Here is a 144179-nt window from a genome sequence, read left to right on the forward strand (position 1 = left end):
CAAGAATGGAAATTCAGCCTAGAGTAACCCAACAGGTTCCAAATAGACCTCCATTCCAATATAGAAGACCTTTCCAACCTCAAATTTTATAAATACCAAATACTAATCAACAAATTCAACCTCCATTAATGATTGATGACCACGAATCTAAAGAAGTTGTTCCCGTTTTTACAAATGATATTAATTTTTTTGAAGATACATCATCACAAAATGCTATTGTCCCAATCAGTCATGACCGACCTCTAGCTCAACATCAAGAGTCATCCCAAGTTTCCAAATATAAATATTTTCCTGAGTTTCTCATTGATAAAATGAATAGAAGATATGACCTAAGACCTAGAGAAGACCCCGGTAGGCCTGTAAAAAAGGTTACCTTTGATGAAACTCAAGTAACAACTGCTAAAATACCATATGTCCAGCCACCAAATCAGTTACAAGAACAATCCACTACTGAAAAACTTGTTCCAACTATTTTTAATGTTGAAAAGTAATTAGAAAAGGTTAAAATTCCTATTCCCTTATATGAACTTTCCAGAAATCCAGGTTATAAATAACAAGTCTCCAAATGGATGCAATCTTCAAGTGTAGATGATGAAGCGGATGTCATTAGCCTACAAGATAAGACACCTTCAGTTGTTATTGGACCTAGTTCATATATGATTGATGAAAGTGTATCACCTTCTATGTTACATTGAAAGTTCATGATTTCCTTTTGTACAACTTTATGTTAGATTTTGGTGCTTCCCATAATCTGATGCCTAAAGTTATCATGGACCAACTTCAGTTGCAAATCACCAGGCCATATCATGATCTATACACTTTTGATTCAAAGAAAATTCATAGCCTGGGATTAATCAAATATTTAGCCGTTATACTTGCTTAAATCCATGTGAAAAGTATAGTGTTGGATATAGTTATTACAAATATTCCACCAAAATTTCGCATGTTGTTATCAAGATCTTGTTGTGCTAAGATTGGAAGAAGCTTGCAGATGGACATGTCCTATGCTACAATCCTGGTTTATGGAGGTGAATATTTAAGACTGCACAGAGAAGTAAGATTCATTAATATTATCTCTAAAGCTAATCAAGCAATAAATCATCCGATTTATGCTATTGATCACTATTTTGGATGCTTTACTTTGGCTGCAAGTGATATCTCTAATCCTCAATCCATAATTGAAGATATTTTCAATATACCTTAGTTTTCAGATAGTGACATTTGGAAAATGTATTTTGATCAAGCATTTTCTAAGGATGGAGATAACTTAGGAATTGTACTCATTTATCCTAAAAAGGAAAATTTAACCCAATCCTTCAAATTAGATATTAAAGTCACAAATAATGTGGCAGAGTATGAAGCTTTAGTTTTAGGATTGGAATTAACTAAACGCTTAAAAGTACAAACCTCGTAGTAAATGATGATTCATAATTAATTGTCAAACATATCAAGAATATTTGTCAAACAAAGCATCCTAGACTCAGAGCTTATAGGAATGAAATATGGGACTGGGTGGAAAACTATTTTTCAGGCCCTCAATATCGCATTAATTTCGAGAGAAGATAATATCCATGCAAATTCTTTGGCAGTTTCTACAAGTTCTTTCAAAACACCTGATCCTTTGCAATTACATTATTATATTGAAGTAAAGTACAAACCTCCCATCCTAGATAATTTAATACACTGGAAAGTTTTTGAAGATGATCAGAAGTTGAAGAATTTCTTACAGGTAATTGATGAATTTTATGGTTTACATGTTGAGGAAGAAAACAACAATGAAATGAAATTAAATGATGGCGACTTACATTTGAACTTAAACCATAAAATTATTGATCATCATATTATTTAGTTATCAAATAATTATATTCCAAATGGATTGGTTCCCCTTGAAAAGCTTTTTGATCAAAATGATGTATCAAAAACTTCACTACTAAGTTCACAACAGGAAGATGTACAGGACTACAATATTGGTACTACGGAAGAAAACAAAAATGTCAAAGTCTCAACCTCTTTGTGTCAAGACATAAAAGAAAGATACGTCAATTTGTTTAAGCAATACAGATATGTATTTGCATGGTCATATGAAGAATTGAAAACCTATGACATAACTAATATTGAGCACAAAACTCCTCTTAAAGTAGGAGCTAAGCCATTTCAACAAAAATTAAGAAGAATTAACTCAATATTACTTACTATTATTGAGAAAGAAGTAAGAAAACTATTGGATGCTAAAATAATTGTTCCCTTAAGATATTTTGAATGGATAGCTAACTTGGTACATGTTAGGAAGAAAAATGTAGAAATAAGACTGTGTCAATTTTAGGAACTTGAACAAATTATCCCTAAAAGATAATCATTTGTTACCAAAAATGGTTAAATTTCATCAAATATTATCAGGTTATGACAAGATTTCAATGTTAGCTCGTTTTTTCGGATACAACTAGATTCTGGTTAGTTAAGAAGACAAAGAAAAGCCTGCATCCACAACTCTGTGGGGGTACTTTCATGTATTCCAAGATGCCGTTTGGTTTAATCAATGCTGGAGAAACATTTCAAAGGCCAGTGGATCTGGAATTTGTTTGGTAAGGTAAATAAATTCATAGTTATTTGCCTTGATGATTTGATAGTGTTTTTTTATTCTAATGTTAAACACATTAAACACTTGAGAAAAGTTTTTGAAAGATGCAAAAAAAATGGGATTTCTCTTAATCCTAAATAGTCACTTTTTGCAATGAGGGAAGTAAGATTGTGGGGTCATATAATTTAAAAAAAAAGATTCATAATTGATCCTAAGAGAGTTTCAGCAATTCAGGTAATTAGTTTGCCTAGAAATAAAAAAGAAATTCAGTCATTCTCAGGGAAGATAATTTTTTTAAGGAGGTTCATACCTAATTATGCTGAAATTGTTAAAGATATTACTGATATGATAAAGAAAGATAATGAAGTTAAATGGACTGTCCAAGCTATATACTCTTTCTCATAGATCAAAAAGGCAATTCAGAAGCCCCAATGCTAGCCAGCCCAGATTATACAAAACTTTTTAGTATTTTCTCCTTTGCCTCATATACTACCATAAAAATCGTTTTATTGCTGAGAAATGATGATCAACATGACCAACCTATTGCTTTCTTTAGTAAGGTTATGAGAGATGCTGAACTAAAATATGAAATCATAGAAAAACAAGCTTATGCCTTGGTATAAGCTTTGAAATCATTTAGAATTTATGTTTTACATTCTCCTATAATCACTTATGTGCCTAATAATGTAGTAAAGACAATGTTGACTCAGCCTGATACTGATGGAAAGAGGGGGAGATGGATTGCTAACATAATTGAGTTTGATGTAGATATCAGACCTAGAAAGTTGGTGACAAGACAAGGTTTAGCTAAGATGTTGGTAGAATCAAATTGAAAAATACTTGATATTAATACTATAATGTAGATTTTAGGTGAGAAGAATCCACAAGAACCTTCTTAGGTTTCAGGTGAGAAGAATCCATAAGAACCTTCTCAAATTTAAGGTGATAAGAATCCACAAGAACCTTCTCAGATTTCAGGTGAGAAGAATCCATAAGAACCTTCTTAAATTTCAAGTGAGAAGAATCCACAAGAACCTTCTCAAATTTCAGGTGAGAAGAATCTACAAGAATCTTCCTCCAGTATAGTTTCTATTCCTCTTCCTTTACACTTTGATGATTTGTTTTACTATCAGATTGGTATACAGACATAGTTCATTTTCTACATGATTTTGAGTACCCTCTTGACTTGAAAAAAAATCAATGTAGATCTGTTGGGTCCCTATAATACTAGTGATTACCCCATTACTATTGTATTTATACCCCTTATTTATATTTTTGTGCCCCTATTACCCCCATATTGTTATTTCTGTGCCCCATAGAATCCCTCTATTGTTATTTTTGTGGCTTTATATTATTATTGTTAGGTCGGCTGGATTATATTGTGACTCCTTAGACTCCTATATATAGAAAGGAGGTTTTGTCATTTGTATCATCCAAGAATTGTTCATTTATGTAATGTAAAGGAGGTTGCCCCCTCGAAGAGGCTGAATTCTAAGGCGTTGATCTATCTTTTCTATCTTTTCTTGAGCTGGTTTCATAACAAGATCCCTCAGAATCAAGGCCATGAAGTATTGCATAGTAAATGCAATTTTGTATTGGAAAGATCCCTTAAATATCCTCTTACTATGTTTGACTGAGAGTGAAACAGATGGAGTAATTGAGCAGTTTCATGAAGGAGTTTGTGGAGGACATTATGCTTGGAAGGAAACTGCATATAAAATACTGAGAGCAGGTTTCTATTGGCCAAAATTGTTTTCACAGGTTGGAGAAAAGGTGAGAAGTTGTATCCCTTGTTAGATATTTGTAGGAAAACAGAGGTTAGTAGCACTTCCCCTTGTCCCAGTTTTAATGGAAGCCCCTTTCTTACAGTGGGGATTGGATTTCATTGGTGAAATAGTTCCAGCTTCCAACAATCAACACAGATGGATATTAAAAACCACTGATTATTTCACAAAGTGGGTAGAATCAATTCCTGTTAAGAATGAAACTGACACAGTGGTGATAAAATTCATTGAAGAAAACATTTTGTCTAGATTTGGTTGTCCTAGACAAATAGTTACAAATAATGCTCAAGCTTTCAGTAGCATAAAGATGATAGAATTCTGTCAAAAATTATCAGATTAATTTACAACATTCTACACCTTATTATCCATAGGGTAATGGGTTGGTAGAATAATCAAATAAAAGTCTGATTAAAGTCATCAAGAAAGTGTTAGCAATTCATAAAAGGAGTTGGGATAGTCATCTCAAATATGCAGTATGGGAAAATAGGGTCTCACTTGAAAGGTCTATTGGTAAATATCCTTTTCAACTTGTCTATGGAATAGAAGCTATCTTCCCTACATAGTTAGAATTTCGAGTCATAAAGTTTTTGTAGGAGTCATATGAAGAAGCAGATGATTTTTCAAGAAGGATCAACCAAATCATTGAGCTAAATCAGGACATAGATGAACTTCAACATAAACTTCAACAATATCAAGACAAGATGAAGAGTTTGTTTGACAGAAAATCAAGGGAAAGAGATTTCAGACAAGGATATTTAGTTCTTATATGGGATGCAAGAAGAGAAGAAGGAGGCAAACACGAGAAGTTTGATAACCTATGGTTATGACCTTTCAACATTACAAAATTCAAAGGAAATAATACATTCATCCTACGCAATCTGGAAGGAAATTATTTCTCATTGCCAGTCAATAGGAAATATCTCAAGCATTATATTCAATATTAAGTGTTTTTAATCATTATCATTGTATATTTCCGATTTTTCTTTAAATTCCAGAGTAATTGTGTTTTTCACAGCAAAGACTCCGTAACCAAGGAGAAGGCACATGGATCTACAGGTTCTCTACATCCCGTAGGGGGAAGCAGTTCCTAGATGGAGCTGATTTTGTAACCTATTTTTCCCCTTGTAATAATTTGTAATTTTCCTTTCATTTAAAAATAGAGACAAAAAAAAGAAAAAGAAAAAAAAGAAATAGAAATAGAAAAATAAAAATAAAAATAAAATCAAAAGAAAGAAATGAAAATAAAAGGGGAAGAAAAGAAAAAAAAAAGAAAATATTATGCCCCTACAATAAGCGAGCACGTTTAAATGCTGCACTTTTTATTGTATTTAGCAATAAATAATTATTTTATTTGTAATAAATTCGATTTGACTGCTGACCAAAGAATTAATTTTCTTGCAGGTTTTGACGAACACGATCGAGCACACCAAGGTCAACCATTGCCTTTGCATTGCGGGACCCCCCGCATTCCCGAAAGTTATTGGGGGGGGGGTTCCGCAAACCAGTTTCTCTATTTCTCTTTTGATGCGTGGCAAGTGTGTTACCCCTCCGCTCAAAACCATAAACTGTTGGCACCCCCCCTCCACCTCGCAAACCGCTCATCACCTTCCACCTCTTCTCCCTCCATTTTCGCTTTCTTCCAATTTCCCGATACAGTTAGTCATGACCATTCCTTCCGCTAAACCTAGCAGGTGATCGTTATGCCATTTAATTCTCCTGCCAACGTTCAAAATCATTAAAAATTTTGCGCCAATAATGGGTATCCCAACTAAAGGCCGTTACAGAAACCTTAATAAAAGTTGTTATCCTCTCCAAAATATATCCTTTTTCCATTTAAACCTGCAACCAGAACTTCTAGCACGACACTGCAAGAAAACTATGACGAATACAAAACTTCAATCATTGTTATTTCCGTGTAATTATCCAATTGTCCTTAGTAATTTATTTTTCCCAAATGACTAACCATAAAGGAAAATCTGAAGTTTCTGTAGAAAATCCTCCATTACCTCCTGTAATTAATTTAGATGAATTGTCCTTATTGACAACCATTTCAAAATTATTTACAAGCTTCACAATTGGGCGTTTCAAAAATATGAAGATGCAAGTGATGAGATTTCTCTCTAGGAATCCTTACTACCTCAATTTTGTTTCCCTCAGACATATCATTTTTTATAATTTGTTACCTAGTGTGGAGCCCAATATCTTCCAAGTCAAAGAGCTGTAATTGCTCAGAATAATGAAACTCTTTTCTACATAACCTCTGAGTCAATTTGTCAGGTTCTCTACATTAAACCTCAGGATTCCCTTCACCCTTTTTCAACTGATCCTCTAATGTAGATTTACCAGAAACTTTATTTTTTAGAAAGAGCGCATATCTTTGAGTCTTTTTTACTAAAAAATTTAGAATTACCCATAACAAACCCACCTTATCCCTCTACAATGTTCCTTGAGATTCCTAGGTAGGTTATTTCCTTAGTTTATTGTCTATTAGAATATCCTAAGGATCAGTGGGTAGATGAAGTTATTTTGGATTTTTTATCAATGTTTTATTCTGGTAAAAAGCCTTCAATTATGTTAAATTATAGTAAGTTTCTGTTCGATGCAATTCATGATCAATTTTTAAAGTTCAGTGCTGAAGGGCCATTTAGGCACCAGTTAGTTTTGATTTACTTATTCTTATACCATTAGTCAGAAAGGTTCAAGTTTCCTTTACATGAATTGGATTCTGAAGGCAAACCACAGTCATTGATTCATTGGACCTCACTATTGAGGAAAACTTCTAAAGAATTTTCTTTCAATGATTTTGTCAATCAATTTTTTTATATGTCAATCTATTATTTAAGTAGTGATGCAATTCTTAAAGTTTCAACATAGATCAAAAGGATTCTGCATTTGAGTGAGCAGTCTAAAGTTGGATACTGGTATTTATACCAGAATTTTATAGATATTATGATATATGGTTGTGAGCTTCCACCTTACAAATTACCAGTGTTCCTCCCCATGAGGATTTTTTCACTAGAGTATATCAGGCAAATGATGAACATGGATGATGTTCATTTTGTTTCCTGGAAACAAAAGGCTCAATTTAAACTAAAAGAACAGGTTGGCCCATTCATAGTCAACACTAGAGCTGTAGAAAAATAAGTCAATGATTTTTTGAGACAAATGAAGTTTAGATTCAGTTTTAGTTGGTCATATGATCCATTAGGAGTAATATAATCAATGAGAGTTGGCAAAAGTCTACACCATACGTGCACATTGCAAAACCTGAGATTGAACAATATGCCAAAAAAGAAGAATGAGAAGAGAACACATTGCAAGAAGTTGAGGAGTTAGTTTCCAGTCAAACAACATTGGAAACTCCAAGGGTGATAGAAAAATAATTGAAAAGAACGAGAGAAAGTCTATCTCCAACAGGATCAAAGTTATAGAAGGAAACATTGAAAGTGTTTAAGAGGAGAAAAGCCATAAATGTTGAAGAAGAGTCCGAAGAAGTTCATACTTCTGAAGAACCTACCACAATCATATTTTCAGGAGAATCTACATTTCCATTACATCAGATTAAAGAAAACACTATAGATTCTCATTATTTTCCTTCTTCTTCAAGGAAACAAAGTATATTTGCAAGATTCTTAGAGATGAAGAAGAAAAAGGAGGCACTAAAAAGTTCTACATATGTAGAGTTTTGTAAATAGTCTTCCACAAATTAGACTAGATTACTTTCTTCCTTTGATAATGAAAGAGGACAGTTCCGATTATCATTTTTGGAACCAAAGGTCCCTGTGCCTAAGAGTGTTGAATATTATAAAACCTCTGTGTTTTCATTTGATACTAAATAGATACATCCTATAGATCAAATTGATCTTCACAAGCAAGCAGGAAAAATGATATACACATCCTTGACAAGTTCTTCCATGGCAGCTTCTAAGATACAAGCATCTCTGAATAATATTCATTCTCAATTGAAGTTAGAAAAGATGTCTTCTCTAGCAAAGGATACCAAAATTAAGGGGCTGGAGGATTTGATTTTAAAGTTAGGATTGAATCTTAAAGATGTAAAGGAAGTTGAGGAAATAATTAAAAGCAGAAATGCAGACATACAAGCACCAAGGAAACAACTGAGATTACCAACAGTTGAACATCCACAAGTACAAGAAGTAGGTCAAATGGAGAAGGAAAAAGAAAACATGCTTCAAATGATTGTTGAAAAAAATATACAAATTCAGAAAATGGAGGCAGAGATGGCGAGATTGATCAAGGAAAGAGAACTCAAAATCAATACTAGAGTAGGAACATCTACAACAATAGTGTCCATAGCAGAAACATAGACTACTAGTCGAAATCCAACAAAGAAACTATCAAAATTTATGGGAGACTTGTCATTAAAAGATATGGAGATTGAAAAAATCAGATTTCAGTTGGACAAGACCCAAGATAATAAAATAAAAGCTAATAATGCATATTTGGCTGAAGTACATAAAAAATTCAGATTAACCAAGCAACTATAAAAATATGAAAATGAAACATTGATTGCACATATATTACCCGAAGTAAAAGAAAAGATATGGATTGATATAAACTCAACCGTGACTGAAATTTGGGCGTCTATTGAAATTATTTTTGAACATGAAGAGCTAGTGCAAAAGTCAAAGGCAACCATTATAAAGATCAAGTAATATTTAGATCATAATCCAGGGGAAGAAACCATAATAATTAATATGTTGAATTCTAAAACAAAAGAAGAACTGAAGGAATTTGAAATTGAAGATATGAATGATACAATCCTACAAGTAAGAAGAGTTTTGACAAAAAGGAACTAAATGTTACAGTTAGAAAACAAATGTAAAAAATTAGAAGCATAGGTTAAAAAATTTCATAGAAAGTTTAATGTTTTACGCCAGAAATGACTTCCAGGTCTACGAGATTCTAGTGCTAATTGATTCCACTAGAGAATTACTAGCACATTTTGCACGAGATAACAATAGAAATAACCAAGTTTTCCAAAGTCAAAGGGATAATCAATCGTAAAGTGTTCCTTGAAGGCCTAGAATATGACCTTTTTATCCAACATGAAGTTCAACATTTGTTCATTACTTTAACTCATCGAGTGAAACAAAATACAAAAATTCAGTTACTAATTGCAGAGAAAGAAGAAGCAGAAAGAAGAAAATTGAGTTTCAAGCAGTAGTGATCAAACAACACCCTCAAATTGTGTGTTAATTACTCAAATTAGTTTAGAAAAGATATTTTTATGTTCTATTTTTGTAATATCCAAATCAGTTTTGGATAATATTCCATTTTGTAATAAATTTTATTAGATCTAGATATTTTTGAATTACACTCTATAAGTATTTTGTAATTTGAAGAAGGAAGGGTTGAACCCTTGTGATGATCCAGTGACACTATTGTAATACTCTGAAATATTTCTGAAGATAATCAAAGGATTTTGGCTTCATTCTTAACAAATTTTGTGTCCATGTGAGTTTTTCTTGTTTATTCATTTATGTTTTCCATAATTTAATTCTGCATATGTTCAAGGTAACATAGGAGTTAGGGTAAGGCTAGATTAAGTATCAATCTCCGTGACAACCCACTGCAAAGTTATAATCATTAAAGAGATTAATTAACTAAATAGTTTGTTTAAGTTAGTTCCTCTATATCTTTTAATTGTTTCCTTATGTCATCTCTTGAACATATATTGTTTGGTTGTAGAATTTTTCTGCACGCATCAATTGTATTTGATTAATTAAATATTCAATATGGATATTTAATTATCACACATCTTCTTAATTTTTACTTTCAAACTCAACTTAAAGATGTATTCTATTATGAATGAAAATCAACCCTTTGAGCTTCTAAAAAATATTTAGATTTTACAAGTGTTAAAGGTTTAATAAATTGGTCATCCAATTCAATTAAACCCTTACTTATATGCTTTGGCACAATTCGCCAACCTAGAACTGTCTACAAAGATACAAAAAGTGGAGTATTCACCCAAAATGTCAGATAAGATTAAACATCCTCCACACAGTCTCATTTGAATATTTCTCTCAATAGCAATAACTGTGGAAATATACACTCTCATTTTATTTTATTTTTTGTAAGTTTGACAATGGTGAGGCTACATCACAGTCATGTCCAAGAATAAAACTTGAATAGGGCAGGGAATTAAACCAAGGACTCAACATCTAGGAGTGACTTAACAACGTGCCCAATCACCGTCTATCCAGGACCCCATGGACCTCTCTCATTTTATATTAAATTAAGATATATTAATTAATTTTTATAAAATTAAGTTTTATATTAATATTTAGTTAAATTATTATTATTATTTTTTTAATTTATAATAATTTAATTTAATTTAAATTTAATATACGCATAGTCTAATTTATAGACGAAATAACTTTTTCCACTGGAATCCATCAATACAATTTCAAGCAAGATTGTGATTTTTTTGTTATTTAAAATGTATTTTTGAGTGCATAAATGGATTTGACACCCTAGTTGGGGCGCTCAAATTCTATAGATTAAACAACTTAAACTCAAGTTTTTAAAAATCTCTGTGGAATTTTGGTTAAAACTAACCAGGAAAATGCTTTGAAAGAAACCATTTTGTCTCTAAGTTAGAATACTCTTTTAATATATAACAAAAAATAATATTGGTTTATGATATAAAAATATAATTTAAATAAATTTAATAATAAATAATAAGAACTTTTAATATAATATATTCAAATTTAAAAATTTAAAATATATATATCTTTATAAATTAAATCAATTTCAATTACGATAAACATACATAAACCAAGTAGAAATTATTTTTAACATAAAATAAAAGTTCAAAATAAATATAATATATTCCAATACATATTAGGTATTATATTTATTTTACATATTATTTTAAAAATGTTCATTACAATTATGTTTAACATATTTACCAAATTTCTTAAAATCACATATTTTACAATTTAACTTTTTAATTATATATAACCAACCTAGACCCATCTTAACTCAAGCGCCAAGAGGAATTAAATCTCTTTTCACACTAAAAGAGGTTTGCATCTCAAGGGATTTGATTCCTCTTGGCGTTTGGTAGATCCGAAGTTAAGATGGATGTAGGCTGGTTTTTTTATTAATTATAATTATAAATATAATTATTAATTTTATGTTTTATATTTTATTTTACTTTTAGTTTTAGTTTTATGTAATTTGACCAATTCTGTTTTTCAGAGATTTGTCTTCGGGATCCATCACATAAATAATTTAAATCGCTAACATTTTTCGAACCAGCTAATGTGTTTCTTCCTCAGGATGATTAGATGAAGAGAATTTGATCCAATGTGGGGAACCTGATTCTCTTCATCTAATTATCCTGAGGATGAACCACATTAGCTGGTTTGAAACACGTCGAAAATTTAAATAATTTATGTAATGGACCCACAAGACATATCTATGAATAACTGTACTTATAAAAGCCTCAATTCATGTCAGTTTTATTGATAATTATAATTATTAATTATTTCAATTTATAATATTAGTTTACTTTTATTTTTATCGATTCAAAATGTTTATGGGACACTACAACATATGGCCCATAGTGGTTTGCGCTTTTTTTTTTTTAATAAAATTAAAATAAAATATTTTGATTTGGAAATGAGTTATGGTTTTTTGACATGTGGTATTGATAAGCCATGGTATTGGCCTATTGTATTGTAACAAAGCATATTTACAAGTTAATAATATCCATGGTAAAATTCGTGTGAATATACATGGTTAAGAATCTTGTTATATTGTAAGTTCATTGTAAGTATTATGTTTTTATTTTCTTATTAATTAAATTTAAATATGGTTGCTAAATCATTATTTTACACTAATACATATCTCCCATACCTTTTTGCTTTTAGATTTAATTTTACAAATGTTATATTTTTTTTTCTTCGAGGAAATATCCATGCAAATCCACTTGAAGGGATCACATACCACTGACTTATTAGTAGAGCCTAAACCCAAGGGTTTCAAGGAGAATTGATCCCATGATCTTCGATTAATGAGGTTCTTTTAGCGATGGGAACTCGACCAATTGAGCTAACCCTCAAGGCTTGTTGATAGGCACAAGAATTCCTTCTGCAACGAGTGAGTATTGACCCGATTAGGGTCCCAATTTGACCCCTATTTGTTTGGTGTGGCTATATATTTTTTGGAACAAAGGCTTGGTTGCCTATATTAATCTAACTTCAAAATATATACATAAACATCAATTAAAAAGAAGACTAATCTAATCTAATTATTCTAAATACTAACAAGTAAATATAAACAAATATACAAACTACTATGTATGAGTGCATCTTCTTGAACAATATTAACAATAGGAGATGTGGAAATCACCCAAACACAACATTTAAAGAAAATACTACCGATGTCTCAATTAGTTATAACCCTGACTGGAATGTGGTCTAGTCAACGACTTAAATTGATTTTTGGGCTCTGCCTTAAAGAACTTATAAAAAACTGATTATATTTTTTATTCTTTTTAATGTCTCTTTGAATATAGTGAAATTAATCTAAATGACAAAAAATAAATCTATCTCGATAACAAGAGCAAGATTGATAAACTATCTTTTTGAATATTAGAAACAAATGCCTATTCACTTAAAATAAACTGAGATAAATATGAGTTTATTAAAACAATTCAATAATACAATATACTTTACTATTTCAAAACAATTGACAAAAGAACATTCCAACATTCAACAAGTATCTATACACATGCATACAATATATGATGTATACAGTGTGAAAATTTATTAAAATAATCCAAAGAGAAGCCTATGTAAAATTCAAAAGAGATTAATATAATAATAAAAAAAATACAAATAGTGTTAAGGAGGTTGGATGTGAATGGAGACAGGTAGGAGGCTGAGTTTCATAAAAAGTGACACTATAGATAACCCTGACTCCTGACCTGCTAAATATGACAACCACCCTCGACCTAAAATAAAAATAAATCAATTAATTAAGAAAAAAAAAATTAAAATTAAATTAAATCATATAACAATTTGTAGTGAGAAGGTCGGGAAAAAAAATATCTTAGAATTAAATCATCCTAATCTCCTACTAATATAAAAATACAATAAAATAAAATAATAAAATAAGTATATAAAACAGTTAAAAAGTACAAAATTTTAAATGGTTGTATTTTTTGATCTGGGAGTTGGAATTTAACAAATTTTATATCGTTAGAAACGTCTCAACGAGGCAAAGGTGGTGGAAATATCAGAAATGAAAAAATAAGAAAACTAGAAATCACTAAAAACAAGAATCCAAATGCAAACCAAGGCTATATTTCAAAATTTTATATGAGGGGCCCTTTATTTTTCTCAAAAATAAAAGGGGGCTTGTTGGGGTGACAATAAATGGTGACTCACTGGAATGAAGCAGTTATCTCTGATAAAAATATTGATATTTTCTCATTTAACTTATTGATGTTGGTTTTATGTTTTCACTTAATGGTTTTAAGAGTACAATTCTTAATATCTAAAAATGATTTGTTATTCATTTACTGATACTATTTCCATACCATAACAGGTCAAAAGAGCATAAACATCGAGTTCATTAGTTATACTAACAAACAGTTTCTAATCAGTTATGAAATAAAACAAATGCCTAAGTCTTTATTCAAACCAAATCTTTGCAAACATTTGTTCCTCGTCTCTCTTTAATAATTTCATTGCTTCGCTATTTACAAGCATGTATATATAGGTTTTAACCATGTACAAAAATACTTGCAAATGAATTATTAAAACATAAAAATATACAATGGAGAGAACATAAAACAAATATACATAGAGATTTTCATCTGGACCCCAAAACTGGGAATACCAGATTGATTTTTCATTATATCCCTTTCAATGTTACAATATATATATATATATATATATATATATATATATATATATATATATCTATATATATATATATATATATATATATATATATATATATATATATATATATATATATATATATATATATATATATATATACATGTTGAAGCATTCATAAACCCCAATCCACTAACCCTGGATTATAACATAACTGTAGTTCCCTTGATTGGATCTACAAAATACCATGGGCAGAAAACCATCATGCCCAAAACCATGTGAAAAAACCATACACAAAACCAATGGTAAGTCCACCCACCATCTTAGTGTCTACCCTCCATCCTTGGGTCTCCCCAACTATTATTGGATTTTCATAAAATAAAAAAAATTCTAGGGCACTGCCTCAGACACCATGATGCATGGAACGATTATAACAGACACCCAACATTCTCCCACTTGTTGTTTTCTTTCCACATAGAAGGCTACAAGAGAGTTTATTCATTGGTATAGGGATATAATGCCCATTGTTTCTCTACACCAAGAAAACTTCTCATTGCTCACAGACTTTGCCAATGCACCTGCAACATTCTTCAAAGTGTCCACCTTTACCAACACCTTTTTGTCTTCAACCATATCCTTCAAAAAATGATATTGAAAATCAATGTGATTTGTCTTCGAATGATAAGTAGGGTCATTTTTGAAGAAAATTTCACTTTGGCTGTTACAGTCTATCCTTATATCTCATTGTATCAACCCCATAATTAAACACAATCTCTGCAACCAAACCGCTTCCTTGCTTGCATGAGTGGCTGCCATGTATTCAACCTCTGTAGTTGAAAGTTCCACTACAAACTGTCTCTTGCTCATCCAACTTACTGCTCCTCCAAATAGGTTAAACACATACCCACCTATAGATCTTATATGATCTAGATCTCCAACCTAGTATGCATTAACAAATCTAGGAATGTACAAAAATTTGTTCAATCCTATTAGTCCTTGGTAGCACAAACCATAATCACTAATGCCATGCAAATACCTGAAAACCCGCTTCACTATTGTCCAATGTTCTTTCCTTGGTTTTGACATAAACCTACTCAATGATCCCACTGCATGTTCAATGTATAGTCTAGTACAAACCATTACATACATCAGGATACCAACTGCACTCACATATGGAACACATGGCATGTTCCATTCTTCTTCTTGTTTCTTGGGACACTATTCAACAGATAACTTTACACCTACATGAATAGGAACCTTGACCTATTTACTATCCTACATAATAAGTCTCTGCAATATTGTCTCAACATACTTTCTATAGTTTAGCCAGAGCTTCCTCTTTTCCCGATCTCATTAATTTCCATGCACAAAATATAGTTTGTAGCACCAATATCCTTCATGTCGAATTTGGAGGATAATCGGGTCTTCAAAACCTGGATAATTTCTTTGTTGTTTTCAATCAACAACATATCATCCATATACAAGACCAAATAAATAATACGGTCACCAATTAATTTAAAATACAGAAAATGATCTTTTTTGCATTTTGTGAAGTCAAGTCCCCGTATATATGTATCAAATTTCTGAAACCACATCCTTGGTGATTGTTTTAACCCATAAAAAGACTTTTTTAACCTACATAACAATTCTTTATTACCCTTCACCGTAAAGCCTTCTGGTTGTTTCATGTAGATCTCTTCTTCCATATCGCTGAGAAGAAATGTTGTCTTCACATCCATCTATTCTACCTCAAAATCAGAAGCAAAAACAATAGATAAAAGTAATCTAATAGAAGCTAACTTGGAAACAGAAGAAAAAATATCACCAAAATCAATTCCCCACACTTGGAAATAAAATTTTTCTACCAATCGAGCTTTTTATTTATCCACCTTTCCTTTTGCATTCATCTTCTTTTTAAACACCCATTTGTTGCCAATGGGTTTCCTTTCAGTCAACAACTCCACTAAATCCCAAACCTCATTTTTGTCTAAAGATGCCATTTATTCAACCATGGCCTCCTTCCAGAGTTTTCCATTCTCTGAATCCAATGCATTCCTGACAGTTATAGGATCATCATCAGTAATAGATAAAGAAAAATTTGAACATAAAGAAAATGGACTATAACTCTCTAGTTGCTTTTTTCTCTCGAGTCGATCTCCTCAAAACCGGAGTGTGTGACTCTTCCTCTTCTGATTCCTGTTTTGATGTAGAGTTTGATTCTTCCTCCTTCAACTCAAACTCTAACTTCTGAGGTTCCTTTGGTAGGACTTCATGTTTAATAATATCTTTCACCTCTCCAAATACAACATATCGACTGTACACAACCTTCCTTGTTTCTAGGTTCCAAAGCTTATAACCTTTTAAACCATCCTTATACCCAATAAAGATGCACCTTTCAGATTTACTATCAAACTTGGTTCTTTTCTCCTTTGGAACGTGTACATATGCATCACAACCAAATACCCTCAAGTGTGAAAGAAAAGGTTTCTTACTAGTCCATACCTCATGTGGAGTCTTATCCTCCAACATTGATGAAGGTGATTTGTTAACCAGGTAACATGCAGTATCCTCTACCTCTTCCCAGAATTCCCACCCTAATCCAATGCCACTGAGCATGTTTCTTTCCTTTTCCATCAACGACCTATTCATTCTTTCTGCAACTCCATTTTACTGAGGCATGTATGGAGTAGTCTTCTTCCATGCTATACCACACTTGTTACAAAATTCTTCAAATTCCTTCTTGCAAAAATCTCTACCATGATCTTTCCTCAACACCTTAATCTTCTTCTCTGTCCGATTTTCCACCAAAGCCTTAAATTCTTTAAACCTATCAAAGACCTCAAATTTTTTTCCTAAGGATATGTATCCATGTATTCCTTGATAAGTCAAATATAAATGAGATATAGTACACAAACTTACCAAAAGATGGAACCAAAATAGGTCCAAACACATCACTATGCACAAGCTCCGATATCCCTTTCGCCCTCTTAGCACTTGAGGGGAAACTCACCCGATTTTTCTTCGCATATACATAAAGTTCAAAGAAATTGAAATCCAGAGAGAAATTAAACATACCTTATACCATACCATTACCATGCAGTATTTGAAGGCCCTTCTTTCCAATATGTCCAAGTATTTGAAGCCATAACATAGTATTTTCTCTAGAGACCACTAGATTTTCAGCTCCAGTTTTAGGAACCACATAACTATTGCACCCATCAATAACAGTGCCACCCAGAAGCTTGTACAAAGTTCCAATCCAAACTCCTTGCATCAATACCAGTGCTCCTTGAACGATCTTGCAAGTATCTTTCTCAAACACTAGTTTTACACATGCATCATCCATATTTCTTATCGAAAAACAATATAAACTATCAAATGAGAACTATATTGAGTATCCAGTTTTTTGAGGCAACAAAAAATCATCCAATTTTGAAAAGTGTTTATTCAGAATACACCCTTTTCTTTATCATATTTTTGACACTTTAAATTTTCTTATGTATCAAGTATGAACATTATTTTTAAAATGTTCATGATTTTCAAAAATGTTGATGCAACATCAACCCCTTTTTTTAGAAGACTTATTTTTGACACTTTAAATTTCTAATGTATTAAGTGTAGATAATTAATTTTTAAATTTAACAAGTTTTGAAGTAGTCTTCTTCTTCTTCCCCGAGATATTTATTTTTAAGTGTTTTTCAAGTTTGCGTTTTTTTTTTTTTTTTTTTTTGTAGTGAGATATTTGTGTTTTTACATAGTATATTTTAAAGTTACGATGTTCTATATATTTACTTATCATTAATTAATATTTCAATGCACATCAAATAGTTGTCGCTAAAAAAAAATATTTTTTAACATTTGACATAAAAATACACATTTTGAATATAGATATAACAAAAAAATACATATTTTGAGAATTTTTTGCTAAAATGACATGTCAAATAAATGATTTTTATGGGAAAATTTTAACAAAAAAAATTAAAAAATAGCATTTTTTATGAATTTTATGTCAAAAAACAATAACAATAACTATGTTTTTCAAAAAATAATTATTCACATAAAAATTAAAGTGAAAATCACATAATACAAATATTAAACATATAACAACAATAATTGAATACTTATTCTTCTCATAAAATATCAAAGCCAAAATATTACAAGTATAACTAATGAATAGTTCCAATAAATGTGTTTGATTTGCAAGCATAACTTGAATTTAATCAATAATATCATATAATCCATGCTCATCATATTCTAGTGTTTCATTATTGTATTTTTCCATAATATTTTATGCTTTAGTTTGGTCATTTTCCTCTTCTGGTGGATCTTTGATGTCTGCAAATCTCCCAAAGTATCTCTTTCTACTCATTCCATCTAATTCTGGTTGAGGTTCCTTTGCTTTTTTTTTTTCGACATGTGATTCATTAAAATCCCCTTTCCTCAAACTAACTTCTTGCATTACATCTGGAAGACATTGAATAACATTAATCCTTTGTTGAATAAAATTGCATTGTAGTGAGTCTTTTTCAATGGAAATGCAATTTCTTCCTTTTTGTAAGCAACATGATAGTGCTGTACCTAATCATCAAGTATAAAATAATAATTAAGTAAATTAGTATAAAGACATAAAAATTTAAAAATAAAATATTGAAATACAATTTTATATAATAAAACTTACCTGAACCTGAGAATAAATCAAAAACCCAATCTCCTTCATTTGAACATAAATCTATAAGATATTTAATCAATGACTGTGGTTTTTGATAAATTTTAACTATGTCTCCTTTTGTTTTTTATCTTCATATGTTAGTTTTTTTTACAACAACATCATGAATGAGTACTTGTCTGTGACTCTTTCCGTCTACATGCTTCAAAAGCATAGGATTATAGCTATCATCTTTTGTCCAACATTCAACATGAATGGACTCACAATCACTTATAACTGGTTGATCTCCACAACCAATAAGATTTGAATTTTTCCTGTAACATGAAATAATAAAAGTTCAATTAGCTTGTACATAAATAATTTTTATAACATTAATCAAACATACAATTTCAATGACTTAGCATGTAAGCTGCATCCTTGAGTTTTATTTTCCCTTGAAGCTTGTCAGTAACATTGCAAATTGTTTGTCTGAATGAAATGTCACAAATATCCAAAATAGTGATTTTGTGACTTCTAGAAATATCATAACCACTTTAGTAAAAGCTTGATAAGTTTAAGGCTCACTATCATATTCAATGTTTTGAATATTGAAACCATGAGGAATATTTGCAATAACTAGGGAATAATCCCTTTTAGGTATTATTTTTGCAATGTCTTCACAATGAACTTATATTATTTGATATTAGATTGTCTTGAGCTCATTCCAAATTAAATGACTAAGACTAAGATCAAGTTCAACATTCCTAAGATGCTTCTTTTTCAGCCTTTCCAACTTAATTTTTTTCAGTAAAGCTTCTGAAACTATTTGATATTCCATTTGCATCTTTCTTCAACATCTTTAATGAAATAAACAAATATATGTATTAGTATACATATGAATAAAAAATGAATGTATAAATGAACATACAATTTTAAATGCAAGATAAAAATCTTTTAGTGTTGACGTATAACTTGAATATGGGTAGTTGTGTACAACATCATTCCAACTATATTCATTCAACAATTTAACCATATGTTCTTGTATTTTCATATAAATCTTGTGACTAAATAAATAAAGTAAAAAATGCTAATATAGTGATATTATAACAAATATGACCAACTACAATATTTTATATTTAAAAAAAAATTATAATCCAAAAATAAATAAAAATAATTCAACAAACTTACTTTTGAAATTATTCGAACATTTCGTCCAATGATAATTCACCTAACTTCACATGGGATAATATTGATTTGACAAGTTTGTCATCCTTCACTCCTTGCATTGTTCTCCAAGGTGTGATAGTCATATCATTTGGAAGGTGCTTGATTTCAGGACCTGATTTACTACTGGTACATATCAATGATTTAGACTTTTTAACCTTCTATTTTTTTATGGCAATGTTCTCCTACATGTCAGAAATCTCAATAATCAATTCCCATATCTCTTTAGTTCTAAATTCCAACTAGAAAATGATATCCATACCTCTGAATATATCTGAATTTACTTTTCCACCTTTGAATTGATTTTTTATTCAATTTGATAACCTATTTCAATACAACATTCCTTTCGAAAGGTTAGACTAACATTTGTCTTATCCTCTCCACAATTTTCTTCAAATTCATTACGAATAAATCTAACCCTTTAGATGAAATTCATAGACATCCTATACTCATTATCTTTATTATGATTTGATGCCAATAACTTTGCTTCTGTATTTGTTAAACCAACATATATGATACATCTCACTGTTTCAAAACATGAGTTATTGGGATATTTCTCCATCAATTTTCTTTTAGCCTCTGCATAATGGTTTCCTCCAATTACATAATATTTGTATTAAAACTTTTTTGACTTATCAAATGAATTTTTGTTGGGAACTTGAATTGGATCAACAAGAACCACATAATCAACCACATGTGCATATGGATAGTACCTGATCAACGTTTCCAAGTTATGAACATGCAGGTGGTCTGGCTTTCTAATTTGATATTTAGATTATCTTAATTTGGCTTATATAATTGGATGACATTAAGTTGAAATGTACAATTTCCCTCAATTAAGTTTGTCTTCATCAACTGTCTTCTAATGGAATTTTGTTTTTTTTAATAAGGTCATCGTCTAAATCAACACCCAATGTTATGATTTCCCTACTTCCTTTTGAGCTTTCACTATGACCTTCACTATTGCCCATGATTTTATCAGAATGACCAAATTTTGAGTTCTTCCTCCTATCGATTATCATATTTTACTCTACATAAGAAATCTCATCATCATCAAATGGAAGAGAGACATTCTTGGGAATTTTTGTTTTTGGTCCTTTATGGTTTTTCTCCTTTCCAACGTCAGTTCTAATCTCATTCTTAATAATGACAACATATTCTTTAGCTTTAGCGTCCTCATCTTCAAATGTAACATGTCTAGCTTTACTATATTGATCCACTACAAGAATTCTTTATTGATCCCATGTATGTACTCTTGTAGCTTCATGAAGTATTTTTCTTTGTTTTTTTTCTCCTATCTTCTTCTAATTATGTGTGAAAACAATTGACCACATTCATAATATCTCACACTATAAAATAAACTCTCCCCAACATAATTGAAAGACTTTCAACAAAATCCTATAAAAAAAATATAATATGTCAATAATAAGTAAGTTATAAAAAATATAATGATACTTTCAATAATGCAAAAACCATAAATATAAATAAGAAAACTTATGTTGTTTTATGCAATTTCATTTACAATTTGTTTACATATATTTGTAGAATTTTCATCTGTGTCATACATAGACAATACAAAATGATATCTAATCATCTCATGTGACCTAGGAAATTTTTTAAGTACACAAACAACTTTTGTATTCAACACCGAACATATGTCTCATACTCTTCCCAACACCTCATAATTTCCACCTTCGTAAGTCATACCAGCATATAGATATATGTGCACATCTTCGCTTTCACTATCTTTAACATACCATGTAAATTTTGTACAATTCATTTCTCGTGATGTCTTCCATTCTGAAATAATATTCATTTCATGTGAGGAGTCAATTGCTTGACTTTTACCATGTGCCGCAGGTCGGTTTCATTCAAAGTATACTTTGAGGGTCCACTTACAACTTTAGATGATTTAATTTTTTTCCTTTGGTTTAGAAAGATTCACAAAAACCTTCTTTGATGCCATTTTCCTGCAAATACAACAATTAAAATAATTTTGTTAAAAAATAATTAAAATTTAATTTTAAAATTTTAAACTTAAAAAAAAACTATAATAATTCAACGTTTAATATTTAAAATGAAAATTTACCCAAAAAAAATTCTAACAAAAAAATTAGCCCTTACCGAGGTCCACAACCCATATGCCCATGGGCGGGCCAAGTTCAATTCTGGGAATCAGAATTGGCTCGCCTACCCAAGGCACACAACTCACCCTCGCCCCAATCGTGCCCAGGGTCGCTGCCCAAGGGAGTTGGGCGCACAGGGTTGATTCTCAAAATCGACCTTGGTCACCTAGGGCCCCTGGACTATGGGAGGGTGAGGTGCCCCCACCAAGGCATGCGGCCTAGGGTCCTAGGACCATGGAAGAGTGAGGCACCCCTGCCCAGGCACGTAGTCTAGGGCCCATGGGTCGTGGGTCTGTGTGGGGGATCCTTTCCCATCCCTGCCCAAGCGCTTGGCCTAGGGGCCCTGGGTCGTGTGTCAAGATGCAGGAAAGCATGACACCCCCACCTAGGCACGTGGCCCAAGGGCGTGGGTAGGAGAGGCGCCCCTGAACAAGCATACGACCTAGGGCTCCTAGGTGCCTAGGGCCCTTGGGCCGCATGCCTCGACACAGGAGAGATTCCAAGAATCATCCTTGGGAGCCCAGTGACCCTAGGCTGCGTGCCTGGGAGGGTGCACCTTACACGCCTGCACCTAGGCTTGTGGTCCAAGTGCCCTGGGAACCCAGAGACCCTGGGCCATGGGCTTGGGAGGGAGTGCATCGCTTGTCCCTGCTCAGGTGCTCGACCCAGGGGAAAAGGCATACATCATCAAAGCACATCAAGAAATCTGATCCACCCCTTGTAAAAATGTTGTTATGGACATTTTATCATAAGATATTTCCTCAATTGAAAACCATTGTAAAGCAAAGGATTGATTTATACCTCAATAGGGACATCACCCAGGATGCTGAGTTGTTGTGCCTGTATTTCCACTACTACTTCATTCAAGTATTAATTTTCAATTTATTCAGTCTACTGGGGTTTAAATATAACTCTTATCCACCAAGTCTATTGGAAAAATACTCACACTGAAAGATACCTTCATGTACATTCTCATCATCACCCAACCTAAAATATATCATTTTGAAAACTCTAGTAACTCAATCCATTTGAATCCGAGCTCTCCAATCCATGAAAGAAATAACCCACCTTACTAATGACTTTGTAGTGAATGGTTGCTCTATCGCTCAAATGAGTAAGGATTTCCACTCTTCCCTTCATGGGATACTAATTCCAAAACCCCCCTATCATCCCTACATCTTTCTCTTTTTTATTTTCCTTACATCAAAGGAATCATTGATCATTTTTTTAAAATTCTGGCTAAAAGGAATACCAAAACTCTTTTTTAAATCCTATAAACCTTTAATATTTCACACTACCTAATATAAAGTTGATCCCTTGCTTGACCAAGTAAGATTTTAGTAAATCATATATTGGACAAAGTAATAAATCTTTCAAATCCTAAGTCAAAGAGCATATAGTTGACATCTTTTATATTTTCATGATCACATCTCAAAATTAGTTATCATTGAACACTCTCCCAAATCTAACCATTAACAAAGTTTCCAATCAAATGAGAACTGTACCGAGTTCTCACTTTTTGGAGGTAGCAAAAAATCATTTGAATTTGAAAAGTGTTGACTCAAAATACACCTTTTTTTTGAAGCATATTTTTGACATTTTAAAATTTCTTATATATCAAGTATGAAGATTTTTCTTTTTAATTTTAGCGATTTTCATGTCGATTTCGAATAGCATTGATGCAACGTCAAACTCTTTTTTTGCGGGGGCTTACTTTTGACACTTTAAATCTTCTAATGTTTTTTTTTTTTTTTTTTTTTTACTTTAATAATTTTTGAAGTAGTCGCCTTCTTCTTCTTCCCTGAGATATTTATTTTTTAAGTGTTTTTCAAGTTTGTGTTGTATTGTTTTTCTTTTCATTTTTTTTGTAATGAAATCTTCGCTTTTTTTCTTAGCTAAAGAAAAAGTCAATATTTTAAAGTTAGTATTTTCTATATATTTATGCATCATTAATTAATATTTCAATGTACATCAAATAATTGTCATTAAAAAAACTTAAAACATTTGACAAAAAATTACACATTTTGAATATAGATATAATAAAAAAATACACATTTTAAGATTTTTTTTCTTCTAAAAATGACATGTTAAATAAATGATTTTTATGAGAAAATTTTAACAAAAAAGTTTAAAAAATAACATTTTTTATGAATTTTATGTCAAAAAATAATAATATTGACAATTTCTTTTTCAAAAAATAATGATTCACATGAAAACTAAAGTGAAAATAAGATAATACAAATATTAAACATATAACAACAATAATTGGATACTTATTCTTATCATAAAATCTCAAAGTCAAAACATTACAAGAATAACCAATGAATAGTTCTAAAAAATGAGCTTGATTTGCAAGCATAAATTAAATTTAATCAATAATATCATATAATTCATGCTTATATTCTTCTATAGTTTCACTATTGTCTTCTTCCATAGTGTTTTGTGCTTTAGTTTGGTAATTTTCCTCTTCTGATGGATCTTTGATGTTGAAAATCTTCCAAAGTATCTCTCTCCAGTCATTCCATCTAATGACGATTGAGCTTCCTTTGCCTTCCTTGCCACTTGTGATTCATTAGAATCCCCTTTCCTCAAACCAATTTTTTGCATCACATCTGGAAGAAATTGAATAACATTATTTCTTTGTTGAATAATTGAATTATATTGAGTTTTTTTCAACGACTATGCAATTTCTTTCCTTTTCTAGGAAACATGCCACTGTTGTACCTAATCATTAAGTACAAAAGAAATAACTAAGTAAATTAGTATAAATACTTAAAAAATAAAATATTGAAACTCAATTTTATATAATAAAACTTTCGTGAACCTGAGAACAAATCTAAAACCCAATCTCCTTCATTTGAGCATAAATCTATAAGATATTTAATCAATTCTTGTGGTTTTTTATAAATGTTAACTATCTCTAATTTTGCATCTTTATCCTCATATGTTAGTTTTCTTACAATAACATCATAAATCAGTACTTGGATACGACTCTTTCCATTTTCTAGATTCAAAAGAATAGGATTATAGCTATCATCTTTTGTCCAAGATTCAACGTGAATAAACTCACAATCACTTATGATTTGCTGATCTCTACAACTAATAAGATTTATCTTTTTCTTGTAACATGAAATAATAAAAATTCAATTAACTTGTACATAAATATTTTTTTTTAACATTAATCAAACATACAATTTCAATATTACCATGTAAGCTGCATCCTTGAGTTTTCTTTTCTCTTGAAGCTTGATAATATTATTGCAAATTGTCTGTCCGAATGAAATGTCACAAATATCCAAAGTGGTGATGTTGTGACTATTTGAAATCCCATAGCCACGTTATTAAAAACTTGATAACTATAAGGCTCACTATCATATCCAATGTTTGGGAAATTAAGGTATGAGATTTGCAATGTCTTCACAATCACCTAGTATTATTTGATATTTGATAGTGTCGAGCCCACTCCAAATGTAATGATTAAGACGAGTATCAAGTTCAACATTCTTAAGATGTTTCTTTCTCTCCCTTTCCAACTTAATTTTTTCAATAAATGTTTTTGAAACTATTCGGTACTCCATCTGCATCTTTCTTCAACATCTTTAATGAAATAAACAAATATATGTATAAGTAATAAAATAAATATAGTTTATATATGAATAAAATGAATGTATAAATCAATATAGCTTTTTGAATGCAAGATAAAAAAAATTTAGTGTTGTTGTAGAACTTGAATATGAGTAGTTGCGTATAACATCATCTCAACTCTCTTCATTCAACATTTTAACCATATGTTTTTGTATTTTCATATAAACTTTATGACTGAATAAATAAATTAAAAAATGTTAATATAGTGATATGTATAAAAAGTACTACCAATAACAATATGTTATATTTGAAAGAAAATTATAATCCAAAAATAAGTAAAAATAATTCAACAAATTTTTGAAATTCCTCGCACATTTCGTCCAATGATAATTCACCTGAATTCACATGAGATAATATTGATTTGACAAGTTTGTTATCATTCACTCCTTGGATTTATCTCCAAGGTGTGATATTCATATCATCTGGGAGATTCTTGATTTTAGGATTTGTTTTACTGTTGGTACATATTAAGGCTTTATACTTTATAACATTTTGATTTTTTATGTCAATAAAACCTCGTATTTCCCCGGAAATACGAGGTTTTATAAAAAATTATAGTTGCCACATGTTGAAAATTTCATCAATAAAACCTCGTATTTCCCCGGTTCTAAATGGAAACTATAATTTCTTATCCATACCTTTGAATACATCTGAATTTACTTTTCCACCTTTTTCATTTTATTTTTTCCTCAATTTAATAACCTATTTCCATTCAACATTCCTTCCAAAATCTTAGAGTAACATTTGCCTTATCCTCACCACATTTTTCTTCAAATTCACTATAAATAAATCCAACCCTTTAGATGAGAGTCATAGACATCCTATACTCATTATATTTATTATGATCCCATGCTAATAAATTTGTTTTTGTATCTATTAAACCAACATAATTTATACATTTCATTGTTTCAAAAAGTGAGTTATTGGGATATTCCTCCATCAATTATCTTCTAGCCTTTATAGAATGGTCCCCCCAATTATATAATATTTGTATTCAAAACATCCTAACCTATCAAACGCTTCTTTGTTGGGAACTTGAATTAGATGAACAAGAACCACATATCCAACCACATGTGCATATGGATTTTACCTAATGTTTTCAAGATATGAACATGTAGGTGGTGTGGATTGCTAATTTGATATTTAGATTGTCCTTCATTTGGCTTATAAAATTGGTTTCCATTAAGCTAAAATGTATGACCACTATCAATTAAGTTTCTCTGTTTCAACTGATTTTGAATGACATTTTGTTTTGTTTTAATAATGCCCTCCTCTAAATTAGCTCCTAGTGTTATGATTTCCCTACTACTTTTAGAGTTTTCACTATGATTTTCACTGGTGCCCATGATTTTTTCAAAATGAACAATTTTTTATTTCTTCCTCCTATTAGTTAACAATTTTTCTTCTAAATAAACAATCTCCTCGTCATCAACCGGAATAGAGAGATTTGTGGTTTTTTTAATTTTTATTTTATTTTATGGATTTTCTCCTTTTCAACAGGAGTTCTAATCTCATTGTCACTAATGAAAACATATTCTTCAACTTCAACTTCCACATCTTCAAAATTAATATGTCTAACTTTACTAAATTGATGTGTTTTAACCATTCTTTATTGACCCCTGTATGTACTATTGAAGTTTCATGAACTATCGTTTTTTGCTTCTATCTCTTATCTTCTTTTATCTCTGTGTTGAAAGTGTTGATCACATTCATAATATTTGACTTTATATAATAAATTCCCTCCAACATAATTGAAATACTCTCAATAAAATCCTATCAAACAAAATATGATATTGATCCAAGTGGATATTGGTGGCCACTTGCCAATTCCACTTGGACCCCCACCATTGCTTCTTTCAGTTTTTTAGTTTCCTTAATTGTAGCACAGTTTACTATTTTTAGTAGCTTTTCGAGTACTAAACTTCCGGAGCCGTTTTGCGTCCCTTAACGACGTTTTTTTGGAAATCTACTGCCAGCGAATTTTTAACTAAAATCGTCTTTTCCATCATAGTCCTCAGAGAGATCTTTCCAACAGGTTATCATGCGCGTCAAATGGAGATAATATGACCAAGTTACGACCCCAGAAAGTTGGCTGTCCAAATCACCCCAACAGGGCCCATAAACTCTTGGTGTTACATCTCCTCAGGTTAGGGTTTTGGTTGTTTAGGGTTTTCTCTTATTGCTCAATAATAAAAAGGCCCTTGAGCCTCATTGTAAGACAGTTCAAAGGCATGTAGCTGCCACTTCTCTTCTCAGATATAAGCTACCATCGCCCTAGCTGGTTTATTTCCATTTCTGTTTGTAAGCATATTTGAGTATTTTACATTAGTGAAATGAAGTATTATTCCGTTGCATCTATGTGTTTATGGTTATCTCTGTAATTTGTTGCGTTCCTGTTTAAATCTGGATCAGTGATATCAGAGCAGTCTGTTTTTCTTTGCATGTCCCCAACAAGGTCGGGATAAAAGGAGTTAGGGCTTGAACTGGTCGAACCTTTGGAAGACCATCCTCGCAAATCCCGACAGCCTCCCATGGTGGATGAAAAGAAAGATGAGGGGGCAGGAGATCCTATCAAAATATTGCTCGAAGAAGCCCTCGAGTGACAAAGGAATGCGATGATGGAAAACTTTGCCCAAATCCTTCAACAGCTACCCAGGGGCGACACATCGGCTTCCAACAGCTACTCTGGAAATGCCACACCATTTAAGGTACAAGTTAATTTTGAAATACCCATATTCGAGGGTTAGATAGACACAAATTCCCTCAGTAAATGGTTAAATCTGTGAGAGGGTTATTTTTTTGTTCATGATTTTTCCAGTCGAGAAAAGATTATTTTTTCTCTTCTCCAAGCAGCCCCCCACGTCAAGGACTGGTGGGAAATCTACTGCGAGTAGAAGGATGAAAGTACAGGCTGACTATTTTTAGCCGCACCCACTTGGAATTCATTCCGGGATGCCATTAAGGAGCAGTACTACCTTGTCGAAAGCTATGAGGATCAATACATAAAGTGGACCACGCTGCGGTAGGGAAGGGACCAAGACGTGCCAGAGTTTACCAATATTTTCCATACCCTTCGCACAAAGTTGGGTATCAAGGATTCAGAGCAACATTTGGTACTCAAATATCGCGACTGCCTGCACAAGTACATCCAGGAAAAAATAGAATTCCTGAACATCTCCTCGCTCGGCATGGCATACCGATATGCCATCAAGGTCGAACAAAAGTTTAAATAGAAGAAGCGAGACTTTGGATCTGCGAATCCAAAGCAAGGGAAAGGTGCCCCAAAACCACAAAACAAAGGACAAATTCAAGACGGGGCGGCCCAAGACAAATCACCAAAGCTGCAAGAAAATAACAGTGCCGTGAAGCCAAAAAAGAACACGGGAAAGTGGTGTGAGTTCCATAAGAGCTCCTCTCACAACACAAGTGAGTGTCGGGCCAAGCAATCACTAGTGTCCGAGCTAAAGGCTTCAAAATCAGATGCATGTTCCGACTCTGAGTCAGAACCCGACAAGGGGAATGACAAAGGGAAGCAGATTATCGATGCAGAGCCCAATGCCACTATTGCCACCATGAAGATCCAAAAGGAGGAACTCCAAGATCCAAAGGAGGAGGAGCGTCTCTTCCACTCCCAGTGTGGGTAAAGGGCTCCCTGCTACAGTTCATTGTCGACAATGGGAGCCAAAAGAACCTCATTTCGATAGAAGTTGTGAAGCGGCTGGGCTTACTGACCACAACACATCCACAACTATACACCATCTGGTGGCTTCACCAAGGATAAGATCTTCGCGTGAGCCAACAGTGTCACCTTCCATACAACAACAAGCCCTTCACGGATGAGGTATTGTGTGACATTGCTCCCCTTGAAGTTTGTGATGTATTATTAGGACAACCATACTTGTGGAAGCGACATGATGTGTATGAATCAAGTGTTGTTATTGTTACTTCAGGAAATAAGCTGTGCAAGATACCGGAGGTATCACCACCTATTGCCATCTCTTTGGTTACTGTAAAACAATGCAGTAAGCTCATTCCCAAAACTGGGAAATTTGTTTTCCTGATGATATGCCCTCAAGGAAGGAAAATACGGTGGCCATGAACTCCAGACAAGGCCCCTCTGCATGACAAATACAAATGGACAAGGTCGTGGAGGAGGACGAGGACATCTTCACCTCCCCCGCAGGGGTTCCTCTGCACTGTTAGGTCATGCACTCCATCGATCTGACCCCAAGTGCACCGCTACCCAATGGACCAATCTATTGGTGCTCTGTTCTAGATAACGATGAAAGGTAGATTCAGGAGTTGTTGTAGAAAGGTCACATCCGTCCGAGTTCATCACGCTGTGGGAGCCTGATCGCGTTGGTACAGAAGAAAGATGGGACTTGGAGACTCTGTATTGGCTATCGGGTGCTGAAAAAGATCACTGTCCATAATAGGTACCCGATCCCATGGATTGATGACCTCCTGGACCAACTGAAGGGGGAAAAATATTTCAGCAAGATTGATTCAAAGTTAGGATATCACCAGGTACCAATCGAACCCTCTGATGTGTGGAAAACTGCCTTCAAAACCAAGGAGGGCCTTTTCGAATGGTTGGTTATGCCTTTCAGATTGACGAATGCTCCTGCAACCTTCATGAGGCTAATGGATGACATATTGTGGCCATTCACCAACTCATTTGTAGTGGTATACTTGGATGACATCCTGATCTTCAGCCAGAGTCGGGAAGAGCACCTCCACCACATCCGACAGATTCTCCAAACACTGCAGAAACACAATTTATGTGCCAATTTGGAGAAATGCACGTTTGGCATGACCCAGGTTCAGTATCTGGGATACATTATTGATGAACAGGGGGTGCATGTGGATCCAGCCAAGATCTAAGTCATTCGGGATTGGCCATGTCCAACCACTCTGACAGAGCTCCGAAACTTTCTAGGTCTTGCCCACTTTTACCGCACGTTCGTTTTGGGATTTTTTCATATCACTTGGCCCTTGAGTCAAGTCACCAAGGGAGGAGCGAAAGAAAAATTCTTTTGGTCTGAATCTCAACAGGAGGCATTCAAAGAGTTGAAAGATCGCCTCTGCTCGGCACTAGTGCTCACATTACCAAACTTGCAACAACCATTTGAGGTCGAGACAGATGCCTCTGATTATGCTATTGGGGCAGTCCTTACTCAACATGGGCATCCAGTGGCATGTCATAGTGAGACACTTTCAGACATAGTCCGGAAGTATCCCACTTATGACAAAGAGATGTATTCCATTGTGCAAGCCTGCCGACAATGGAAGCATTACATTTTGGGGAAGGAAATGATCAAATACACAGACCACCGACCCCTGCAATTCATACAGACCCAAGGGAATTGCAGAATGATCGCCATCAGAAGTGGTCCACATACCTGCAACAGTTCCATTTTAATATCAAGTATAAGAAGGGCAGCACCAATAATGTTGCAGATTGCCTCAGTCGACCACCGATCATGGCGTTAACCACCGTGCTCAACTCTTGTGGGCACGAGGCTTCTGATTGGCCACTTCTCTACAAAAGAGACCCAGAACTCGACCACACATACCAGACACTCTTGGAGGGTAAGCATGCTCCATATTTTCACCTCCAGGATGCCCTGTTATGCCACTAGGGTCACCTTTGCATTCCTTCAAGCGAGTGTGCCAAGATGATTTGGGAAGCACACTACAGTCGGGCTACTGGGCATTTCGGGGTCGAGAAAACAGTGGCAGTACTACAGAAGTATTTCTATTCGCCGAATCTTCAACAGGATGTTGGGAAATACATCAGATCATGCACTGCCTGCACCATTGCCAAACCAACCATCAAGAAGCAAGGCCTCTATACCTCGCTGCCTACCCCTAGTCGACCTTGGGAATCCATCTCCATGGATTACATGTTAGGCCTTCCTTCCACTAAGCATGGAAACGACTATGTTTTTGTGGTCGTTGACAGGTTCTCGAAGATGGCCATTATGGCGGCCTACAAGAAGAATATCACAATCGAAGCCACTGCTAAACTATTCTTTGAATGAGTGTGGGTACTGTTAGCACTCTAGGAAACTCTCCTAGGTTGCAGCTCGGAGATGCCTGGCAACATATAATCTTCAATATTGTTCTCAGAACTATTGGAATGGATGATGGTTTGGATCAAGTTACATGACCATTTCAGCTCTATTCCCACTCAAGGAACACATGAACACTCTCAAAAACACAAGGCTTTAAACCACTAATGCTCAATAATTTATAGATTTGATGGATAGATGGGGAATACTAACTGTATCAGCAGGTTTCATATATAAACATAAATGAATGACTAGCTACAAGCAACAAAAGAGAATACTGACTGTACTGGCATATGCATATATAACCACATAAGAATGGTTAGCTACAGGCAGCAAAGAAGCTTACGAATCTAAGTTATCAAAGCATAGATAAGATAATGGTTATCTAGCCTTAGACACAGAGGAAACATGAACAAATTGTTCAAGTGCAAGCATAGAACAGTAAAGAGAATGGATGTTGAAGATATGATGGCATAAGAAGCTTGTATTTCTATAATAAAGATGAAGAGCTTGAAGGAACAAAGTAGCAACAGTATCCAGAAGTTGAACCTCTATTACATCTAGATTTCAGCTATTTATAGCCTGATTATAATGCTCCTAAACTCTCTAGAAGGCTCGGAGTCTTAATCTGCCTGATATGCATGGTTTCACTGCTTCAATGCCTTCTAGGCAAGCATGGCTTGGCGGTTTTTCCTCCTTTTGACAGAGGAATAACAATTTTAATATATTTTGGCTACTTGTTGTGCTGTCTGGGAGTTCTCTTGTGCCAGAGATGCTCCATGATGTTTGTTTGATTTGGCTGTGTCGTGCTATCTATGCCACCTGCTCGATTCTATTTAGGGCTAGCTGCGCATGCTCCATGAATGTTTCTGTAAGGGCAAGCTATGCTGCAAAGGGAGAGCTACCAGGCCTCTGTTCTCCCTTTAGATACTTAGAATGACTGTTCTTTCTGTTAAACACAGAAAAACACAACAACCTTGTGAAAATCCCACCCATCTCTGTCCTTTTTGGACTTAAAAAATGATTAGATACGGCTTATCAATCTCTCGGGTTCGCCCTTGTCACCATCGCAAGTTGCGTTCGGCCCTGTTCCTGTGTATTTTGTTTATACAATGAAAACACTGAAAAATGCATGAAAAATGCTTTGGGTGGACTTCAAATTTCATATATTCCACTTCCTAGATCCTCTCGGGTCCGGGCTTCATCGCTATTGGCGCTGCTAGGCTTCCTTTGTATTTTCATTATATAACGAAAATACATGAAAAATTCTTTAAAAATCGCTTTGGTACGGACCTAAAAAGTTATCAAATATCGCATATAATTACGTTGGGTCTAACCCATCAGGTCACAAACATGCCCGTGCCTAGGCCCCGCCCCATGGTATAGTGTCGATGCGATACAGCGATGCGATGCGATCACAATCGCTGATTTCTCAATGCCCGGGCCTTTTATATATATATCATATGCCTCCCGCCAAAGCGACCCACAGATCCGATCATCGCCGATTGCTGATCGGCGGTGTTATGTGCCCGCCTATAAACTGTCCCCTCTGCTTGGCCGATTGCGATTAGCCGCCTAGATCTGGGCCGTTGATCAGCCAGATCTAACAGTGGCTGTTCCTTCTCTGTTTAAGCCTGCATTTGTGGGTTTTTCACTGATTTCTAAGCATTTTAGCCTCCCGATAGTGATTTTCAGCCCTTCCAAGGGCTTTCCTCCCTTGCTTGTTTCGATCTATGGATGATCTTTGAGCACTTTTGAAGACTTAGGGAGTGATTTGGAGCATATTTGGATCCAATTTTGGGCCTTTTGTCAGCGAAGCTAACATTGGCTCCTTCTGGGGATGAAATCCTCCCTGTGAGGTTTCAAGAACTACAGATCAATGCCTTTCCTGTAAAACAAAATTAAATCTTCCTTCTAGTGTTCCATTGGGCATGGAGTCTTTTTAACATAAAAATAAAAAATGAAAGCAAAAAATATTTACAATACCCAGGCTTTAAGGCCTTAAATGAAATAGAGTTTCAAGAACCGCCTATTTACTGGGCTACCAAAAGTATCTCCTCCTTCCAGATTGTGCAGGATGAATGTATTGTTATGCTGAACTTGAGCGATGACAAAAGGACCTATCCACAAGGAGTCAAACTTGCCATGATTACCTTTATTTTCCTTAAATGCATCCCATTTAAGCACCCAATCACCAACTTGGAACTTGTCCACTTTTTCTTTCCTGTCAAAAGTTTCTTTGATTGCCTTTTGATGAGCCTTTGATTTCTCAACCAGCTACTCTCTTATCTGATGTAGTTCAATCAGGTTATTCATTCTTCTTACCATATCATACTCTTCATCTTGTTCTTCTTGCAAGAACTTAACCATAGGGAGAAAGGGCTGGATGGGGAAAACAAGATCAACACCATAAACCAGTTAGAATGGAGAATTACCTATGGACTTTTTGATGGTAACTCTGTCAGCCCATAGTGCAAATTTCAATTTTGAATCCCAACTTTTTTTGTTGTTCTCTAACAGATTTTTGATTACCATTACCAGAATTTTGTTAGATGATTTTGCTAGGCCATTGCCTTGAGGATAATATGAGGTAGAATGCACCACTTGAATGCCCATGGATTCAGTCACATCCATCAATTCTTTTGCCTTGAAAGCTGCTGCATTATCAGTGACTAGTATGGTTGGGCAACCAAATCTAGTGAAAATATTCTCATTCAAGAATTTTATGACAACCTGATGATTGGCATTCTTAGTGGGTATAGCCTCAATCCACTTGGTGAAATAATTGGTGGCTACTAAAATCCATTTGTGTTGGCCACTGGAATGTGGGTTGATTTCACCTATAAAGTCTAAGCCCCACTGCTGGAAGGGACCATTGACATGTACTGGCTTCAGGGGCAGAGATTTTAGCTGCTGTCTTCCTGCAAACCTCTAACACTTGTCACAAGCTTTTACAAAAGAAAACACATCAGAGAATAGAGTAGGCCAATAATATCCAGCCCTCAAGATTTTGTGAGCTGTGGTTTTCCAATAATGATGCCCCCCACAGATGCTAGAATGGAACTGGTGTATGACCTCCACAGATTGTTCTTTATCTAGACACCTCAAGAGGATTCCTGATGGGTCTTACCAATAAAGCAGATTCTTATCAATGCAGAATTTTGCTGTTTTGAGTTTAATGGAACGAGCTTGATTTGAGCTAAGCCCTGGAGGGACTTCTAGCTTTTGCAAAAAATGAACTATGCTATAATACCATTCACATGTAGCTAGATTTTTAGCCAAAGACTGATTCTACTTTTTCTCTTCTGTTGTTCCCTCTGTTTGTTCATTATCTGAATTTAGACCTATGCAATTTATATCTAACAAGTTGCAATTTTCTTCAGCCATAAGCTTAGCCAAGCCCTGGCCTTTTACAAGCTTAGTGGGCTTCACCTCTATGACAAATACTATGAATTTTTCAATCCATTTTGCCCTCTTTCCATCAATATTTGGCTGAGTTAAGATATCTTTTACTGAGGCTTAAGGTACATATGCAATTACTTTGGAATGCAGAATATAAATTCTGAATGCTTTCAAAGATTTAATGAGAGAATAAGCTTGTTTTTCAATAAGGTCATACCTTAATTCAACATCCCTTAGAGTTCTGCTGAAAAAGGCCACGGGGTGATCTATGCCTTCATCATTTTTCTGCAACAGAACTACTGCAATTGTATCATAAGAGGCAAAAGAGAAGATGCAAAACCCCTTAGTGTAATTTGGGCTGATTAGAGTGGGAGCTTCCATGATAGCTTGCTTGATGGCTTCAAAAGAGCTTCTTGAAGCAGCTGTCCATTTTATTTTTGATCCTTTCTTCAGCATGGAAGTGATATTCTTTACTAGCTCTGCAAATTTTGGAATGAACCTCCTTACAAAGTTAATCTTACCCAGGAAGGATTGGATGTCCTTTTTCGACCTTGGGATGGACAATGTCTAAATGGCTTGAACCCTTGCTGGATCAATCTTCACACCTTCAGCAGAAACAATATGTCCCAGAAGTTTGCCTTCTTCTAGAGCAAACTGTGACTTCTTTGGGTTTACTGAGATTCCAAACTGTCTGCACTTTAGGAAGACCTTCTTTAAATGCTATAAATGGTCTTTATGGCTACTGGAGAAGACTAGTCATCAAGATAAATAAGGAAAAATTTGTCCTTTTCTCCCACGAAAGCTGTGTCCATGGCCCTCTGAAAAGTAGCCCCAGCATTCATTGGTTCGAAAGGCATCTTGGAGAACATGAAAGTGCCCCAAGGAGTAGTGAAGGCGGTCTTTTCCTGATCTTCAGGATGTACAACAATCTGATTGTAACCTGAAAACCCATCTAAGAAAGACATAACTCTAGCCCCTGAAACTTTTTGCAGCAAGTGTTCCATCTTGGGTAGGGGATAGTTATCTTTTTTAGAGCACTTGTTCGGATTTCTAAAGTCAACACAAAGCCTGATTTCTCCATTTTTCTTTCTCACTACCACAATGTTGGCTATCCACTTTGAATACCTCAGGGGAACTATGATTTTGGCATCCAACAACTTCTTGATTTCTTTCTCAATCAAAGGCAATAAGAGAGGGTTGATAGGTCTTAAATTTTGCTTAAAAGGTATGGTATTCTTTTCTAGTGGGATCTTATGCTGAATGATGTCTGCATCATAGGTTTTAAGATTGTTGTATTCCCAGGAAAAAATGTCAGCGAATTGCTTCATGAGGGTGTAATACTCGGAGTTCTAGGCAGAGGACAAATGCATGGAAAGATTGATGAATTTCGGATAGGCTGGGCTACCTATATTATGTTTATGGACAACAGACTCATTCTCTGTTTTGGCTGGCTTATAGGGTACGTTCTTATGATCGAAGAGCCTCTCTAGAGGCATCAATCCTTTTGGTATGTGATTTCTGGGCAGCTGGATGATGCTTCTTTGGCCGATTTCGATTTTCAGCATGGATTGGCCGCATTCTTGCATGGTTTCATTTTCCTGATCGATGCGCGTTTCAGAAAATGCCCCAATGACTTGCAAAAACTTGTTAATTTCCTCATTGTATTAAAAAAACCTCTAATATTTGACATTGTCAGGCAGAGATGGTCTGTATTTTATCTGAGCTTCATATGTCAATTTAGGAGGCCAAGGGGGAATAAAGATGCTAGCAGAGACAACAAGGGAGTTGGCAAGCTGGTTCTTCATTCTTGGAATATAAGAAATGCTAAAATCATTAAAAGAATCCTTGAGCCTCCATACCTCATCTCTGTATGCCTTCAGCCTTGGATGCCTAGCTTGGAAAGTTTTATTTACCTGCTGAATAATGAGGTCTGCGTCTCCAAACACTTTCAGGCCTTTGATACCCATTTCTTTAGCAACGCTCAAGCCCAGAATCAAAGCTTCGTACTTTGCGATGTTGTTTGTGACTTGAAAGGTAAATTTGAAAGATAAATGAATATATTCTCGTGTTGGGGACACAAGGACTACGCCTGCCCCTGCAGCTTCTTTAGAGCAAGCCCCATCAAAAAACATATCCCAAATCTGTGGGTTTTCTTCCTCAGCGATCTGGCAAACTGGTTTCCTGAGCTACGTGGAGGCCAACTGAGATTCTTCAATATGAAGGATACAAGCTCCAAAATCAGTGTTGATAGCATATATGGGATGATTGGTGGGATTCTTTTCATCGCTGATTATATAAGCCAACTACGCCTCTATGTATAATCTCTTGCTCTCACCTCTGAAAACTGGGACAGTAGCATAAGACAAATCATTTTGTAATGATCCACCTAGTCTCTTGATCCAACCTCTGGAAAGTAACATGCCAAACTTGGGGGGTACATCTGCTACCACAATATCCATCATCATACTTTTCATGGGCAACTGAGACAAAGTGATGGCTAGGTCTTTGATTAATCCCAGACATTTCACTTTTCTAGAGTCAAAAGAGAACAGGTCATGATAAGGCTTGGTAATGTCCAGACCCAACTCATCCATGATAGCCTTGGGCATTAGATTATGGCTGGATCCAGTATCCAGAAGGCAGTTGTGAAGGATTTTATCATGAATAGTTAGAGAGACATAGAATGATGGGGAGTTGTCTTCACAATTTTCAATCATTCGGCTGAGAGTAACAATTGGTTTTTCATCTTGGAGATTCACATGGTTAGTGAAGGCTTGGATGGCTTTAGGCTCAAAGGCCTTGAGGATGGATCTTTTGAAGGACTCATTCTTTAGTAGTTCAATCAGAGGCGTGGGTATCTTTAGCTTCTGAATTTTTGATTGAAAATTAAAAGGAGAAGGAGACTTTTCAAGAGCTCTTACCTCATGAGCTGGAGCTTGGAGGACAATCGGATCAACTGCGGGTTGTTTTTGCTTATTAGCTTGCTGTACTGCAGGGACAACAACTTTTTGAACAGGATTTTCCTTGGAATTGTTTATCTTTGACCTCAAATTATATATTTGTTGATCTATAGTTTATAGAATAGCTTTACCATCCCATTCTTGGCTAATATTGTCATTGAATAATGACTTTTCATAGACAGCTGAGGTCAAAAAGGAAGCATTGCATTGTCTTCCAGACAATGGATCTCATCCTCTTCTTCAAACTGCTCTTCTTCCATGACTGTATTTTGAAAAGGAGCCCTCACCCTTTGGTCTTCATTTGCATCTTTGTTTCTTTGCAAAATCTGCAACTGCTCATTAGCTCTTCTATATGGATTTGGATTTGGATTTCTAGGAGAAAAGGTATTAGGCACTCTTCCTTTCCCTGGGTGCTGATCAACCTTTAATTTGGAGATTCGGGGGCTAATGACTCGATCATTTTGGTAATTTTATCTATCTTAGGATTAGAGGATGATGAAGACTCTCCCCTCTGTCTTCTTCTTTCAACATTTCCCTTGAGATTCTCTACAACCATCATGTTTGATTCCACTTCCAAGGCTGCATCCTGCATGTCAGCCAAAGTAGCACATCGCCTCTCTCTCAACAGTAGGCAGAAGTCAGAATCAAAAGCACTGGCATAGGTGAGTTTAGCAGAGGTAGTAGTGGGTTTTACTTCAGTTGGTATCTTGTTGTACATACGATTAAACCTCTTATTAAAATTAGAAAACAACTCACCATTTTCTCTCTTTAAGTTTCCAAACTTAGTGTGGTAGTAGAGGAGGTCCTTTTTATCCCCCAAATTCTTTAGAAATGCATCATCTAAAGCTTCAATATCTGCTATAGATCTTGGGGTTAGTTCTCTAAACCATTTTCTAGCCTCTCCATCTAGGCTTTGGACAAAGACTCTCATCCACACATCATCCTCACTCATGTCCAGATTATCAACATAGCTATAGGATGACTCAAGATGTTCTTCAGCAGTAACACCTTCAGTGCCAGTGAATTTAGGCCTATATTTATGATATTCTTCAGTAGGCGTGGAATTCAGAGGAGTGGGCAGTATTAGAGGCCCATACCTAGCAGCTATGATTCTTTCCATTTTGGTAGGTGCTTGTGGACCTGCCATAGCTATAGTAGCTAAAAGAGTATTGGCATTCTGAATGATAGAGGGCTAAGGGGTGACTGATAGGACTAAAGGAGTCTGATGGATAGGAGGTGAGGTCTCCTTAAGGCTTAAAGCAAAAGGAGAACCTAAAGAATAAGGAACTTTATGAATCTTTGAGAGTTTTTCTTCACTGCTAGTATTAGATGCTATACTCTCAACATGTATTTGTTCTATTACAAGCCTTTCTTGAAGAGATATAGAAGATTGTTTAGGTTTACTTGAAACTGATGCTCCTTTCTGCAATACCTTTCTCTCTTTGATGAATTTTTCAGGATCAAGCACTGGGTCAGCTTGTAGCTTTTGAGGATTTCTCCGAGTATGCCTCACAAATTGAGCTAGAACTATGAAGTGGAGTTTCCAAGAGGTTCGGCCTCCGGTAGAGTCACCAGATAGATGATTACAACCAAAAAAGTTCCCAGACTTTGTCTATCATCAAAGCTGGATTTGTGTCATTTCCCAGGGAAGCTGAGCTTCAGTTTCCTCTCCTTGGCAACGACACCAATTTTGTTAGCACTCCAGGAAACTCTCCTAGGTTGCAGCTTGGAGATGCCTGGCAACATATAATCTTCAATATTGTTCTCAGAACTATTAGAATGGATGATGGTTTGGATCAAGTTAGATGACCATTTCAGCTCTATTCCCACTCAAGGCACACATGAACACTCTCAACAACACAAGGCTTTAAACCACTAATGCTAAATAGTTTATAGATTTAATGGATAGATGGAGAATACTAACTGTATCAACAGATTGCATATATAAACATAAACGAATGACTAGCTATAGGCAACAAAATAGAATACTGACTATACTGGCATATGCATATATGACCACATATGAATGGTTAGCTATAGGCAGCAAAAACGCTTGTAAATCTAAGTTATCAAAGCATAGATAAGATAACAACAATTATTTGGCCTTAGACACAAAGGAAACATGAACAAACTATTCAAGTGCAAGCATAGAACAGTAAAGAGAATGGATGTTGAAGATATGATGGCAAAAGAAGCTTGTATTTCTAGAATAAAGATGAAGAGCTTGAAGGAACAAAGTAGCAACAATCTCCAGAAGTTGAACCTCTATTACATCTAGCTTTCATCTATTTATAGCCTGATTATAATGCTCCTAATCTCTCTAGAAGGCTCAGAGTCTTAATCTGCATTATATGCATGGTTTAACTATTTTGATGCCTTCTAGGCAAGCATGGCTTGGCGGTTTTTCATCCTTCTGATAGAGGAATACAAATTTTAAGATATTTTGGCTGCTTGTTGCGCTGTCTGGGAGTTCTCCTGTGCCAGAGGTGCTCCATGATGTTTGTTTGATTTGGCTGTGTCACGCTGTCTATGCCACCTGCTCGATTCTGTTTAGGGCTAGCTGCGCGTGCTCCATGACTGTTTCTGTTAGGGCAAGCTATGCTGCGAAGGGAGAGCTACCGGGCCTCTATTCTCCCTTTAGATATTTAGAATGACTGTTCTTTCTGTTAAACACAGAAAAACACAACAACCTTGTGAAAATCCTGCCCATCTCTGTCCTTTTCGGACTTAAAAAATGATTAGATACAGCTTATCAATCTCTTGAGTCCGCCCTTGTCACCATCGCAAGTCGCGTTCGACCATGTTCTTGTGTATTTCGTTCATACAACAAAAGCACTAAAAAATGCATGAAAAATGCTTTGGGCGGACTTCAAATTTCATATATTCCACTTCCCGGATCCTCTCGTGTCTGGGCTTCATCGCTATCGACGCTGCTAGGCTTCCTTTTTATTTTCGTTATATAACAAAAATACATGAAAAATTCTTAAAAAACTGCTTTGGCACAAACCTAAAAGGTTATCAAATATCACATATAATTACGTCGGGTCTGACCCATCGGGCTGCAAATAGGCTCGTGCCTAGGCCCCGCCCCATGGTATAGTGTTGATGCGATACATCGATGCGATGCGATCGCAATTGTTGATCGCTCAATGCCTGGGCCTTTTATATATATATCATATGCCTCCTGCCAGTGCGACCCACCGATCTGATCATCGGCAATCATTGATCGGCAGTGTCATGTGCCCGCCTATATACTGTCCCCTCTGCTTGGTTGATTACGATTAGCCGCCTAGATCTGGGCCGTTAATCGACCAGATCTAACAATGGTTGTTCCTTCTCTCTTTAAGCCCACATTTGTAGGTTTTTCACTGATTTCTAAGCATTTTAGCCTCCTGATAGTGATTTTCAGCCCTTCCAAGGGCTTTCCTCCCTTGCTTGTTTCAATCGATGGATGATCTTTGAGCACTTTTGAAGACTTAGGGAGTGCTTTGGAGCATATTTGGATCTAATTTTGGGCCTTTTGTCAGCGAAGCTAACAGGTACACTTTGGGATCCCACAGTCTATCATCTCATATCGGGACAACAGGTTCCTCAATACATTTTGGTCCAGTCTCTGGTCGATGTTGGACACCAAACTCACTAAGTCCACAGCCTTCCATCCTCAAACTGATGGCCAGATAGAGGTTGTCAACAGGATGATCGTACACATTCTATGCATGTACAACTCAAAGCATCCACGCACATGGGACGAGAGCCTCCCCTATGTTCAACACAACTACAAACGGGCTCTCCACAGCTCGACTGGCCACATACCTTTTCAGGTGGGCTTGGGATTCCAGCCACTATGTCCCATTGATGTGGCCATGCCATTTGCAGCTACTCATGTAGATTCGGCTCATGTCTAGTCGAAATAGATAAGGCAAACAAATTCATTGAGCACATCCAACATATTCGCGAGTAGGTCCATGACATTCTGGAGAAATCAAATGCCAAGTACAAGCAGCGACATGATCAACATCGGGTGCCACACAAGTTTCAGGTGGGTGACAAAGTCTGGTTACATTTGAAAAAGGAATGCCTTACTGGAGCCTATCGAAAACTTAGACCACTCTGATATGGTCCTTACACCATTACCAAGGCTGTGGGAGACAATGCATTTGAACTCAACATTCCCCCATTCCTTGGCCTGCACCCAGTGTTCAATGTGGACCGCCTTCAGCCATACTTTCCACTAATACTAGACACATCCAACATTGGAGAACAACTCACACCCACAGAGTTAAATCCAGATTGCATGGAACAAGCTGCAACTGATCGAATCATGGACACACATATCAAGCACACTCACCAGCATAATATCCAACTGTATTGAGTTGTCAAAGTAGGCCAACTCCTTCACCAGGGCAAGTGGCTCACCAGGGACCAAGTTCAGCGGAAGTTTCCTCATCTCATGGAGGAACTCAATGCAATGGGGACCATTGCTTCCTAAGGGGGGAGAAATGATCCAGGTGGATATTGGTGGTCGCCCGCAAATTCCACTTGGACCCCCACCATTGCTTCTTTCAGTTTTTCAGTTTCCTTAATTGTAGCACAATTTACTATTTTTAGCATTTTTTTGGGTATTAAACTTCCGGAGCCGTTTTGAGGCCCTAAACGACGTTTTTTTAGAAATCTACCACCAACAATTTTTTGTCTAAAATCGTTTTTTTCGTTGTAGTCCTCAAAAAGATCTTTCCAATGGGTTAGCATGTGCATCGAATGGAGATAATATGACCAAGTCATGACCCCGAGAAGTTGGCTGTCCAAATCACCCCACAGGGCCCATAAACTCTTGGTGTCACATCTCCTCGGGTTAGGGTTTTGGTTGTTTATGGTTTGCTCTTATTTTTTAATAATAAAAAGGCCCTTAAGCCTCATTGTAAGACAGTTCAAAGGCATGTAGCCGCCACATCTCTTCTCAGAGATAAGCTACCATCGCCCTAGCCAGTTTATTTCCATTTATGTTTGTAAGCATATTTCAATATTTTACATTAATGAAATGAAGTATTATTTTTGCTGCATCTATGTGTTTATGGTTATCTTTGTAATTTGTTGCATTGCTGTTTAAATCCGGATCAAATATGTCAATGATAAATAAGTTACAAAAAATATATCGATACTTATAATAATGCATAACACATAAATATAAATAAACAAACTTACAATGTTATTACAAACGTTGATTCAGATTTCATCACACATCTTTGTAGAATCTTCGTACGTGTCATAGTTGATCTTTGAGAGACAATATCTAACCTTCTCATGTGTCTTGGGCAATTTTGTAAGGACATGAACCGTATATGTATTCAACACTAAACATATGTCTCATACTTTTCCTATCACCTTATAATTTTTACCATAGTTAATCATACCACAAAATAGATATATTTGTACACCTTCATTGCTTTATCTATCTTTCACATGCCATATAAATTTCATTTTATTTATTTCTCATGCCATATTCCATTCTGAAATTATTTTCAATGGATTTGAGGGGCTGGTTGCTTAACTTTTACCATGTGTTTGAGTTCAGTTTCATTCAACAGTATTCATAGAGGGTCCAACTACAACTTTAGATGTTGTAATTGCCGCCCTTATTCCAAAAACATTCACAAATACCTTCCTTGATGCCATTTTCCTAATACAAAATAAAAATAAAAAATAAAAGTTTATATTTTATTATCATAGGATAAATAAATATTAAAATTTAGAATAACAAAAATTATAAATTTAAACTCTAAAACATTGAAAAAGAAAAAGAAAAACTAAAAAAAAAGCACATATCTAAATTAAACAAATAAAAACAAAATAGAACAAAACACAATTAAAAATTAAATATATTAGTTATAATTTAATTAAAAAAACAAAAACAAAAAAACTCCAAATACAAAAAAAAAAGCTAATATGAAAATTAAAAAAATATATTAAAAGAACAATTAAAATTTCAAATAAAAAATTACGAAAAAAAATTAAAATTTAATTTTAAAATGAAAAATGAAAAATTACAACAACATATATATATATATATATATATATATTTTGAATTAAAAAATTGTGTTGTCCGCTCCCTTTCGGCCCCCGATTGGGTAGAGTTTCCCAACTGGTGGTTGAAATGACGTGAGCCGCGCCATAAAAAATAAGTTTGTTTGTTTGTTTTTTTTGTTTTTTTCCCATTTTTTTAAAATGTAAAAATATTGTTTTCAAGGAATAATTCTTTTTTTGGTATCCGAGAGGAACCCAACAGCGTGCCTGCCACGTAACTACTAGTAAACATCTGGGGGTTTACGACCTGCTCTCCTTGTCATAAATTGTTTCACCACAAGGGGATTTGAATTTGGGACTGCCTTGTGTCAATGATTTCATAAATTTTGAATTAACGAATTGAGGTGCTCCCTTGGGACGAATAAAAAAAATGTTTTTTTCAAAAGAAAAATTGAACACTAGTTTTTCCATTTCAAAGGCCTAAAAAATATGATTTTTTTTTATTTTTCTCCTAAAATTCCTACAAATATGAGTTTCTTTTGGTATTTTTCCCTATTAAAATCTAAAAAATGTAATATTTTTATGTGGGTTTTCCCCTAAAATATGATATTAAAAAAAATCTTTGAAAATAAAAGAAAAACAGTAAAAAAAAACATTTAGTTTTTCAACATAAAAGCAATAAAACAACATATTTTCCTCAAATTCTACTTTAAATGGTCAAAATAGAAGAAAAACTAACCTTTGAAATGCAAAAATCTCCCATTGAATGTATTCTAAAGGACAATGTAGCTCCTCCGCAAAATTACTCCAAGCTTTTTAAAAAATCCTCGAGAAAATGTAAGGAATAAAAACAACGAAAGTTATTATATAGCGAAGAGTGTGGGATTACTTTACCATTTCTTGAATGTGAGATTAAAATTAAAATTAAAAAAATAATAATATATAGTTAATATTATAGATGTAGATTAACATTTGTTAAAGGTGGGGTAAAAAATAAAATATAAATTATGGAAATGAACTTAATTACCTAGTTAATATTAAATAATTTAAGTAAATGATTTATTTTATTTTCAAAGCAATGCGTTAAAGGAAAATTTGAATAAAAAATAGGGTCAAAATTTTCAAGGAAAAATTTTAGTAGAATGTTTTCAAATAAATTTTAGGGGGGGAATGTTGGAGGGAAATATTTCAGACGGAATTTTTGGAGGGAAATTGTTTGGAAAAAATGTTTGGGGTAAACTTTGGAGGGAAAATTTCATTCTCTAAGATATAAATTGTCATTGGGAGAGAGTGCATTTGTATCATTCAATGTATTTTGTGAAAGTCATGGATTCTTCTGATACTGAAGTTTCTATTTTTGCAGTATCAACATCTTCCTCAAATAACAACTCTATTTATATTGATGAATATAACAATATTTATTTCGCTATGAATAGAGAGTCAAATTTTCCACTTAGTCCTAATCCTAAGGATTATGAGAGCACCACTAACGAAGGAAGGGTAGGATGAAGAATTTCCTGAAAATAGAGGGTCAAATTTTCCACTTAGTCCTAATCCTAAGGATTATGAGAGCACCACCAATGAAGGGGAGGATGAAGAATTTCTTGTAAATAGAATGTTAAATGTTCCACTTAGCCCTAATCCTAAGGATCATAAGAGCACCATTGACGAAGGGGAGGATGAATAATTTCTAGTAAATAGAGAGTCAAATTTTCCACTTAGCCCTAATCCTAAGGATTATGAGAGAACCATTAACGAAGGGGAGGATGAAGAATTTCCAGCGAATAGAGAGTCAAATTTCCCTCTTAGTCCTAATCTTAAGGATTATGAGAGCACCACTGATGAAGGGGAAGATGAAGAATTACTAGTAAATAGATAGTCAAATTTCCCACTTATACCTAATCCTAAGGATTATGAGAGCATCATTGATGAAGGGGAGGATAAATAATTTCTTCCAAATGATAATTTAATATGAATAAAGAGTCAAATTTTCTAGTTAGTCCTGATCCTAAGGATCATGAGAGCACCACTGATGAAGGGGAGGATGAAGAATTTCCTCCAAATGACAATTTTAGAGGCATATATATGGATAATGCATTTTCTTTGAGTTAGGATTTCAAATACCCTCATGGTGATGATGAATTTCCTCCAATCGAGGATTTCAAAAGCACAAATGAGGATGGTGAATGATTTCTTCCAAACTAGGATTTAAAAGGAACAAAATACGATGATGATTTTTCTCCAAGCAAGGATTTCAAAAGCACAGATAAAGATGGTGAAGCATTTCCTCCGACTGAGGATTTCAAAAGCACAAATGATGATAGTGAATAATTTCCTACAAGTGAGGATGATAATGAATATTTTCCAAGCAATGATGGTGACATATTTCTTAACTATGTTCATAATGATCATAATGAGGATAATATTCTTCCTAATGTGATGAAAATTCTTATAGAGAGGATAAAGAAATGATGGAGATGTTGCAAACAAATATTATATCTAGGAGTAGGTGTAGACCTTTTCCTATGAATCCAAGATATTCCAGTTATACAAGGGATATGACAAAATACCTCACAAGAAGAAGTTCTATTAGTGATCTGATTTCAAATGAATGTTGTCAAAATGATTGCTTGAAATGTATATATTTCAAGTTTGCATTGGAGAAAATGAAGAGATATTTGTCAATGAATAAAAGCATGCAAAATTCATATTTAATGGGGTGCATGTAATCTACATTAGAAGATTATGATTATCATATTGGGAATTTATTTCCATGTAGAAAGGCTTTCAAAATGTTTCATTCAATTGGTAAATTGTAATCTTTGTCTGTCAAGAATCCAAGCAAGATTAGAAAAAGACCCCACATTTTATTCACAAGATTCAAAAGTACATCATAGATGAGAGATTGGGATATTAGAAAATACTGCAATTCCATGGATGCAATACTTGTTTTCAAAGCATGGAGAGTGTATTCCAAATAAATACATAATGCACATTCCAGATAATTTCTCAAGATGAGAAATCTACAACTTATATAAATAATATGCAGAAGGTGTTGAAGGAGATGATAATTTTATTACATATTCATATTTTACAAAGATATAGAAGAAATAATTCAACAATGTTTGCATTCCTAAGAGGACAAGGATGGGTGTTTCCAATACATGTGTTTCTCTTAAATAAAAAAGGGATAAATGCAAAGGGGTAGAAAGAGGTATTCATTCATAAATTATTTTTAAAAATTGGATTGTTTTCAACTATGAAAATGTATTTATTAATAGGTTTCTTTTATGTTATGTGTAGATTCCACTGTCAAAGCACTTCAAGAGCACCACAATCGGCAAACAAGTGAAAGGAATAAGTTGTATAAGAATCAGAAGAAGTGTTATGATAATCCAAATAAATATTTGTGTTTGATAATTGATGGTATAGACTAGAAGAAAACACTTCTACCACATTTTTTCTGCACACCAAAAAATTTATAGGAGGAAAATTTTATTTAGTTTCACTTAGTCGGTTGTATGTTCTTTAATGAGAAAATGTGGCCAAGGGTTTACTTTACAACTCCAAATATTCATAATGATGCAAATATGACCATAACCATAATTCATGATGTGCTTTCTCATTAGTCTGGTAATCTTCCTAAAGTTTTGTATCTGCAATTAGACAACACTAGTCATGAAAACAAAAATCAAATTGTTTTTGGATATCTAAACATGCTTGTTGAATTGGGATTTTTTCAAAAGGTAAAGGTTGGTGTCCTCCTTGTTGGGCACACTCATGACCATATTGATTAGATGTTTAGTCATTTTTTCAGTAACATTGAGAAGGAAGAATGTTGGGATCGTTCCGTGATTAATTGAACATATTAATAAATCATACATTCCAGAGCCTATTGGCATGCAAATGTTTATTGTGGGATTTCATGCTGAGGAGAAATTAATTGAAAAACTTAATGAAATTAGCTTACAACATCAATTTTGTATCAAAAGAATTGATGGGAAAACACTTATATGAGGCAAGAAGTATTCAACTACTGCAAAATGGGGACTGTCATCAGGTTTAACATTTTTGAAGTTCATTCCAAATTATTTAATATTTGCATCAAATATATTGTTATGATAATAAATTGCTAAAATACACAATGCACAAAGGAATAAGAGAGATATAAATTATTTTGAACGCTTGGAAGAAATTAAAAAATCTATTAGAGACACATATGAGTACTTTGATGTTGCTGATTCAGTTTAGTGGGAGTCTTTTTTCAATAATAAAAGTGATATCATTTCAAGATCAAGAAATGGAGATGTTCTTTTGAAGACTCCATTTATTTGGCCACAAAATATGCCGAATGAACACGAGGAAAGAAACATTGTTGAACAACAACAATATTAAGGTATTATTAATTATTCATAGGTAGAGGAAAGATAAATGTATATTGGTTCTAGAAGATCACGTGCACGATGTGAAGCCATGGAAGACCTTTACAGGGGTTCTGTGCAGGATGTTAAGGAGGGTTGCATGATCACAATGTTAGCAGATGGAGATCCACATAGCTATCCATTCTAGGTTGTCAAGGTTATAAAGGTAATTAAAGGGAATATGTTATAGCTGTTGAAGTACATTGGTATGCAATACACACCCATTCAATGTTGTGTACAAGCCAAAGATGGTAGTTGATACAAAAATTGGTAGAAAGAGAAAAACAAATGGTACAAATATAAATCATCGCCACATAGACCTCTTAATATTGTAGGATGTTGAAAGACATGTTTATGAATTCAATTTAACAAAGAGAGAAACTTTTTGCTTTAGGACCATAGAGATTATGAAGAGGTTGCTACTAGAAGAAACAATGTTAAGATGGGAATATGTTTAACCTAGTTGTAGATCTTGAAAACTTTTGAAATCTGAAATGGTGGACATGCATGTTGTCTCATATGGGGCACTAGTTGATGAAAGAAAAGAATATGGGTCATTTTTATCTACATCTAGTCATTCATCTGAAGATGTTATAGATTCTAATAGTGTGCTAGAACCTATGAGTGATTTTGAATAATTATCTAAGACATTTTATGTAAATGATGTTTGCATGGTAACTTCAAATAAATATTTTAACTTTCATATGATCTTACATGAAGTTATGAGTCATTTCTATCTTTGCTGGATTAATATATGTTTTGATTATGAATAATTCATTTGTTTAGAATATACACAATGCAACAATAACTTAGATAAATAATTTATGTTTCATTCAATATACTAGTATTGATATTTTGACTAAAAGTAAAAAAAAATATTAGAAATTAATGTTGAAATTTTAAATTATACAATTATATTGTCATGATATTATTTCTTGTTATCATTTGATATACCATAGTTTAAAAAAATGTTACAATTTAATGCCCCATTAAAAGGGGATACTTCGTTTTGATGGTTAATTTTAAAGTTTTTGTTGCAACAAGATAAGTTTTTTTAGGCTAAGATTTGAAAAGAGCTATATTTTTATCCTTTAAAATAAAAATTACCTTGGAATAATGACTCTTTCATTCAGGTGTTCATTTTTTAAGTCATATAATTTGTCCATAATGCATGTTTGAAATATGTTGAAAATTTAAAGTTTTTAATTCCATGGTTGAAATTTTTTCAAAATTTTAAGGTTTTTATGAGTTATGATATTTTATCTTTAATGCTATTGCTGAAAACAATTATAATTTTAGTGTTTTTTAGAGTCATGATAATTTATATTTATTTGTATGGATAAAAATTGTTGGAATTTTAAGACTTTTTAGAGACGTGATGTTTTATCTTTAACTTCATGCACAAAAAATGTTGGAATTTTAAGGTTTTTCTAAGTCTTGATATTTTCTCTTTAACGCCATTGCTAAAACATGTTGAAATTGTACCCTGAGAAAAATGTTGTTATAGCATCAACACTTTTCGTGTTTAGGGTGTTTTTCCATCTTTTTTTCACAAAAAAATTGGTTTTCACTGCCATTTCTAAAAAAATGTTGAAGATTTACCCTTAAAAAAAGGTCATTTTGGCATACACATTGTTCGTTTTTGGGCTGTTTTTCCAGGTTTTTCAAGTGTTTTTTACCTAGAATTCTCGTTTTGAGGAAATAATTCTCATTTGATTAGACAATATGTTCATTGCATTTGATTTCACCAAACCAAAATTCTTGTGAACGCCCTTTCACTCTTCCATTATCATTCAATAGCTAGAAATTGATAAAAATCCAAATAATTTTAATTGAAAGGATAGATATACATTGAGTCAATAGTAAAATCCACAATCTATAATCTCAATTATTAGATATTTTATTTGATATTAAATCTCTTTCAATTTATTTCTTTCTACCTTATATCCTTGTCCTCTTTAAGAGTATTATTGTACTTAATTTTTTCCTACTTCATAAAGTTTAATCACCTTTTTCATAGGTTTAGTTTTTTTGTTTTTAATTTCTAATTTTTAAAATAATATTATTGAATTTTAAGGTTAAGCTATCTTAATTTTAATTTATAACATAATCTATTTTTATCTTTTTTAGTCTTTTCCTCTGTTAATTAAGGTTTTTTTCTAAGTTTTTATCATGTCTTACTTTCTATAAATTAGGTTGAGTCTAGGTTAAACCTAATATAGAATAGAAGAATGATCTGGGCCATTACAATTGTGTAATGCAGAACAATTTTTATCCCTAATCAATGGCTCCCACCCTCATTTAAACCAGTAATTTAACAACTTAATGAGAATTAAACAATAAATAAATCAATACTTTATTACTTATTTTCAAGTAGCGTAGTGTACCTAATAAACTAAATAGCATTTTTTTCGGGCATTTTTTCCAAGTCAAATTTTCCAAACTCATGTGGAAATTTTTAAAAACCATAAGTTTTAGTTGTTTAATTTGCAAAGTTCAAGTGCCTCAGAGGTTTTTCAGGGAGCTTAATCTATTTATACATTTAAAAATGCATTTTAAATAGCAAGAAATCACACTCTAGCCAAAAATGGTATCGCTAAATTATGAGGAAAAGGTCATTTTATCTATTTTCAACCACTATATTATCACTAGATTCGTTAACCTTTAAATTTTCTTATTCCATTATTAATTTAATCTTATTTTATAAAATGCATAATCTAATTTATAGATGAAATGGCCTTTTCACCGAGAATGAAATCTCAAGCAAGATTGTGATTTTTTGTAGTTTAAAATACATTTTTGAATGCATAAATGGATTCAATACCCTGAAAACCCCCGGACACTCGAATTCTATAGACTAAGCAACTTAAACTCAAGTTTTTAAAAATCTCTGTTGGTTTTTTATTAAAATTAACCAGGGAAATGATTTGAAAAAAAGCAATTTCGTCTTCGTCTATAAATTATACTACACATATTATAAAATATATTTATTAATTCAAAATTTTTATCCATAATTATTTACGGGAAATATATCTTTACCCATCATTGCCTTTGACTTTATTTGTTCGTAATATCTTAGAACCCATCATGGCGGGAAATATAGGCAGCGCCTAACCAGCCTGCCATAGGGCATTAAATGCCCGGGGATATGCACGCTGGTTAATGCGATAACACGGGAGCAGGGAGTTTCGACATTAAATAATATTTGGGCTTTCGCGTGTTATCGGGCTAAGCTGCGTGCATATCCCCGAGCATTTAATGCCCTATGGCAGGCTAGTTAGGCACTGCCGGAAATATATCTTAACCCATCATTGCCTTTGACTTTATTTGTTCGTAATATCTTAGAACCCATCATGGCCTTTGACTTATTTGTTCGTGATACTATAAAAGTTGGAAGTCTTAAAAAATACACATAGTTCACTTTGATAAAACTAAATAATATTTTATTATTATTTTTTAATTTCTAATAAATTAGATAAATAAATAAAAATTTTAATACTGAGTTTTAATCTATAAGTATAATATATACTTACAAGATATAGAACTGTGGTAAATAAATGTGTTGTTTAGTCATTTAAATTACTTCTATCCTTAAATAATAATTACCATTTTTTATTAATTTCATTACTTAATTTTTTTTTTAAATAATAATAAAATAAATATGATATATATTCAATGTGAAAGATTTCTATTTCATGTAATTTTTCTTTTTTTTTAATCATGTTGAAACTGTAATTTGTTGAAATAATCCGCGCAAGTCTAAAATCAAAGCTAACAACTTTCATTATGACACAAGTATATCCAACAACCTTAAACCGAATATACAAAATATTCATATATATTTCTAATCAAATACAATATTCACGAAAAAAAGGAAACATGATGATGATGAGTCATTATTACCCTAAATCAAATCTAACAACTTTCATTATGACACAAGTATATCCAACAACCTTAAACCGAATATACTAAATATTCTTATATATTTCTAATCAAATACAATATTCACGAAAAAAAGGAAACATGATGATGATGAGTCATTATTACCCTAAATCAAATCTAACAACTTTCATTATGACACAAGTATATCCAACAACCTTAAACCGAATATACTAAATATTCATATATATTTCTAATCAAATACAATATTCACGAAAAAAAGGAAACATGATGATGATGAGTCATTATTACTCTAAATCAAATCTAACAACTTTCATTATGACACAAGTATATCCAACAACCTTAAACCAAATATACTAAATATTCATATATATTTCTAATCAAATACAATATTCATGAAAAAAAGGAAACATAATAATGAGTTATTATTACCCTAAATCAAATCTAACAACTTTCATTATGACACAAGTATATCCAACAACCTTAAACCAAATATACTAAATATTCATATATATTTCTAATCAAATACAATATTCACGAAAAAAAAGAAACATGATAATGATGAGTCATTATTACCCTAATCAGATACACTATACACCAAGAAAAGGAAACATATTGAAGAGTCTTTATTGCCCTTATTGTTGAACATTCCAAAGAATTGAACGTTTCTCTATTTCTATATAAATGGATATATAAATAGTATTATTGCACTTATCATTGAAAGGTGACAAATGAATTAAACAATTCTCTGTTTACATTAAATGGATATTTAATAAGGAATTTTATTTATAATAATGGTAAATTTTATGTAATAATATTGTTATTATTCAGAATGTTTTTTTATATTAATCCTATATTGGTCTATGTTGAGTTAGGATATATATATTTTAGTAACTATTTAAATCAATTATGTCAAAATTATCAAATAAATCAAAATCTAGCCAAAAAAAAACATTAAACAAATATAAATTATGTGTGCAAATAAAATATTACTCATTAAGAAATACAAATTGTGTCTCCAAACAAATTATTTCATTTTCTTTTATTGAGGGTTGATGGTCCGATTTCCAAGGCCTCTGTTTAGAGTTGTTTGTCACTTTGTGTACATTAGAATGATACACACCCATGTACATGTACAACGATACACAAACCTTTTAAGGAAAAAAGTCATATCCAAAAAGCACATTTAAGGGCCTTTGGAAAACCAGAAATAAGCCATGACGGTCAAGCTATCTTTTGTTTACATGAATTACGCATAAGATTCAATAATGTCTTCAATAACGCAGATTGTCAAAGCCCAATTTCTAGTGAAAAAATTACGCTTGATCTTCCCTTTTGATCTAGTCAACACATTCAACTGACTCATCTTAACCATGGCCATTGTAAAGTTTTGGAAGAAAACATCTTAATTATGGGAAAAGTCCTGCACGTTTTCTTTTGTGTGGGAGTTGGTGTAGAGATCGTGATCAGAGGTAAAAAGGACATATCGGTTCATCAATTATACGTAATACTTATTGTCGAACACGTTGGCTGTGTGGATGTCTAACATGATGGTGTTGGTGGACGTCTTGGAAGGATAGGTCGTGTAGAGATTTTGGGTGAATATTTTGTTCAAAGTATTGTCTTACGTCAGTTATAGATGGTAGGTGAAGGAGGTGCAGTGCCCGATGTCGATGGTGTATTTGCATGTTATTCCAACACAACTGTTAAACATCATTACAAAAATGGTTTTCAAAATTCATACCAATATTTAGCAACTAAAGCAATACTTGTGTAACACCTTCCTCCCACATTTATCCAAGTTAACCGGTCTGTTGGGGTAAACATGTGATGAGAGGTTACTATGATGTGATTCAACTTGCCATGTACATTTAAGGATGTGGAACCGATAAAAAAACCATTATGACCTTCCACGCATGCTACAAGACCTTCAGGAGCCAACCAAACTTTCTAGGTGACCAACCCCTGAGACAACTTAACATTTCACTGATATGGACCCCCAGCCGCTCCCATGAAAAGCCATGCATGCAAATGAGGCCTTCCAGTCGCTCCCACAACAAGGGAACTCCAAAAACTATGGAATTTTTTAGTTAGTTCTGAGCTAATGACCCCGGATTTTGTGCCACTTTTTCAGGGCCAGGACTTAGGGCACTTCCCTGAACTTCATGAAACTTTCGAGAATGACAAATGACATTGAAACAAAGGTACTAATGTAAACACTTGAGTGAGGACTTGACCAAACCCCTACTAGCCATGGCATGCATGTCATCAAACATGTCACAAATTTGCATTCTATAGATCATAACAACAGATCTGAGCATAGGGGTCTCATACTTATATGAGATTCATAAAGAAGCATTATTTCCATATCACAATAGCTGCATTATCATCTAGTAGGTCATATATTCATTTTAAATTCAATTACTAATCAAAACATGATGAGAGCCATACATCAAGTCTTTCATAAAACATATTCATAACCAACAAAAAACATCATAAATAACAAGGATATAACAACCATAAAATCCACATATAAGGCAATACATTTACACATGAAATACCAAGGAGAAGGAGATCTTATTAATGAATGCAAAATCCAACTAGGTTTGTGACTTCCACGAACCACCCGACCATAGATTCGCTGAACCAAATATTTCTTTCAACCAATCACCCCCGTGCCATATTCCAAGCATGGATGTGGGACTCAAAACCAAACCAAACCAAACCATGTTTCCTCAGGCTTTACCACAATCCCCATCGGATCACTAGGCCCTAAACAAACATGGATGCCACCATATTTCTCCATCTACACCATGATGAATTTTCCTGTCTCCTAATCTCTAAGCTTTACCATATATCCCTCTATACAACAATCGAGGATTCCTAGGCCTAATCAAGACTCCATCCTCCAAGATTTACTGTATATCTTGTCATTCACCAGTCAAGGATTCCTAGGCCTGATCAAGGGCACACACCTCTAGGCTTTACCTTATATCCCGCTATTCATTTTTCAATGATTCCTAGGCCCACCGAGGCACACGAAATCTAGCTTTACCGCAATCCCACCTTCTTCGTTCTAGGGATTCCTAGGCATTGTGTTCTTTCTTTCAGAGACGACCTCACTCAGTTTTGAAACCATTCGACAATACAACTCAAAAAAATACAAGAGAACCTATCATACCATGGCTATCCGGAAATGGAAAGGCAAGACTGAAGAACATTGTCACACCTGGCGAAACCCATGCCAATGACAACAAGAGAACCAAATGTTGGAAGTAATGCTTCCATGTCATGTGTAGTTGTCATTGTGAGTCCCTCGGTGCTAGTCTAGAAGATGTTGATTCCTATGTGATGAGTTGGAGTCATGATCTAGATGTGTTGAAATCAGTGTGTTATGTTCTATATATATGTAATTGTTGTGATGAACAATATCATAGTGTGATTTGTTTTGTGTTGAACAATCTCTCTCTGCTCTCTTCATATTTCTAACATGGTATCAAAGCTTATCTGATCCTGACTCTCTTATGAGAGGGCTCAGAAAAATGGAAAGATCTGAGGGTTGATCCATAGGAATAGTGTGTAGATAGTAAAAGTAGACTATTGTATTCTATTTCTTGTGTATTTTGTGTCAGATTTTTGTGTGGGTTTCTTGCCATCAAATAGCACCAGATTGGGACATTTCTCTTCTACGGAGAATTAGGTGGCACATTCATTCTCAACATTGTGTATCTAGAAGTGCCTTTTGCAAGTCCTCATTAGTTGACGGTTGATCTCATGGAAGTGGAGAAGGGTTATCTGCTTGTGTGAGTATCTTGACATATTTTGCAATCAAAAGCTGCAAGATCTCGAATTAAGGATTTGAAGTGGGTTTCAAACTCTTGAAAGATTTGCAAATAGAAACGGGCCAGTTTTGTCATGTGTTGTTGGCAGATAATAATCGACACAGAAATTGAGGGTAAGGAGGCCCCTCGCTGGATATGGAGAACTCAATGACTTGTTTTTCAAATTGAACAAGATGGTTCACGGATTTGAATTCGAGATCTAGGGCGGAAGAGATTCAAAGGTTGACTTTGTTTAAGGAATCCAACAATCACTGTTATTATAGCCATAGTTTGTGAAGTCTCGTGAACCACTCGCTATTGCGGACTTCCAATTAATTTATAAGTTTATTTTTTGGAACTTCACGTGGAAAATTTCTTTGGTTTTTTTTTTTCAAACCTTTGATTCGAATGGTTTGATTCATTCAATTAAATTTGAATGTGACTTTTCTTTTTCCTTGGTGGACGTGAATGTTTTGACTTTAAACTTTGTGGAGTGGTCATAATTAATAAGGAGAAAAGCGAAGAGCACCAAAATTGGAGAATTTGGAGCGTGGAATATTATGGTGTGATGAGCGTGGTGGAAGACACATCCATGTGAAACCCAACCTATGGCCATTTCTTATAATGAAAGCAATGACAAGTATTCTGCATTAGGTTGAGCTATTATGAATCTTCCAAGGAAAATTATTGTGTTGACGGTGCTGGACCCGCCAACATTCAGGGGATCACCCCGGTATGAAGTCCCAACTAGACCTCACACTGTTTGATGTGGGAGTCTCAACTGGTATGATGGACTAGTTTCCATTATCTTAAAAGTTTGCCTCAGCTCTTGCCCGTCAGCATAGGAGAGTGGTCTGCTTTGTCTTCGAGTAGTGAGGTTCGCGTGCCTGGTGATTGCTAGTGTTACTTGTGTCAATGGTTCTTTCACCGCAGAGGGAGAGTGTGGGAGTGAATCCCAAGTCAGGTGGGAGGAAGCCCCAACTCTGTTAGGAACACACAACACAACAGGACGTGCACAGCTTCCAAAGGAGCAGTCCACACGGATGTAGCAATCACAACACACAAGGAAATATAACACATACAACGCACAGCGGATGAGTCCGCACGAGTGCGATGATTGTTATGACAATTTTACATGAAAGGTCTGTCTGATGTCCGGGGAGATAACCAACATGTGCAGGACAATGTTAACAACTCATACAACAAATTTTCAGTAATATATATGTATTACGACAATTGAATGAGTTCAAGTGTTAAACACAAGTTAAAGAAACATGTATTACAAGTGTTCAAGATTAGTCTTACAACAATTACAACACGTGTGAAAACACAATGGCCTGTGATCAAGCTTCTGAATTAAGCGAAAGTTCCAAGACACATCATTACACCATACATCACTAACCCCGTCGGTGGGGTGTTGGAGCCACTACTTAGTCCTCAAAGAAATGATTACAGACTCTCAAGGCTATGTGGGAGGACCCGAGGTGAAAATGTCCTCTGCATGTACAAATGAGGGGGTATTTATAGCCAAGGGTGAAATTGACCCTTATGGATGTTCGACTTCCCTCAAGAATGTTTGACTTCCATGAACTTTCAACTTTACATGACTCTTCATATGACAAGTGGGTATCTTAGACTTCCACGTTACATTACATTGATTGACAGTATGGCCCACAGTAGAGATGTGGATGACGTCACTCATGACAAGACTCAACATGATAATGATGGTACATTCGTGTTGCTGCTGGTGTGCATGTTGAGAAGTAGTGTTGCTGGGTGATGGATGTCCTCATGGTGTGTCATATCTTCACCTCCACATGGCAAAGTGCGCGGAGTCTTCGACGGTTGTTGGGTTCACTTGATGTTGCATTCTCAAGTTGCTCCTTGCTTGTATGTTGGCATGCTTGACATGTTCGTCTATTCACGGAAAGTGCATGTTCGTCCATACGTCCGTGAACACAACTTTGCATGATCGTCCGTTCACAAGCACATCTCTTTGCATGCATCGTTTGTTCATCTGTTCATGAACAAGTGCTCTTACATGTACTCCCATTGTTCATCCCATCTATCGTCGAGCCATGTTTTCTTATGTACTTGTATTTGCAGTCACTCATGATGAGACAACATCAAATTGATAAACCTCCTAGTCTACCATGGTGTAAGATCGTTTCGGATGCAGGTGACTGAGAGAGAAGAAAAGGTTGCGAGATTTGAGATGAGATGGAGGCTCTGGGCACTGTTGGTGAAAATTGCACAGAAGTCACTAGGAGATGGTGACAGGCAATTCGGATCGGCAGTGACTGTCTGTGGGATCTGGCTCGGTTGGAGGAAAAATTTGCAGAATTTTTTGAAGGAGTAGTTCGGGTTGTGGGAAGGCTAGGTAGACAAAATCTGTGCAATTTTTGGAAGGAGCGAAAAGTGGGAGCTTAGCAGCCAAAACTACACAATTATTGGAGGGAATTGGCAGTTGGCTACTGGGAGCTTGGTAGAAAAAACTACACAATTCTTGGAGGGAACTGGTAGTTGGCTGCTGGGAGTTTGGCAGCAAAAATTGCGCAATTCCTGGAGGGAACTGACTGCTGGCTGCCGGGAGTTACTGGTAGGAAAAATTGTGTTGATGCTAGGAGGATGGCCTGCTGATCATCTCTGTGCAGTTTCTGATCTAAGCAGATTGTTGGGCAGTAGAGGGCTTTCTCATGAAATCTGCGCATTTTTTTGGGTGAGCAGCCGGCCAGTTGATTGGTGGGTTGGCTAAAAAATTGTGCAATTTTATGAGGGAGACGGGGACGGGCACTGGGTGTTTGTCCAACTTGCCTGCGCAATTTTCTTAGTCAGTGGAGCGCAGAAGGTCTGAAGCCTCTGCACAATTTTTGAGGGGAGTCAGTCCCGGGGTGACTTCCGGGTCAGACTCTTCGATTGACCAACAGGAAGGTTGATTGATCAACTTGTGGGAAACACAACTTGAAATGGATTACTTGGTGCTTCTGCGTTATTCTCGGCGATCGAGTCGATGGTGGGTTGAAGGTCCAACTGTCAAAGGGGAATTTGGTCGTAAGAACTTCAGTAAAACGACTAAGTGTGTGAGCGAGTGAAAAGGCGCATACGCATACTTGCAAACACACACTTACATGACTTGATGGTGAGGCGACTCAAACTATCCAGACACACATGGTCAACATCACTGACTGATGGTGTGAGCGACAAGCGTGACAATGTATATGACTCTGTGTGTGAGTGGGATAGATGTTTACATAGCGAACACAACATGTACACACAAAGCGAAGACCTTGTGTATGACGAGAACATGGTCGCAAGCATGACATTGCCATCAACATGCAAAAGTTGTCTGTCGAACGATCAAGCAAGCTGTGTGCGAAGACTCACACGAGCTCACAGGGTGAACTGAGTGCATGAATAAATCAAGTAAAACTCTCAAAGGAGGCTCCAAAATTGGATGCAGGCCAAAATTTTGGAGGGTGTTGCAGCCGCTACAACACTTGGTGACACACTAGTAGAACTCCAGCTTCTCTATTTTGGTTCATTGACAGCACAGGGCCTTGGTCTTTTGGGGAGTATTGAATCGTTGACCCCATGGACATACATGGTTCACCTGTTGCCAACTCAGTCAAACACAACAAGAGTTCAGCTTGATCACAGTGTTTTGAAATTGGGAAGGGTAGTTTAGCTCATGACTTGAAGATTTTCAGAGTATAAGTTTTCATCTTTGGTTTTTCTTCATTGCCAATAAGCCTGGACAGTACCCAGCGGAGTCACACAGGAACACACGCATTGCTCCACTGCCATCAAGCCTGGTCAGTACCTCGGTGGAGTTGCATGCTTCACCTCTCTACACATGAAGCCTTTCTCTTCTTTATCCTTTGTGTTTTTTAAAAAGACTGTGCATGGGCACTTATTTATTTTTGGGGCGGAAGAGGGATCCTAACTCATTGAGAGCAGAAGAGGTTGTTCCTTCAGAGAAGCATATAAGACCTATGACATAGGTTTGATCGTTTAGATTTCCCCTTCTCTGTTTCTACTAGTTGGATGAGCTTGAACACACAAAAAATAAAGATGAGTATAGGCATGTGGCTTCTGAGTGTGGATATAGGTTCATGGTTGGACCAAAACTCCCCCTGCAGACGGCTCGTATTTTCTGTCAAGACTTCATCGGATGAAGGTTATAACCAGGCATAGAGAAGATGTACACAAGAATGGCCAAGTGCTGTAGTGTCACGAGTACCTTCATATCTCAGCCACATACTCATTCAAAAGCCAGAACGTAGTAGATGGTAGCACTTATTTTTGGAAAACAAAAATAGTAAGGTATTAAGAAAACCAAACAAAGCAAAAAAAAAAATAGTAAGAAAGGCAAACAAAAAGAAAACAACAAGCAACAACAAGACTATGTACATGGTGCGAGGTGCGGCCCGACGTACTGGAAGTAGTGCTTGAGATCTTGGTCGTTAATAGGAAGGTTGTCAATCCTCCCGTTAAGTGATTGCAGACGATACTTGTGTGGGCCAAGCTTCTCATGGACTGTGAACGAACCAATCCAAAGGGACTGGAACTTCGTATGCTTGCCTTTGTCTTCATGGAACTTATCCCATTTCAATACCATGTCACCAACACTGAAGACAGATTTCCCTGCAGACTTCTTATCGAACCATCTCTTGATACGGTTCTGTTGGAGTGTAAATTTTTCTTTTGCTTTCATCCTATCTTCCTGAAGCTTGTGGAGTGTATCCATCCTATGCTGAACTAACTGACAATTCTTGCCTCGTGATTCTTAGGATAACTAAAGTGCACTCAAGTAGATATTGGGTGGAAGGATTGCTTCTTTACCATAGACCAACAAGTACAGTGAGGTATTCAGAGAGGGTTTGGGTGTTACGTGGTCAGCCCATAATGCATTAATTAGGGTGGAATGCCAGTTGCACTGCTAAGAGTAAACGATATTTTTGATTATGTCGATGATGTTTTTGTTCACGGATTGTGTGAGACCATTTCCCTGTGGGTAGTAGTTAGATGAGTGCTTCAACACAATACCATTTTGTAATGAAAAATCTTAAAGTTTCAAAGATGAAAATTACGTTGCGTTATAGAAAACAAGTCATACTGGAACGCCGAAGCGTGAGATGATGTTTTGCTAGAGGAAGTTGATGAACTCTTGGTCGTTCACTTGTTTGAGCGCAACTGCTTCTATCCACCGTGTGAAGTAATCAGTTGTTGTTAGAATGTAGTGGTGCTATTTTGACGAATGTGGGAAAATTTCCCCAATGATGTCCTAACCCCATTGCTGGAATAGTTCGGTCACTACAATAGGGTGCAGTGGGGTTGCTGACCTGCTGTTATGCCGGCGCATCGTTGACAGACCGGGCACTTGCGGGCATAAGCATGTGCATCCTTGAATAATGTGGGCCAATAGAAACTGACTCACATAAATTTGTGTGCAATGGTGTTTCCCGCAAAGTGACCCCTAGAGGGTCCTTCATGCAGATCTTGTAATACCTTCTCTGATTCATGTGCCTCCAGGAACCTAAGCAAAAATCCATTGTTGTGCTTCCTATAAAGCACTTTGTGCACCGACTAATATGTTAAAGCTTTGAGGCACAGTGCCCTCTTTTATCTGATGGAAAAGTGAGAGGGTACGATGCCATTCTCAAGGTACTGACGCACATCTACGTACCAAGAGCTTCCATATTCAGTGGGTGCTTCTCGTACTACATCATATATCTCAACTTCCTTCTCCCATTCGGTGAGCTCTTCTTCCTCCCCCGGTGCGTGTACTACATCAACTACAAGACTGCAGAGCCCATGTCCTTTGACCGTGTGAACTCGCTTGATGTCAAGATCATATTCTTGCAATCTTGTCATCTAGTTCACACTTCGTTTGCTCAATTCTTGTTGTACAAGAAATGTGTAGACTATTTGGTGAGGGACATAGACTATGTAGTGGTTCTTCAATAAGTAGGGCCTGAAGTGTTTCACCACCTTGTAAAATGCATATGCTTGTTTTTCAATGACGGGGTAGTTGAGTTCTGGTCCCTACATGCTTGTGCTCATGAAAGAGAAGGGATGTTCATCGTTCATCTCATCCTTCTGAGTGAGTACTGCAGCGATTAAATTATTGGAGGTGAAGGTGTATAACAAGAAATCCATTTTGAAGTTTGGGCTATATAATGCAGGCACTTCTGCAATAGCCTGCTTGATATGGGTGAATTCACACTTTTCCCTTTTGCACCAACCCTATACTGCATCTTTCTTGATCATGTCCTGCATGGGTTTGACTATTTGCGCATAATCCGAGATGAAATTCTAGAGGAAGTTTATCTTGCCCAAGAAGGACTACATGGATTTCTTGTTGGCTGGGTGAGGGATCTGTGTAATAGTCCAAACCCAGTCTGGATAAACCTTGATCCCACTTTTGGAAACAATGTGTCCAAGAAGGTTCCCCTCAGACACTGTGAATACGCTCTTTTTGGGATTCAAGGAAATCTTGTATTTTCGGCAGCAACGAATTTTTTTCTTTAGATGGCGTATGTGGTCCTCACGTCTCCTTGAGAACACCATCATATCATCGAGGTATGCCACTACCCTCTGTCTGATGAGTCCGTGAAAAGTGATGTCCATGGTGCGCTGAAAGGTTGTGCTTGCATTCACAAGCCCAAATGACATTCGTCTGTATGCCAACACACCCCACTTAGTATGGAAGGTAGTCTTGAGTTTGTCAGGTTTTGCTACCAGAACCTGATTGTATCCTGAAAAATTGTCGAGTAGGGAAAACATCTACACCCTAGATAATGTTTGCATAATGTGGTCCATAGAAGACACGGGGTAGTTGTCTTTGTCTGAGGCGTGGTTCACGTTTTGGAAATCAACACACAAGCGGATTTCCCCAGAGTTCTTGCATACAGGAATAAGGTTTGAAACCCATGTAGAATGACAAACTTTGTATATGATCCGTGCATCCAACAACTTGGTGAGATTTTTCTATATGAAGGGTTCAAGTGACGGATGTAATTTCCTCAGCTTCTGTTGATATGGCTTGACCCCTTCTTTTATTGGAATATGTGTTGGATTATTCACGTGTCATTTTAGATCATCATACGTCCATGCGAACACATCCTGGTACTATTTGAACAGGTGGACAAAGGATTGTTGCTCTTCCTGTGTGAAACATGTGCAGAGATTAACGAACTTCAAATATTGTTATGTTCCCAAGTTGATCATTTCATGCATTATGGTGGAAATGTGGGCTTTTCTGTTCCTCTACCCCTGAAAACGTTCTTGCAAGTCGTAAAGCTTCTCCAACGACGCCATACCCTTCATGATAAGGTGGTCTTTCCTGTTACTAACTTCTTCTTGCAGAGATCGCTCGTGCTCGTCATCATCTATCACTGCATCTTTGAAGACGTCAGTGAATGTAGTATCTGTTGATCATCATTAAATACGTGTAAGTTAGTTATGTTATCTGGGATAGATGGTTTGTATAAAATTTCAATAGTAAATCTATCCCTAATCGGTGACATTCTAGAAACTGTGTTTGCCAAAGCATTGGCAGCTGCGTTATGCGTACATGGTACAACAGTGATGTTAAAAGTTTGGAAGTTAGATATGAATCGCCATACCTCTTGTTGGTAACTTTTGAGATGCGGTGATAAACAGTGAATGGTGTTACTTACCTCCCGTACCACTATCTCCGAATCACCTACCACTTTGAGTGCAACCATGTTGAGGCTAATGGCATTCTATAAGCCCAACACGAGTGCTTCGTACTCAACAACGTTGTTCGTGCACTCAAACTCGAAGCAGCTTGAAATCAGATGCTTTCTATGATTTGGGTCGACCAAGACGCATCCGGATCCTGAGCCATCCTACGTCTTTGATCTCTCGAAATACATGGTCCACAACTCTGCTGTACACAAACTGTTCAACGCACTTGCACTACTGTTGCTACTGTTGCTACTGCTACTGCTACAATTGGTACAATGTACCTTCATTTCCATTAGTTAGGCAAGGAGGGAGACCCAATTGCATGTCTAGTGGAGTTGGAGTTGGCCATGCAGGATGACACCCCGGCGTTGTTTCCAGGAGGTAGTTGCCAAACATGAGTTATGTGAAGGCCAACAGTTCATTCTCACCATTGATGGGAGTGACATTGTGCCTCATATACCTCTCAGATATCACCTGGATTTGATTTGTTTTTCCCTTGTACAGAAGCCACATGTGCGACCAGTCCGTAGCAAAATATCCGTTTAGATTGCTAGACTAGTATCTACTGAGTAGTAAACTGTATGCTTCCGATATGTCCACAAAAATAATGTTGATGCATTGGTGGAATCGATTATCGTGAGATAGTCAGATGATCACATCTTGGAGTTCACCAATGTATGGTATATATGTTCGGTCAAGTTGGATGATTTGCGCAGATGTCTACTCCATTATGCATTGATCTTTTTAGCACTGGAGAGCGGCATGACGTTGGCTGCTGTGCCAAAATCAACCAAGTGGTTGTGAAAATTACAGTTGAAAATTTCAAATGAGAGCAAGAATGGAGGGAAACCCAAGTTTTCTTCTTCCATCCGCAGTGTGTTTATCACACTTGAAAGTGATCTGAGGGTGTGCTTTCTCCCTTGCTGGTAGAGGCTGCATTGTCCATTGTTGTCTGTCCCAATGCACGCAGTATGATGTCTTGCTGACTTTGGATCTTAGTTAGCTCAAACAAACTAATGTTTGTGTGAGTTTTATTCATGTCATCCACAATGTTGTAGTCCAGAGGGGGTAGATTCACCGAGGTGTCTAGGGTAAGACTGATGTTCATGTTGTCCAACGAAGTATTCTGCAGTTTGCTGCTCATGGACATACTCTTGTCCGCCGCTGTCTTCCCAGACTTGCTTTGTGTTTTTTGCTTTGGGGCAGCTGGTGGATCAACCTTCCTCATCAGCAGTCTCATATTTTCTTGCACTTCCCCAACTATAAGGGGAGCCCCTTTACTCCTAAGATTGTAACAATCATTTTTCTTTGGGGGTTGTTTCTCAGTGTTCGTCTTCAGCGCTGCTTGTGAGCACTGATACATGTTCACCACATGCCCATAAATTGATGTATCATCAGGTGCAACATCTTCGCCATTATCCGTGTCTTCTGGCTATTCCTACACATTGTTTTCTGCGTCAAATGTATGACTGCATATAGAGCCTACGAATCGCTTCCAGTCTAAACAAGAATTCTCTAGGTGACGATCTTTGTGGAATGAACATAATTTAGGATTTTTGCATTGATCGAGCTGGAACACAGAGCTATGAGTAGTTTTTGCAGTGTACTGGTTGCTTCCTGATGACATGCTTCCTTGTTTCTATCAGGGAAGATGGTTGTTCATAGACACGTCCATTTTCCGTTGTTTAAGCTCAGACACTTTTGTTGTCAAGTTCTTGACGAGGCGAGTGAGGTTTTCAATATCATTTGTTTCCTTATCTCTACCTTTGCTCGCCACCACCTAGGACTTCCTGCTCACATATTTTGAGTCCTTTGCTAGTTCATCATCCTTGATGACTCTAATCATGTGTAGTTCTTTCTCAATAGCAATAGGCTCTTCGCAATTTTCCAGTAGTGTTGGTTGCGTAGCTTGCTTGATGCACTGTGCAATGCTGGTTGGCAGTGTGGACATGTAGTAATCAACTTTGACAAAGTCATGAGGTTTCGTGTCTATTGAAAACTTTTTTAATATGAGTGTAAACCTCTGATTGAATTCTTTTACCTTTTCTTTCCCCTCCATCTTTAGGCTTCCCAATTCTTTGAGTAACATGGCTAGGGTCTTATCATTAGCAATTTTTTCAAGAAACGTGCTTTGGAACGCACCCCAATGATGTATGGAGTTGGATGGAATGTTGTGATGCCATGTAGCTACGCGACCATCCAAGGTACATAGAAACAATATACATTCTATTTCATCGTACCGTAACTCAAGGGTTTGCAGTTGCAGGTAGAAGTTGTCCAAATGGTATTTTTCCTTCACTATGATGTCAGGGTTGAACTTGATGCTCATTCTCTCCACCCGCTTCAACATCTTCTGCAAAGAACCCGAGAGATCCAATGGTCCTTGAGTCATCCATTAGATATTTTGGTCAGCCACCTCTTCGTCTTCTTCTTCTTCCTCCTCCTCTTCTTCATAATATGACGGTTCCGTCTCTGAGTCTATTGGTTCGTATATGCCTTTGCCTCCTCCGCTGACTTACCCTCCACCTCCTGTACCAGAATTTGAGCCCAAGATCACGAGGGTGTCTTGTTCCCCCTGTAAGAAGACTGGAGGTTCCTCTCCATCTTCAACAGCATCTGCCAGACCTTGAAGTTTGGCAAGAACTGCATCTTCCACTGATGATATAATGACCCCTGTGGGAGTGGTTTTTCACTTCCTTAATGCGTATGGAAGATGTTGTATGCCTGGGATCAGTTTGACTGGTTTCACGAACTAGTGGGTAATGGGATGGACGAAGCGAAGGTGATGATATGGAATTTCGTGTTTAGTCCTGGGAGGTGAGAAGTAACCAACTACAGAGTCATGTGTAGGTGAGAGGGAGTACAAATTACTGCCTTGACCATATGGTTGATGAGTGAGTCTGAGAGGACGTTCAGCCATAAACAACTAGTGGCCCTCCTTCTAGTGCCAGAAATGTTGACGATGTTGGACCTGCCAACATTTAGGGGATCACCCCGGTATGAAGTCCCAACTAGACCTCACACTGTTTGCTTTGGGAGTCCCATCCAGTATGATGAACCAGTTGCCATTATCTTAAATGTTTACCTCAGCTCTTTCTTGTCAGCATAGGAGAGTGGTCTGCTTTGTCTTCGAGTAGTGAGGTCCGCGTGCCTGGTGATTGCTAGTGTTACTTGTGTCAATGATTCTTTCATTGCAGAGGGAGAGGGTGGGAGTGAATCCCAAATCAGATGGGAGGAAACCCCAACTCTGTTAGGAACACACAACACAATAGGACGTGTGCAGGTTCCAGAGGAGTAGTCCACACGGATGCAAAAGTCACAACATACATGGAAATATAACACGTACAACACACAACAGATGAGTCCGGGTGAGTGCGATGGTAGTTATGGAAAGTTTATGTGAAAGGCATGTCTGATGTTCGGGGAGGTAACCAACACAGGCATGACAATGTTAAAATCTCAAACAACAAATTTTCATTAATATATATGTATTACAACAATTGAATGAGTTCAAGTGTTAAACATAGGTTAAAGCAACATGTATTACAAGTGTTCAATATTAGTCTTACAACAATTACAACACGTGAGAAAACATGTTGGCCTATGAGCAGGATTTTGAATTAAGCGAAAGTTCCAAGACACATTGTTACACCATACATAACTAACCCCGTGGGTGGGGCTTTGGAGCCACTACTTACTCCTCAAAGAAAATATTACAAACTCTCAAGGCTATGTGGAAGGAGCTGAGGTGAAAAAGTCCTCTGCATGTACAAATGAGGGGGTATTTATAGCCAAGGGTGAAACTGACCCTTATGGATATTCGAATTCCCTCATGACTGTTTGACTTCCATGACCTTTCAACTTTACATGACTCTTCGTATGACACGTGGATCTCTTGGACTTCCATGTTACATAACATTGATTGATAGTATGGCCCACATTAGAGATGTGGATGACATGACTTATGACAAGACTCAACATGACAGTGTTGGCACATTCGTGCTACTGCTAGTGTGCATGTCGCGCTGCAGTGTTGCTAGGTGATGGATGTCCTCATGGTGTGTCATAGCTTCACCTTCGCATGGAAAAGTGCACTGAGTCTTCGATGTTGATTGGGTTCTCTTGATGTTGCATTCACACATTTCTCCTTTCTTGTATGTTGGCATGCTTGATAGGTTTGTTTGTTCGTGGAAAGTGCATGTTCATCCATTCGTCCGTGAACACAACTTTGAATGATCGTCAGTTTGCTAGCACATCTCTTTGCATGCATCATTTGTTCATCCATTCACAAACAAGTCCACTTGAATGTACTCCCCTTGTTCATCCCATCCATCGTCGAGACATGTTTTCTTGTGTACCTATATCTGTAGTCACTCATAATGAGATGACATCAAATCCATAAACCTCATAGTCTACTAAGATGCATGATCGTTTCAGATGCAGGTGACTGGGAGAGAAGACAAGGTTGCGAGCTTCGAGCTGGCATGGAGGCTCCGGCAACTGCTAGTGAAAAATGCGCCGAAGTCACTGGGAGATGGTGACAGGAAATGTGGATCGGCAATGACTGTCTGCGGGGTCTGGCTCGACTGGAGGACAAATCTGCGCAATTTTTGGGAGGAGCAGTTCGGGCTGCGGGAAGGCTAGGAAAACAAAATTTGCACAATTTTTGGAAGGAGTGGGCAGTGGGAGCCTGGAAGCCAAAAATGCGCAATTATTAGAGGGAATTGGTATTTGGCTGCTGGGACCTTGGCAGTAAAAACTGCGTAATTCCTGGAGGGAACTGGTAGTTGGCTGCTGGGACCTTGGTAGCAAAAACTGCGTAATTCTTGGAGGGAACAGATAGCTGGCTGCCGAGAGATCCTGGTGGGAAAAAATGCACTGATGTGGGGAGGATGGCCTGCCGATCACCTCTGCGTAGTTTCTGAGCTGAGTAGACTGCTGGGCAATGGAGGTCTTGCTCATGAAATCTACACAATTTTTCATGTGAGCAGCCGATCGGTTGACTAGTGGGCTGGCTGGAAAAATTGCTCAATTTTCTGAGGGATATAGGGATGGGCATTGGGTTCTGTCTGGCTTACCTGTGCAATTTTCTTAGCCAGTGGAGTGGGAAAGGTCTACAGCGTTTGCACAATTTTTGAGGCGAGTCAGTCCCGGGGTGACTGTCAGGTCAAACTCTCCAGTTGACCAGCAGGAAGGTTGATCAATTAGCTTGCAGGCATCGCAGGTTGAAATGCCTTTCTTAGTGCTTCTGCGTTGTTCTGGGTGACAGTTGATTGAGTCGATGGCAGGGTGAAGGTTCGACTGTCAGAGGGGAATCTGGTTGTCAGAACTTCAGCAAAATGATTAAGTGTGTGAGCTAGTGAAAATGTACATACACGTACTTGCAAACACACACTTACATGACTTGACAACGAGACGACTCAAACCATATAGACACACATGCTCAACATGACTGACCGACAGTGTGAGCGACAAGCGTGACACTTGTGATTGATCGTTGGATGACTGTGATGATGCTTGCGCGATAGTGTATATGACTCCATGTGTGAGCGCGATAGATGTTTACATAGTGAACACAACATCTACACACGAAGCGAAGACCTTGTGTATGACCAAGACATGGTCATAAGCATGACATTGACATCAACATGCAAAAGTTGTCCGTCAAACGATCAAGTAAGGTGGGTGCGAAGACTCACACGAGATCATGGGGTGAACCCGTGTGTGTGCAGACATCAAATAAAACTCTCAAAGGAGGCTCAAAAATTGGATGCCGGCCAAAATTTTGGAGTGTGTTGCAGCCGCTACAACATATTTTTATACAAGTAGACAGAAAAACAGACTGCATGTGGAGAAAGTTATCTAGTGATGGCAATCTTTTTAGAATGGGAGATATGCACATCACAACATGCTATAGGCTGCGCTCGAGACAATTGCAAGAGGCTACCAAAAGCAACAAACAACCTTCCTTGTGTATTCTCCAGATCGATATGGCACATAACCAAGTTGGAGTTGTACTTGATGGATTTGATGTTTATGGAGTGGTCCCAAAGTTATTGTAATTTATATTTTTTATTTAGAAAAATTTATGAAGGACCAGCGAATGAATAGAGAAACATCCTTCAAGTTAATGGTTCTCAACATTCTTCGGCGTCGAGAAAACACATCATTGACTTGGTTATGTTGAGTCTATTATATGTTAATGTGTCTTGTTGTTCTTCGGTGCTTCAAGAACATTAGTTACATGTTTTATTCATATGTATGTAAGTGTATTTGTTAAAAAGGATCAGTTGTATAATTGACTACTAGATACACTTAGTACCCAGACAACTCACCCATACAACTATCAAAAGTGTACTTCAATGCATTTTGATAGATGGGAGTTGGTCCATAGGGTGATTCAATATCGAGATTGTTCTTCGAGAGGTCGAGAAGCATCAATTGTAAAAAGTTCATCAACGATGGTTAGAGGTAGTTATGTTTTAAATGGAGGTCAAGTGACAACTAGAAGATGTGGCGGTGAAGAAAGAGCAGTGTTTGCGAGATTCCAGAGTGGATGTGAATGATGATGAAGACCAATCAGACATATATCATGTTGTTGTTGTAATATATGTTTTGATTGTTTTCCATGTAACCATTAAGGGAGGGTGTTAGAAGTAATTCTTCCATGTCATGTGTAGTTGTCATTGTGAGTCCCTAGGCATCAATCTAGAAGATGTTGATTCCTACGTGATGAGTTGGAGTCATGATCATGATGTGTCGAAGTCAGTGTGTTATGTTCTATATATATTTAACTATTGTGATGAATAATATCATAGTGTGATTTTTGTTGTCTTGCATAATCTCTCTCTGCTCTCTTCGGATTTCTAACACCAAATACACACATGCATGTACCATGCATGCCAAAACTAGAAAGGAAATCACACATGCAAATCAATACCTGCAAAAAATCATGTTGTAGCTACTAGGTGTTTCTCTTCCTTGTTTGATCTTTGCTTTCCTATGGCTTCTTGGTCCTTTCTTTGCTTTCCTTGATCCAATTCCCGAGTGGTCCAAGAATTCTCTAAGTGTCCAGGAGTGTGAGAGAGAAAGAATAGAGAGAGAGAGCTCTAAAAATGAACTGACAAAAGGTACCAAGCAATCCTCAAAATCCTTTTTATTAATGAGGCCTCTATTTTCTTCAATTTTTCATTATTTTCCTTCATTTTCCTCCTCACTTGCAACCTGTGACCTTTCACCTTCAATTTCTCCTAATTTCCATTATTTTCATAAATAAATTACCAATAATGGCATTTTGCCTTTCCAAAGCCTTTTCCATTGCCTTTGCCAATTTCCTTAGCCATAATAAACCAAATGAACACCCACACTAGGATGCTTTTCCCAACACTCATCTTGGAATATGTGTCCCATGACCTTGGTTATTATTTTTCCTTTATTAACTTTATTACATGGAATTTTGACCAGGTTTGTTACAAAACCCTCCCTCTTGGGGTGACACTGTCCTTGGTGTTCAATGACATCTACAACCAACATGACTACTAAAAGAAAAACATACTACCCATGGAGCTTTATAACTTAGCTTGATGCGGTATTTACGATGATCAATCCGCTGAGAAGCAAACCAACATGACACATACCAACATAACAACATAACAACCATAACAAAAAGACACCCATACCTCTTATTAGATCTTTATAGCACAACTCATGCTAGTGTTTGCATCCATATACATATGTACATATACCAAAAAACATCATAGCAAAGCATGTACCAAAAAAATTCGCTCAACCAATGAATAGAGAAGGATACATAGCCCACATCTAATCCTCCATCTCTCATGGAGCTTCATCGAGCCCAGAGTGGTTCCACTGCACTATAACCTGCTCGATTGCTCGGTTCCAGATCATGAACATATTTTTTTGCAATACACACTGAGGTTCCAGCTGGAATTCTCCATCTGGATCCACTTGCAATACAAGCTAGTCAATCACATGATCAACATATTTAACATACTTCTTAAGCAATGATACATGGAAAACATCATTTACTTTCATTGTCAGAGGAAATGCAAGTCGATAGGATACTGGTCCAATCCTTTTAAGAAACTTGAAAGGTCCACAAAACTGAGGTGTCAGCTTGGAACATGATCCAATCCTCAAGGAGCTCTTCTTGGGCTTGATGCATAAGTACCCCTATTCACCAACCTGAAACTTCTTAAACAACATGTTCTGATCTGCATAAATTTTATTCTTTTCCTGTGCTACCTTTAGATTCTTCTTGACAACTGACATTTCCTATTCCATCTCTGTCAACATGTCCAGTCCTCTAAATACCCTATTCATTGGACCACTCCAACTGATGGGAGTATTATAACTCTACCCATATAGTGCCTCAAACACACTCATCCTCAATGAATCTTGATACCCATTGTTATAAGAAAACTGAACCAATGGAAGGTACTCCTCCCATATCCTATGCTAATGCATCACATACGTCCTCAACATGTCCTCCAATATCCTGTTGGCCCTCTTTGTCTTTCCATTTGTCTGCAGATGATAGGTTGTGCTGAAGGCCATCTCTATCCACAAACCTGCAAACAACTCCTTCCAAAAGTTGGAAGTGAACTTAGCATCTCTATCTGACACAATCTTCCTTGGAACACCATGCAACCTCACTACATCTCTGATGAATACATGTGCCATATCACTAGCCAAATACGTAGATTTTACTGGAATGAAGTGCACTACCTTTTTCAACCTATCTACCACAACCATGATGGAATCATGTTGTTTAGATGTCCTTAGAAAACCTATGATAAAATCCATGGAAATGACCTTCCACTTCCACTCTAGAATCAGAATTGGCTGTAGTAGTCCACCTAAATGCTTAAATTTTGCTTTCACCTACTGAGAGTCCAAACATCTAGCCATAAACTCTACCACATCCTTCTTTAGATTCATAAAATGATAAAACTTCTTCACTTTTATCAATATATTATGGTACCCTGGGTGACCTGAATATAGCTTTGCATGAAACTCTCGCAAGATAGTCTTCTTGAGCTCACTGTCATTCGGCACATATATTTTGTCCCTAAATCTGACCAACTATCTGCTATAAGATGATAGTCCACATTCTGACCACCTGTACTCTACTATAACCTATACATAAGATCCATGTACCTTCCATCCTGTTGTCCTTCCTGTAAGATACGATGTTGTAAGTCTGTCCCATAAGAACTCATAGTTTCTATGTGATTCGCCTGTAATCTCCTACTAAGAGAATATGCAACCCTATTCTCCTTACCATTAATGTACCTGATCTCAAAGTTAAACTCACTAATTGTGGCCAACCATCTAGCTTGTCTGGCATTTAGATTCAACTGGTAAAATAATACCTCAATCCACTAAGATCTCTCATTTATACAAACCTCCTACCAAGAAGATAATGCCTCCACATATTTAATGCATGGATGATCACTTCCAACTCAACATCCTATGTCAAATAATTATTCTCATGCTCATTCAGTTTTCATGACTCATAACACACTACATGTCCTTACTGCATAAGGACTCCACCAAGTCCTCTCTTGCAAGCATCAGTATGCACAAAAATCTCTTTGTCCAGATCTGTAATCTTTGACACTGGAGCATTTGTCAACAACGGCTTCAATTTCTCAAAATTGGCTGCACATTCCTCTATCCATTCAAATTTCTTACCTTGCCTCTCCAATGATGTAATAGGATATGCAATGCAAGATAACTTCTTAATGAACCTCCTATAATAAGTCACTTGCTAGCCCCATAAATTATCTTACGTCGTCCACATTTATAGGAGCTTCCCACTCCCATGATGTCCCTTATCTTCTTTAGATCCACTGCTATGCCTTCCTTGGAAACAACATGTCCCAAGTAATGTACCTCTGTTTAAAAGAAACTGCATTTTCTAAGCTTGGAATACAACTTATGCTCTCTCAGTAATCTCAACACTGGTGCTAAATGCTCGACATGCTCTTCCTTATTTTTAGAATATATCAAGATGTCATCAAGGAATATAATAACAAACTTGTCAATATAAGGACACAATACACTATTAATCAAGCACATAAACGTAGCTGGAGAATTAGCCAAACCAAATGGAACTACAACAAAATCATAATGCCCATACCTAATCCGAAAAGCAGTCTTGTAGATGTATTTTTATTTAATGCATACCTAACGGTATCCTGATCTCAGATCAATATTCAAGAACACTACTTCTCCCTTCAAATGATCAAACAAGTCATCAATCCTCAACAATAAATACCTATTCTTGATGGCTACCTTGTTCAACTGCCTGTAATCAATGAATAGCCTAAGAGTACCATCCTTCTACTTAAAAAAAAACACTAATGCACCCCAAGGTGATACACTTGGCCTAACGTAGCCCTTGTCAAGAATTTCCTTCAACTGTAACTTCAGCTCTACTAACTTTAGATTGCTCATCATGTATGGTGCCTTCGATGCTAGTGTTGCCCCTAGTACCAACCCAATGGAAAAGTCCACTTCTCTATGAGGTGACAACTTTAAAATATGTGCTGGAAACAAAAATTGATGCAAGATCAGGTACCTTCTAATACCTCCACATCCTCAACATCCTTACCTATATCACTAGAAATATGCATTTGCAAATAACACATGCCCTTTTCTACGATTTTTCTTTGCTTGCATAGCTGTCACCATTCTAACTGATGTTGCCTTCTTCTTACCCTGCAAGATCTTCTATTCTCCATTATCATCCAAACACTCAATGATCTTGTCATAATAATCCACTTTGGTCCTATGAAGATACAACTAGTCCATACCCAAAAGCATACTATATGATCCCAATGACAATACATTCAAATGTGCTGAGGTGGTCATACCATTCAACTCGAATTCAAAATCTCTTACCTAGTGATACACTCTCTTCTTTATACCTATAGCAAACTGTGCTAACCAAGATTTTGCATGCAATTCTTTTTTCAAACCACACTTATCCACCAGATCAGGACTAACATAACTATAATTGAATCCAGGGTCAATCAAAATGGAAATAACTTGATCACAAATCTTACCGTCCATCTTGATAACAGTCGCCTGGTGATCTGCTTGCTTGTTATCGAGTTCCTATTTCTAAGTACCTGGCCTATCAGGATGTCATAAGGTCAAATCTCCTCGGTGCCCTTGGGGTTAGGCCTTGCTAGTTTGGCCAATTGGTAGATCCCTTCAGGTTGATCTACCTAGATTTTCCCGTGGATGTAGTGGCGACTCAGTGTCTGTGAACCACATTAGAAAAATAAAATATATAATATATATATATATATATATATATATATATATATATATATTATATATATATTTTTATTTTTTTTTAAATGTAAAAATTATAATTGGCCATATATATAATAAAATTTCATGATTATATATATTTAAAAGCATAAAAATGAGAGGGTAAGAAAAAAATAGGGGATAGAGTGGTATACCATATTTATATGGCATAATCCATGATGAACCTTAGTATTGCAATAAGAATGTTGCAACTCCCAAGGCTACCAACTTAAATTATCAACATGAGGTTTGTACAAAATTAAGAGGCGTTGGCACTATATGTGCAACATGCAATGTGTCCTTCTTTCATTGATCGGATGCAATGAAGTGAATTCCATCAAATCCTAGCCTAAACTAATTGTTGAAATGGAAATGTTACTCTATTTGCAAAAAGGAAACCTAATTACTTTTGCAGAGAGGAATCCTAGTTACTTTTATAGAAAGAAAAGGCTATTCTACTTTTCGTGAATGTAAATGTTAATCCTATTTGTAGAAATGTAAAAAATAATCTATGTGCAGAGTGTAAATGGTACATCAAAAGGAAACCTAGTCTATGCAATAGAATAACAATGTTGGAAATAGAAGCCATAGATTAAGTTGTATGGAAAAAAATGAAATCATTCTTCAATAACTACATTCAAGATATATTTTTTCAATAGAGTTGACAAGTTGATTCATAAAAGTAATCATGAAAATCATCATTATGCTCTTCAAGTCATGAATCTGTCCACTAATCCAAACTACAAAGGTGAATTGCAATGGAGAAGAGGAAATGATTATGAGGTATTTTGGTATTACTCAATCACAGATTAAGAGCCTAGGGGTCATGATTCAAGCCTAAGGGACAAAAAAAAAGCTATTGTATCAAATCTGGTCAAGTTTACACGTGCTACAAGAGTGCTACAAGAGGTGCTACAAATGATCCTATTTTGCTACAGGAGCGAGATAACTTGACGAATGCCCAAGAAAATAAAATTAAAATGAGATGAGAAAAAGCTTGTTATTAATTAGGATGTATTAGGACTCCATTCCAAGTGGAATCACTATGAAATAACCTTTTTAACACGTGCTAAAAAATAACAGAAAATTACTTACTATAAAAACTAGAAATTCGAGAACTAGTGAGCTAGTTAACCTACCAAATTCCTAACCTAATCAAGTGAAAATTATATGTGGGTAATTTTTTTTATTAACTTCACTTTTTTTATGACCTAATGCAAGTGGAATCAACTAAAATGAAGATTATTAATACGTTCTAAAAAATAGCATAAAATTACTACTATTTTGCTCCAAGGGACTTCCAGAAATTCTAGATTTGTGAACTAGTAAACCAATCCAAGTAGCTCAATGATGGATATCACCTTTCAAATTTGTTCTAAGGATGCATAATTATTTTGAATCTATAAGTAACCTACAGACAACTCACTTCAATCATTTAACCAATAGGACCTACAAAAAAAGAAACGTGAATAGTAATGCATAAATAAGAGATGCAAGTGAAAAATACATTCAAAGGAAATAAATAAATTGTACAAGAGGGTTATGAGGCTCTTGGGATGGCCAAGCCCAAGTAAAATCATAGTACTATGGAGGAAACCAAGTTTTAGAGGCTAAAAATGGCACCAAACTTCATTATTTGAATTAATCCAAGTACATCCCTACTAGAAATGAAAGTGGAGCTACTAAGTAACAAGTTTTCTCCACAAGAAGATGAAGAAATACATTCCCCTAGAGGAAAATTCAAATAGGTACTTATACAAATTGATTGGGAAGCATTCTCCTTTAAAGGAGGAAACTTTCTCCTCCAAAATCCCTCAAATAGTGGATCTAGTTCCCAACACTAGGAATCTGCATTAAATGATAAGGAACACATTCCTATATTTTCTCAATCACTGGAGCTCCAAAATTTGTGCAATAATTTCATAATATATTGTTCATTTATTATCCAAGCTTGATCCATCGTTTAGAAGGGAGCAAGTCCCTATATTATCTCATTCAGAATTTACTCCATATTCTCTCAATATTCTTCAAAAATAAATAATATTAGGCACATAATATGAAATTACCTCTAAACCTTCTTAAGAACATATTAAAGCTAAGAAACCATTATTAAGTGTATAAGGAGAGATTTAATATAGCCTTTGTGTGCCTAGGAAAGGTTAGATGGGCTTTAATTTATGTCTAGTTTGAAGGCCCATCATACCCCCTACAACGATTGTTGCTCATCCTTTGAGCAACCTATCCAAGTTCTTGCCATGTTGTGCTTCTTTTATGCCTCAAATGTCTTTTCATGCGATTCCCTTCCTTAGCACAATGGAATATGTTTTGGATGGCTACCTGCATTGGATGGCCTTCATGGACAAACTTTCCATGGTGGAAATTTGTGCCTCCTTTTCCTATAGTTGCTCTCTAAGCCTATGCAACTTCTCCTTCATGACTAATTCTTTTAGCCCCAAGTCAGCCAATTCCTTACTCATTTGTTGCACTTTTTCCTTCATGAGGCCCACATCGTCCACCTTCTTGGATTTTGCAATTTGTACCCATATGTGAGTTTTTTATCTTTCCCTTTCTAGCTTAAAGAAGAGTGATAGCAAATTTGGCAGGTATAATTCTCCCACCCTTAACAAATTTGTAGTAGGATCCAAGATAAGGTTGTGGATCAGGCTCCTGGAGTTCTTGGAGGTATTTTTCTTCCCCTTTTGATGTGGCAACCCCTTCCTGTAGCATTCATTGTTTCTCCCGTAGTAGTCCTTATTTTTGTGTTTAGCTCCTATGTTTTCAATTGTAGCAAGGTAGTTTGTGCTTTGAACCTCTTAGATGTGACTTCTTTAGTAGTGGGCCTCCATATGGGTGAAATTTTCCCTCCTCTAGCACTCTATTAGCTTCCTGTAGAAAATTTGTTCCTTCCTGTAGTAGTGATGTTCCTTCCTATAGCAACTTTGTTATTCCTATAGCAATTTTGTTCCTTCCTATAGCACACAACTTGAATCATGTAGCAACTAATATTTGCATGCCAAGAGGTGGTGGGCCCACCTTTTATTTATATATATATATATATATACAATTTTTTTCTCTTTTTTCATTGCATGCAAAATAAACTCAGAGTGCTTTTTTTTAACTGAGTTGGCCCTCACTAACCCCTTCACACCCATCGTCCTCCATTGTGACTAAATGATTACAACTCACTTTCTCAAGTCCTCTTCACTTTTTTATTGTTCCTCTCCCACATGTGCAGGTGTCTTGGTGGAAAATTGAAGCTAACTACTAGATAAGGCTGACATTGTTCTGTACTAATTTTGGCTATAAAAAACCCTTTTCCTTCATACACTTGCAATATTTTTCAAGATAAAATAAGTTCTTAGGAAAGGTTTAGGGGATTGCATACCCGAGACTTACCCTCGATGTGTTTTTGCAGGTGATGTTGAGGATGTTGATATGACTGTTGAATCTTCCTTTGGTGGGTCTGAAGCTGCTAGTAATGATCCTTTAATGGTTGCATGGATGATTTGGACATGGGTGAGGCTATTTTTGAGTGTCTTCTGTGAGGTCATTTCTTTGTCTCCCTTGCGTTCTGCAATTTCTTAAGAAGAATATAAACATTTTATGTTCTCTGCTGATTGAAACTTGATGATACAGGTCCTTTATGTTTTGTGTAGGTGCTTTTGGAATCAAGTGTTGTTGCTTTTTAAGTGATCAAGAATCCTATAACAGCTAATATGAGGTCCTAAGGCTGCTGAAGGATCAAAATTGCAATCCTCAAGTACTCATGGTACTTGAATTCTAAATCTGATGCTCTAGCTATGGTATGATAGGGGATGTCTAGGATGATATAGGACTGTTTGTCTTCCTGTAGAAGTCACATAGACCCTACTAGGATCATTATTTCCTTCAGGTGATACCTTTAAAAATATTGATAATTCATGAGTAATTTATTATAGAGTTGAGACTTCTGTGATCCATAATATGTTTGAGAGAATAATTTCAGAAAAATCACATAAAAAAATCATCTGTCAACGCGTTTCGAACCAACCAGTGTGGTTCATTTTCATGAGTAATTTGTTGACAAGAATCAAAATCCTTTTCTATGGTGGAAGGGATGGAAGAAGGGGTGAAAATGGGATATTTTCATGGATAGAGATGAAAATGAGAGTGGAGAATAGGTCAAATTGTGTGGAAAGTAAATTATGAGGCTATGGTGGACCCCTCCTCTTGTTCCTAGATGAAAAAATAAGATATGAACCCTTTATCCATGCCAATCACGCTCCTATAGCAATTCTATGTTGGAAATAAAATTGTGAGGGGGGGTGAATAAGTATTATCTATTCAATAATTTTTCATTTCCCAAAAAAATTTATATACGCTACTTTTGTGAAGTGAACTAGTGTGTACATGCTACTATTATTAGAGAAACCAATGTATACCTAAATAACTTATGATTTAATCATATTATCATGTGTTGATCTTCAATCATTGAATTGGTAACTTGTTAAACAGTGCTATAAAACCATAATAAACAATCACACATGAGCAACACACATGAACACCAAGATTTAAGGTGGAAACCCAATGCGAGAGAAAAGCCACCTGTTGTTGTCGTCTCTATCTTATTTTAATAATAAGAAAATATGTTTACAATCTTGTACTGATGCAGACTCATATCAGTACGTAGGCATCCACCTGCAGAAGGCTACAACCTTCTCTTGTTTTCCAGCTTCTACTGGAAGGGAGCTGCAACCCCCTAGCTCTTGTACTAGCCAATGTGTTTACTAGTACGTAGGCATTGGCCTACAGAAGGCTACGACCTCCTCTTTTCTTCCAGGGACCACGTTTCATAAATTTTCAGACTGGATGCTCTTGGCACACAACAATACACATGGAGGCTTGGTTTCATCAAATTTTCATACTGGACCCATCAAAACTTTCAAACTACATCAACCAATAATCAGTTAATCTGAACAATCAGATCACTGTCACCAGAACACTGTGCTAAACCCAGAAACCTTCATCATCATTCAAAACCAGTTTCAACCTCAAAAATATTGCATCAGAATGTATATGCTACTTTACTGAACCCAACCTGCGTGTATACACTACTTCCTTTAACCAAACCTGCGTATACCTTCAAAACTACTAAAACATAAAACTTATTAATCAAGTCTGTACCAACCAACAATATACATGAACATCTAATGTCAATTTACAAAGCTTTACACAGGTAGTAGCAGAGATCACCCTTCTCACTTTACAATCAATAAATTAGATACCAAACTCCTTATGCATTCAGTTTTACATTCAGATCTAAGAAGACTTCATTAACAGAAAACAATAAAACAACAGAACTGATCAGATAGATCAGTCAGATATGAAGAATAGGCTTTTCCTTTGTATACGCTACTTGGAAGAGTAGAACCTGCATGTACATGCGCTTTTACCGAGATGAGCTAGCGTATAGATCTGCAAATATTAACTCATAACTTTGCTGCTATTCCGAACTTTAGACAAACCTAGATCATGACATTTAAAGAACAAAATAGGTGTAGATAATCAGATCTATCCCAACCAATATCAGATCACTCAATGATAAGTCATTTCAGGTCTCATGATCCTAATCCAAAATTGAATTCAAGGTGCCAAAATATTTCAGACCAAATCACAAACATAGCCCCTGCAACATAAAATATACCTCTGATAGAAGTATTCCTTAGAAACCCTTTCACGTGCACACCATGGCCTTATGATCTTCTCCTCCTTATATAGTTTTAGGCTTTTCTCAATACCTCGGACCAAAATCACTTAGGACTTGTGGTATTCTTGGACAAGATCAAATAGTCATTACTCCGCTCAATATTGTGGGCTAATACCATGGTATTGACCCCTGGTATTGTTTACTCTTGAATTTTCTTGATTTTCCAACATATACACGCTTTTCTTCTTGCGTAAGTGTGTGTATACGTATACACATCTTTTGTTTTGTGAACCAGCGTGTATACATTGTTTTGACTAAGTGGACCTACGTATACATCTTAAAACTACTTTACACCATCCTTTTCCTTCAACTTATTTATTCTGATTAGTAGACCTTAGTTCCATCTTCCTGTTCTTCTGTACCAATGCCCTATTACCTCTAAATAGACCTGTTACACTGAGAGTTGCCCTTTGTCAAAACTAAACTGGCCTGTGAGTGAGTTTCCATCAAGGACAACACTTGTATCATAATGCCAACAATCTCCCCCTTTAGACTTGATGGCCACCATGCTGGTGTTGATTACTGCAAGCTGTAGAAACTATTAGAGATAACAAGCAACACAAAAATACTCTCCCCCTTTGACATCAAGGGCAAAGGGTGGACCAAGATACTCTCCCCCTTCGATATATAGTATGTTGTCCATGCTCCCCCTAAGTGCATGTCGAGTTTGCAGAGATATTTTTCAAAATAATAACATGAATCTATAACTCAACTAAGTGAGTATGACCTCCCTATGACCAATGACTCATACATACATCAATTACACAGCCAAGTGGGGATACACAATATTTGACTCATCCACCTAACCAAGTGGGGATATACCAATTGTTTATACATGACAGAAGTACAAAAATTATTACATCATCCATCCCATGCAAAGTGCGGATACAAATTACATCATATGTCCAATAGGACTCATTCAAACATAGATCGTGATAGAATAAGTCATATCACACCCTATATCTTTACATGACTTATGCAACAAACGATATAATTGTCTAAAGCCATCGCTGAACTCAGCAACCATGATGCCAACAATGTAGAATGTGTGTGAAGGATAATGCTCCCCCTGAACCTGTGCTACCTGTGCATTTTCAACAAGTCATTCATCAAGGCATCTTTGTTAGTCAGATAAAATTCAATGAACAAAGCATATCGTCAGACTGTAATCATCAATATCAGACAGAGAACCCATATCAGAGTTTGACCCATTGTTTTTCTATTAGAAAAAGATATATGATCCTTCAGCCACATAAACCCTCATGTATACCTAACTATACTTCATGAAACCCACTTATAATAACCTTCCTCTGAAAACTAGATTTAACAGCAGGATGATGCATCAACTACTCCTAGCTTTTGTCTGAGGTACTCAAATGTTTCTCTGGGAAGCAGTTTAATGAATATATCAACGATGTGTTCTTTGGAGGGAACATACTCCAATTTAGCCTTTTTTTCAAGCACTTGTTCTTGTAGAAAATGGTACTTAATGGGTATGTGCTTGGTCTTGGAGTTCATGATTGGATTTTTAGAAATAGTGATGGCACTTGTATTATCACATAGAATGGAGATGGGTGGAGTACATGTGATTTGAATGTCTTGCAATTTTTGCATTATCCAAAGTAGTTGTGTGCAACAAGATGCAGCAGCCACATATTCTGCGTTAGCTGTAGATAAGGCAGTCGAACTTTGTTTCTTGCTGAACCAAGACACCAATCATGAACCCATAGAGAATGCTCCTCCACTAGTACTCTTTCGATAATCCACATTTCCTACCCAATCTACATTTGTATAAGCATTAAGATTAAGATATGTATCTTTAGGATACCATAGACCAAAGTCTTGAGTTCCTTGAAGATATTTAAAAACTCTTTTTACCGCCTGAAGATGTGATTCCTTTGGATTTTCTTGGAACCTTCCAACAATTCCTCCTACATGCATGATATCAGTTTTGGTACATGTTAGATAAAGCATACTTCCAATCATAGATCTGTAAGTTGGTTGGTTTACTGCTGGTGATTCATCATTAGAACTAAGACCACATCCTGTTACCATTGGAGTACATACTGGTTTAGAATCTTCCATTCCGAATTTCTTTAGGATCTGCTTGAGATATTTGGTTTGTGAACAAAAGATACCATATTTTGTTTGTTGTACTTGTAGACAAAGAAAATAAGTAAGTTCACCAAGTAAGGACATTTCGAATTCTTGCTGCATTACTAAAGCAAAATTCTGACTCATGGATTCTTCATTGTTACCAAAAATGATATCATCAACATAAACAACAATAATTAGCAGTTTATCATTTTCAATCTTTGTGTATAAATTGCTATTTGGAGAACCTTTCGTGAAACCTTGTTGTTGTAGATATTTGTCAAGGTGGTAATACCAACCCCTTGGAGCCTGTTTCAGGCCATAGAGAACCTTTTTGAGCTTGCATACAAGTTTTGCATCATTTCCAAGAATGAATCCTTCTGGATGTTCAATATAAACTTCTTCTTCCAAATCACCATTAAGAAAGGCTGATTTTACATCCATTTGATATACTTTGAATTTTCGAAGACTAGAAAGAGCAAGAAACATCCTTATGGCTTCAAGTCTGGCAACAAGTGCAAAAGTTTCTTCAAAATATATACCTTCTTGTTGAGCATACCCTTTAAAACAAGTCTTGCCTTGTTTCTAATAACTTCTCCATTTTCATTTAGATGATTTTTAAATATCCATTTTTTTCCTATAACATTTTATCATGAGGTCTAGGAAATAATTCCCAAGTATCATTCTTTTCAATTTGGTCGAATTCTTCATCCATGGCCTTGACCCAACATTCATCTTAGAGGGCTTCATTTACATTTTGAGGTTCTGTGGAGGATAGTAATGCTAGATAACTTGAGGTCCTTGTAAGAGTTCTTCTTGTCTGTACTCTAGACCCTTTTTCTCCTAGAATTTGAGATTTTGGATGATTCTTCTGAACATACATGGATGGACTCTTTTCCCTGTCTATTGTACCTTCTTTGATGCTTCATTGGTTTCTTCTTCTATATCATTTTGATTTGATGTGGGAAAGCATTCCCGATCTTCATCATTGTCATATTCCTTTGTTGATTTCATTTGTTCTAGATTTCTGCATGCTTCATCAATTACAACATCAATGTTTTCAACAATTTTCCAAAGTGTTTTGTTATAACATCTGTCTCCTTTACTTCTGGATGAATAACCAAGAAGAATTCCTTACCATACCAAAGTTCATATGGAGTTTGATTACTATTTACCCAAACATTCGCTTTGTTGAGAATAGTTATAGTCACAAATGCAACTTCTCCCCAAAAGGTTACAGGAGTTCCAAATTCATCAAGCATAGCTTGAACCATTTTTTGAATTATTCTGTTCATTCTTTCCACCACACCATTTTTCTGAGGAGTTATTGTGATAGAGAATTGCTTTTTTATTCCATGGTGTTCACAAAAGTCAAAGAATTCATCTGATATGAATTCTCCCCCTCGATCAGATCTGGGACATTTGATTTTTCGATCTGATTCATTTTCAACTAAAGCTTTGAAGGCTTTAAACTTTTCAATTGCTTTATCTTTGTGCTTTAGTAGACCTATCCAACACATCCTGGAAAAATCATCAATAAATAAAATAAAGTATTCTTCTCCATGAGGTGACTTTTTCCTTGTTGGCCCACATAAATCAGTATGGATGAGTTCAATGTAGGTTTTAACCCCATACAAAAATTACCTGCATATGAATTCTAAAACATAGAAAATAAACAATGCAAGAGCATAACACATAAAACACATATACACAGATATTTTTCCCCAGATCCCAAAACCGGGACTACTAGCTTTATTTTTCATTATGTTCCTTTCAATGTTACAATACATATTTATACATGCCGAGGCATCTAATACCATAGATCGAAAACCATCGTGTCCAAAACCATGGACCAAAAACCATCACGTCCAAAACCATGCAAAAAACCATAGGTAGGTCCGCTGAATCTAATATAGGGTCCAAAAAACATTTTCCCCGGGGCGCTGCCCTGGATCCCGTAGCCCCCGCTGCAGAGTCAATGCAATGAAGGGGGGGCTTCGCCCCCCCTCTAACCCCCCCGTAAACTACGTAGGCTAGTCGTGGAAATAATATAACACAACCCAACATTCTCCCACTTGTTGTTTTCTTTCCAAAGGGGGCCACATGAGAGCTTAGTCATTTATCCAGCCTTGAAACACCCATTGTTTCTCTACACCAAGAGAACTTCTCAGAGCTCACATATTTTTTCAATGCATCTGCAGTATTCTTCAAAGTGTCCACCTTTACCAACAACATATTTTTGTCTTCTATCATATCCCTCACAGAGTGATACTGAACATCAATGTGCTTTGTCTTTGAATGATAAGCAGGGTTCTTTGCCAAGAAAATTGCACTTTGGCTGTCACAGTCTATCCTTATAGCTCCCTGTACTAACCCCATACTTGAACACAATATCTGCAACCAAACTGCTTCCTTGCTTGCATGAGTGGCTGCCATGTATTCTGCCTCTGTAATTGATAATTCCACTATAGATTGTTTCTTACTCATCCAGCTGATTGCACCTCCAAATAGGTTAAACACATATCCACTTGTAGATCTTCTCTGATCCAGATCTCCAGCCCAATCTGCATCAACAAAGCCACGGATATCCAAAACTCTATCCAATCCTGGTCTTCCTTGGTAGCACAAACCATAATCACTAGTGCCACACAAATACCTGAAAACCCACTTCACTGTTGTCCAATGCTCCTTTCCTAGTTTTGACATAAACCTGCTCAATACTCCCACTACATGTGCAATGTCTGGTCTAGTACAGACCATTGCATACATCAAGCTACTGACTGCACTTGCATATGGAACACGAGACATGTAGTTTTCCTCTTCTTGTGTCTTGGGACACTGTTCAGTAGATAACTTTACACCTACAGGAATAAGAACCTTCACCAGTTTACTATCCTGCATATTAAACCTTTGCAGTATTGTCTCGACATACTTCCTCTTGTTTAACCAAAGATTCCTCTTTGCCCGGCCTCTTTTAATTTCCATGCCCAAAATATAGTTTGCAGCACCAAGATATTTCATGTCAAATTTGGAGGACAATTGGGTCTTCAAATCCTCAATAATTTCTTTGTCATTTTCAACCAGCAACATATCATCCACATACAACACCAGATAAATAACACAGTCACTAATTAATTTAAAATACACACAATGATCTGCGTTTCTTCTGGTGAAGCCAAGTCCCCATATAAATGTATCAAATTTATGATACCACATCTTTGGTGACTGTTTTAACCCATACAGAGACTTCTTTAACTTGCATACCAGTTCTTTCTTACCCTTCACCGCAAAACCTTCAGGTTTCTCCATGTAGATCTCCTCTTCTAGATCCCCACGAAGAAATGTTGTCTTCACATCCATCTGTTCTACCTCAAAATCAAAAGTAACAACAACAGATAGAAGTAATCTAATAGAAACTACCTTGGCAACAGGAGGAAAAATATCGTTGAATTGAGGCTTCTGTGATCCATATCAAGTTTATGAGATATTTTTCAGCGTAAATCACATGATATTTCATTTGTCGACGCGTTTCGAACCAACCAGTGTGGTTCATCCTCAGGACAAGTTGAAGGATCAGATCTAGCTTAGCATGTTAAATAGTGAGAGCAAAACATCCAACGGATATAATTCTTGACCAGGTAACATCTAAATTTGATCGGGAAACGGTTAGTTGGACTAGACTAGGGGCATAACCTTTATTTAATTAAATAAGTTAAATTGATTTGATTATTAAATTGATAGTTAGTTATATTCTTATTAAATTAAACATTAAAGGATTAACTGTTTTATAAATATATATTAAATTAATTAATTTTAAATTAGTAATTAGTAATAAAAGTTACTGACTAAATATAAATATATAAATATTAGAGTGATTTAAGGGTTAGCAAGAATAATTTAAATTTAATTAATTGTTTATTTAAGACATGAAGGTCTGTAAAAGATCCTATTGACCCTAAAGACATGAAGGGCGTCTATGTCATCCCTTGTTCTTGTGGGATTCCATATATTGGTGAGACAGGACGCTCTATCAATCAAAGGATTAGCGAGCATTCAACCGACCTGAGGCATGGTAGGACCAAATCCTCAGCCTTGGCAGAGCATGCCGAGAAGACGATGCATCATGTATGTATCGAAGAGGCTCAAGTCATTGCTAGAGTTGCTCAGTTTCACCATCGCAAGTTTAGGGAGGCCCTGGAGATTGAAAAAAGGCCGAATAATCTTAATAGGGATGATGGCTGGAAGATCAGCAGCTGCTGGGTCCCAGCCCTATCTTCCTAGCCTCCGAGGTCCCTTCTTGGTATGGTCTCAGTGTTTCTTGTTTCCTTTCCTTAAGAATTGTTTCCTTTGGGTTTGTGGTTTATTTGCTTGCTTTTCTCTTGATTTGATTTGTTCTTCTTTTAATTATCACCCTTATGGTCTTGATTTAGTCCCCTCTTTTTCCCTTTATAGTCGAAGATTATTAAATTTGGCAACCTGGGTATATTTAGCATAATATATGATTAAGAATAATTGAACTATCCTTAGATTGTAAGGTAATTATTTAAGTTTTAATAATTATATAGGTTTGGCTGATAATTGATATAAATTGATATAATATTTTAATATCTAAACCTTAAATAAAAATTTATTAGAATGATTAGATATTAAAGAATTTTAAATTGATATATTTATATATATAATTAAAAACAAATATATATATATATATATATATATTTAAACATTAAATATAATATTATTAGAATGTTAGGTATGGTAATATATTAATTTATATATATACTTATATGTTTATATATATATATATATATATATATATATATTAGTTTTGATAACTAACCATTGATCTAATTCAATTTTTAGTAAAAATTATAGTTTTCTAATAATTTATATAAATAATTTAAAAACTAAATATTAAATATAGTATTATATTAGGTATGGAAAAATATTATTATATATAATTATTTATATATATATATATATATATATATATATATATATAGAATAATTTAAATAGATTAATAACCTCTAATCTGGTTAAAATTTTTACCCAGTTTACTTAGCTCTAGAAGTATAATAATAATTATAAAGAATATTAATATTAATTTAGTTAAAGGGGGTTTGACTGGGTCCTTAAGTTGAAAAATAGCCGTTAGTCTTTTTAGCCGTTGGAGTCTCTGCTTGGACTATTTAACTCGCTATACTGGATCTGTATCTTCAACTTGTCCTGACGATGAACCACACTAGTTGGTTCGAAACGCGTCGACAAATGATCAATTATGTGATTTCTAAACAAACGTTAGGGATCACAGAAGTCTAAATTCCTTGTTTATTTAAGTGTTAAATAAACTTATTACCATATATTTTTATCCACATTATTTATTAAATTAAATAAGTTAATTTAATTTGATTATTAAATAGATAGTTAGTTGTATTCTTATTAAATTAAAAGTTAAAGGGCCATATGAATATAGAGGGTTTTTAACTATTTTATAAACTATTAATTAAAAATATATATTAAAATAAATTAATTTTAATTTAATAGTTAGTTATAAAAGTTATTAACTATAAATATATAAATATTAGAGTGAATTGAGGGTTAGAAAGAATTTTATTTTTTAATGATATAATTTTATTAATTGTTTATTTAAGTGTTAAATTAATATATTAACAAAGATTGATTTCAAGATTATTTTTCTTTTATTAATTAAAATAAAAATTATTAGTATATAACTAATAGCATAAACTAAATGCTATTAAAATACCTCAAACCATAACAACCACTCCTCAAAGAAACAAGGCCACAGGATATGGGAAACCAAGGGGAAATTTGCTAAAAAAGAAAACCAGAACAAGCTATAACCTAGGGGGGAGGAGATGGGAAGAAAACGACTAGGAAGAGAGGGTTGGGATCCAGCAACTACTGATCTTCCAGCCATCCTCTCTATTGAGATTGCTTGGCCTTTTTTCAATCTCAAGGGCTTCCCTAAATTTCCGGTGATGGAATTGCGACACTCTAGCAATAACACTAGCCTCCTCGATACAGACATGATGATTGGTTTTCTCTGCATGCTCTGCCAAAGTGGAGGACTTGGTTCTCCTATGCTTAAGGTCAGCTGTGTGCTCACTAATCCTTTGACTAATGGATCGACCAGTCTCACCAATATAGGGGGTACCACAGGAACAAGGAATGAGATATACCCCTTTCATGTCTTTAGGGTCAATAGGATCCTTCACAGATCTGAGTGACATACGAATGTTGATAAGGGGTCTAAAAGATGAAGGGACATTATGCTTCTTAAGAATCCTCACAATCCTATCAGTGGTTCCCTGAACATACAGAAGATGGACACCTGGAATCCGTTCTTTCGACTCTCTTTTAGTTAACAAATTCTTGGCCGCTTTGAGGAAAGCCTTCTGTCCCATGTATCTACTATAATCGTTCTCCACAAAGACATTAAGGAGATGGGATTTTTCCTCCTCGAAGCTCTTTTCATCAGAGATCCTTATGGCTCGAGTAGCAAGGGTGTTGAGAACCCCCAACTTTTGAGCTGGGAAATGGTGGGAACTAGCATGAAGATACTGCTCCGTATGTGTTTTCTTACGAAACACTCGGTGGGAGAGGGAACCATCACTATTCTTAGAAATGAGAATATCAAGGAAAGGGAGGCAACCATCGACTTCTTGTTCCTTGGTGAACTTGATGGCCGAGGACTGACTGTTGAGATGATCGAAGAAGAGATCTAACTCCTCTTGGCCATGAGACCAGATGACATTAGTGTCATCTACATATCTTTTCCAAAGCTTAGGCAGGAGGCGCGCTGAGCTTAGAGCCTTGGATTCAAAATCTTCCATAAAAATATTCGCAACAACAGGGGATAGGGGTGAGCCCATGGCAACCCCACAGGTTTGCTCAAAGAACTCTCCTTCAAAACTGAAAAAGGTCGAAGTGAGGCAGATCTCCACTAACCAAGCGGTATCAAGATCTGTTAGACGGTTGATCACCTCCATGGCCTGATTTATAGGGATGCAAGTGAATAGGGAAATAACATCAAAATTGACAAGAATGTCTCCAGAGTCCACCTTAATGTCCTTGAGCTCCTCAATGAAGGAAGCAGAGTCTTTGACGAAGGACTTTGTACAACCAACTAAGGGTTTAAGCTTTAGGTAAGGAACTTAGCAAGAAAATAGGTAGGACTGCCAATGGTGTTGACAATGGGCCTAATGGGAGCTCCTTCCTTATGACTTTTAGGGAGCCCATAGATTCTAGGAGTGATAGGATTTCTCTCAATGAGTTTATGGTGCAGGGAACTCACTGAGTTATAGGATTTAATGGCAAGGGCAACATTTCTGGAAATTTTCTTTAACGGGTTTTTGGGAAGCTTCTTATAGCTTCCACTATTATGAAGATGATCCAACATCTTATTGCAGTAGTATACCTTGTTAAGAATGACAACAGCCCCACCTTTGTCAGCCTTTAGAACAACAACATCATTATTCTTATTTAGGGATCTGAGGGCTTCAAATTCTTCTCTGCTAAGGTTGCTCTTAGGAGGCTTAGCCTTCATTAGGACAACCAGCACTTAGGAATAACCTTTTTCTACCAACCGAGCTTTGTATTTCTCCACCTTTCCTTATGCATTTGTCTTTTTCTTGAACACCCATTTGCTGCCAATGGTTTCCTTCCAGCCCACAACTCCACCAGATCCCAAGCCTCATTTTTGTGCAAAGATGCCATTTCATCAACCATGGCCTCTTTCCAGAGTTTTCTATCCTCCAAATCTGCTGCTTCCTTCATAGTTCTAGGATCATCATTAGTAATAGATAAAGAAAAATTTGAATAGAAAGTAGATGGATTATACCTTTCTAGATGCCTTCTTTCTCGAACTGATCTTCTTACAATTGAAGTTTGTGGCTCTTCATTTTCTGATTCCTCCTCTGTTGTAGAGTCTGATTCTTCCTCCTTTAGGTCAAACTCTATCTTCTTAGGTTCTTTTGATGGGACTTCATGTTTAATAACATCTTTCAACTCTCTAAAAACCACATCTTAGTTGTACACAACCTTCCTTGTTACTGGGTTCCAAAGCTTATAACCCTTTAAACCATCCTTATACCCAATAAAGATGCACTTTTCATATTTACTATCCAACTTGGTTCTTTTCTCCTTTGGAACATGTACATATGCATCACATCCAAATATCCTGAGATGTGAAAGAGAGGGTTTCTTACCAGTCCATACCTCTTGTGGAGTCTTATCCTCCAATACTGATGAAGGTGATTTGTTGACTAGGTAACATGTTGTATCCACCGCCTCTACCTAGAATTCTTGTCCTAACCCGACACCACTGAGCATGCTTCTTGCCCTTTCCATCAACGTCTTGTTCATTCCTTCTGAAAATCCATTTTTCTCAGGTGTGTATGGAGTAGTCTTCTGCCATGCTGTACCACACTTCTTACAGAATTCTTCAAATTCCTTGCTGCAAAACTCTCCACTGTTATCTGACCTCAACACCTTTATCTTCTTCTCTATCTAGTTTTCCACCAAAGCCTTAAATTCTTTAAACCTGTCAAAGACTTTAGATTTATTCTTAAGGAAATATATCCATGTATTCCTGGAGAAGTCATCTATAAATAATACATTGTACACAGACTTACCCAGTGATGGAACCTTCACAGGTCCAAACACATCATTGTGCACAAGCTCTAATATCTGTTTTTCCCTCTTACTACCAGAGGGGAAACTCACTTGATTCTGCTTCCCATATACACAATTTTCACTGAAATCAAAATTGAGAGGGCTATTACTCATAGCTTCTACCATACCTTTACCATGAAGTATTTGAAGGCTCTTCTCTCTAGAGACCACTAGATCTTTTGCTCCACTTTTAGGAACCACAGAATTGTTGCACTTATCAACAACAGTGCTACCTTGCAGCTTGTACAGAGTTCCAATTTAAACTCCCCGCATCAATAATAGTGCTCCTCGAACCATCTTACATGTATCCTTCTCGAACATTGTTTTTACACTTGCATCATCCAACTTGCTTACAGAAATAAGATTTCTGGCTAATGCAGGAATATGCAGAACACCTTGAAGTGTTCTTACCCTTCCACCTTGCAACTTCAACTTTACTTTTCCTCGAACAATGATTCTAGCCTTCCTGTCATCCCCCAAGAAGACATCACCACCATCATATTTCTCATACTCACAAAACCACTCTCTATGGGGAGTGAAGTGAAAGGATGCACCTGAGTCAATCAACCATGCCTCATGATCTACATGTGTACTTGAAGAAGCCAAGTACACATACCCACTTTCATCTAAGGTCGTTTTCACCTCTGCAAAAGGAGCATCATCAGATCCCTTTCCTTTGTTAAGAGATTTAGATTTATAGTCCCTTTTGTAGTGCCCTTCCTTTTCAAATTTCCAACAAACCACCTTTACAAGTTTTCCTAGAGATTTAGATCTCCCTCTAGATTTAGATCTCCCACTCAATGACGTATTTTTGTTTCTGTTCTAGGACCGTCCTCATACCGACAAGGCATCACCATTCTGGCTCTCCATATTTTTCTATCTCATCTCCTTCGTTAGCAAGGATGAGACTATTTCATTAAACTGCAAGGCAGTTGCATTGCTACCTATTGCAATAACCAGACTATCCCACAAATCTGATAGAGAACACAACAAACTGATGCACTTATCTTCATCTAAAATTTTAATATCAATAGACAATAACTGGCTTACCACAGTATTAAATGTGTTCAGATGCTCTCTCATCGAGTCTCCATCTTTCATCATCAGGCTATATAGCTTTTTGCTCAAGAACAGTTTATTCACTAGAGACTTAGATTGGTATACAGTCCCTAACTTGTCCCACAAATCCTTTGTTGTAGCTTCCCCTGATACATTTAGCAATACTGAATTTGCGACACACAATCGTATTGTGCTCTTTTCCTTCCAATCCAGCTTCTTCCATTCTTCATAAGACACTCCCGTTGGTTTAGTACCCAGATCTACCATAATCCACTGATCTTAATCCACCAACAGATCCTCCATCTTGAGTTTCCACAACTCAAAACTCTAACCATTAAATTTCTCGATCTCTATCTTTCCACTGCTCGCCATCTTTTTTCACCACTAGAATCAATCTCGTAGATCTCCCACTGAACAGGGTCTACCACATGCTCGAGCGAAATCCCTCAGCAACAAAGGCATCCCCTTGAAGCCAAAACAACTCTGATACCAAATGTAGGTTTTAACCCCATACAGAAATTACCTGCATACGAATTCTAAAACATAGAAAATAAACAATGCGAGAGCATAACACATAAAACACATATACACAAAGATTTTCCCTTGGATTCCAAAACCGAGACTACCAGCTTGATTTTTAATTATGTTCCTTTGAATGTTACAATACATATTTATACATGTCGAAGCATCCAATACCATGGACCGAAAACCATAGCGTCCAAAAGCATGTGCGAAAGCCAAGCACAAAATCATAGGGAGGTATGCCCAACCTAATATAGGGTCCAAAATTTTTTTCCCCAGGGCGCTGCCCTATAGCCCGTAGAGGGGGGCTAACCGCCCCCCTCAAACCCCCTTGTGACCCCGCCACTGCACAGTTGGTGCAACGAAGGGGGGCTCCATCCCCCCTCTAACCCCCTCGTAAACTACATAGGCTAGTCATTGAAAGAATATAACACAACCCAACATTCAAGAGGCTTACTTGCTGATCCTTCTTTTTCATTGAAGTGAACTCTGGTTTTCTTACCGATTTCACATGGTTTGCATATGGTATTTCCTAGGATGATGATATCTGGAAGATCACGAACTGCCTTGATCCTGCATTCTTTTCTTATTTGAGAAAATATGAAACCTCAAAAATCATGCATCAGAATGCATATGCTACTTTACTGAACCCAACCTGTGTGTATATGCTACTTCCTTTAATCGAACCTACATATACCTTCAAAGCTACTGAAACATAAAACTTCTGAATCAAGTCTGTAGTAACCAGTAATATACTTGAACATCTACTATCAATTTACATAGCTTTACACAGGGAGTAGCAGATATCACCCTTATCACTTATACGATTAATCAATCAGATACCAAACTCCTTATGCATTCAGTTTTACATTCAGATGTAAGAAGACTTCATTGATAGACAACAGTAAAACAACAAAAATGATAATGGATTGCAGATTTCTGTGGTTCGGTTTTTTAGAATATGAACTCGGATAATCCACAGTTTTCATTTTTCTTGTCGACGTTTCGAGTCTAGACCAAGACTCATCATCAGGAATTGATTACAAAGGAGAGAGAGAAAATGTGTTCATAAATAGGGTTTGAGGATGAACTGTCAAGATTGAGAACCGACCAGTTTCATGCTGGATTATTTATAACCTTTCTAATATATATTCTGTTATCACTGTAAAACTTCCTTAAAAAATTTGGACAACTTACATGGTTTCTCAATTCTTGTATCAGTCATGGTCAAGTCATGGTGAAGTCATTTTTATGTTTTAGAGTCTAAGTCATAGGGTTAGAGTCTCATGTCCATCTTCAAATAAAGTTTGATAGCCTCATTCCATGTCCTAGAAGCCTCACCATGTGTTTAGAAGACATATCTCACATAATTTCGGAGAAATTTTGAAACTAGCTACGAATCCACGTTTTCGTAACGCAGACAGTGTAAAAATCCTGTTTTGCGCTACGAAATCAGTGTTTTCATAGCGCTACGAAACCCCTGTAGCAGCCTGTTTCAGCAGAAAAAACTGTTTTACTAGTTAACTTCCAGAAGCTTTCTGAGCAGTTGAAAACTCATCTCTGAAAATTGAAAGAGGTTTTTATTCCTAAGATACTAAAGTACAAAAATATCTTCCACTTTCTTCAAATACATTATGATCTGGGAGAAATGAAGGACCAAAGTTGCGCTACGAAACTGCTGTAGGTGCAGTTTTTCATCTCCTGTTTTACACCTGTTTTTCAAAGACTCATTATGGGTGGTAGAAAAGATGTTTCAAAAAACCAAGAGAGGTTTTTGTTAATCACGGATTGGTTCACAAAAACCTCCTTCAGTTTTTCCAAATACATTTTTTACGAGAAGTTATGACCTCTGTCCCAAGACCTATTTTTAGTCAGAACAGAGCAAGGGACAGTTTCCTGTTTGACACGTGTTTTTCAAGGACAGTTTCTGGACAGCTGGAGAAATTTTTTAAAAAACCAGGAGAGGTTTTTGTTCTGGAAAACATGGGTTACAAAAACCTCCTTCATTTTCGTAAAATGTGTCATGGATGAAGAGATAAAGGCTCTGTCCCACGTGCCAGTTTTCAAGTATCTAATCCTAAAAACAGGGAAACATGTTCCCTAATTTCTAGGGTTTGTCTAGGGTTTGTCATCAGCAGTTGGGTGACCACGTGGGAGGCTTCATCAAATTCGACTTCATGGAGTGTTAGGTGTCAAATAATGTTTTAAATGTTTAGATAAGTTTGTTGTAATCATAATAAGGAGTTACACTCCTAGTTGTATTAGGTCTCTAGGACTGCTAGTTAGGTGTCAAATGCATTTAAAGTCTTGTTTTATGGTTAGAATAGGTGTCACTGATGGTAAATTCGAATTCCCCTCATGATGGAGGAAGGAATCCAAGCATGTAAAGAGCTCTATATATAGAAGAACATCTGATGTACAAAGGGTTGGAAATTTTTATGGAAAAACTTGTATTTGGCATATGTATGACTCATTTTCAATAATACATGCTTGACTTTGCTTCTCAGGATTCATGAAGGGTTTTTCATGTTCAGAATATGTGATGTTGTCCTTTTTCTTAATTCTTACAGTGGTATGGATGTATAATCACTCAGAATTCACTGAATGTGCTCTGACTTCCTGTATACATGCATAAACTGTGTGTCCCATATGAGTTTATGTTCTGAATATTTAAACGCTGAATGCCCTGACTTCCATGTAAGGTTGAGTTCATTGTTATATTGAGGTGTTGTTGACTCCATAAGCCCAATGGATTTTTACTGATCATGTTCAACCATTCATATTTTTCATACTTGTTTCATAGAGTTAGCCATCTAATCTTTATCAAAATCATTAACCTTTGAGAGAGCCCTCTCAGGTTGAGGAGGCTAAGCCTCAGCCAAAAGTTGGTTTGAAATAGTTACACTGAGATAGTCTGATCAGCAGCCTATCAGGGTCCTATTTTGGTGATAACATATTCTATTCTGATTAGTAGACCTTAGTTCCATCTTCATGTTCTTCTGTACCAATGCCCTATTACCTCTGAATAGACATGTTACACTAAGAGTTGCCTTTTATCAAAATTGAACTGTTGTGTGAGTGAGTTTCCATCAAGGACAACACTTGTATCATAATGCCAACATTCTGGTCACTCCTTTAGCAATTTTGGTTATCCATATATTTCAAACGGTAAATTGGATTGGCCTAAAATTTGGTGAGATTGTTGCCATCATCCTTATGTATCTCCCCATAAAACATTTTGGCCAACAGATTCATGAATATAAAAAAAATTAAAAATTGTTGTAGGTGATAGAGGCCAATTTATTGAAAAGTACGATCTGGAATTTTCTGAAATTCCTTGAGCATGTTACCATCATCCATGTGCATCTCCCCATGAAACAGCGCATCCTATGGATGCATGGTTTTCGATATATGGTAAAAATAATTTATGCCCTGTGTATTTTGGCCTCCTGTAGCAAAACAAAACCTTCCTGTAACATTTTAGGACAACGAGGAAAATGAATGGGAAAGGCTTGGGAATGATGGGTGGATGTTGGAAATGGATGAGGGTGATGGATTGACATGGCCTTGGTCTTGTTGGAGCATCTAGGAAAAGGAGGAGAAATCCCAAGTTTGACTTCCTTTGACTAGGTTTTTGATCAATTTTTTTCTTTTGGTGCTAAATTGTTCTTGTTGCTTGCAAAGGTTGGAGAGCACCTACATTCATCAAAGAGAGATACATGGAGCAAACAATTTTTTTCCTTTTCATTTTTCATTTTGTTTTTCCTAGGCATACTAGGTGCCTCAATGAGGTTTTCAACTAGTAGGTATGCCTAGGCGCCTCAAAGGAGGTTTTCACCTAGGATATTTTCCTCTTTTTTCCCTTTTTTTCTTTCCAACCCACTAACCACCTAAAGAAGGCTTTCAATCAGTGAGCCAATCTCAGGCGCCTCAAAGGAGGTTTTCACATGAGATTTTATCTTTTTTCCTCTTATATTTTCATTTTTTTATTTCTTTTTTTCTATCATACTCTACTTGAGAAAAAATAAATCTCTTTCAAGTATAGGAATACTTCCAATGGATCCATGTGTACATCAAGATGATATATAAAATCATGTGTAGGCTCATAGCATATGATTTGACATGTACCAGAATATTAGAGACCAAATTCTTTGACATTGATGATATCAAACACTATTGAAGAAGAGATTGATGCTACATCTTGTTGATTTTATGGAACGAAAAATCAATATAGTTTTGATGCCCTTGGTTTGTTTTCTCATCTGGATCATTATTCATATTTTCTCTTTCCATGCCATTCAAATTTTCTTTTTTTTCCGATTAATCCCTTGTGCACATAAAGGATCCGATGGTAAGCATAACAAAACCTCGTCAATCTTAGACTCCAATGGTTTCTCTCCATTAAATGTGATACATGATTCTTCTCGATATTCTTCTTCTAGACATTGTTCTTTAATGACATTAGGAAAATATATTTTTTGCAATACGCTTCTTGAGCTAAGATGAATATCATTTAGATCAATAGGAGTTGATTGGAAGTGTTGTACCTTGACATTGTAAGTGGGCAGAGTTACTTCATTGTTTGTGTTTGCAAATGGTGGTACATGTAGTTGTGTGGGAGTGGATCTTTGAGATGGATGTGGTTGGGGTTGTGGTTGTAGTGGAGGTGGATGGTAGGGATAATATGGAGTTGGGTATGGAGGATATTGATGAAAATATTGAGGATATTGTGGATTTATCCCTTAAGTTCCTTTCCATCCTTATAGCCAAGATTGGTTTTGGGGTTGAGATGGCCAAGGTTTCCAAGGAAAGAGTGTGCTTCAAATACTTTGAGATGAATGTGCATAAGCTTGAATTTTGAATTAGGTTCTTGCATTATATCAGGCTGATTAGGATGCCACGGTATTCTTGGAGCTAAATAACATAGCTTATTTGGTGATTGAATTGCTCCATTATCCTCTTGGTAAACTTCCTTCAACCTTGGTAATGATGGACAATATTTAATAACATGTGATTTTTCTTGGACAACACAAATATCAACATCTTATTTTTATTCATCTTGCATTCTTAACATTTCTACTTGTTCGCTTCGATTGCTAAGAATTTTTATTTTAAAGTTATCAAGAAAATTTCCAAGTTCAACTTGACTTACCAATCTTGGTGTTGATTTACTTACTCTTGCCCTTCCCCTTGATATGCATTTTCATGTTTCACAGATTTCTTCAAATGGTAATTGGTATACATCATCTATACTCATGACATCAATCCACTCATCTCTAAGCGTTCTAAGTAAGAGGGCTTTTAGTGTGTCAGATCCTAAATGATGTAATTTTGTCCTCTTAACATTATGCATGAACCTCTATTAGATCCTCAAGCCTCTCATCTTCCTTTTTAGTCATTCTAAAGATTTCTTCTTTAAGATCATGATCTTAATATTTTTCTAGAAATGTCCGTTGCATATCATTCAATGATATTATTGAATTAGTCCCTAAACTCATGAACCATTTAAGAGCTATATGCTTCAATTTTGTCGAAAATAATCTCAATTTTTGAGTATTTAGTAAGTGACCATAAGATCTACAGAGTATTTCAAATTCAAAGAGAAAGGCCTTTGGATCCCCTAACCTCATACCATGGAAGTTGGGAAGGAAATATGGAGGGATGTTCTTCCTATAAACATTGATATCCGTATCTTGAATGGGAAATCCAAGAGGATCTTCTACATTGTCACCATCTCCATCAATTTCTTCTACTTCTCTTCCACCTCTTCTTCTACTAGAAAAAATGGATGGTGATGTGGTTCTTACTGCACCACATGATCAAATGGGGGGTTTGGTGTTGGAGAAGTAATTTTTTTTATGCTTTTCTAAAAATTTATGAATAAGAATGCTAATGCAATGTAATTTTATGAAACAAAATATGCCTAATGCAATTTTTTGTTTTTGCAGAAATGGATCAACTAGGGAATAAAAAAATGCATACTTTGACACCTCCTTGATAACGACGCCAAAAAGTGATGAGCCTCAATATTGCAACAAGAATGTTGCAACTCCCAAGGCCACCAACTTAAATATCAACCCAAGGTTTGTACAAACGTAAGAGGTGTCGACACTATATGTGCAACATGCAATGTGTCCTTCTTTCATTGATCTGAGGAAATGGAGTGAATGCCATGAAATCCAAGCCTAAACTAATTTTAGAAATGGAATATTACTCTATTTGCAGAAAGGAAACCTAATTACTTTTGCAGAGAGGAAATCGTAGTTAATTTTGTAGAAGCAAAGGCTATTCTACTTTGCATGAATGTAAATGTTAATCCTATTTGTATAAATGTAAACATTAACCTATTTGCAAAGTGTAAATGGTACATCAAAAGGAAGCCTAGTCTATGCAATAGAAATAACAATGTTGGAAATAGAAGTCATAGCTTAAGATGTATGGAAAAAATGAAATAATTCTTCAATAGTTGCATTCAAGATATATTTTTTCAATATAGTTCACAAGATGCTTCATAAAGTAATCATGAAAATCATCATTATGCTCTTCAAGTCATGAATCTATCCACTAATCCAAACTACAAAGGTGAATTGCAATGGATAGGAGGAAAGGATTAAGAGGTCTTTTGGTCTTACTAAATCATGGATTCAGAGCGTAGGGGTCATGATTCAAGCTTAACAGACAAAAACCAATATTTTAGAGCAAATATGATCCAGTTTACACGTGCTACAGGAGGTGCTACAAGAGACCCTGTTTTACTACAGCAGCGAGATAACTTGCTGAATGCCCAAAAAAATCAAATCAAAATGAGATGGAAAAAAATTGTTATTAATTAGGAATTCTTAGGACTCCATTACAAGTGAAATCACTATGAAATACCCCTGTTAACACATGTTAAAAATAACATAAAATTAATTACTCTAAAAACCAGAAATTCAAGAACTAGTGAGCTAGTTAACCTACCAAATGCATAACCTAATAAAGTGAAAATGATATGGGGTAAATTTTTTTATTAACTTGAATGTTTTTATGACCTAATGTAAGTGGAATAAACTCAAATGAAGCTCATTAACACGTTCTAAAAGGTAGCATAAAATTACTACTATTTTTCTACAAGGGACTTCCAGAAATTCTAGATTTGTGAACTAGTAAACCAATCCAAGTAGCTCAATGATGAATATAAATTTTCAAAGTTTTTCTAAGGATGCATAATTATTGTGACTCTGTAAATAAATTGAAAACAAACTCACTTCAATCATTTAACCAGTATGACCTACAACAAATGAAACATGAATAGTAAATCTATAAATAAGAGATGCAAGTGAAAAAGACATTCAAATGAAATAAAAAAATTGTACAAGAGGGATCTGAGGCTCCTTGGATGGAAAAGCCCAAGTAAAATTATAGTACTATGGAGGAAACCAAGTTTTAGAGACTAAAAATGGCACCAAACTTCATTATTTGAATCAATCCAAGTACATCCCTGCTAGAAATGAAAGTGGAGCTACTAAATAACAAGTTTTCTCCACAATAAGACTAAGAAATACATTCCCCTAGGGGAAAATTCGAATAGGTACTTATAAAAATTGATTAGGAAGCATTGTCCTTGAAAGGAGGAAAGTTTCCCCTCCAATATCCCTCAAATAGTGGATCTAATTCCCAAAACTAGGAATCTACATTAAATGACAAGGAACAAATTTCTAGATTTTCTCAATCACTAGAGCTCCAAAAACTATGCAATAATTTCATAATATCATGTTCATTTATTATCCAATCTTGGTCCATCCTGTAGTAGGGAGCAAGTCCCTATATTATCTCATTCAAAAATTACTCCGTATTATCTCAATATTCTCTAAAAATAAATAACATTAGGCACATAATATCGGGCAGTATAAATGCAAGATTTAAACCAACATTTAATTTGTCAATCTAGGATTGTAAGACTTAGAGGCATAGCACAATATATGCCAGAATACGACCTCAGGGATCTGTCAAAGAAAAACCAAGCTTTTGCAAGCAATTCAAAAGAATCAATCATTCAGGAAAAACTAACAATACTTTTCAAAAGTAAAATAAACACACTCCGGGAATCTACTTTTGGCTCCTCTTCTAGGTTGAGTGGACTACTGCAGTAAGTCTTCCTCAGTTGTCCAGGGGACAAGGGAATGTAGGCCCCATTCAAAATAAAGTGATTCAAGAAATAAATAATGAAAAAACCTCTTAAAAGATTACTGCTATGTTGCAAAGATGAAAAGCATGAAATAAAACATAAGTCAACCTCTTTCCAATTAATCCGATGAAATCATTGTCACCTGGATGTGTAAACAGGCTTTTCCTAAGATAACTGTGCATGTAATTTAGATATGATTTTTAGTGTTTTAACTCAGAATGTTCATTTAATAATTAATCATGAAATTCAATTCTTTCTTCGAAAGTGTTCAGTGCAAGCATAGACTTGTAAGTTACGACAATGTTCATTCCATATTCATCATAGCACAATTAAATCTTAAGTGAAACCTCAGATATTAATATTCCCCTTAATTTAGAAACAATAATCAATCTTATAGGAACGAATAAAGGAATTTCGCGAAAGGAAACGAGTAAAAGACTTGAGAAATTGAACCCATGAAATCAACTTGCAAAACCAGAAATGCACTAGTACAGGCATTGTGATTGTACCATTCTTGCAAAAATGAAATCAAGCATTACAAAGGAAAGCTTATTAAAATCAAATACTTCTAAGCACTATGCAAAGCAAAATTTAGCAAAGGAAAATTAAGAGGTTTAGGGCAATGAACTGGCTGGTGGGCCCAACCACCCAGCTCATTGCCCCTGCAACAATTTAAATCACAGTCTTAAAACATTATGAGGAAACAAGAACTCATAATGGAATGCCAAATAAATTCATATAAAAGTCCTCTTATAGAATTTATGGAATGATGTAGAGTTGGCTCTAGTGGTCCCCTCCAGTGATCATCCCACTGAGAGCGCAACTCCTCCCCTCCTACACAACAACTTGATCCCCTGTTCTGCAAATGAAATAAAATTCACAAAATAAAATGCCCATCCCCCACACCTACGTAACTCCTTTCCTTTATAATATTCTTTCATCATAATTTTGGCTCTATTCCTTAGAAAACAACATGGGGATTGAATCCCAACTGATCTTCATCAACATAATATTAGTAAAACCGTTTCCCTATTGAAGAACTGAAGATTTGACATGAATTTCCAAAATCTGGTTGTTTTCTGCAATCCTAGAAAAATTGATATTTTTAACAAACTGTCTCCAAACAAATCTTCGTATCTCCTTAACCATTACTAATTTTGGAAATTGTTTGAAGCGTAGTCAATTTTCTATACTGGGACCAAAACCCATTTCCATAATTTCTCCATTCGCCTTCACTTGTATGGAAAACGAGGAGGAAGTTGGTAGTATGGAAACTGCTGCGAATTCGGGGTTGAAGCATTAATTATTTCCTAAGTATAAATCTGTATGACCTAGGTGTATCTTAGCTTATGTGGAAGTGTTCAAACAACATTTTGAACAAAAACCTCTTTCATATTTTCCTAGAAATGTGTCAATGTATGAAAGCCCCAAATTGGTGCAGGAATGTTGGTGCAGGAACAGCTAGTGCAGGAATGTTGGTGCAGGAATAGCTACTGCAGGAATCTTGGTGCAAGCATAGTTGGTACAAGAACTGCTAGTACAAGAATGTTATCACCTGTCACAAACGAGTCTAACATTAATGGATTTTTGACATTAAATACTCTTCAAATTAACAAAATAAGAAGAGTTCATAGATGAACAACCGTCATCTCTAAATGCCTCTAAATAATAACTTAATAATGTGTAAAAAGGAATAATAATGATTATAGAAACTTAGTGCAGGCATACAATTATTCAATAAAATCATGAAAATATTCATAAAATGGAGGCTCAACACTCCCCCACGCTGACCTTCTTGCATGTCCTCATGCAAGCCAAACCATAAGATTATAAAACCATTGAAGAATGCAGGGGAATGTTTAAAGATTAATGATCGTACTATGCTCCCCAACAAAAGTGTCAACAAAAATCTTAGCAAGGAAATATTAAGATACCTAGTATGTCATCATTTTTTAAGCATTCATTAAGTCTGCAACATCACTATTAGAGTGCCAACTAAAACCATGTTACAACTCTTATGAAAGTATCGAGTGCAAGAATGATAAAATTGCAACAAGATCAGGTACGAGAAAGCAATGCTTTGTACCATACATTATGGAAAAAGAGTACTACACCTTTATGATAGACATCACATACCTACTGCCCTGTTTCAAATGAACTCCCTGCTTGTCATAGATTTCTTTTTCAGAATTATTTTTTTTGTCGAAAGTCTTATTAACATTCATGATAAAAAAATCAAATATTTGTTGAAAAGGTGCAATTTCAAGAAAATTACCATAAGATCCCTGCACCTAATACAACAATTCTGTACCTAAGTCACATAGTGCTTATTTAGAGGCAACCATAATCAATATACATTGTTTTCCATCAACACCTGGTGAGTAATCATCGCTGAGTAATTCATCACTCTAAAGACCATAAAGAATTGAAGTGAGTTATGATACCAGAAAAGGGAAATAAAAATAGAATAGTATGACACCTTCCTAGACCAATTAGCAACCTCTTCATTGAACACTCTAAATTTTGTTGTCATATAGATGCAAAACTAATTTTCTTCTTAATCCAGTACAAAGAATTACCTTCACTAAGGGTACCACATCATTAAAGATTCCTGATTTTTTTGAAAAATAGAACTCAAATCATGGTGCTCAAATCATCTTAAAACCATCGTCCAAGAAATAAAATGATGAGTTTTAGGGAAAGAGAAATATAACTGAGTAAATCTTAGTATTCAATTAACTTTAATACCATAGACATGGCCCTGCTTCCCGCATGCATCTATAGCCTCGGCAAGGATGTCTTTCAACCCAATGAAATGTCTGTGTCCCACTTACTAGATATAGATTCAAAGTTATCTGATTTAATTTTAAAAATTAGATGAAGGCCACTATTCTCACTTGGTAACCAGCTGATGGTAGTTCCACTCACAAGAAGTAACACGGATGAAGAGATCAGCTCGTGATGAGACCTCCTGTCTTCCATCTTTTCAGCTAAAAGCCATTACTCTAGCTTGGTGACCAACAATAGTAATGTCATCTCATGATCGTGGTAGGTCGGCTCATCACGAGACCTCCTATCCTCCCCTAAATATTTTGAAAATTTTGATTGTAATTAACTTTGAAGGTTACTTAATAAGTGGGGAGGTAGATCTACTCCTTGAGAGTACGAGATGACGTGAAAAGTTTTTAATGACTAATCATTACTAGCTACTTCCTCTACCCTAAAGACTTATTTAAAATATCCCAGATAATGACTAAAAGATTATTTAAGTTAATAATTCTAGTGTTCTCATGAATAGCTTATTATGATCTTTACAAGAGTGGTCCACCATAGGGGGCTCTCCAATAGTACCTTCTAAGGGAAACTAAAAATATATATCTCATATGACAACTTCATTAGAGTGGTTAATCGTGGTTACTTTTGAAAATTCATGAGGTATTAGAGTGAATCATACTCAATAAGACTTGTCACAGATGTGTGTGTAACAACCAATGTGGATCAAAAGAAGTTTTGGTGGCTATGATTTGAAAGTCAAAACCCCAATTTCATTGTTGTAACAACTTTATTCATGGAAATTCATTATTCTTATACCCTACTCTACCCTAAGAAGCAGAAGACTCCATTTTAAATAAAGGAGGACTTCCAGTGTAACCAAGTGTGCAATAAGAGGATAATCATATTCATGTTCAAATTTAGAAAGTATATGCGAGAAAATACCAAAACATGAGGTACCAGATGCATTAACTGATGTGATGCTACAAATTGTTGAATGATAAGGGAGGGATGAATATTGATAGTCATCTGAAACCAAGATTCTATGGGATCCATATACTCTTGGTCATTTGATTCATGGGAAACATCTGGTGCATCATGCAAATCCTCCAATTTTCTTTGTTCATCCTCTAAAGTGCAAGTTGGATCAGGTTGGTGTTCTTCAATATTTGCTTCTGATGGCTTCTCCTCATCAAGCATGATCCATAGCTTCTTGGTCTCCCTAGGAAGATCTTCTGGTTCTTCATGATTCTCTTCTTCTAGAGGAGTAGACCAATTTCTAATTGATGCCAAGATGTGTTCTTTCTGTGAAGCAGAGACCCCAACTTCTGCCAGAATTTGAGATAGTTCTTTGAATAACATCACACTTCCTGGCATTTTCCTGCTAGTTGGAAAGTCTTGTCAGCACCTGGATTGAGAGCGGGGGGTTCTTTTAGCACCTGAAAAAACTCAAAATATCAATTGTAGTAAAAATAACAAACCAAAATTGCAAACTAAGGAAATCACACTTGCAGAAATTAAATAACCTATATTGCAGAAAGAAAAAGTAACACACTTTGCAGTAAAAGAAATTGCTCATAAAAAACTCAATTGCAATAAATCAAGAATCACACTTTGCAGAACAAAAATTACTCATAAAAACTAAATTGCAGTAAAAGAAACAAATCAGGCGTCACACTTTGTGTGAAATGAAATCACACATTTGCATAAAGGAAAACCTAGCTTGTGAGGTTTCTGGGAATGTCGTCTAGTATGCTTCAGCAAGCAAGGGGAATTTTGTTAATCTAGAAATTCAATTGCGAAGGAAATGGAAAATCATGAAAAATCGTTGAGGCCTTATCCTACAATGCCTCCCTGACAACGTCGCCAAAATTTCAGGCGGTATAAATGCAAGATTTACACCAACATTTAATTTGTCAATCCGAGGTTGTAATAATTAGAGGCATAGCACAATATATGCCAGAATACGACCTTAGGGTTATGTCAAATAAAAACCAAGCTTTTGCAAGAAATTCAAAAGAAGCATCATTCAGAAGAAAGGAACAAGACTTTTCAAAACGAAAGTAAACACACTCCGAGAATCTACTTCTGGCTCCTCTTCTGGGTTGAATGGACTCCTGCAGTAAGTCTTCCTCGGTTGTCTAGGGGACAAGGGAATGTAGGCCCCATTCAAAAGAAAGTGATTCAAGAAATAAATAATGAAAAAAACTCTTCAAATATTACTGCTATGTTGCAAAGATGAAAAGCATGAAATAAAACATAAGGGAACTTCTTTTCAATTAATCTGATGAAACCATTGTCATTTGGTTGTGTAAATAGGATTTTCCTGAGATAGTTGTGCATGTAATTTAGATCTTGTTTTTAATGTTTTAACTCATAAGGTTCATTTAATAATTAATCATGAAATTTAATTCTTTCTTCGAAAGTGTTCAGTGTAAGTACAAACCTGTAAGTTACTGCAACGTTCATTCCATATTCATCATAGCATAATTAAATCTTAAGTGAAACCTCAAATATTAATATTGCCCTCAGTTTAGAAACAAACATCAATATTGCAGGAAGGAATAAAGGACTTTCACGAAAGCAAAGGCAGTGTGCTTGTACCATTCTTGTAGAAATGAAATCAAGCATTACAAAGGAAAGCTTATTCAAATCAAATACTTCTAAGTACTATGCAAGGCAAAATGCAAAAAAGGAAAATTTAGAGGTTTGGGGCAATGGACTAGCTGGTGGGCCCAACCACCCAGCTCGTTTCCCTTCCAACAATTTAAATCATAGTCTTGAAACATTATGAGGAAACAAGAACTCAGAATCGAATGCCAAATAAATTCATGTAAAAGTCCTGTTACATAATTTATGGAGTGATACATCGCTGGCTCTAGTGCTCCCCTCCAGGGATCATCCCACTGAGCACGCAGCTCCTCCCCTCCTACACAGCAACTTGATCCCCTGTTCTGCAAATGAAATACAATGCCCATCCCCCACACCTACATAACTCCTTTCCTTTATAATATTCTTTCATGATAATTTTGGCTCTGTTCCTTAGCAAACAACATGGGGCTTGAATCCCAACTGATCTTCATCAATAGAATATTAGTACAACCGTTTCCCTATTGAAGAATGAATATTTGACACGAATTTCCAAAATTTGGTCGTTTTCTACAATTATGGAAAAATTGATATTTTTAACAAACTGCCTTGAAAGAACTCTTCATATCTCTTTGACCATTACGAATTTCGGAAAATTGTTTGAGGCTTAGTCAATTTTCTATATTGCGACAAAATCTCATGTTCCAAATTTCTCCATTCGCCTTCACCTTCACGGAAAATGAGGAGGAAGTTGGAAGTATGGAAACTACTACGAATTCGGGGCTGAAGCATTAATTATTTCCTAAGAATAACTTAGTACAGCCTGGGTGTATCTTAGCTTATGTGGAAGTTTTCAAACAACATTTTGAACAAAAACCTCTTTCATGTTTTCCTAGAAATGTGTCAATGTACAAAAGCCCCAAATTGGTGTGGGAATGTTGGTGCAGGAATGTTGGTGCAGGCACAGTTGGTGCATGAACTGCTAGTACAGGAATGCTAGCACCTACCAAAAAAGAGCCTAACATTAATGACATTTTCACATTAAATACTCTTCAAATTAACAAAACAAGAAAAGTTTATAGATCAAAACTGTCAGCTCTAAATTCCTCTAAATAATAACTTAATAATGCGTAAAAATGAATAATAATGAGTATAGACACTTAGTACATGCATACAATTATTCAGTAAAATCATGAAAATATGGATAAAATGGAGGCTCAACACATAATATGCAATTACCTCTAAACCTTCCTAAGAACATATTAAAGCTAAAAAAACATTATTAAGTGTAGAAGGAGAGATTTAATATAGCCTTTATGTGCCTAGGAAAGGTTATATGGGCCTTATATTATGTCTAGTTTGAAGGCCTATCATAACCCCTACTAAAATTGTTGCTCATCCTCTAAGAAACCTATCCAAACTCTTTCCATGTTGTTCTACTTTTATGCCTCAAACATCTTTTCATGCAATTCCCTTCCTTAGCTCAATGGAATATGATTTGGATGGCTCCCTGCATTGGATGGCCTTCATGGACATACTTGCCATGGTGGCAAGTTGTGCCTCCTTTTCCTATAGTTGCTTTCTAAGCCTCTGCAACTGTTCCTTCATGAATAATTATTTTAGCCCCAAGTCAGCTAATTCCTTACCCATTTGTTGCATGTTTTCCTTCATGAGGCCCACATCATCCACCTTCTTGGATTTTGAAATTTGCATCAATATGTGAGTTCTGTCTCTTTCCCTTTCTAGCTTAAACAAGAGTGGTATTGCAAATTTGGTGGGTATAATTCTCCCACCCTGAATAAATTTGTATTAGGATCCAAGGTCAGGTTGTGGATCAGGCTCCTTGATTTATTGGAGGTATTTTTCTTCCCCTTTTGATGTGGCAGCCCCTTCCTATAACATTCCACATTGCTCCTGTAGCAGTCCCAGTTTTTGTGTATATCCTTTGTCTTCTCCCGTAGCAGGGTAGCTTGTGCTTTGAACCTCCTAGATGTGACTTCTCTAGTGGTGTACCTCCTTATGGGTGAAATTTTCCCTCCTGTAGCACTCTATTAGCTTCATGTAGAAAATTTGTTCTTCCTGTAGCAGTGATGTTCCTACCTGTAGCAACTATGTTCTTCTTGTAGCAATTTTGTTCCTTCATGTAGCACACAACCTGAATCCTGTAGCAACTAATCTTTGCATGCCAAGAGGTGGTGGGTCCACCTTTTATTTTTTATTTTTTGTTTTATTATTATTATTATTATATATATTTTTTTTTTTCACTTTTTTCATTGCATGCAAAATAAACTTAAAGTGATTTTTGTTAACTAAGTTGACCCTCACTTACCCCTTCGCACTTATTCTCCTCCATCATGACTAAATGATTACAACTCACTTTATAAATTCCTCTTCACTTTTGTCTCGTTTGTCTCCCACACATGCATACGTCTTGGTGGAAAAGTGAAGCTAAATTTTGGATAAGGTCGAGGTTACTCTGCTACTAATTTTTGCTATATTTTCCTTCATACATTTGCAATGTTTTTCAAGCTAAAATAAGTTCGTAGGAAACATTTAGGGGATTTCATACCTGAGCCTTACCCTTGATCTGTTTTTGCAGGTGATATTGATGCTGTTGATATCACTGTTGAATTTGCCTTTAGTGGTTCTAAAGATGCTAGTAATGATCCTTTGATGGTTGCATGGATTATTTGGACATGGATGAGGAAGTTTTTGAGTGTCTTCTGTGAGGTCATTGCTTTGTCTCCCTTTCCTTCTGTAATTTATTGAGAAGAATATAAAAATTTCATGTTCTTTGTTGGCTGAAACTTGATGATGCAAGTACTTTCCTTTTGTGCAGGTACTTTTGGACTCAAGTGTTGTTGCTTGCTAGGCGATCAAGAATCCTATAACACTTGATATGGGGTCCTGTGGCTGTTGAAGGATAAAATTTTCAATCCTCAAGTTCTCATGGTGACTGAATTCTAAATTGATGCTCTAGATGTGGTTTGATAGGGAATGTGCAAACTGCTACATGACTGTGTGTCTTCTTGTAGCGTTCGCATAGACCCTCCTAGTGTTAATTTCTCATAATGCTACATTGTTCTTTTCTTTGATAATTTCATTTCTTCATTAATACATTAAGTTCACCCCATAGCATAATTACATTATTGAGATCTGCACCATTATTCATCAAAATATGCAATTATATATAATGAACAACATAATCATCATCAATGCAACGGAACATAAAGGAAAAATAGAAGAAAAGCATGCACACACATAGAGACAATAGGATTGGTCCGAGACCAGGGAAAAACCCACTATGGGGAAAACCCTTGCAAATATTCTTCTTCTTAGATGGTCATCAAATGATTCAATGAAATAAAGTACAATGATCCATAACATTATCTATGCAACAAAACAACTATGATATCCATGAAACAGATCTGATCATGCTTATAATCACAACTCTAATTCTGAGGACTGTAGTGTGTTGTCACTGACTGTAGTTAACTGTTGGATACTGTTGTCACTACGTTGAACATTGTTTTCACTAAGCAAAATCTTTGGAATACTTAAATATCATCTTTGAGTCCCAGACGCAGGGAGGAGGGGTTGTACGAGCCTCTATAGCAATTCTGGATGCTCTCTGTAGAACTAGAAGACTGCGGCTGGAACAAATCTAGATGCTCCCAAGTGAACTGGATGAGGGCGTATAGGGTTAAACATACTCAAATATGCCTCAAACCCTAGACACTCTCATAAGGCATCTGTGCGAGTGTCTATGGCATCTCGGGCACTCTCAGGACCATACTGTGCGTGTGTCTGGGGACCAAATTGAGCAACGAAAACCCTAGCCTCCTGGATGCTTCTATAAATACTCTGTGCCAACGTCCAAGTCTCTATGGAAGCTATTAGGACCATACTATTCCAGGGCCTAGGGATGAAAATACTCAGTTACATGCCAGCATCTGAGATCCAGAAAACCCTAGATCAGTGTGAGCTTCAAGCTTGTAGTTTCAAACCCTTTATATGGGCTTTCCTCCATCAGAATTGTGCAAACCAAGACAATAAGAGAAGAGAAGATGGATTGATCAAATGTGTCCAAATGAGCTTGAGGTCTCTTCTATTTATAGGATTTCATGGGGGCCCACTTGGGGTTGAGGCTGACCTGTCCAATTTAACATGTGCTTAGGGACGACCTAGCCCAATATACATGAATAAATAAATAATTCAAAAACCAACTTTCACTTGGCCAAATAAGGTGATATTTAGGTCAATTTTGGTCCTCTCAAAAAGAAGAATCTAATGTAATAATAATCTAGGTCATCTGAGCTTTCCAAGGTGGAATTTAACCGCAGTTGCAAAAATTAACACTCCCTCTCAACTAGGGATAATTTTACCTGTCAATATCTATCCATCGATCAATATGCCATTCTTGTGTCTTCAAGTGTCATCAGGTATCATCCCTGATCATCTCTGTCATGTAGTCATCATGCCATGACCACCTCAAGTATCTCATCATCACAAATCATCAATGTACATCTCGATCTATCCCTTGTTTTTTCTTGCTTATCTCTTGATTGTTCCTGCTCATATGCTAAACATTATTGATTCTAGAAGAAGAAGAATTTGTGACTAGAGGGGAGATTGAGCTACCACCCTCTATCCATTAGGCTACTATCTGGAATCTCTGCCAATGGGCTAGTACCCAGAATATAATCATCAATCGTCATCAGAGAGAATATCATCAAGGAGGACATCTCAACCTGGAACCACATTGGGGAATAAATATCAACCTAGAATCTCATGGGGGAGCTACACATATACAACCCCATATCTAGCAATAGGATATCCAAACACACAAGGGAGCACATTTCCACCTTGGGATCTCATCAGGGAGCTCAATCTCAACCTGGAATCGCATAGGGTTATCTCAACCCATCTTATTGCCTACCGATATTCCCATCAATGAACCTAAATAGTCATGTGGTAGAACACCTGCATCATAATTGACTAGGTTGTACACCCCAAGTACACTCTCAACTCATTGCCCAAATGCGGAGTGGTATTCCTGACAAGCCCATCTTGTGGGTATGATGCCAACTGGGGTATACTCTTCAAAGACCAAATACGGGAGAAAAATTCTTTGACCCTATAAAGATAGGGAAGAAACATCTTCAACCCTATAGGTAACTGTCACACAGAATGAGTCGTTCTTGCAGACAAGACCGACCTCCCTTGTATCTAATGATATCTAGCGACAAGCAAACCAATCAACTTCTATCTTTCTCTAAATATGAAACTTATAAATAAAGGCAAACATGTGTTTTAGGCCTACCTTGGGTCCAATGCAAGTTTGTGGAAGCCTCGCTCCATTGATCCAAATGATCTCCCTTGTAGAGAATCTGCAAACACAAACAAGCACACAAATTAAATAGCACCTGAAAAGCCAATATAATAAGGCATACTTATCATGATGATCAAGGAATTCTTGAAACAAATCACATAAGACAATTTGTTGAGAAAAATGAATCTGATTGTATTAATTTAAATCAAAGAAGAACTTTACAACCTGTGCCTTGATGATATACAAGCTCCTCCCAAGGTCCAGCAAGAAGTCTCCTCTACTTTGACAAGTTTCACTCTCTTCACAATGAAGCCAAAAGGTATGTGATCTCTCCTCTCAAGCTTAACTAGGAAGTCCCAATTCCACCAGCATTTACCCTAAAAAACGTTCAGCTTCTAACCTCCTTAGCAACCAGCCCAATGCCTTAATTTATAGTGCAATGGAGGGAAGTTACTAGGTCCACCTTCAAAGGGATAAAGCCCTCCTTCAAAGGGATAGCTCCTCTCATCAAGGGATTAGCTCCTTCACTTTTGGGATGCATGAACCACCTAGGAGCGAACCATCCATGTCAAGATTCCTTCTAGAATCATCTAGAATTAACCCAAAGTGAGTTTTTAAGAATAAACTTGCACCTTTTTGAATTTCACAGGGGTCCGCACCCACTCCTTTAGAGACAGAGCGAGCAGGTACACAGGTAACATGTAGAGGGGATGCGGGACCGCAGGCAACAGTGAGAGAAAGTGTGGAACCAGAGCTTTATTGATTTTTAAGTTCTTTCTCTCATTTTCAAAGCTTGACATGAAGAGTTGAGGTTTGAGACTTGCTTAGGAGGACAATATGAATGATGATAGACCCATGCTGACTGCAAATAGTCATGGTGACAATATTTTGTGTAACAGATTGCCCCTTAAAGTGCGAAGTCTGTAGTAGATGAGGATTTCATTTATCATCTAAGAAGAGTGAAGTAATTTATCATTTCGAGGATCATCTTGTGGAGAGCCTGGTTGGAACCTGTAAAAACATTCAATGCAAAATATATGTATGAGATCATATCATCGCTGAGGTAGGAATTCCCATACTCAGATCAAAACTGACTAGAAAACTAACTACCGCTCTGATATAGGAATGATCTTGTAATACATCATAAGTATAGACACATGTAGATACAGTATGGACGTAGCGATCTGTTTATGAATAGTCCACTTTATAATGAATACAAAATTCCTTGTAGCCTGGATGGTGGAAACTAGATCTAGGGTCTTGATTTCTACTTCCAGAAAAAGTACAATTCTAACCATGTGAATGAATGTGTCGAAGTCGAACATGGTAGAAACCACTTGATTACCAGTCAATGATGTAAACTGTTAACAAGTGTGAGAGAAACCACCAGTAATGTCAATGGCTCTCAAAGTACTCAGTACAATCCATGAGATGTGGATAGATGTTTCGATGTCGAACATGTCACAGAATCCTTTGATCAAAGGTCAATGATGCAACCTATCGTCGAAGGCGAGAAACCTGCCATTGAGGCATGCAGATCCCAAGGTACTGACGATTTCTAGATCATCTTTCTAGATAATGAGCTGAAGTCGATAGAAAGCGATCCGTCGTAGGCAAGCCCACAACACGAAATCATAGATCAAGTTTGAAGAAATTTAGTTGTAAGGACTGACTCAGGGATGGTCAAGACGGATGACAGATATTTTGTAGATGAATGGTTTATTTGCATTGACCTTTTGAACACATAATGACACAACAGATGGTTTGGTGACAATTGACCCAAAGTTAATACCCAGAAACTGGCTGAAGACTTTCAATATGGTTTGATCAACTGTTAGGCAAAGGATTTCCAAACCCAGGTGAATAAAAGTGTCGTGTTCAAGAGTGGTTACAAAGTATGACAAACAGGCTCATTTTTCTCTCTTTTCCCCCACCATTTCTGGCAAGTACCTCTTTATTTTTGACAAGCTTGAGGAGGATAACATTTGCTCGATTATAAGCTCATCCTTTGGATGAGTCCAACTTAGTTTAAATTCGAACCCTAAGAAGGAGTGGTCTGTTCCTGTTTGTAATTGAACAGGTCCTTTACTGTTAAATTTTAACGAGTCCAGTATAGGAGAAACTCGGCATTTTTTAATTTTAGAGAGTCTAAAAAAACTTAAGAAGACTCCATGGTTGTCCTTTTTCGTAAATTTGTGTCTCCCAAGCCCGAAAAAGTATAAAGTAATACTTGAGAGAACCGCTTGATCATTACGACCAAGGAGTACTTTTCATAGTTAGTGCCTCTGATCCGAAAAAGTAAAAAAGTGATCAATGGCACGTCATTTTATAACCAATATTGAATTTGAAATGACAAAAATCCAGCAATCTTTTCATGTTTTTACGGTCAGAAAAGGGTTGTAAGTGGACCGTCTTTTTAGTTCCATTTTAATGAGTTTAAAAAGAAAAAACTCGGCGATATTTTCATGTTTTAGGAGTCAGAAAAGAGCTTAAAGGTGACTCTAATGTTTTTTCGTCGAAAATGACCGATTTCGCTTGAAAAATCCGTCATCCTGCACAAAAACTCAAACATTACTCATACCTGTTTAAAATAGATAAAAATGCTTTAAAAGTTACCTCTTTAAAGTGAAACATAAACAAATTAAAAACTCATTTATTCAAAAAACTTATAAAAATGGCTTTTGTAAATTCATTTTTACCATTTGACTTCAAAGTGAGAAAAGAGAGCTTTTGGTCAGAAACTTCCCATGAAGATTATGGAAAATCCGTCCGTTGGAATCGAACGCCGTCTCCTCCAGGTAATATACATCATCCTACTCTTTAATTTCATCCGTTTCAAATTTGTTTTTAGGCTTTGATTTCATTTTTTAAGGGATTTTTAGGTTAGAAACCCGCACGCGCGGGGGTCCGAAGGCATAGCACAAGTAACCTACGAACCCCGAATTTTTCGTAAAAGGAAAAAAGTCAGGGGTCCGCACCTGCCATGAAGGAAAAGTGCGGACCCACGCATTGTCTCTAACAGAGAGGGTGCGGTCCCTGCAGCAAGGGTTTTTAAACCTAAATTTCTCAAATTTCACCCAAAAATTTTGTTTTTAGATATTCTAATTCACCTTTTTATTGAATGTAGGGTATACATCATGCTTGATTGGCGAGAACAGGAGCACGAGGATGTAGATCTCACTGCGATAAATCATCAACCTTCGATTGATGCATTGAAGGCATGTGGCTTATACAAATTCTGGGCCATACCTGGCATGAGGGCCCAGGTGGACTTTTTGCAGTGGCTGGTAGACAGGTGGAGCATACATGACCAGTGCTTCTTTATTGGTGGTCACCAGCTCGAAATGGAGCCGGCAGACATTTACTTTTTGACTGGATTTCCTAAGAGAGGTGAACACTTGACTCTATTCCGGACTAGGCCAGGTGGCCAGTATGTCGATAGCCTCTGGCTAGAGTTTTGCAACAACCAGACTAGAGACAAAGGGATAGATATCAAAACCATATCCCTTCCTGAACTGAAAGTGATTGCATTTACTGTTACCAGACTCTGTGGGAGTGCAGCACTACATATAGCCACTGGATCCCAAATGCGGATGGCAGTAGACTGCTTTCGAGGCACCATCTTCAACTGGTGCGATGCTGTGTTGGCTAATATAAAAGGCCAACTGACTAGAGCAAAGAACGAACAACTGAAGACCTTTGGATATGGTGCTTTAGTTGTGAGCTTTGGTCTGGAGAGGGTCCCAATGTTGGTCCCACAGCATCTCATTGTTGGAGCTGGACTTCCTCGAGAGCCCAAACTGAAGCATTGGGTTGCAGTTATGGCCCGTCATCCTGAGGAGGGGACAGAGGTTGTTCGATTCACTCCTGAGTATTTCCATTGGTTGGAGAACCAAGTTTTTGCTATTCAGGACTTTCCTTACGCTGGGGTAGATTTTCGTGGTGACCCAGACATGGCTCTTCCACCAGGAGAGCAATGGGATGACTCAGGTAAAATCATTTTCAACATTTTGTAATTTATTATTTTTTTTTTGTTTTTATCTCATCCCAAAATTGATAGTAAAAGTTTCAAATGCAGATGTAGGTCCACGGTGACCAACCGCTCTCCGGCCCTATGAGAGGAAACAACCAGCTGCAGCAGCACCAGTCCCACAGGATGAATCAGCAGAGACCTTGGCCGAATTGGAGAGTCATCTAGAGCGTTTGACAGCAGACATTCTGGAGACTAGCATAGATGACATTCCTCTTAGGCTACAATGCTATGTAATTGGGGTCTCAGGACCTTTCAGGAGGTTCCTTTGCATGGTGGCCCGTACAGTGGTTTCTTATCGATATCATCACCAGTGATAGGATGATCGCATGTTGTAGACACATATGACATTTTTTGCTTTTTTTACTATCATTTTTGCCAATCATAAGGTGTTTTTCAACCTATGATCGAACACAATGTATATTTGACACACTCCTATGTTATACTATATCACTATTGTTAAATAGTGAATCCATACAGGTGAGGATGGTTTTGGATAGGGGAGGAATGACCTGTTGTAGAGTTTTGAGAACCCAACGTTTCGGACTACAAAGTGAGTCCATCATCAGGGGATGCGACAATAGATAATCTTCAACATTAATGATGTATCCAAGAGCTATGATTATCTATATATATATATATATATATATATATATATATATATATATATATATATATATATGTCTAGGTTATTAAGGAATGTGAGAAATTAGGTCAGCCATTTTATTTTAATTTTATTTATTTATTTAATTAATTAATTAATTTATTTCTCTTTTTTTTGGTTAATTCTTAATTTATTTATTATTATTATTATTATTTATTTATTATTATTATTATTTATTTATTTTATTATTATTATTATTATTATTATTTATTTTTTTATTTATTTTCTATTTTTTATTTTTATTTTTATTTTTTTTTTATTTTTTTATTTTTTTTTTCTATTATTATTATTATTATTTATTTATTTTATTTTTTTAAATTTTTTTTATTATTTATTTATTTATATCATATATTATTATTAATTTATTATTTTTAATTTGTTATTTAATTAATTGATTTATTTTTTATTGTGTTTAATTAGCTAAATAGACAAGTTAGATAGGAGGATTTATTAATTAATGAATAAAAGCTTGGAAGGATAAATAGGTTAATTCATTAATTTTTTATTTTATAGGTTTAATTATTATGTTTACTAATTTATTTATATATAAAGTTAAATGTTTTGAATGTTGATTTACTTACTTTATTAATGTGTTTAAATTAATTATTGAATTATTAGCTTATTTATTTGATTAATTTATTTATTTATATATTTATGTATTATTATCATTAAATTATTATTAATTTATATATATATATATATATATATATATATATATATATATATATATATTATTATTATTATTATTTATTTTTTACAAGAGATTGGTATATATATATATATATATATATATATATATATATATATATATATAATTAATTAATTTGATAAATTAACTAGCTAATGAATGAATAATAATATTTATTATTGTTGTTCTTATTATTGATTTTTATTTTTATTTTTTATTTTATTTGTTTATTTATTTATTTATTTATTTTTTTAATTTATTATTTTTTTTTCAAGTAATTAATTTTAATTAATTAATTAAGCTTATAGGATAGGTGAGATATTACAATAGTATTACCTATAATTCCTGAAGATGATTTTTGTTGTTTAAATTTTTAATTATATGAATTAACTAAGATGAGATTTAATGTTATCAAGCTATATGAGAAGAAATCTATTACTTGTTTTTAAGATTGATTAGACCAATGATTTAATGTTAAAGGAGGAAGGTTAAGGGGAGATTTATACATATTTTTGAGAGAGGAAGGAATAAGATAAATTAAGGGGTAAGAGCAGATTAATGTTTTTTTAAGATTTCTAATAACGGTTTCCAAGTGTTACTCAGTTTTAATCCATCATCACGGTTAAAGTTGTTTTTCCTTTTTTCTATTTCAATGGCTTCTTTAATTTTCCTTTTGAGACAATGTTCTTCTTTTCTAACAAGTTTGGCTTCTTCCATGCAAATGTAATGAGAGGAAGAGTGAACATGTTCTGCCAAGGCTGATTTAGAAATTCTTTCCCTTCTTAAGTCAGCAATGTGTTCTTTGATTCTAACCTTAAGAGATCTACATGTTTCACCTATGTACTCCTTGCCGCATGAGCAAGGAATCACATAAACACCTTTCTGAAGGTTAGGGTTTATGGGATCTTTAACAGAGTTGAATAATTGTCTGATGGTGTTAGCAGGGGTGAATGCTACATTAATGTTATGTTTATTGAGCACTTTAGAGATTTTATCTGTGGTACCTTTTATGTATGGAAGGGAGACCTTAGGATTTGATAAATTCTGATTATTAATATTATTGTTGTTTTTCTTTAGGGAAAGGTGCATGGCTTTCTTTATGGTATTTCTATTATAGCCATTTAGCTCAAACACTTTGTGAAGATGGTTGAGTTCGTCGTTTAAATGGTTAGGATCAGATATTCTGACTGCCCTAGTGGTTAAGGTCCTAGTGATGCCTATCTTCTGTTTAGGGTGGTGGTGGGAATTTGCATGAAGATATCTTTCTGTATGCGTTTTCTTTCTATAGACCTGGAAACTAAGAGACCCTTCTCTTTTAGTTAGAAGGACATCAAGAAAAGGAAGCTGGTTGTTGTTTTCAATTTCAATGGTGAATTTAATATGGTCAGAGAGGCTATTTAAGTGATTGAGGAATAAGACAAGCTTTTCTTTTCCATGACTCCACTTAGCAAATATGCCATCTACAAACCTTTTCCATTCTTCAGGGGTGTATGGAAATGACATAAGAGCCTTCCGTTCAAAGTGCTCCATAAAGATGTTGGCAATTATGGGGGATAGAGGAGAACCCATAGCCACACCATGAGTTTGTTCATAAATTCTTCCTTTGAAACTGAAGTACGAAGATTTCAGGCATAGTTCCAAAAGATCCATTGTTTCTTTATCAGTGAGGTTTCTCATGATTTCAATGGCTTCATCAATGGGAATCATGGTATAAAGGGAAACAATGTCAAAGTTGACCATAAGATCTTCGTCTTTCATTTCTATGCTATTTATCACTATTACCGACTTATCTTGTAAAACATGTTATGGAATGTTTTTAAATTTACTTGTATGATTATTGCAAATGTCTACTTAACATTCGAGAAGAAATTGCGTCTGCTAATGTATTTAAATATCTTGGAATATGCTGATATTCAATATAGTCAAATTCACGTTCCAAGAGACGAACTCTCAAAAATAATCTCAATAACACTGGATTTCTAATGGCATATACTCTATTAAGCTGTAATACAACGAGTTCAGAATCTAACCTCACTATCAAACTCTAAATACCAAATGAAATAGATTCATATAATAACTCAATAACTGCACTATACTCGGAAATGTTGTTCGTTGTTTGACCGAGGCTTACCCCATGCATAGATACCAACTCGTCAGAGGGCGAATATATAACCCAAGCTGCGGAAGAAATGTTCCGTGTATTACGACAACCGCCATCAGCAAAACCAATGTATGTTTGGAGAGGTGTCGACATCTGCAATATCAAGAGTAAAACCAAGATAAGCAGGAATAATGACGAAAAACACTCTCTAAGCTAAGCACACTGTTTAATCTAAAACACATCAGCTAGAAAGAAAACTAACCTAACTAAAAATCTCCACACCCAGATTTAAGCATAATACCTCTTCAGGTAAAGACCATTTCTGGGTTTACCTAAAGAGACCCCGTCAAAGTCTACCAATTCATAGGCCCCTTTTGCTAGCTTTCGCTTAACAACATAAGGACCATGCCACATGGGTACGGATTTTCCAGTGCCTAATTTATCATTTGCTTGATCGTACAATAAGACTAGGTCTCCTTCCGAAAAATTTTGAGGGATAACATTTCGATCATACTGAGCTTTAATACATTTGGCATGAGTTTCGATCGCTAATGCAGCATCACGTCGATTCTCATCTAGTTGAGCCAAGTATAACAAACTTTTTTCCTCTTCGGAAGTGGCTGGAAGTAATTCGATAGCCATTTGCAATGACGGGATTTCGCATTCAATAAGTAACACAGCTTCCAGACCATAAAAAAGTTGGAAAGGAGTGAAACCGGTTGACATTTTTACTGAGGTTCGATACGCCCAAAGCACTGAAAATAGCATGTTATGCGAATTCAACCTATGAATCCCAATGATTTGTTGGATCATGATGACTAGAACTTTGTTGATGGCTTCAACCAGACCATTAGCCTGTAGATAATACGGAGTTGAACTATCGTGACACAAGCCAAGTTGGCCTGTAAGTTCAATCATCATAATGTTTCGAAAATGATGCCCATGATCAGTGATAATCGCTGGTGGAACACCAAACCTAGCAATTATATGATTGAACATGAAAATCGCAGCAGTTTTACTGTCTGCCTCAAATGTAGGCATCGCCTCAGCCCACTTGGTAAAATAATCTACCGCAAGGATGATATAAAGATGCCCCCCGATCAAGTGAGGGTTACATGTAATAAAATCAATACCCCATTTCGCAAAAGGACCGACGGAAATTATAGGGTGGAGAGGAGCAGGTGGAGTGCGCATCTTTCGATCAAAAAATTGGTAGTTTTGGCATTTTCGGACAGCGTTAATACAATCTTTAAACAAAGACGGCCAGAAATAGCCAGCGCGCAATATCTTTTAGGCTGTGGCAAACCCAAACATATGACCGCCACACGCTCTATAGTGACAGTCATTTAGAACCCTTTCACCTTCCTCATGAGTTAAACAACGTCGAAAAACAAAGTCCGCCCCACGACGATAAAGTGTATCTCTAATAATATTGAATTGTTGGGACTAGAATCGTATTTTTCAACGTTCTGACCTTGAAATTTCTGGCCGAAAGGATTGGTTCTGGAGATAAACGATGATATCCCCATACCATGGATCTAAAGTGCTGATTAGAAACAAGGATTCGTCTGCAATGGGCTCCTCCGCCATAGTTTTCGTGTCAGCACACGGGAAGTCACACATTAACTCCGCAAAAACTAAAGATTTCTTCGACTTAGACTTTTCAAATTCCAAGTCGAACTCCTGCAGGATCACAATCCATTTGGAGTACTTGCCCCCTAGTAATTGTTTGTTCAAAATATAGATCATAGGGTTGCAATAAAAAATTACTGTAGTTTTACGTAGTAAAATGTAATGACGAAAACGTTGGACAGCTTGAACAGCTGCCAATGCCAATTTCTCCACATGTGAGTATTTTAGCTCAGTTAGGTTTAAAGTGCAACTAAGTTAATATATCACATGTTCAGTACTGAATTCATCTTCCTGAAATAACACCATTTCAATGGTGGAATGCGAGGCGGCGAGATATAAGAAGTAGTCCTGGTTGTAGTTGGGAGGATGCAATAACGGTGCATGGGTCAACGCGTGTTTTAGTGCATCAAAAGATTTATCAGCTATCTCATCCCAAAAGAATGGAGTATTATGTTTCAACAATTGGGTAAAACCCTTTGTGATCTCGACGTAGTTAGGAATGAATCGACGTAAAAAATTTGCTTTCCCTTGCAAACTTAGGAGTTGGCGAATGTTGGCTAGTTGAATTGTTTATGGATTAAACATTCAAGTACCACATTAATTGTCAACCTGGGAAAGTCTTTTTATTAAAAAGGCTACCGCGTACTGTATGTACTTACTCCTAAAAGCATTAAAAAGTTGTAGTATACGTAATCCTTACGCTAAGTTATCACTGTACTGTTAAAATGAAAGTAATTAATTAAGATTACAAATCTGAAAAGTGAAATGATGGATGCTCTGTTGGCAGAGGATCAGGACCCTATCCTCCAGGTGAGGACGTTCAGCACCTGCCTCTGTAACCAGATTGCTAACACACACTGCACTCAAATTCACCGGTGAAATATCCTTGCACAACTTCAAGCAATGAATGAAACAGAGTACTAGCAAAGTGGAAATACCAGAGGTAATGCTACAGAATCCAAACAGAGTACCAGCGGAAACAAACTATCACACACTTACACACTTTAACAGAAAAGTAAATGGGTGAATCTTGTGAGGAAGGTGGGCCAGGTCCCTCTCACAAGATTCCCCAGAAAACGAAGATGAGATTAAGTGCTCAGAACGATTCTTTATTCATCTGCCAAAAGACTCAAGTACAATAAAGTTCAGACTTGCTGATGTCTCTCAAAATCTCCCTTACAGATTACACATTAACCCCCTTCTAATGTAGATGTCTCCTCTTTATAGAGGAGACATCTATTACAATAGATCATTACAGTTCATTCAGTCAACTCATTTGATCAAAAATAAAAGTTACAGATCGTTGTTACAACAGTATAACAATATATTCTTTCTTAAGTTCTGGCTGTTACACAGCTGGTAACTGTCTTCGACCATCTTCTTGGGATCTTCACATTCCTTTGCCGTTTCCCCATGCTGTTCCTGATTTAAGCAGTGGTAACTGTGTTCTACCCGCTTTAGATAACTGTAGATCGTGCCGCGTCAGCGTTCTTCAGATAGTAGCCGGTTGTTATTTCCAGCTGTTGCAAAATAGCCTGCTTTAGATGGTTGTTGTTGCTGACTGTAGCAACTGCGTAGTTGCTGCTTCTGGTGTTGCAGCAACTGCGTAGTTGTTGTTTCTGGTATTGCAGCAACTGTGTAGTTGCTATTTCTGGTGTCACAGCAACTATAACTTATAATTCCTGCAGGCTTAAGACAATTTAATCAGCTTTTCCAAGATAAATATAAAGATACTCACGAATATGCTATGAACGATTAAACATATAGATATGCGGAAAGTCACTTCGTACCTTGGGGTGATAAGTCATTATGTAATCAAAAGCTTACAACTTATGACTGAAAAGGATAATATTAAGGCAAAAATATGAGGTCAAAATAGGTCAATTCTGAGTCCTAACATCCCCCCCAACTGAAGAGATTGCATGTCCCTATGCAATGGCTACTCTGAGTCCGAGTCGGAGTACTGGGATGAACAATGTAGATTACTGAGACAATAGTTATAAGAAGTGGCATCAAACTTCTTTCTAAATCCACAGGCATTTTGTATTTTCCTCCATGTTGCTGCTTCTTCCCTGCTGGACAATCCAAACTGTCCTTTATACTGTTCACCAGACAGCCATAAAAGTGGAAATCTAAATCTGTAACCCATCCAATTTTCAGCACAGTGCTGCATGCAATTAACATAATGAGGTACCCTTGAGAGTGCCACCTGCAAATTAGGTGGATTATAAGGGTGGTATTCCTGCCTCTCCTTGGGGCAGTTCTCCCAAAACAGTTTGTTTGCTTTAACAGCCAAGGATGCCTTAGTCTTTACATAATGCTGACAGTCTTTCAGGACCATTGTTTGCAGTTGCTTAACATGGTCCTTCATTTCAGGATCACTTACCATGCTCAGGTGTTGTGCAATAAAGGTGGCTGCGTTCTGCGGCTCAGCTCTAATCCACAGCAGACAATTTTGTTCATTATGCTGAGCTGAAACAAAGGCGTTCTGCCATGTAAGTTGATTAGCTAAAAAGGAGATAAAGGCTCTCAACTGTATGTCGCCGACTACAGGTATCATATTCATATTTCTTTCCTCGGACATGGCTTCATTATGGAGATAGAGCTCACATAACAAATGTTGATCGTTTTTAGGTGCCTCTGCAAAGGTTTGCATAAACTGTTCTGACGTGACTACCTGATGAGGTCTACCTTCTTTGACAGCCTTTATCTGCAAAAATGTGAGTCTTTCCCTTAGAAATGTTGCATAATTAAAAGAAGGTTGCCTTGTGGCAAGTAGTCTTTGAAACAATTCAAACATCTGGGTTAATCTGACTTTTAGTTCTTTGATCTCCTTGTACTGGGCTCTGCACTGTTCCAGTGCTTCCCAGTTCTTGTATGCGTGACTAAACCAGATCCCTTTTTGCTGCTCGAATGCCTTGCCTTGCGACTGCTCATATTCCCTCCACCATTGTCCCTTCAATGTTTCAAAGCTATCTGTTTCTGTGCATACATCAGTAACGGAGGGAAGCTCTGTCTGTGTAAAGGCATCCACAAGGATAACCTGTTCTGCAGGAATAGTCTGGGATGGTCCAACATCTTTTTCTTCATTTCTGGTTAGTGTCTCTTCTTCCTGTTGTGCTGATTCATTTTGTTCCATGGTGATTTGGGTGGGCCGGGGTGAGTCTGTGCCTTTTTCCTCATTTCCTTCTTCTTTTTCTTTTTCCTGATTTTCTTCTTCTTCTTCTTCTTCTTGATTTTCTTCTTCTTTTTCTGCTTCCTGATTTTCTTCTTCTTTTTCTACTTCTTTGGCAATTTGAATAGAGCTGGGTGAGTCTGATTTTTCTTCATTCGTTCCTGAAACTATTTCTTTTTCCTCCATAACAGTTTGGGTAGGCCGGGGTAAGTCTATGTTTTCTTCTGCATTTCCTGATTCTTGTGCAACAACTTCTTCCATAGTAACTTGGGTAGGCCGGGGTAAGTCTGTATTCTCCTCTTTCTCATTCCTTATTTCTTCCTGCATAATTTCTGGGGAGCTTGCTGGTTCTTGTGTGTCAGCAAGCCCTTCTGCTTGTTCTTGCGCAATCTCTGGAGAACTTACTGGTTCTTGTGTAGCAGTAAGTTCTTCTGTTCGGACCTGTGCAGTTTCTGGGGAACTTACTGGTTCTTGTGTGTCAGTAAGCCCTTCAGCTTTGTCTTGTGCAGTTTCTGGGGAACTTACTGGTTCTTGTGTGTCAGTAAGTCCTTCAGTTTGGTCCTGCATCTTCTCTGAAGAGCCTGTTGGTTCTTGTGTGACAACAGGTTCTTCTGGAGTACCTGTTGGTTCTTGTGTGACAACAGGTTCCTTTATTTCAACAGAGGATTGCGGCATGTCCGTCTGTATAATAGCAGGCTCTTTCGTTTCACCAGCAACATCAGATGCTTCCTTCATTGGCTCTGCCACTACCTTATATCCTGCCTGAGTGTAAATTTCACCACAATTGGTGCACACATATTCATTATCCTTACTTTTTTCTGCTGCAGACGCTACTCGTGCTAAAACATGCAGGCTGAATTCCTTCTGATATGCTTCTTTAACCCTTATTATTTCCTCCTGATAGTCCTGAATCTGAGATTTCAGGAATTCAATTTCTTCCTGTAGGGCAGGTATGGTAGGTTGGTCCTGCGGAGCAGTAGATTCCAATGGAGGCAGAGGTTGTGTTTCATCATTCTGATCAGTATTCTCCACAGGTGGTTCTTGTGTGGCACCTGCGGTAGTGGCTGTTTCTTGTGTTGCAGCCGCTTGGTCACTATTATCTTGGGTGTCGGCAGCTGGTTCTTGTGTATCAGCTGCCTTAAAGTATGATGTCACGAAGCTATGAACGCTCTGCATCTCTGCTTCCGAGGGTGAGGGAGAGGAGTTTTGAGGGCTGGTGGGAGTACGGATCTTTATAGTGATGGGCGGTGAACTGGGGGAATTAGGAGATTTAGCTGCTACCGATGACCGAGTTCTTCTCTTTGGTAGAGAAGCAGGGAATTCAGGCGTTTTTCTTTTTAGGCTAGCTTTCTTTAGGATGGGGATAGTAGCCGGAGTAGCAGGTGCCTTAGCTGAAACCCTGGTTCTCCTTCTTTTCGATGGGGTTTTCTTTTCCTGCTGCCTTTTTCTTTTAAGCAGGGTAATGGGGATATTGTCATCGGAGTCATCAGTAGAAATACCCAGTATGGAAATGGAAGGATTGATTCCTTTAGGAGATGGGGTTGTCCTAGTGGCATTCTCAGCATCTTGCGGGGGTGTTTTCTGGATTTGTTCAGGAATGTGATCTACTTGCTGAGGGTTTTCTAGAGGGGTTTGTTCGGGCATATCCTCCGTTTGCTGAGGAAGTTCTTCATCTTGCTGAGGTATGTCCTCAGCTTGGTGGAGAATTTCCTCTTCCTGGTGAGGAATTTCATGTTCCGGCTGTGGAATTTGTGCCTCCTGATGGGGATTAATGGGGGGTGGAGGGTTATTTAGAGCGAAGGCTCTATTAATCATCAATTGGGCTAAGCGGTGGTGTTTTAAGGAAACTAGAGGATGCTTAGCTTTCACAGCATATCGTGACATATTTTGGAGACAACCCAATAGATAATATGGCATGTTTATTAACTGACCATTTCTTAGATGATTTAACAGGACAAAGTCGTGCTGGTAAATTACCTGGTAGCGGCCTTCGCACGTCAGATATTGCTTGACAAATTCAGCGACTTCCGGCCACGGTTGAGGTAACGACCGAAGTGCTATGCCTCTGCCTTTGGTCTCTACGTTCTCGCCTGGTCGGAGAAAATCCTGCTACGCATTAAGAATCAAGTGCTCTCTGCTGAACCATCGTGTTCCATTAGCTGGTAGCCCGGTAACTTCAGCTATGATTTCCTCTGTGACTGGAAGTTGAATTCCCTGGACGACCGAGAATCCTTCTGTTAAATTGCATGCGAATTCAAGGACTTGCTGCTCGTCAAAGTCCGGAAGTCTCCTGAAATACTCTATCCAACCCGCTTGCAAGAAAATTTGATAAATTTCCGGAAAGAGTTCAAGGACTGCTGTCGAGCCAGGCTCATGTGTAATGAGGGTTCTTCCCATAGCTGTTGTTTCAGTAACTTTCAGAGTTCAGAGCCGAGCTTCCAATTTCAGTTCAGAGTAGAACGTCGCAAATGGTAACATGCTGTGATAGGGTGGCTTTTACATATTACCGGGAGAGTTAAGGGTGGCGGTAGTTGGCGTGGTATGTCATTATGAGAATTGCTTTGGTAATCCCCCCCCCTACGTGTCAATGATATGATTGGAAGTACAATGATTTAATAGTCCTATCAACTTCTCCGCATTACCTATCATTTAATGTCCATACATAATCATGCGTACCTTCGTATTTTACCTTTTTGATTGCTGCGTCAAAAAGTCTTGTCTTGTCTTGTGCTGGATCATAATGATTACCGCGGATCTACAAGCATGGGAATACCGGTAATTTGTAATGATAATGACGGGAAGTGATAGTAGGGTGTTGTAATCATCACAAGGAGTGGTATATTTTATCAAAAATTGTTTCTTGGGGCTGCAGTGGTAAGACTGGCGTTTTCGTACATGAAGTAATCTACTGGGAAAGATATTCCGTGATCGGAAGTGATGTTGTAGCACCGAGATTGGTGTTGCAGCCACGGAAAATTGCTGATGTGGCAACAGGAAATGATGTGAGACGTTTGTAAAAACGGGAACTGTGCTGGAGCAATAGGAGTGGTGTTGCAGCAACAGAGAATGGTGTTGCAGCAACGGGAGTGGTGTTGCAGCAACGGGGAATGGTGTTGCAGCAACGGGAAATGATATCGCAGTAACAGGGAATGGTGTTGCAGCAACGGGGGTGGTGTTGCAGCAACGGGAAAATGGTGTTGCAGCAACAGGGAGATGGTGTTGCAGCAACAGGAGTTCCGAGTCTGCAAAATAGTTCCTTTGAAACTTTTGTTCTCAGCTACTTCCCAGGCCAAAATCTACAAAATACTGAAATGTAATATCGCCATCCTTGGCAAGATTTATTAGTTTCTAAAAAAAAAAGAATATCTAACCTAAAAAATTACATAAATAATAGAAACTCAAGTGCTTTGAGGGACAGCAAGTTCCCCTGGAAAAGAATACTATTTTATTGCCATGCAAGTGGCTTTAAAATCCTCTTTGGAAACCGGCCGCTGATATAACCGAAGTCGATAGCCATTCACTAACAGTGGTGTTCTGCTTCCATCAATTGTTAAAAGTCTAACTGTTCCATTTGGGAAGACAGTATCCACTTCGTACGGCCCTAACCATCTTGTTCTCAGCTTCCCTTGAAAATTCTCGAAACGTGAATCATAAAGTAGAGCCCAGTTACCTTTCTGGAACTGCTTTTGCTTGATGGTTCTTTCATGCCATCTGCTTCTTTGTTGTTGTATCATAGTTGTTTGATGGACGGCATCCAGTCTTTTCTCATCCAATTCCTGCAGCTGCTGCAACTTGGTTGTCTGTGCATCAGTTAAATCAAGGTTAACAACTAAGGCAGTTCTTAAGGTTTTAATCTCAAACTCTACAGGAAATATAGCATTCTTTCCAAAAACTAATTCATAGGGTGAAAAGCCTGTTGTATTTCTCCAAGTGGTTCTATAGGCCCAAAGAGCCTCGGGAAACCGCTGAAACCAGTCCCTTCTATTCTCCTTTATCGTTTTTGTTAAGATGGCTTCTATGACCTTGTTGGTGCTTTCCACCTGCCCATTTGCTTGGGGATGGTATGGTGTGGTCATCTTATGCTTGATATGATATTTTTGGAGCGTATCTTTGAAGCCATGAGAATTGAAAGGAGGTCCTCCATCAGTGACTAATTCTCTGGGTAGTCCAAATCTAACAAAGATTTCTTCAAATAAGAATGTTAGTACTGCTTCTTCATTAGCTTTAATGAGTGCTTTGGCCTCTACCCATTTAGTCATGTAATATGTGCATACTAAAATATAAACTCTTTGATTAGATGGAGGATTAATGGGACCTACGAAATCTAATGCCCATTTCTCAAAGGGTTCAAGAGTTACCTGGGGATTGAGTGGCATTTCATCCCTATGGTTGGGCTGGCCCATTCTTTGACAGCTGTCACAAGCCTTCACATATTTTCTAGCATCTTTAAAAAGTGATGGCCAGTAATAACCCATTCTAAGTACCTTGTGAGCTGTTCTTTTATCTGCAAAATGTCCTCCACAAGGACCATCGTGACAAGCTTTCAGTATATCATAAATCTCGTCTTCCCCAATGCATCTCCGGATTTCTTGATCTATTCCGGTGTGGAACAGACACCCGCTTATCCAGCTGTACCTAGCACTTTGTTGGATGATCTTTCTTCTTTCCCTGTGTGATAGGTGTGATGGTAATTTTCCTGCAACTAGATAATTGGCAATGTCTGCATACCAAGGTGAGTGAGCAGATACTGCAAATAAATACTCGTCAGGAAAAGAATCATCTACTGGAGCATTTTCATCAGTTTTTAAACGAGAAAGGAAATCAGCAACTACATTCTCTTTACCTGGCCTATCTACAATTGTGATGTCAAATTCCTGCAACAGTAATAACCATCTGGTGACTCGGGCATTTGTAACTGATTTATTCATTAAATACTTAATGGCCAAGTGATCAGTATGCACAAAGGTAGTGTAGCCAGTAATATAATGTCTAAATTTGTTAATAGCATAAATAACTGCTAGAAATTCCTTCTCGGTAACTGTGTAATTTAGCTCAGCTGGTGTCATGTTCTTGCTGATAAAATAGATGGCATAGGGGAGACTGTTTTCTTCCTGACCCAAGACAGCTCCAATTGCTATGTCTGAGGCATCAGAGGAGATGTGAAAGGGTAATGCCCAATCAGGTCCTCTCAAAATAGGAGCTGCGGACAACTGATGTTTAAGTTTATTGAATGCATTTTCACAATCATCAGTCCATTTGAATTCAGCATTTTTCATTAACAACACAAATAGAGGAGAAGCTATTTTGGAAAAATCTTTAATGAATCTTCTATAATATCCGGCATGTCCTAGAAAGCTTCTTACATCCGTTTGTGTTTTTGGGATAGGGAGGTTCTGAATTACCTGTATTTTAGCTGGATCGACTTGAATCCCTAAAAATGAAACAAAGTGACCCAACACAATACCTTGATTCATCATCATATGGCACTTTTCAGTGCTTAACGCAAGGTGTGCTTCTATACACCGCTTAAGTACTTTTTCAAGATTTTGCAGTGCATCCTCAAAGGTCACTCCATAGGGAGTAAAGTCATCCATAAAAATTTCCAATGAATCATTTAACATATCAGAAAAGATCCCTATTACCGCTCTTTGAAATGTTGCTGGAGCATTACACAGCCCAAATGGAAGTACTCTATAAGGAAAGGTTCCCCATGGGCTGGTAAATGTGGTTTTGTCCTGGTCCTGGGGTGCAATCTTGATCTGATTATATCCACTAAACCCATCCAAGAATGAAAAGAATTTCTTTCCTGCTAAATTATCCAATACCTGATCGATAAATGGTAAAGGGAAATGGTCTTTTTGGGTGGCTTTATTCAATGATCTGTAGTCCACACATACTCTCCATTTCCCATTTTTCTTTGGTACAATTACAAGTGGGGAAACCCACTCACTGTCAGATATGGGGTATATAAATCCTGCATTTAAGAGTTTTTGAAGTTCCTCCTTGACAATTTCTCTAAGGTTGGGGTTCATTCTTCGCTGGGGTTGACAGACTGGCCGGGATCCCTCCTTAATATAAATACGGTGAGTGCATAGTTCGGGGGAGATCCCTTTCATGTCTGTGTAGTCCCATGCAAATGCCTCTTTATTTTCTTGGAGTAACTTTATTAATTTATGTTTTTCATTATCAGTCAAATCAGGATTTATATTTAATGTTTTACCAGGTTCAATTTCGATTGTTGTACTTTTGGAAGGGCTGCCTACTGCTGTCTGAAATAAGTTTTCATCTTTCATGTTCTGCTGGGATTCAGATTCTAAGATTGTAGTGAAGTGATTATATGTTTCAGGGCTGACCGAAGAGGGTTCATAAATAAAGCTGCTGATTAATTCATCTTCGGTGGAGTCTTTAAAAGTCAAAGCTTGTCCAATAGTTAATATAGGTTGGGTCTCCTCATCCTCATAATCTACCCATACAGAATTGTCACTATTAATCATGGGTGTGGCATGAGGATAGAGGGTAAGCTGTTTAGTTTCCTGTCCATTAGAGATGGTCATTGATCCAGATCTACAGCTGATGAAAGCATCTGTTGTAGCCAACCAAGGTCTCCCTAGAATCAACGGATGACCCCCCAACTTTGTTTTAGTTTGTAACACCACAAAGTCAACCGGGTAATTCCAGGATTCTACAGAGATTATAAGGTCTTCAATGACCCCTTCAGGTTTAATCGTAGAACGGCCAGCTAACTCTAAGATAGTTGGAGTTTCCCTGATAAAGTTTTTTAGCTGGAGCAATTTTTCTGTTTCGAGTGTCATAATATTTATTGCGGCTCCTAAATCTACTAGGACTTTAGAGATAAAGGTTTTTCCGACCTGGACTGTTACTGTAAGGTGACCAGGGTCACCATACTTCACAGGATAATCTTTTTCAGTCATTAAGGCAGTTAATTCCCCCATCACATGAACTGTGAGGGGATCTTTAGCCTTCCTTCCAGGGTTTTTTATGCAAATGTCTCTAATAGTTCTAGCATAAATAGGAACATCCCTTAATGCTTGCAATAATGGGATTTTGACATACAAGTTCTGTAGCTCTCTTAAAAGGTTAAAGGTAGGTTGTTCAGGTGTTTTAGTGAGAGTCAGCCGTTCAGGGAATGGCAGATCTATTGTTTGATCATTATTGTTAGGTGCTGATTCTGCTGTTTCAGCATTATTGTTAGCTGGTTTCTCTTTTCTAGCCTCTTCTTTGTCAGAGTCAGTAATATCATATATAATGGGTTCAACAATTCTCCCTGAGCGAAGGTGAATATCATTACATTACAAGGGAGAGATAGGCTGATTTTGAATGTCAATAACTTGCAGGGCTTTATTATTATTTGGATTGGGGTTAGGTTGTACAGGCAGCTGTGGTCTCATTGCCTAGTTATTCGGAGGAGTATTAGATGGTAAGGAAAGAGACTGTTGTTGTTGAGGAAATGGTATCTGTTGGGCTGCCCAGTTTGGATTCCATTGATTAAAATACGGTTGCTGGGGAGCCCAAGGATTCCATATAGTAGGATCAGGAAAAGGAAGATTTGGTTGCTGCATAAGTGGAAAATTCATTGCAATAAAGGGTGGGTACTGCATTTGGTTCATGGGTGGGTAGTTTGTTTGAAAAGGAGAGTTATTATTCCAACGATTGAATGCTGTGTTAGAGCTCATACCTTGTCTTTGTGGCCATTGCCTCCTCTGTGTCATCAGGTACACTGCTTCAGCTTCTTCTTCGGTTGACTGCAGTGCTGCTTTGATTCCAGGCAGAGAGGGGCATTGCTGTGTTTCATGGTCCTTCTCGCAGATTGTGCAGATAGGTATCTTATCCAGTGGGCATTCTATGAGTGGATGTTTTTCTCTGCATTTGGAACAGAAAATTGCCAGAGCAGCTTCTGCTTCCGCCTGTTTCTTCTTAACCTGCAGAGCATCAATTTGTGAAGCAAAAGAACTTAGCATCTCAGTTTTAAATTCTTCCAATAAGTTACCTATTTCAGCTCTTGTTGCTCCTCCACTGGCTGACTTCTAAACTCTTGAATACACATTATCTCTGCTTTTTGATCTGCCTGCTGCTCCCCTTGAACATCTCATGCATAGATTAATAATTTCATCAAAGGGTTCTTTGGAAATGTCCCCTTTTCCAAGCATGTTCAACATGTCCAGGCAGTCATCTCTTACCCCTTTCAGCAATATGGTCTTCAAAATATCTTTAATCATATTAGGATGATCAGACCGCTGCAGATTATACTGTAATCTTTCCACGAAATCTTCCAAATTTTCATCCTCTTTCTGAACCATTTTAAACAATTCTTCCTTCCTTTCTCTTGTCTGGCAGTAGTCTTGATATTTGGCCAGAAATCCCTCTTTCATCTGGTCCCAGGTGGTGATTGCCTGAGCTCCTAAGCTCATAAACCACCTCAACGCATTTCCTTTTAGTGTTGCTGGAAACAATTTTAGCTTCTGATTAGGACTTATATAATCATAACTTCTACATAGTATGTCGAATTCAAAGAGGAATTCATCCGGGTCTTCAGAGGATAACCCATGAAAGTTGGGTAATGCCAAGAGTGGAATGTTTTTCATGGGGGTTGTTCCTCTCGGGAGCTCCCCAATAGGAAATTCCAGGGTGGAGAGTGAGTTTTCCCCTCTTCCTTCTGTTCTGTTATCCTCCATTGGTCTTTTTCCTGAATCACTTGCTTTATCTTCTGTGTCTTCTGTTTCTTCAGGTTCTTCTACCGGTTCCTCAGTGTATTCTGGTACTTCCAGCTTCCTTTCAGGTCCTATTACTTCCTCCGTCTGTCGGTCTGTTTGTGAGGAGTATTGGATCTGAGGTCTCCGGGAACTCGTCCTCTGTGATGTTTCGGCCTTTGAGATGATTTCGTCGATATAAGTCTTTCTTCCTCCTTTGCCGCCTGTGAAATTAGGTTTCTTGCGTCCTCTCATGCATCTGTTATTCTCAGAAAGAAATCATTAATGCTTTTAGAAATCTCTAGTTGCCTTCCCCGGCAACGGCGCCAAAATGTTGGCTAGTTGAATTGTTTATGGATTAAACATTCAAGTACCACATTAATTGTCAACCTGGGAAAGTCTTTTTATTACAAAGGCTACCGCGTACTGTATGTACTTACTCCTAAAAGCATTAAAAAGCTGTAGTATACGTAATCCTTACGCTAAGTTATCACTGTACTGTTAAAATGAAAGTAATTAATTAAGATTACAAATCTGAAAAGTGAAATGATGGATGCTCTGTTGGCAGAAGATCAGGACCCTATCCTCCAGGTGAGGACGTTCAACACCTGCCTCTGTAACCAGATTGCTAACACACACTGCACTCAAATTCACCGGTGAAATATCCTTGCACAACTTCAAGCAATGAATGAAACAGAGTACTAGCAAAGCGGAAATACCAGAGGTAATGCTACAGAATCCAAACAGAGTACCAGCGGAAAGAAACTATCACACACTTACACACTTTAACAGAAAAGTAAATGGGTGAATCTTGTGAGGAAGGTGGGCCCAGTCCCTCTCACAAGATTCCCCAGAACACGAAGATGAGATTAAGTGCTCAGAACGATTCTTTATTCATCTGCCAAAAGACTCAAGTACAATAAAGTTCAGACTTGCTGATGTCTCTCAAAATCTCCCTTACAGATTACACATTAACCCCCTTCTAATGTAGATGTCTCCTCTTTATAGAGGAGACATCTATTACAATAGATCATTACAGTTCATTCAGTCAACTCATTTGATCAAAAATAAAAGTTACAGATCGCTGTTACAATAGTATAACAATATATTCTTTCTTAAGTTCTGGCTGTTACACAGCTGGTAACTGTCTTCGACCATCTTCTTGGGATCTTCACATTCCTTTGTCGTTTCCCCATGTTGTTCCTGATTTAAGCAGTGGTAACTGTGTTCTACCCGCTTTAGATAACTGTAGATCGTGCCGCATCAGCGTTCTTCAGATAGTAGCCGGTTGTTATTTCCAGCTGTTGCAAAATAGCCCGCTTTAGATGGTTGCTGTTGATGACTGTAGCAACTGCGTAGTTGCTGCTTCTGGTGTTGCAGCAACTGCGTAGTTGCTGTTTCTGGTGTTGCAGCAACTGTGTAGTTGCTGTTTCTGGTGTCACAGCAACTATAACTTATAATTCCTGCAGGCTTAAGACAATTTAATCAGCTTTTCCAAGATAAATATAAAGATACTCACGAATATGCTATGAACGATTAAACATATAGATATGCGGAAAGTCACTTCGTACCTTGGGGTGATAAGTCATTATGTAATCAAAAGCTTACAACTTATGACTGAAAAGGATAATATTAAGGCAAAAATATGAGGTCAAAATAGGTCAATTCTGAGTCCTAACAGCGAAGACTCGAAGGAGGAGGCAATTTGATAATAGCTTCAACCTTTGAGGGATCGACGTGGATGCCGACTTTCGAAACAACAAACCCTAGTAATCGACCTGTTTCTATACAGAAAACACACTTGTGTGGATTCAACCTAATTCGATAATGCCTACACCTCATAAAGGTTGTTCGTAAATGGATGAGATGATCAGCTAGATGTAATGAATGAGCAGGTAAATCATCGAGATAGGGTTGCACAATGTGCTTGATGTCATGAAACACGTAAGACATGGCTCTTTGAAAAGTTTCCCCGACGTTCTTGAGCCCAAAAGGTAATTTGCAATAAGAAAATGTCCCCCATGGACAAACGAAAGCCATTTTTGTTTGATCAGCAGGTAGAATATTTATTTGATTGTATCCGGAAAAACCATCCATGAAGGAGAATATTTCACTGCCGGCACAATCATCAATGATTTGATCGATATAGGGAGTTGGGTAATTGTCTTTTGGACAGGCTCGATTAATGTCCCTATAATCGATACATATTCTTATTGTCCCTTGCTTTTTGTTAACAGGAACAATATTCGATACCCAATCCGTTAACGGAATTGGATAAATGAAACCTACTTTGAGTAATTTTTCAACTTCTGCTAAATTAATAGCAGCAGCTTTTCGCGGGTGCATCTGACGCAAACGTTGTCGGACGGGTTTAGCATTCGGGTAAGTTTTTATTTTGTGAACAACAATTGTTGGTTCAATTCCTGGCATTTCCTCATATGACCAGGCAAACACGTCGTGAAATTCTTGAAATAGGGCCTTATATGTTTGAATTTCATCTTCCGTAAAAGTGGCACCTATATGAATGTTTTCAACAATTCCAGGCTTAACCAAAATATCAATAGGAATAGTTCGAGAAATGTTTTCCCAATTTAACTCTGAGTCAGGATTTTTCATTGGATTCTGAGGTTCCTTGACATATTCAGTCGTAAAAATAGATGACAAATCATTTTCAAAACGATCAATCTCAGGTAAAAACGAAGATCTATGATGAATATCTTCCCATGGTAAATCATCGACACATAGGATTTCACGAATTTACTCATCAGTGTGAACAAGTTCGAAAAATGTTGTTGAATCCCAGTTTGATGTTGAAAGTGATTCCTCATGGACCACATTCATTAAGTCAATTTTGGTTGAAGAAGGGTCGGAAAACGACTGCATGGCTTGATACGCAATTTCATATGGACTCAAAGGCATAACATCACCAAATGAGTCTATCTCAGATTCGGAAGGTACGATCCAAGGATCGTCATAAGCAATAGTGTCTGACGAAATCATATGAATGGTTGTAGTAGAAGACGATGCGTTGATAGGAGGAAAAGGAAAAGTTCCTAGTAAACCAGAATCTTTAACTAGTCCTACTCCAACATCCTTATATGGGATAGTTGTTTTGCCGACATGCTGAATACTTTCAGAAGAGGCTGGGTCGGATGAAAAGTAATTCAGCTGGTCTATAGTTACGATCTTTCCATTATGAAGGAACTTTATAAGCCGAAAGACCGATGAAACGACAGTTGTCATAGCGTAAGACCAACTAAGACCCACGAGAAGGTTGTAATCTAGAGGGGCATCAACCACCTCCACATCTAGATTAACAGTTTTTCCTTCAACCCCTTTAGGTAAATCCTGTAGAATGCCAAAAGGATGAAACCCACGGCCATCAAAGGCCTTTAGAATTGTCGGAGATGATTTAGCGTAGGAGAACCAAGCGATTTCCAACACTATATCGACATAATACACGTTGAGGCTCCCTCATCAATCACAGTCCTATAACAAGGTCTATTTTTTACTAAAATTGGGATCTGGAAAGCCATTTGATGAGGTGAGCGTGGTGTATTATTTTCTAGATCGAAAATTATAAGGTTCGAGTCCTGAACGTCAACAACTCCTATAGCCTACAATAGCAATTTACGCTGTGCTGGGCATGATTGTAACACTTCCAAAGCCGACATTGCTGAAGGTGAAATAGCCAAATCTTCAACAATGTTATAGTTCTAAGCCGCTCTGGCATGTGGATTGAAAGCTAACTTTCGAAGTATACCCTTGGCGAGCAGTTTGATTACTAAGTCTGGGTTAGGTTTCTCGATCTGTAGTGGATCAGAACCGGGAGTTGAAGTTGATGGGTTCGAATGAGAAGATTCTGCTTCTTTACCATCAACAAGACTTTTACTTCCATAATCATGTGATCAAGTCACAATCCTAACATGGGACATCATCATTATGGGTTCTTCAGAGGCATTTGAGGAAGAACCTATCATCTTACTGTCTTGACTAGGAAAAGGATCCTTCAAAACAGCAGGCGTTTGGGAACCTTTGACAATTTTCGCAACCTCTGCATGATGAGGGCAGTATCTTGTAAAATGCTCTTCATCACAAATGAGACAAGGATAACGAGGTTTGTGTTTCTCATCAGTCGATTCTTTTTTTTTGGTTTCTCTTTCGAATTTTTGTCTGTTTTATTTTTCTTCTTACCGCCGGATTTTGATTTGGCTGTAGATGACTCTACAACATGAATATCGGTGGAGATTTCTACAGAAGAATCTCCTGTCGGGGAATCTAGTAAAGTTATGATAGGAGAAGAATTCTTGGAAGATTTATTCTTACTTTTGGTATTAACTGTACCAATCATACCATCAGCAGCATGAGACCCTAAAGGAGCTGCAATTATTTGATTTTGTTTAGGAAGGTCGGGGATTTTCTCGTGTAATGTACCTGACTGCGTATAAACTAAGTCAAGGTACTGAGCTTGAGAAATTACTTGCTCTTTAGTAACGACTCCTGCCTTAGCTACATCCTCAGTGATCTTCGGTAATAAATACTTTACAAACCATTCAGCTAAGATCTGATCCGGAATAAAAACTTTCACTAAATGCCATCGACGTCTCCATTCATGAATGTGATCTGAAATGTAAGTGGACATTGACTGCTTTAATGAAGTTAATAATTCTGTGCCATTGTCATATTTGACTGGCAACTGAAAATGAGTTAAAAACGAAGTAGCTAGCTAACTAAAGTTATAAAAAGTGGCTCGTGGTAACTCAATGTATCACTTGGCTGCAAGACCAATTAGAGTGTGCTGGAAAAGCCTTAAACGGATTGAATCATCTGAAATGGAATTAGACGCACACCAGAGGTGATAAGTCATCACATGGTTCGACGGGTCCTCTCATGATTTGCCTTCAAACTTAGGAATATCACTAGGCAACTTATTCGGCATTGGCGGCCAAAACGGAAGATAGTTAATTGGATCGTTTGTAAGGCGCGACAAGTCAGGCAAGTCCAAAGTTGCAATAAATGGTAACTGACGATTAGGGTCCCTGAAACCCTGGGTCATGAGACCAACCCCAGGAGGAGGATATCTAGGATAACTAGGAATTGGAATTGCATTTGGGATATTATATCCTCCCGGAAAACCAAGATTAACCAGACCGTACTGGGGTTGTTGAGGTTGCTGATATGTATATCCAGGGTACGGTTGATACTGATAGACTGGTTGCTGCACAGCAGGACTGAGTTGGTATTGTCCCTGGTACAGTTGATAAGTAAATTGAGGTTGACTTGTGACAATCGTACTTGGACCAGGTTGTCCTACAGGCATTTGAACCGAAGTCTGAATTGTGGATCCAGACTGAGGTAAAGATGTCTAAGGAGTTGATGCGGGAACAGTAGAAACAGGAGCTGTCAATACAAACAAATCAAAAGAAGAGCTTTTTGTCTTTTCCAATACACTCAAAAACGAGACAACTAGTTATGCTCACGAAAATTTCCCTTTTCTTTCAAACACTCAAATACTACAAAAACAAACTTTTTCAAGAGAGATTTTTTATTATTTTTTATAAGAAAACTAAGGACTAATTTGTCCAGAATCACAAATCAGTCTAAAAACAACCAATTTTCGTTTTCTTTTCTAAAAATTAAATCCAAAACTTTTAATCACAAGTCCTTTCGAAGTTTCGCAAAGAGAAAAAACAAGATGGATTCCTCAACAAAGGCAGATTTTGCAAACGGTCAGACTCATAAGAAGGCCAGTAAAAACCAAGGTGATTTGAGGCTTCTAAGCTCTGAGCTACTACAAGACCAAAATGAAAATCAAGCCCGGCAACCAAAACTTCTAGGACTTTCGCCTAAACCCTAATGCCAATGGAATTAACCTAAGAAAAGTTCCTGACAAGTCACGTGCAGATCTGGGCAGAGGATAAAAACACCTAAACAAATCTTTTAAGCTGACTGAAAGAGAAAATCTTAATTTTTTCAAAATTTTGACAGGGTCCGCAGGCCCGCAGTGCACACAAGTGTGGGACCGCTCTGTGTGTAAAGCAAAAGTGAAAATAGGTCCACACTGTGTTACAAGCAGAGGATGCGGTCCTCTCCCAAAAGTATGAAAAAACAAAAAAAATTCAAGATTAACTAAACCTACCCAATTCCACACACAACAAGCCAAAAACAGAAACAAAAACATAGTTTCTCAAGTCAAAGTAAAAGCAAATCAAAAAATCAAGTCCCCAGTGGAGTCGCCATTTTGTCACACGGAATGAGTCGTTCTTGCGGACAAGACCGACCTCCCTAGTATCTAATGATATCTAGCGACAAGCAAACCAATCAACTTCTATCTTTCTCTAAATATGCAACTTATAAATAAAGGAAAACAAGTGTTTTAGGCCTACCTTGGATCCAATGCAAGTTTGTGGAAGCCTTGCTCCGTTGATCCAAATGAGCTCCCTTGTAGAGAATCTGCAAACAAAAACAAGCACACAAATTAAATAACACCTGAAAAGCCAATATAATAAAGCATACTTATCATGATGATCAAGGAATTCATGAAACAAATCACATACGACAATTTGTTGAGAAAAATGAATCTGATTGTATTAATTTAAATCAAAGAAGAACTTTACAACCTGTGCCTTGATGTTGTACAAGCTCCTCCCAGGGTCCAGTAAGAAGTCTCCTCTACTTTGACAAGTTTCACTCTCTTCCCAATGAAGCCAAAAGGTATGTGATCTCTCCTCTCAAGCTTAACTAGGAAGTCCCAATTCCACCAGCATTTACCCTAAAAAATGTTTAGCTTCTAACCTCCTTAGTTACCAGCCCAATGCCTTAATTTATAGTGAAATGGAGGGAAGTTACTAGGTCCACCTTCAAAGGGATAAAGCCCTCCTTCAAAGGGATAGCTCCTCTCATCAAGGGATTCACTCCTTCACTTTTTGGATGCATGAACCACCTAGGAGCGAACCATCCACGTCAAGATTCCTTCTAGAATCATCTAGAATTAACCCAAAGTGAGTTTTTAAGAATAAACTTTCGCCTTTTTTACTTTCACAGGGGTTCGCACCCACTCCTTTAGAGACAGAGCGGGCAGGTACACAGGTAACAAGTACAGGGGGTGCGGGACCGTAGGCAAAAGTGAGAGAAAGTGCAGAGATTTATTGATTTTTAAGGTCTTTCTCTCATTTTCAAAGCTTGACATGAAGAGCTGAGGTTTGAGACTTGCGTAGGAGGACAGTATGAATGATGATAGACCCATACTGACTGCAAATAGTCATGGTGACAATATTTTGTGTAACAGTAACAGATAGGGGTCATACCATATTTTCGAGAGTTCCCTCAACCCGAGGAGCCCTCTATCTGAATTCCTCACCCTGGGAGCTCAAACAACGAGGAAGAGTTGGCTCAGTGTCCTTGATTAGTGCTGCTCTCATCATTCTCAAATACGGTATCAACTTGTATCAATAGCAGTTGTTTCCTGTTCATATAGGACATCAAATCAAATATCATGTCAGAACATAAATAATCATATAAATCTTAAAAGGATACCATAATCATCCTCCCTCTCAAGGAGGTGCCAACCACAAGCCTGAGCTTGTTTCGAATAGTTGCATTGTCTTAATATATGAGAGTATCTTGATCCCAACTATAAATAAGGGACTTTCTGCCAATCATATCTCACTCCATGTCATCACAATGTATCCATGTTATATCCAGATCATGATCAAACAAATCTCTAAGGAGCTTCCTCATCCTGCCTCACAACTAGCCATGCTAGCAACATTGTACTCATCCTCAATCATACTATGGACCTCTCATCCAAGATATCATGGTAGATATCAAACTAAAGCAACATCCAAATGTACTTAACAATACTATCTATCAACAACAATAAATCCATGTCACATATCATAGGAGAAATATCTCAACCTCAAAAATAGAATATCTCATGTAGATATTTCAAAGGATTCTTGGTGGAAACTCTATGTGAATGAAGTGGCTCACTCATGAATTTATTCAGGTTCTATGCCATCATATATAGATATAAATGGATGTTCAAAATGGAACATAAATTGTTCAATTAAGAGTCAGATGCCATGTCAAGTTCAACAACATATTTGAACTTCAAATCGAAGTATCCAAGGATTTAAATTTTCATTATTCGAGAACATTTTTCAATAGAATTTCAATATAGAATTTCTTTTCCAAATTCAAGGAATTGATTCATCATGCCATGATACATCATTTCGAGATTTAGAAGCTATCTCCCTTTGATTTAGATCATCAAAGGCTCATCACCTGTCAAGAGTAGACCATCAGGACGTAATACGAAAACCATAACCAAAATCAAAGTTATACCTTGGAAATCATTATTAGATAAATGTCAAATAAAGACATATCTGGATCAAGGAGCTTGGTTCATGCAATTCTCTAAGCATAATGCCTTGTTAATCCGTCATAATCAACCTTACATAAATCAATGTTGTACCATCACATCATCAAAGTCAGCTCATCAAAGCTTAGAGGTTAGATCACAACCATTATCAAATTCATTATTATCACAATATCAATACTTTCAACCGGGTGACAGGGAGAGCTCATATCAAATCATGACTTCATTTATTATTATGCCAACAAGTTGTCATAAACCATGCATTATCAATATGAACTTTATCAAGTGATTCTCATAATCATAATAGAAGTCATTTCTATCACTAGGTGCAAATGCATACACCAAGGATGATTCATGCAGGTTCCATGTTCACGATAAATCATAACTATCAATACCTAAACCATTTTTCTAGGAATAAGGAGGCCAATTTCCAAATACCCACATAGCATTAACATCAGGGAAAATCAACAATTGTCAGATCAAATCATTAGACATCAGGGAAAATCCAAATTTGCTATCATAGAGAGATCTATAGTCAAAGCATATCTCAATCATCAATTCAAAGTTATTGTTAGGCATCATGACAACACGCTTTTCATCTATATCAATCAGCCAAATCATGCCAACCTCTTGTAGCAAAAACATAGTGACATATCTATATGTATGTCTCGGTCACCTACAAACACAAGTTCAGTCTACATGTTCATGTTATGGAAAACATTCAAGCTTTTCCTATTTCCAGATCTTGTTATCTGCATTGTATCTGTGGAACTGACATCTTCTAGGTGACCATCTGATTTCATGCACAATACTTCATTTTTATGTGATCAACAATTTAACTCAAGAACTTTAGAAATCAGATTACAGTGGAAGAATATGTCAGAGATACATTTCTTCAGAGTTTAGGCAGCTTCAGAAAGCTTCAGATGATGGTCAACTATATTCAAACCCCTAGATGCTCCCTTCAGGTTAGCATGGGAGCATATTTAGCTACCTAGATGCTACCTGGGCCTTAGCATGCATGCATCCAGGGACGAGATTTCTCAGTTTTGTGCTTGCATCTAGAACAAAAACCCTAATTTTTGTATTCAGGCTTCTTGTTGGAAATAATACTGAGAGGGGGGTGAATCAATATTGTCAGATCAATAATTTTATTTCCCAAACAGATTTATATACGCTACTTCAACTAAGTGAACTAGCGTGTACACGTCACTGTACTTAAAGAAACCATCGTATATGTAGAGAACTTTTCATTTAGCCAAGTTATCATGCGTTGAACTTTAACCAGTATATCAAAGATTTATTATATAGTGTAGTAAAAGCATAATAAAGCATCACACATAAGCAACACACATGAACATCAAGATATAAGGTGGAAACCCAATGTGGGTAAAAACCACCTGCTGTTGTCGTCTCTGTCTTCTTTTAATAATAAGAAAATATATTTACAATCTGGTACTGGTGCAGACTCATACCAGTACGCAGGCTTCTACCTGCAGAAGGTTACAACCTTCTCTCATTCTCTAGCTTCTACTAGAAGGGAGCTACAACCCCATAGCTCTTGTACTAGCCGATATATTTACTAGTACGTAGGCGGTGACCTACAGAAGGCTACAACATTCTTTCTTCCTCCAAGGATCACGTTTCATAAATTTTCAGACTGGATCCATCAACAACATCATAACTACAATACAATCATCAAATACATCTGCATCAACCAATCACTGAAACTCAATCCTCACTTTCTGAATCAAACAACAACTGAATCAATCAATCACTTTGACAACCCATCGTCACTGTAGCAGAAAATCGCCATCAATTTGATTATTCAGAACACTGTCACTAGAATACAGTCTCCAGAACCCAGAGCAGAACCCAGAATTCTGCAACAGCAAACATAAGCAATTGAAACATACTTCATAAGGTATACGCTACTTCCATGTTTCGAACCAGCGTGTATATGCACTTTTATCAAAATCCAACCAACGTACACATTTGCAAATATTAATTCATAATTTTGCAGCTATTCCGGACTTCAATTATACCTAGATCATAATATTTACAGAATAACGCATGCATCAGTATTCAAATCTAGACTATATATGATAAAACCACATAATGATAATTCATTTCAAGCCTTAATATCCCAATTAGATCTTATCCTTCATCAACCGCTAAGGTTCATCCTTGGTTTAGATCAAGCACAACACCATAAGCCAATAACCTGCATACTAGATCTCACACTTCATCAGATATTCGATACTTGCACACTTAGCCTAATGATCTT

Source organism: Pinus tabuliformis, chromosome Q (assembly GCF_031772625.1).
Source record: "Pinus tabuliformis cultivar Carrire ecotype Pingquan chromosome Q, CPIR1, whole genome shotgun sequence".
NCBI classification, from domain to species: Eukaryota; Viridiplantae; Streptophyta; class Pinopsida; order Pinales; family Pinaceae; genus Pinus; species Pinus tabuliformis.